This window comes from Vigna unguiculata, chromosome 7, assembly GCF_004118075.2.
Source record: "Vigna unguiculata cultivar IT97K-499-35 chromosome 7, ASM411807v1, whole genome shotgun sequence".
Taxonomy (NCBI): domain Eukaryota; kingdom Viridiplantae; phylum Streptophyta; class Magnoliopsida; order Fabales; family Fabaceae; genus Vigna; species Vigna unguiculata.
The window spans coordinates 14072677-14216855 of record NC_040285.1 but is presented as its reverse complement, the minus strand read 5'-3'; the positions used below and the strand labels follow the sequence as shown (position 1 = coordinate 14216855).

Below are 144179 nucleotides of genomic sequence, written 5' to 3'. Positions count from 1 at the left end.
TTTCCTTGTTAGCCGAAAATGTTTCACTGCTTCTGCCACTTTTTCTCCTAGGCTTTGCCTCTCCAAGCATCATTATAACATCCCTCATGGAGGGTCTGTCCTTGGGGAACTTGGCAGTGCATAGAAGTGCTATCTTGAGAACTAAAAGCATCTCTTCTTGAACATACTTACAGTTTCCTACACTTGGGTCTAATGCTTCATGGGGAGATTTTTTGTCTATCTTCCTTCTAATCCACCCTACTATGTCTATAGATTCACCAAACTCGGGATCTAAGGGCCGCTTTCCAGTCAGAAGCTCCAACAGAACCACTCCATAACTGTAAATGTCAATCTTTTCATCCACTTTCAAGGAGTATCCATATTCTGCCAATAAATCAGGGAAATGTTAGCAATATAAACCTTGTAAATTTAATTTGACCTGAAAAAATATAAATGAACTAGTAACTCACCAGGGGCAATGTATCCATAAGATCCAGCAATCATGGAGACTGTTTCATTCTTCCGGAGCATCATCTTGGCCAACCCAAAATCTGCTATCCTTGCCTCAAGATTTGCATCAAGCAGTATATTATTTGACTTAATGTCTCGATGGATAACAGGTGGATGACAATCATGATGAAGATAAACAAGTCCTTCTGCAATTCCTAGAGCTATGTTATATCGGGAAACCCAGTCTACAAGTAATCTCCCAGCTTGTTTACCATGCAGGGCATCTCCAAGGTTTCCATTGTGCATAAATTCATAAACTATCATCACATCAGCGTCATTGTAAAGAAATCCCAATAGTCTTACAATGTTCCTATGCCTTAACCTCCCTAAAAGATTCACCTCACCAACAAGCTCATCACTGCTTCCTACTTCGATATCAGATCCTGATCTCCACAACTTCTTCACAGCCACGATTGTACTAGATTGTGGTATCTCAGCCTTGTAGACAATCCCAGTCGCTCCCATACCAATCATATTTGTATCCTTGATGCAAGATAAAATGTCACTACTTGTAAAATCAAGCCTCTGAAAGGCCATCAATCTCCATGGCCACCCCTTCCTACCCTTATAAAATCTTTCCTGGAAGCACAATCCCTCAGTGTACCACCTTATGTATAAACATCTTGCTACCACAGTTGTAACCCCAATGGCTAGTATTGATGATATTCCAATGATCCATCCTACAATAATGTGCTTTGCATATGTGCTCCCACGCCTTGACGGATATGCAGAGATTTGGCCACATGGGGGGAGGACAGCACCACATAACCCGGCATTCCCCGCAAGATCATTTGGGTTTATTGTTCTTAGCACTCCGTTTTCTGGGACAGGACCTTGTAGCTTGTTGTGCGAGACGTTGAATGTTTCCAGAGCTGGAGAACTACCAAAGTTTCCAGGTATTTGACCACTCAGAGAGTTGTTGGCAAGATCAAGAATGGCCAATGTAGGCATGCTGGCTAATGCTTTTGGGATTTCACCCGTCAATTGGTTGTTCTGTAGGTTCAAGTTTACCAATTTCTGGCATGATGCAAGGCTTGCTGGAATGCCTCCAGAGAGTCCATTCGATGAGAGATCAAGGACACCTAGTGAGGGACAATCCTGGAATTCGTCTGGGATTTCACCTCTCAAGTTGTTGTTCGAGACAATTAAAGTTTGAAGATTTGGAAGGGAAATAATGGTTGAAGGAAGAGAAGAGTGGAGATTGTTTGTGGAAAAATCAATGAAAGAAAGGGATGTAGAAGAACCAATGTCATTAGGAATTCCACCGGTGAGACTATTGTTTGCTAATTCTAACCTCTGAAGCTTCCTAAGCTTACCAAGGCCCACAGGAATTGTCCCAGAAAGAAAATTGTTCTGAATTCGAACACGGACAATCGAAGGACATGTTGATAGGCTTGCTGGAATTGGACCCACGAAGGCATTATTGAAAAGTATGAGCTTGGTGAGATAGCCTTTGGTGCAAAGAGTTTCCGGAATCTCACCAGAGAGCAAATTAGATGATACATCCAACCACTGCAACGGTGAATTCTTGCCAAGGTTTCTAGGCAATGACCCTGACAAGGAATTGTTCCATAGCTCAAGAACCTCAAGTTGAGGCAAGTCTCCAAGGCCAGAAGGCACAGGACCAGATAGCCGGTTACGCATGAAGTTCAGAAGCTGTAAATTCTTCAGCTCACTTATTTCGGCCGGTATATTTCCTGATAACATGTTGTCTGAGAGATCCAGCTGCACCAATGAAGTCATGGTGCCAATTGTCGGTGGAATATTGCCTTCTAATTTGTTTTTGTACAAGAAAACTGTATTCAACAGCTTGAGCTTTCCCAACTCGGCTGGAATTTCACCACCAAGATTGCCTTCTGCTAAATCAAGATACTTTAACTTGGTCAGATTTCCAAACTCGGCTGGAATACCACCTTCAAATTCATTGTATCCAATGATCATGCACTCCAGTGATGAAAGTTGGCCCAACTCTCCGGGGATTTCTCCAGTGAGATTATTCCCAGATAAACCGAGGAACTTCAGCCTGTGCAAATTACCGAAGGATTTTGGAACTGACCCTTCAAAGAAGCTGCCTCTGAAATCCAAAGTCTCCAAGGAAGAGACATTTCCCAGATCCTCAGGAAGAAAGCCAGAGAAATTGTTGCTGGATGCATTTAAGGTCATAAGTCCCAATGCCTTTCCAAGGCCTAATGGAAAGTGACCAGTGAAGAAATTCTGGCTCACATCAAGAGTCTTCAGTGTGGTGAGATTGGGTATGGATGATAATGAAGAGGAAAATTGGTTGCAACACAAGTTGAGAGAAGTAAGACTCTCTAGCCTTTGTATCTGATTGGACACAATTCCACTCAGATTCATGCGGGAGAGATCAAGGCTCTCTACTTCTCCACCTGAGTTGCACTGGACACCAGTCCAGTTACAATGAGCTGCACCCTTCCCTTTTGCTTTGTCCAACAATTTCCAATCAAGAAGGCTATTGAATGGATCAATCAGACCTGCTTTTATAGAAAGTAAAGCAGAAGCTTCATCATTTTCTGCAGCTGCAAAGCCATATGAGAAACAGCACATGCAACAGAAGTAGAAGAAAAACTGAGTTTTCAGCTGCATCTTTGGTTTTCTTCTTTTGTTTGATCAGTGTCTCAGTTGTGCACAATTTGCACTCTACTGGAGGAGAAGGGTGATCATGTGGGGTTTGGACAAAAGACTGACAGAGAGTGACATCTCAAGTTTGTGTGGAAAGGACAAAAGAGGATGGTTAAGGAGTTGATTCGATATATAACACAGTGTAGGCTAATGATAAAACATTGATTAGATGTGATCTCTTTTAAGGGCTTTTGAGGTTACTGGATTGGTATTCCAAGGCAGATAGTAATGTTCATGTAAGGACGGTGAAGCTTTGGAATTATTGGAAGCTCCTCCGACATCAAACATGGGAGAGAATAGAATGTGGCCCTTCTTACTCACTTTCTTTCTAATTCTTCCTTTATGTGTAATCATCTGATCATTGTCAACTTCATGGAGGACTAACGATGCAGTTATTGTATTTTTTTATACATTAAAAAACTCTTCTTTCTTTCTTATTTCTTTATCATGAATCCCTTTTAAGGCAGTTACATTCTTGATTAAACAATTCAGTATAATGGAATGAAAGAATTTTGAACTTCTACATTGAGTGGAATATCGAGGTGAGTTATTTATTTGTTTAGTTTCACCCTTTTGACTCGTTTATCTAGCTAGGTAATAAATAAATGAATACATCATAAATCATCCACTCTGTATGTAATTTTTGAACTAATACCTACCTTTTCCGATATAATATATTCATAATATAAATTGGTATTTTATTAATCAGTTTTACTAATAAATAAATGGTTAGATATACAAGAGATAAATTTATTCACTGGATTACCTTCTTTCTTTATTTCCAATAATATCAATCATAACAGCACTTCCAAGACAACTATTTTATGATTGTTCATATTTTTTATCCTTAAAAAGGTCTTGTAATACCTATACATTAATGTCTCCATTACATGATCTTAATGTCTCCATTACAATATCTGAAGTTATATTAGTTTTTTTCTATATTAATACTAATTTATGTTCTTTATACTCTTATGGACGTACGTTGCAGTATCATTCAGAGTAAATTTCATTATGTTGTTCTTTTATAACTCATTAAAAAAGTTATTTCTTTAATTGAATTTACAACTTGACCAGACAATTTAAAAGTTTCACCTCATTAAAATATGTGGTAAAGACAAATTTCATTATATTGTTCTTTTATAACTCATTGAAAGAGTTATTTCTTTAATTGAATCTACAACTTGAGTCACAAAGTTCAAAAGTTTCATCTCATTAAATATTTGGAAAAGACAATCAAATTTCAGTAAAAACATTTAATTCACACTTTAGAACTTTAGAGTGCCGATTAAATATTTTATGACCATGCAAATTGATAACTTTCCTTTCTTCTAAATCATCTGTCAAGGTAAAGATTCAATTTTTATCAACTAAAATATCATTTTCTCTACATGCGCACCTCACACACCCATGAAGACAACCATAATTTTTATTAACCATAATTGCGCACCTAAGTGGATGAAGCCACGTCATCGTGATCAAAATTTTGGTACAAATTTCTATATAAATGCATCTCTCCACGTATATGTAGACATTGTCACAACTTTGTGGTTATACCTATAGTACAATTTTGACTACAAGCTTGTCTCTCATACTTACGTGGAAGCAACTATATTTTTGTGCTCTACCAATTCTGGGTCAAATCACAGTCAAATAATAGTGTTTGAATTTTTATGTTTTTAAAAAGAAAAAATTTTGTCCAATCTATTAGTTATAACTTTTGATCTAATTATAAATGTTTGATCAAACAATTGGTATGAGATTCTAGTTATAAGTTTGATTCTGAATGGGATAATTGTTTCAACGGAACGGAAGATTATTGTAGGTTGCACAATTGTCCTATGACATGGACTTGGTAGGTCGAGTCACGATCGAAGAGTACAAATCTTATTGGAACATTTGTTGAGAGAAAGATTGTTGTAAGGTGTATCAATTATCTCATGGCAAATGTCATGTGGGTCAAGTTATAATCGAATCATTGTGTATTGACTATTACGATTGTAAGTAGAAAAAATTGCACCCTCACTATTAACTATAATTTTTGACCTAGTGGTAAGTGTTTGATCCAACATAACCTTTGATGTAATTTTCTATTAGCATGCCTCCTATACTCATGTAGGTAAAAACCACATTTTTTTTATTGAACATGCAGTCTAATTTTCTATGTAAGTGTGTTTTCTATGTAAGTGTGTCCTCCACATCTAGACATGTCAAAGTGAGCCAACCCGGCTCACACGGGTTGGCTCACCACGGGTCGGGTTGGAAATTGTTGAGCTCAACCCGGCTCACTTTCTGGTGAGCCAGAAATTTTTCAACCCGGCTCAACCCACCACGGGTTGGTGGGTTAAGTGAGTTGGCTCACTAACCCGTATAAAAATTAAAAAAAAGATTTTTTTTTTTAAAAAAAATCATCGGGAACGAAAGGGAAAGTGGCTAGGCACAGGAGCAGCACGAGCAAAAGAAGCGTCGGCTCGACCACCACCGAACGGCCGGTACCAACGTCGACCACCGCCGCCAAAGAACGACCGACGACCACCACCTCTGGGCACCACCGCCACGAACACGAGTGAGAGGGAAGGGAAGTGCGAGTGGGTCGAAAATGAAAATGAGAACAGAATTAGGTTAGGGATTGGGTTTTCTCTCGACGCGACCACCACCGAACGGCCGCCACCAACGTCGACCACCGCTGCCAAAGAACGACCGACGACCACCACCTGTGGGCACCACCGCGACGGACACGACTGAGAGGGAAGGGAACTACGTTGTGTGGGTCGAAATTGAAAAACGGACACCACCGTTTTTCCTCAGCTCGACCACCACCGAACGGCCGCCACCCAACGTCGACCACCGCCGCCAAAGAACCACCGACGACCACCACCTATGGCACCATCGTCGCGACAGGGAAAGGGAAAGGAAAAGAGAAAGGGAACTGCGCGTTGCGTCACTGCGTGAAAACTGAGTTAGGGATTGCGTAAATTTTTTTCAGATTCTGAAAAATATTAATTTTAAATAATTAATTTTACTAAATTAGGTTTTTTAAAATATAGGTGGGTTGGTGGGTCAGCTCACCATAACCCGGCTCGAACCCGCATAGCCCGTGGGTTAAGTGAGCTCAACCCGTTTTGACCCATTATCGCAAAAAAAAAAAAAAATCCCAACCCGACCCGGCTCGAACCTGTGGTGAGCCGGGTTGGCTCACGGGTTCTGGCTCACATTGACATCTCTATCCACATCGATGTGGTCTTTATCACAACCACAACCCTATGCATGGACCTTTAATACAATTTTCTACACTATCATTTTTCTCATATACATGAACATAATCACACTTCTCTTATTAGCCTTTGATGCATTCTCTCAACGAGTATGCCTTCCACACCTTAGTGATACCATACTTTTGTTAGTGAACCTTTGATGTAATTAGATTTACAAGTGGGCCTCCCAGGACATATGGATGCAACCACACTCTTGTGTCAAACCTTTAATGCATTGTTCTATACAAGTGCATCTCGCATACTTGGACTCAAACACACCTCTATCGGCGAACTTCTAAGTGTGTTTCTCACATCGTTGTGGGTGCATCCACCCCTTTGTTGTTAAACCTTGGTGCAACTTTCTCTACAAATGCATCTCCCCACACTCATGCGAGCTCAACCATACCTCTATGAAAAAATTTATAATGTGATTTTCTACATTAGCATAACATCCATAATTGTGTGGGTGTAACTAGTGGTGGAGCTTCTTTATGTTGGAGGGAGGCATTGGACTCCTATTTTTATTTATTTTTGTGCATATATATTAATTAGTATATAAATAAAAATATATGTTTTTTTAATTTTATTATATTTTATATTTTTAACACTCTTAACTTTTTATACACATAACCACACCTCTTTGAGTGAACCTTTAGTGCAATTTTCTCTATAAGTGTCTATCCCACACTCATGTGGGTGCAACAATGTCCCTGTGGATGGATTTTTATGTAATTCTCTATGTTAGAACAACTCCCACTACCACTTGAATGTGATCACACCTTTGTTGGTGAATCTCTAATGGAGATCTCCAATGCAACACCTTTAAAAGAGAATACCGTAGGATAGGTACATCACTTTGTTAAGATTGACTTGTGTCTAACAACTTGTCGACCTTTTTATTATTGGATGTTTAATCTTTATTTATTAATCACTAAGCATGTTTGGCTTGACTTCGAGCCTTGAGCATTTGTAGCTTGAATTCACACATGATCATCTTTAACTTGACTTTAAACCTTTAAAATCTCTAATTGAACTTCATGTTTTGAGTATATCTAACCCAATTTTATACCTATGACATCTCTAGTTTAACTCCATACTTTGAACAATTTTAACTCCACTCGATTGTTTTTAACATATTTGACACGTCTTTACTTCTTAAGTAATTATTTACATTTAAAAAATTCAAATGAACTGCACTCGATATGATAATATAAAATATTGTAAAACTTAAGCAACTAACTAGCATTAATTTATAAGCATAGTCATGTCTTAAAATGAATAAATGGACTAAGTTACGTATAAAAGGATGATAATGTAAAAAAAGGTAAAAACAATCAATCATGCATAAGCAATCAAATATACTCTTAAAATGCTTCAAATGTGTTATAAAAAATTCTATATAAATATTTTGGTACTTAGTTTTTTTTCAAATTGGATGTGAAGATAAACATTCCTTTATTACAAATCCAAGTACTCATGGTATTTGATGAAGTATATCATTACATGTCAAAGTTTCTTTCCCGTTTGTGTTGTTCTAGATTTTTTGTCGAGATTTTGGCATTTATGAAGCTTTGAAGGCCAACTAGGTCATTACCAAAAACAGTGACGGAGGATAATGGTGGCAGTGGGGCCATGCCCCCAAAAATTTTGAATTTTCTTTTATAATAGGTATTTTAAATTTTTTTATTATAGATTTCAGATATTTTAATTTTTTTATTATAGATATTAAATCAAATATTTTATTTCTTTTATAAAAATAATAATTAATGTTAGTAAATAATAAAATATAAAATTAAACATAATAAAAAATTGTAATTATACTTAATTATTAATTTGGTCTCAAATTGGAGAAGACAAAATTGAATCATTTTAAAAAGTTGGGAGACTAAATTGAATCGAAAATTCAAATAGAGAGACTAAATTGAAAACAACTAATGTTAGCTTGACACGTGGCACAATCGTGACCTGCCACGTGGCAATATTTTTTTACAATACAAAAATTCTCAAATTGACACGTGTCATAATCATAAAGTGACACATGACAGTTTAATTTTTTTAATAAAAATTAAAAAATTTAAAAAATTACAAAATTCCACAAAATGACACGTGACATGTATGGAGACGATGTTAACGTCAACTTAACGACAGAAACCAAATTGAACATTTTTAAAGAATTAGATGACCAAATTGAACTAAAAAATAATAAGAGGACCAAAATGAACCAAACCAACAAATTAGGGGACCAAGATGGTAATTAATCGAGTCCAAACCAACTGTGTGTTTTTTTTATAATCAAATTTTAATTGTGGTTCTATTATATGTCTTGAGTTTCTCACAAATTGTTCTTACCTATTTTCTTTTGTTTTTGAAGATAAAAAGATCTATTATTTTTGCTCTCATCTCTCGGCGATTTTCTTCCATTCTCGAAGAAATAAAGAAGAAGGTAATTTCCTCTTGTCTCACTTGATAGTAAAATATTAGTTTAATCATTTATTCAATCAGCCTCTTGTATATTAATTTTTTATAGCTAGATTTTAAGCGTGGTTTGATACTTTAACTTTTGATGTATTATTTTGGTGTATAAACTTTTGATGTATTATTTTGGCTTTCCCAACCATTTTCGTCAAAATGCGCCACCGAACAAAAAATACTCAACCTAGGATAGGACATAAAAAAAATCACTTGTTTAATCTTACTTTTTAAATGAAATTTTATAAATGAGAGAATATTAGTTTTGACAAGTTCGAACAATAAACATTGTTATCACACATTTTTTAAAATTTAAGAAAACAATTTTATACTTGTAAAAACAAAAAAAAAAGGAAAATTTGAAGTTAACAAAATTATTCATATGCTTATAAACATATTTTATTTACATTTCAAACATGTAGAGTTTTCATATTTACTCATTGGCAGTGTATGGCAGTTTAAAGTAGAACTTCCTAAATATTACATGGTTAAGGTAACGTTATAACCTCGTTTCATCTTTTACATTAACAGCTTTCAGGACCTTGGGGTTGTTAATAAAAAATATCATAACAGAAAGCATCTTGTCATGCTTGTACATTTAATAAAAAAACTAATTAGCCTATCTACTTTAAGTTTGTTTCATGATTGTTAAAGCTGAATTTGTGTAGAATTGGAAGAGTAACTTCTTCTAACTATCACAAAGATTCAGAAATGATGCATAAATGGCTCAACTAGCACGGCTAAAGTTAACCAGAACCTTGGTGTACTTATTATTATTATTTATTTTTTCTTCAAAATCCCAACCAAAACCTGAAAACCATGTGATTATGAGAATATTGAGGAAAACGAGTGAAGAAACTGTGTCCCCTTCCCTCTTATTTTGTATCTCATTACGAAAAGAAAAGGAAGAGAAATAAGAAAAATATAAATAAGGAAATCAGAACCATTATCCTTTCCTAATTTAATGGTTTTAGCATCCTAAATGCTAATTATTCCTTATGATTAGAAGAGAGAATCTTTCCATGTTACATGAAGAAAGAAAGATGAAAATAAGACAAATTCTACTTTCTCCAGAAAAGTGACACCAATATGATTATGGGATATTCTAAAAACTAGAGCATCAGTTACAACATGCACTCAATTCACCACTTGTGGCATACTAGAAATAATTGCAGACAAACAAAGTAACAAAATTTCCTAGCTCTACAGTATTCCTGAAATGAATCTGGGAATTGCTTAAGTTGATTTCTGAAGGGGATTTTCTTTGTCCATAGAGAAAGAAGAAGCAAACATAACTGTAACAGAGAATAGAGAGTAAAGTATTAGAAAAGTTAGAAAACAGAAGAAAATGGGAGCAAAGTGGTGCACTAAATCAATTATGTCTGAGCCCACCAACTGCCACTTCTTTCAGATCATTTTTTTTTTCTTTTTTGCACTTTTATCTCTTTCAATATTCACATGCATGCATGTGGAGTGCTGGATTTCAGAGAGGGATCATGTATGTCACTGCCCTTTTTATTATTTGGAAATTGGAACGCATTTGGCACCTGTTCATGTCCTAGAACAGATGGATGCCACGTGAAATAGCAGCTTCCTGGTGAAGTAATTTTTTCCTTATTATTGGAGAGAGAGATAGAGAGAGAGAAAGAGAGAGAGAGAGAGAGAGAGAGTGTGAGGATTTCATAAAACTGAATTAGTCATATTTTGAATTATTTGATGCCTGTTCTTTCTGAAACTTATACCTTTTTTAATAGTGGAAAATGGGAATCCAAGGTAAGAGGATGTTGAAACATTGCTTAGGTGTGTCCTCTGTACCAACCAAAACCAGAACCAACCTTTCACCATTTTAAAAGGAAAAGAAAGAGAAAACCCATATTTGCTCACAGCAAAGAGATTCCAAAATGGGATCATGTTGCTCCTAATTGCACATGTTCTCTCTTCTTGCTGGAACAAATTATCATTATCCAAAATTGTTTATCTTTTACTTTATGTTTTTGGGCACTATTGATTGAAACTTTGACATGTGAGGTAGCACACTTGTATCATCAATTCGGCTGTTACTTCATGTACTCCAATTTTTTCTTCCTGCACCCCATAATTTATTAAAATACCAATTCTACCCTTGAGTCAATAGTAAAGTAAACCCTAATTTTTCCTCCCCAATCTTGTGCCGCAGCTCCTCCCTCACCCCGTCCACCTACGTCCCTTTCTCCAATCTCCTCTTCCCTCCAATATTGTTGCACTTCCATCATACCTAACACTTCATTCTTCTTTTTCCTCATTATGTTTTTTGCAACAACTCTCCTTCAACATGTGCATGAGGTTACGAATGAGTCCCAAACAACATGCCTCATGCCACATGCCACGACTATTCTCTCCCAACAAAGTCATTAGGGATGCAACAATGCAAAAACAATTTCATTTTGTTCAAACAAACACTTTCATTTTATATTTTGCATTTGGTGTATCCGAAGTAGAACTGATCATGGATTGGATTTTTAATGATCTAATTCACATATATTTGTGATCCAAATAATTGAATTAGATTTTCGATCCAAATCCATTTTTTCAGAAAAAGTAGATTGGATTTTTTTAAAATCCAGATACAAATATTTGGATCAAGTTTAAATTCATATTCAAATATTTGGATCAAGTTCAAAATCCAAAATCCATTCTTCATAAAATAAATTTAAATTGAATTTTCTAAAACTTGTGTCCATAGGCCGACACCATAGAATTTGGCAGATTTTTTGTCGGGGCCAACGAGGCCAAATTTCAGCATGGGATGGACTCGACTGACTTTCAGTCGGGGCCGGCCGAATTTTGGTCGAGTTCGATTGAATTTTGGTGGAGCTCGTCTTCGTCGAATTCGGCCAAATTTTGGCTGGGGTCGACTCAGCCGAATTTTGTGCTAGGTTGACTTGGCCAAATGCGAACGAATTTTGGTCGGGGACGATGTGACCAAATTTGGGCTAGGGTCAACTCGACAAAAATTTAATCGAGATCGACTTGACTGGATTCGGTCGATTTTCGGCCATGGTTGACTCCACTAAATTTGTCAGTTGGGACTGACTCGACTGAATATGTTCAATTTTCGATCACGACCGACTCAGTTGAATACAGTCAAATTTCGTTCGGGACTTACTCAACTGAATATGGCTAAATTTGGGTTAGGACCGACTCGACCAAATTTTGGCCATGGCCAACTCGACTGAATTCGGCCAAATTTAGGTCGGGACAGACTCGCCTGAATATGACCAAATTTCGGTCGCAATTGACTCTGTCGAGTACAACCAAATTTGGGCCAGGACCAACTTGGTCAAATTTCGGTCGAGGCCAACATGACCGAATTTTGACCGAAGCCAACTCGACTGAATTCGGTCGAATTTCAGTCGTGGCCGACTCGATTGAATATGGCCAAATTTCGATCGTGACCGAATCATTTGAATATGGCCAAATTTCATCCTAGGCCATCTCAGCCGAATACGACCAAATTTGGGTCAGGGTTGACTCGTCCAAATCTCAATCGGGGCCAACTCAATTGAATTCGGCCGAATTTTGACCGGAGCAAACTAGGCTGAATAAGGCCAATTTTTGGTGGTGGTTGTCTCGGCCGAATACGGTCAAATTTTGTTTGTGTCAACTCAGCCCAATGTAGTCAAATTTGGGTCGGGGTCAAGTCGACCAAATACTTCCAAATTTTGTCCAAGATCAGTTGGGCCAAATTTCGATCGGGACCGACTTGACTGAATTCGGCCAAATTTTGTATAGCGTCACACTAACTTAGTCAAATACGACTAAATTTGGACTAGTCCGTCTCGACCTTTAGCCCAACCTAACAAAAAATATAAATTGAAAATTTGGATAGGATATTTTGGATTATCCATTTTGAAAATCTAGATTTAGAGAATGGATATCCAATCCATAGAATATATAATGTAGATTAGATTGAAATCCAGATCCAATAAAATGGATTTTAAATGGATTAGATTTAAAAAAAATAGATATTAATGGATTGGATCAGAGAAAAAGTATATTGGATCATGAAAATTAGATTTTTTGCCCACCCCTAATCCAAAGCTATTTCCAATTTCGTATGTAATTTTTTTTAAAATGATCCGGAAAGTATTTTCAAATCCAGAAATACATTCTTGACTAGGATTTACATTTTGAAACAAGTACTTCAAAAAATGATTTTAGACCCAAAAATACCTTTTAAAACAATCATTTCAAAAACATTTTCTTATATTTTGGATTGGATATTCCAAAAGAGATTTTGAGGATTCGAAAAAACCTTCCGGAACATCTAATTTAAAACTATTAAAAATAAGGTTGTGAAGGGGTTTTTATTATATTTTTAATGAGTTTGGGGAGTACCACTTTTATGGGGGTGCAAGTAAAAAAATAGGGAGGTGTAAACACCCCTTCAATCTTAGCGTAATAAAATAAATCGATCCAGTATGTGTTGATCCGATTTTTGTTCGATATATTATTAACTCACAAAAAAGGGATTTTCTTCCTGCATCCCCAAAATTTCTTTTACACTCTCAAATATTTTTGAAATTCAACAATTGACCTTTGACTTTGACGAGGTGCATTAAATTTTGGGTTAAATATGTTTTTGGTCCCTCAAGTTTCAGCAAAATTTGGAATTAGTCCCTCATCAAAACTTTTGACCAATTTAGTCCTTCATCTTTCAAAATGCGTGAATTTAGTCCTTTTAACCAAATTTTGTTAAGTTTATCTGACGTTTCGAGCGCATTTCATGATAGTATTTAAGTTAACATTGAAGCAAAAATGTGTCAAACAGTATAAATAATTTAAATACTATCATGAAATGCGTTTGAAATGTCAGATAAACTTAACAAAATTTGGTTAAAAGGACTAAATTCACGCAGTTTGGAAGGTGAAGGACTAAATTGGTCAAAAGTTTTGATGAGGGACTAAACCCAAATTTCGCTCAAACTTGAGGGACCAAAAACATATTTACCCCTTAAATTTTTCAAAATTTGAACCTCACCCTTTCTCCTATTTACTAAGAACGAACTGAATCTCACATTTCCCACATTTTTACCCTAGCTCTGTCCTCACCCCAACCTCACACTCTTCCCTCTCTCTCTTCTCCTCTTATGCTTCACGTAGTTCTCCTTCTCTAGACCTTGCTCTTTCCTCTCTTCTTCTCCTTCATCAAGACACACCATTTGACAGGTAATATTTGTCTTCCTCTGTGTTTTTGTTGTTTTGCCTGTGCTTTGCTGTCATGCTACGTTGTAGTTTACGAATGATTCAAAATTTAAATTTTATGATACTTGATAAATGAACGGATCTAGGAAATTCAAACCGGAAATGGACTTTCGTAGGCAAAAATAATACCGTAAGTGGACTTGCAGAAGAGAAAGTTTCGAAAACCATAATCAGAAGTGGATTTCCGTAAGTGAAAAAATGGTTTAGAAAACCATCATCAGAAGTCGACTCTCGTAAGATTATCATGAGTCCCAGATGTGGAGAGCTTTCCGAAAGTGGGTGAAATTGGGAATTTGACTTCTGGAAGTCGACTTTTGGTTAAGTGTGTTTTCGGAAGTCGACTTCCGTAAGGTTATCATGGATCCTGGATGTGGAGAGTTCTCCAGAAGTGGGTGAAATTAGGAATCTGACTTCCGGAAGTCGACTTCCATTTAAGTGCGTTTTCAGAAGTTGACTTTTGATTTTTTTAATTTAAATTATTTATTTATTTATTTGAAATTTTATTATTTTAATATTTCTAAGATATTTAATTTGTATTTTTTATTTTAGTTTTTTTGTTATTTGTTTAGTGTTTTTATGCTCTAATTTATAACTCTAATTAATTTAATTTCAATATGTTTTTGAATTTGTTTATTATGGATCTGGCTATGCCAAAAGGAGCATCAATACCTCATGGCAGAAGCTCTTCACATGTTGAGGCCTTTGAGCAAGAGCCTAGACGTAGGCCCACGACATCCGTTAGCAGAAGAGACAAGGGTCGACATGGAAAAGCTGGTTGATGGAGCTCCAATGTGTGGTGACTGGTAGGAACTCCATAGGCAGCGAAAAATGGCATGGAGACAAGTGTTTAAGGCTCTTGTAGCAATGGAATTTGGAGTGGTGAAAGGAGAACTAGACTAGAAACTAGACTAGTGGAAGGTGGCTAGAGGAAATGTTGTAAACCTCTAGCTTTGGTGTTCTCAAAACAATAGAAGAGTGGAGTGATCTCAACATAAACATTTTATTAGAAATTTCAAGAGTGATTACAATAGCCTAAAATTTAGGATTTTATATGAAAGCAAATACACATAAGCACTCTTAGCCCTTGGATGAGAAAGGCATTCAATCTTGGCCATGGAAGATGGCTTGGAGAAGGAGCAAGGCTCATGGCTATTGGATGATGCCTTGGAAAAGGAGGAAGCATTCCTAGCCCTTGGATGCATTGGATCCATGAGGTGTAGGAAGGAATGTTGACTTCCACTTAGTCCACCTTGGACCTTTGGTAGCTCATGGCCAAATCTCCTATTGGGCTTAGTCAAGCCCAATTTTATCAATTCAAGTACACATTGTTTGACTTATTATTCTAGAAAATAAGGCATAAAAAATGGGCCAATCTTATTGTTATTCTACTGCTCTTTGATACACCTCTTCAAATCTTCACATCTTCTTTGGCCCATGTGAAGAGTGTGAGAAGCCCATGGGGTTTGGGTCATCTTGGATGAAGCCCAATTGGATCTTTTTTAGCATGCCCCTTGTTATTGGGCCTCTTGGTGGGCTTTGGGATTGAGATGCATGTGGGCCATGGATTGGGCCTTGAGCATGATTTGGGCCTAGGCGTTAGCCCAAGCTATAAGCCTTGTTGGGATCACATCATTCCCTCCCTCTTGAAGAGGATCTGTCCTCATATCAAGAAGGTTATTTAAGGCTTACAGCAACCAAATTTGAGGTTCCACCAGGATCAAAAATATATTTGCAATAGTTATCAAATAAAATTTCATTAAATTCAGAGAGACCATGCAGTATACATGAATGTGTAATGTGTGAAAATGGGCTTATAAAATTGGAAGAAGTTGATAATAGGCCAACTTCACAAAAAGAGTGTCTTACACTTTGACTTAGATGAGTTTTGAAAAGAATTTGAAAGTCAAAGTTTGTTTTGGCAGAATATGTTGAGGAGGATGAAATAAGTGAATGAGATGGAAAACAAAATGTTTGAAAGGGAAACAAACCGAAAGATTTAATGAAAAAGTGAGAAGAGTTTAAAGATGGAAAAACTCTCTTTGGAAATTGGGTCTTCATGGAAGGAATTGGTGAAGGATGGTACACCAAATCCCTAACAATGAGGTCCTTTTTTTCGTTTGAGATGCTCTTTAAGTCTACCACTTATGATTTTCTTTCAAGCTCATTCTCTTGTCTAATTTTCTCTCTTTCTTCAAATTCTTTTCTCTCATTCTCTTCTTTGGCTTTTCTAAGACTCTCCTCTTTTGCCTTTTCTTTCTCATCTCTTTTCTTCTTCTCATTTTTCTCATATTCCTCTTGTTCTCTTTTCATTGCCTCAACACGAAGCTTTTCAAGCTTTTCTTTTACTCTTTGCATATCAAGCTCGCGAAACCTTTCAAGCTTCTCTCGTACTCTCTTTTGTTTTTTTTTCTCTCTCTCTCTCTCTCTTTGTTCACTCAAAAACAAGTCCAAATTGTTCTTAAAATTTTTTTCGAGTCTAGAAAACTTAGCAAGATTTTGGATGAATGCATCACCTATGTTAATGAAGTTTTCTATCCTAGACTGTTGCTCTTTAGTTATCCTAAATGAAGGGGGAATGAAATGTTTCCACATGCATGCTTTTAATTCAGAAAATGTGTTAATGCATGATTTTCTCCCCTTTTTCACTCTATATTGCCTCTCTTGCAACCACTCGGATGCACATCCTATAAACCTAGAAGTAACATGCCTAAGAATGTCAAATTGACTATATTTACTAAACAATGGTTGCACCAATTTTTTTGTATCCTATATCCAATCTCTAAATGATATTGGTCCTATATCCTCCCCAAATAATGGAATGTCGCTATGAAATGTATGATGCAACTCATGACTACCATGCTTATGCAACCTAGGACTATATGTAGAATATGTACTCATGGTGATTGAATGAACTTATGAAACTTGAACAAAGTGTGGTAGAGGAAATCAATCACAAGTGGACCTCCAGGTTAGGCGAGGTGAGTCTTTAAGACTTCTTAAATACCAAGGTCAATCCTTGCCAAGATACACTTGTAAAACGTTTCAAAGATCACACAATTGTCTAAGTGCTAAGTAAATAGAATCATTTGAGTCACTAAGCACAAAATAAACAAACAAGACTCAAAGAAATTTAACACTAAAAACAGACCCCTAATTGGAAAAATTTTAGAGACTTTGGTCTCACAAATCAAGCCACTATGTAACGTGAAAACATGAATCTAAACTATACGACCTAAGGCAAGGTGAGAAAGCACTTGGAACTTTCAACACACTTACCACTAAAAGCGTTTGCACTATATGGGAAAAAGGTTCTACTTAGGAGATGTGATTGAACACCTTGTGGTTCCCCAAGACACCTAAGTAGGCAAAAATTATAATGAACAACTTTTAAAGAAAATTTGGTGCACTAATTTGGTACTCAAAATGAAGCCACCCAATACCACTTAATGTGTCAAATTGTGATTCCAAAAGAAGCAATTTTCACAAACAAAGGAAACTTCACAAAGGTACCAAATATGGTGTCCAAAAGATACAAAATGAAGAACAAAATAAATCTAAACAAGAAGCAATTAAAGTCCAAAAGGTGCTGCCAATGTGCTGACAATAATGCCCAATGTCGAGAGCAAAACTAGGCTTGTAGCCTCTTCTTTAAAGCACAAAGTTCACCATCAACTAAGGCACTTGTAAAGCACCTTGAGAACACCAATTTGAAGGGCAAAACAATAACAAAACAGTCACAGATAGAGGCAAAACAACCACACAAATTTGCACAAAAATGTTAGCACTCACACTCACTAGGAAATATGGCTCAAAACTCACACAATATTTGGAAGCAAAAGGAGGAAGCACTCAAGAATCAAGTAAACTAATGTCTACCTTAAACTCCACCTCCTAAAATGCTACCACTAGAATAGAAATCATTCATAGAGTTTAATCCCCACAATACCATAGAAAGCATAAGACCAACAAACTTGAATTAAGCCAAGAAAGAAAGCAAGAAAGAAAAGCTAATTAAGGAAGCTAAACCAAATGGAAGTAAAATGAAACATGACTGAAAGGAGAGCCAAGAAATGACAAGTAAGAAATTAAGGCAAGAAATAAAGGCTAGCACAATCAAAATGAACCTAGAATTGCACTAGAGTTGAAGAAGAAAACTGAAAAATAGAGAAGGAAAAGTGCTCATAAAACAGCCACTGTACTAATTGCAAATTTGTGCCATTTGAGGGAATGAAATCTAGTTCTATTGAAGGAAAATTTAAAGCAATTAGGAGTACACAATTAAGCAATCAATTATATCAATAAAGAGCACTTAAAACACAATAAACTCACACAAACAACACTGAAAATGGTTTTTCTCAAAACTGACAGTCTAGAAAATGTTGATTGATGCCTCAACTTCAGAGATTTTTCATATTTGTGAGTGATTCTTTTTTTTGTTATTTTCGTCTATCTCTTATCTTGAAGAGGCAAAAATCAGAAAAAAAAAATTGATCGAGCCATGTGTTCAGGATAAATCATAAATAGTAGGTGCGCGTTTAGTGAAAATTGAAAAATAGACTAGAGTAGAGTTGCTCACGGAAATGTGAAGATGTTCTATGAAATTCAAGATGAATGAACTTGATTATGATCTAGAATCAAGCATGAATCATAGAAGAACATCTAAGACACTCAAAAGCATAATCCAATCGGTGAAATGGAAGAAAAACAGTGAGACCTTTGCCTTACACATCCACAAGCATCACTTGAAGTTCATAGCTCAAATGTGTGATGTAGGACTTGGTTCTCATCAAGCAAGTGCAGAATTTAACAATATGAACAAAAATGAAGATGAAACAAAGTGCTTAAATATGACTTAAGAGAAAACACAACATAATGAACTAAAAATTAAAAGATGCACCGATTAAAATGAAGAAAAAACAGCAAGAATCAAAGAACAAGTGCTGGAAACAAAAAAAATGGAACCTAAAAACCCATATTCACCATTGAAGCAAGGAGTACTACAATTTGAATCAACAAGATTCATGTAGCCTCAATGACAATCGGTAGAAATGAAAGAAACTTGAAGAAACAACAACAAAAAGAGATGAACAAGACGAAAATCACAAGAAAAACACAAGATATGGAAGGAAACCTTACTCAAACCAACACAAATAATGAACAATGGCTTGAGTGGCTCTAGATACCACTTGATGGACCTTGGAGAACGAAAGTGGAGAGAAGCAAGTCCATGGTTGCAGCAGAAATGGGGTTGGAAAGGAGGAGTGGGCTCAAGTTTGGAGGCTCTTGAAGCAATGAAGATGATATGGAGAGGAAACCTAGAAGAGAATTCTATTCTAGGGAAGGAGGCTAGAGGAGTTCTTGGTAGAAACTAGTCTAGCAAAATGACTTTAGAGGCAATAGATGGAGTACTCTCAACACTTAGTCTATTACCAATCCAAAGTAACCAAATACAAGCATAAGAAGCTCTCATTTATAGTAGAGGAGCCTTCCTTAATGCAATGAAAATGAGAAAGGAAATGAAATGCAAATGTATGGCTTGCTCTCTAAGTTGCTCATGGAACCATTGGATGCAAAGGAGCTAGTATCTCGTGCTAAGTGTCCTCCTTCACATGTCTCATGCATTGTCACACTTGGAACCATGGGGAAGGAGTCTTTGGAGAGAAATTCTCGGCCAAGGCATAATTGAGTTTGAATTAGCATAATTTGCAAGCTAATCAACAAGTTTAATAAAGCATGGCCTAGCAATTGGCCCAAAATTAAAATATATTCTAATACTCTAATCATGCATCCTCTTGTTCTCGGGCCTCTTGGTGGACTTTGGGCTTGAGATACATGTGGACCATGGATTGGGTCTTGAGCATGATTTGGGCCTAGGCGTTGGCCCAAGCTATAAGCCTTGTTAGGATCACATCATCGAGATACACTCCCTTTGAGGTGATGTTTGGTCACCCACCTCCCTCCATCCCTCAAGCATTGCACTTGGATACAACTAATGTAGCAGCTCATTTTGAGGTCCATTCCCGCGAGGCGATCATGAAGAAATTACACTCCAATCTCCTCATGGCTCAAAAGAACATGAAACGATGGGCAGACTCACACTGTCGAGATCTCAGTTTTGACGTCAGGGATTAGGTTTATGTCCGGCTTTGACCTCGCCGCCAAGGCTCTATCATATGCCAGTACCTTGGCAAGTTGCAAAAACATTTTTTTGGTCCCTTTCACGTGCTTGAGAAGATTGGTGTAGTTGCCTACCGCCTAGACCTCCCCCTTCTGCAAAAATCCACAATGTCTTCCATATTAGCATCTTGCGCCTTCATCGTGGTACACTTCCTTTCCCTCCACCACTTAAACTCCCTCTTGAGATAAAAGACCACTAACCCATTCTTACTCTAGTCATTATTCTAGATTGGAAGATGTCCTTTGATACCACCAACCCACAACAATTGGTCTTGATTAAGTGGGAAGGACTCCCTTTGGAAAAGGCAAGTTGAAAGCCCTGGTCTCAAATTCAGGCCCAGTTCCACCTTGAGGATAAGGTGACTCTCGATGGGGAAGGAGATGTTAGGCCCATTTCTAATACCACCAATGTTGGGCCCATCATAGAAGAACAACAAGACTCAGTGGATGCGCAAGAATGTCTAGAAGCTGCTGCCAGACCTCAAAGGATTAGGAACAAACCCCTCTAGCTCAAAGACTATGCAATCAATTGACCACGTGGCAAACTTTGTAGGAAACAATTAGGCAATAAAGGAGCATGTCTAACAACTTTTGTTTTTTACTTTGCACGTAGTGTGTACGGTGCTTTATAGGCACAACTGATGATTGGAAATAAGGATTATGACATTTGCCTCAACTTTCTCTAATATTTTCTCTTCCTTTTAATTATTCCTTTCTCTGTACATCATCTATCAAAGATCATGTCGGATTAGGGGCCACGATTCCTCACCCATCCTTAACAAGGCAGCAATACATTTATACCCATAATGGCCATTAAGAACATCGACAATGTAAAGGTGACAAATAAGATGAAACTAATCTAACATGGCAATTGAACTTTGTTGTGTAGATCCAAAATTGTCATTACATTTCCCCTTAGATTTCATGTGATTCTTCAAGGAATGACTACTTTGTGTGGAAATGAAGGCGTCGATTTGCTTAAAGTAGGATGGATCATGCTTAATAAACCGTTCAGATCAATGAACTTTATTTTGTGCACCTTTGATTTTAACTTTTTGCATTGGAGGTATCATTAATGTCATTGCAGGACACACAATTTCAAGTAACTTTTGTTTGATTGTTACTTTTCCTGCAATGTCCACTTCGCTGAAACGATTGACCACCATGTCAATTTCCTTGTCAATTTATAACCTTAGAAGCGATTCAATTGAGAAATATTTGAAAGGCTTAATCTAGTCCACATTATATGAAGAATAGTCAGAGGAATCACCCCATGCACATATCGTGCTAATTCACAAGCACATGGTAGATCATACATTGCTTTCAACACCAAACCATAACTCCCACTATCAAATCCTATATGCATGACTCGTTCAACATCATCAACAATAAGTCCTAAAGCATGTCTTGATACAATTCCAACCAATCTTTTATACATGTTTCCCTTATACACGTCATTGATCAAATTTATACTTTTTTCAAAAGACGCCTTGATTTCATTATGTTGGAGGATGATGACATTATGAATTACATCCCAACACGAGCATAGGTCTCCCATAATGCTCCCTAGAACTTTCTTCAGGCTTTAGTGGGCAGACTCAACCCTATTAGAATTAACAAAAACAATATCATAAGTGAATAAGAAGAGATAACTAATGTAAATGACAATGAAACATACATGTTTAATGTTGTGTTTCCTAAATGCATAACTCGATTTGTCAATGCATTACAAAGAATTTTTTGTACAAAATTATCCAACTTTCATTGACATATTCATGGAATAAAGGCCATGAAATACAAACATGACGAAGGCGCTCAACACAATCAGTGAAGGTTGACTCATCTTAACAATACATTACATTTTCCCATGCTTCCATCACAACATCCCATGCGTCAACATAATTGACTAACATTTTGCACTTCGCTTGAACATTTTTTTAAATATAGAATCAACATAGGAGATTATAACAATTAGGAAATACAGTGGCAATAACATTCATCAAAGCTAGATCTATGTCGCTAACAATTACTTGTGGACCACCCTCAGATGTCATGAATAATCCTCTAAGTCTTTCTAGAGATCAAGTAAAATTAGATTGTCGTTCATTATATATGAATGCAAAACCCAACAGAGAAAGTCAACCATGTAAATGTCACCCCAATTATCTCAAGTAATGACAATCAATAGTTAGTTTTATAGTTGGTATCCGTCAAGAATACAATATTAAATGCATTCAAGAATTTAATGGAATCGGGATGTGTCCAAAACAAATCATTAATCACCTTAGATTTGTCTTGACATCTACTCCAATGGATGTAATTATTACGATCTAACAACATCATGAAGTGTTGTAATTTAGTTCTCAAACCTATCAACGATCATTTATAAATGTATCTTGCATTATATACTCGTTTTTATCGTTGTGACATTACACTTATTATTTTCTTTGAAAGTGAGTAGAATATTTGCAGGCTTGACATGACTCTTAGACATATCAACAAGCAAAGAATGTTTAGAAGATTTTAACCTCCTAGCAATGGGTGGCCAACTAAAGTTTGAGACAAATCATGGTTATGATATCCGCAGATTACCTTCAACATCCAACCATCTCCATTACTAATTGGTTTGCCTCTCAATTTCAATGGACTATCACATTTTCTTGTGCCAGAAACACTAGGTGAACATCAGAGTTATACTTCTTATACTTACCACCCCTTTCACAACCCAATAAGACATATGTTTTCCTCCTAGGTTGACTAGTAGTTTTGTCAGATCTTATAGTAACAACAGCAAAACCAAGATCAAATGTTATCCCTCGAACCCACTAGATCAAATCATCTCGTGTGGAAAATATATGCTCAATCGTAAAATTACTTGTTATTTCATAAAAGTTAAAGGGATATCATACATCCTAGATAACTTTCACCACCTATAACCTAACATTAGTATCCAATACTAGTTTTTTGAATAATAACAAATATAAAAATAATCATGCAATAAAAAAATAAATATGAAACATAAAAAAAAAAAATAATATAGCATAAATAAATAGTAAAACCGTAAAAAAATACTAATTAAAACAAAAAAAAATAAAACAATAAAAAATATAAAAGAAAATCAAAGTATTCATGAAACAATAAAATAAATATAAAACATCAATAAATAAAAAAATAAAACATAAATAAATAGTAGAACGTAAAACAAATACCATTTAAAACAAAATAAAAAATATAAAAAGAAAATAAAAATATTCATTCAACGATAAAATAAATATAAAACATATATAAATAAAAAAACAATAAAACATAATAAATAAATAGTAAGCCCTAAAAAATACCAATTAAAACAAAACCAAAATTAAACAATGAAAAATATAAAAACAAAATAAAAATATTCATACAACAATAAAATAAATATAAAACATAAATGGATTAAAAAAAATATAAATAAATAATAAACCGTAAAAAAATATCAATAAAATAAAATAAAAATTGAAGGAATTTGTACATTAAACAGAAGTGGATTTCTGGAAACAACAAAATTCCATTAAACAGAAGTGGATTTCTGGAAACAACAAAATTCCACTTCCATAAGCAAATCATAACTTTCGGAAGAGTATGAATATGAACAACACTTTCGGGATAGCAAAATAGTGAAAGTCGATATCCGGTTAATTTCACTTTTGGATGTCCGTCTTCGAAAGAGTGCGGACATAGAAACAGATCACTTCCGGGATAGTTAAATACTGGAAATGGACATTCGATTAAGGACAATTTCAGATATCTACTTCCAGAAACGTTGGAATTTGTTTTCCTATTTTCCGGAAGTTCACTTCCGTCTATGAGTTTTGTTTTTCGAAAATCACTTCAATGAATGGGACAAACCGAAAGTACACTTCTGGTGAATTTGCCAATCGGATGTTGACTTATAGAGAAGGTTAAAAACTATCAGGTCAATTTTTTTTACACCTCAAATATATACTTATCACACACCAAATAAATCTAAATCTAACATTAAAACAAAATGAATGCATACATTTTTTGCTGAAATAAAATGAATGAAGGTTCAGAGATGGTGAAATAGTAAGAAACTGACTCGACAATACACGACCAAATCAATGAATTGGAAAATTCTCCAAAAAACAACACTCTGCAGAAACAACACGATAACAATATGAAAAAAATTGGAGGTGAAAGTGAAAGGACAAAAGGAGGGTGCAACGCGTCATCAATTATAGTAAATACCACCTCACTTATTATGTTTGTTCATGTAGCCACCAAATTTTATAATTTAATAATTGCTTAATTATTACTTTTACTTAATTTTCTTTCTAATTTTACTTTAAATTTTGAAAAATATAAATGAAACAACACAAAACTTTGGAGATACAGGAAGAAACTCCGTACAAAAAATGTGTTAGTCTCACTTAATAGTGTAAAATGAGTTAAAATTTGTGACTTGTCTCCTTAAAGTATAGGTTGTCTTTTATTTTAAATTATATATATATATATATATATATATATATATATATATGTATATATTAAAAATTATACTTAATTGTATAAATACTTTTTTAAATTTTACTTAGTTAATTTAAATTTTTAATTTAATAAATTAAAATAATTATTACAGCTACATATTAAATTATTTTATTAATAATTGAAACTTAATTTATAAATATAAATAATAATAAAAATTATTTTAATTTTAATTTAAAAAAGGTAAGCATTTCGTATTATACCTCACTTCTTTTCTTCCTTCATTCGTGTAAATTATTATATCCCATTTTATATTTAATTAAAAAATTATTAAAATCCCTAGTTTTACATTCTTTTTTTTCTTTTCTTGTGTCACGGATTCACTACAAAAAATAAGTAATCTTTCTTCCTTGGACACGGATTCACTATAAAAATAAGTAATTCTACTAAGGGTTTATTCGTTGGGGTTATGATAATCTTCGGTAAAAAATAAATTAGTTGAGGTTTTATAAACTCTCAAGTATCAGTTTTTTTCTTTTTAAATCCCAATAAAATTTAGATTCTATCTTCTTTTTTTTATAATTATTGATTTGGTACCTCAACTTTTTCGTTAAATTTAATTTGGTATCCAACTTTTGGTTTGTTCAATTTAGTACTCCAATTTTATAAAGAGATTCAATTTGGTCTGCTCTGTTAAGTTGGAGTTAATATCGTGTTCGCACAGGACATGTGTCAAGCCATGAAATTTTTTTTTAATTTTTCTTTAAAAAATTTAACTTTTTTAAAAAATATTTTTTTTTTCAAAAAAATTTAAAACTGCCATATGTCAGTTTATCATCGTGCCACGTGACAGCTTACAATCATGATGGTAATAGTTGTTTTCAATTTAGTACCGCAATTTAAATTTTTAGTTTAATTTAGTACCCAAATTTTTTAAAATGATCAAATTTCGTCATTTCCAATTTGAGACCAAATTAGTAACTAAGTTTAATTATAACTTATATATACATGTTAAAATAATTGTTTTGAATTTATACATCAAATCACTACACCTAAATATTCAAATTATTTTATTTTTTTACAAGTGTAAAAAATTTCATGTGTAAAAAATTACAAAGGTGAAAATGTAAAAAATAAAATAATTTAAGTATTTAGGTGAAATGATTTGATGTATATATTAGAAAAAGTTATTGTAACATGTATATATAGGTTGTAATTAAGCTTATTTACTAATTTGGTTTCAAATGGGAGATACCGAAATTGAATCATTTTAAAAAATTAGAGTACTAAATTGAATCAAAAATTTAAATTGGGGTACTAAATTGAAAACAACTATTACACTGCCACGTGTCATGATTGTAAGCTGTCACGTGACACGATGATAAACTGATACGTGACAGTTTTTAAATTTTTTGAAAAGAAAATAATTTTTTCTTAAAAAAAATATTATTTGAAAAAGAAATTAAAAATTAAAAAATTCCATGGCTTGTACGAACACAGTGTTAACTCCAATTTAACGGAGAGAACCAAATTAAAACTCTTTAGAAAATTGAGATACTAAATTGAACAAATCAAAAAGTTTGGGTACCAAATTGATGTTAACGAAAAAGTTGGGGTACCAAATTGGTAATTATATTTTTTATTTTTTTCATTTTTCCTCTTTTTTCTAATTTAAAAAAATTTAATTTCATTTCGTGTGTTACCTGGGAGGAACAAGAAGGAGAAGCGTTCTTTGCGAACCTCTCCACCGTTCTCTTTCGCGTTTGACAGTGCGGTGAGCGAATTCAATTCGATTCTCTGGAAGCCTTCCATTCTCACATACTCTGCGCGTTCTCTGTGAGCCTCCCATTATCACATACTCTCCCATTCTCACACAGCGTTTGACAGTGCGGTATGTTGAACGGTGTTTGACATTGCATCGACTCCGAGCGAAATGGACAACACACTATGCGAACTACCTCCCCCTCTGTACTGTCAAATCAAAGACAGATGCAATAAAAGTAATAAACACCATCTTTTGATTTCGTCTTTTGCTTTCAATTTCGTCTCTTTCTCTTTCGATTTCATCTCGTGCTTTTAATTTTGTCTCACTCCTATTTTTTCTTAATGATTTTCAATTTCAATTGGCGTGGTTTAAGTTTCTCTATGTGATGTGTGCATGAGTGTTTCACACCCTCTCTGCAAAATCACCGAGTGTGTGTTTTCCCCTAGTATTGTTTAATGTTATAATTGCCTTTGATTTTACAGGGGAAGTAGTAGTAGTTGTTGTTGTTGTTGTCTTCAAAGGTTGTTTCTCATCCATTGTTTTTTCTTTCGTAAGCACTTCTAGTGTCGGTTAATAAATAATGTTTTTGAGGGCAGAGCATGTAGTATTGCAACTGTTATTGATTGTCTTGTGTATAATGTACTTGATCAGTACTAGGGTGGTAGATTTGGTAGGCTGTTAATGGATTATTTTGGTTGGGTGAAATGAAGTACAGCATCAGGTGCAATGACAGTCTCATAAACCAAAGGAAAATTGTGCATCAATCATTGAACTAAGGTCAATTTTGGATCGCTCATTGAATTAAGGTCATGAAATATTTGTTCTCCCTAAAATGTAGGAAAAATTTGTGACGGAGAAAAAATAGAAACCAGTTTCGATGAATGCTTTTGAGCTCATATTTAGGTCTCAAAGCTTTAATCTTGCAAAGTTGTTTGAGAAGCAGACAGTAAGTAAAAGTTAGTATTCTTTCATGATTCTTAAGTGCAATGCATTATAAAGGTTTTATTTAAGTTAAAACTTACAAATCATTTTCAAAACTGTGAACTATTTGGTTTCTGGATCAACTTTTGATGGATTTATGTGTACCTAAGAGCCTGATTTGAATTCAGTTATCTCTTTATTGGCTAACAAAATACTATTTATGAGGAGATATAATTATTCTTCCAGGCTAATGGTGCTTGTTTCTTCATTTTGTTTAAACTCAATACAGAATGGGATTGTTAAGAGAGAAACACATTTTACGTCACAATGTCCTGCAAACGAAATCATGTCAAAAATTGAGGAAGTTGCCAAGCCTTTGTGATTAAGTGTTCACAAAGCCAAATATAAGGTGATAATTTATCTCAGAACACTTATTACCTGCATTAGTCTGCATTTCTATTCACCAAGAACCATCTCGCATGTGATCGATTATTGTAAACGAGGAACAGTAATACACTGAATTAGTCTAAAAACTTTCTTTATCATAATCATAAGGGATAAAATAATCGACCGTTAATTAAATGGTTTACTCAAGAGGAAAACAATGTTCTAACTTAATCTGATTTAAATTATGCAGATGAAGCTGCAAGGTGATAAGAGCGGAAGGGTCACCTTTCAGTAGCAACAGAGGTACTGAGCCATTCTTTCATTGCTGTAGCCCTTTTCTATGGTACTTAGTTGGTGAAAAATTGTGCGTGGCTAAGAATAATAATTCCGTTTTTTTCTTCTGTTACCTTATTCATCTATAAGAAGTTTAGTTTATATGTTTACCCTTATGGAAGAACTACTTGAACTGCATGTTGGCAATTGAATAAATAAATGTGTAGCATTTTTCATAATTTCTCTCTAGTATGTTCCCTTGACAATTTTGAAGAACCCAAATTGCTTACTTAAACAATGTGTTCTTTCCCAAAATAGACAAGCGTGCATGGAATCTCTCTTTTTTGTGCTTCTAAACCAAGCCAAGTTCATGGTTTATTTTCCCTTCATAACCCTTTTCGAGCCTATAAAATGCCTTCAAAATCTCACTTCTAATGTGCCCTTCTTCACAAAGTTTTTCCCTTCTCTCTGCAGTTTCATTCCAATTCATGTCTAGAGTCATGAAACCACTTTCTGTGGGAAGAATGATAGGAGAAGTGGTTGACATTTTCAGCCCAAGTGTGAGAATGAATGTGACACATTCCACCAAGAAAGTGGCTAATGGTCATGACTTAATGCCTTCTACTGTTATGGCCAAGCCACACGTGGAGATTGGTGGTGATGACATGAGAACTGTTATACCTTGTAAAATAATCACTCATTCACCATATCTATGTGTTAATTTCATCATATATATATATATATATATATATATATATATATATATATATATATATATATATATATATATATATTATTATGGCGGACCTTGCTTAGGATTAAGAGGAGCCATGGCTCTCAAACAGGTTTTTAATTTTATTGTTTATATATATTTTAAATTTATATATATTTATATATATATATATATGATTTATATATTTTTATTGTTTAAAAAGTAAAATAAAAACTAATTTTATGGACCTTGGTTAATAAAGGGATTAAGGTTTTATATGGTCATGAGGTTTATTCATAGCAAGTCATTAAAAAAGTCTGAAAATAAAAGGAAAGACACATGGAGAAATAGAGATCGGAGGAGAGAGAAAGAAAAATGCATACTCACAATATCTCATGAATCAGTATCCTAATATAATTTATATTTGTTAGATATATGATTTTCCCATTACGATATTTCTCCTATATTAAGTTCTTCCCCAAATTAATATGAACCATAACTATGATTTTAAGATTTTTTTTTATGAGATTGCCATGAACCCTAATTATATTTTTCTCAAATTAGTATAATCCTACAATACAAAATGTTGGGATTTTGTATTTTCCGCAGCATACAATAAATTAGTTAAATAGTTTTGAATTGGAATATAAATTAGAATATTCATTTCACGTGAATTCATTCAATTAGAAAAATTAAAAATGAAAAAGTGTAAATTGTAGTATGAGAATTGTTTAAGTAAAAAAATAAAAAAAAGTTTTAATTAAAATAATTATATATAAAAAATCTAAATCGGCACTCTTGTATATTTAATTCAAGTTCCGCCAATAAATATATATATATATATATATATATATATATATATATATATATATATATATATATATATATATATATATATATATATATATCTATAACTATATATAAAGGGGATTCCCTCTTTTGTGTCCACATTTCATAATTCCAACTTTACCCTTTATAATTTAATTATTTATTAAATTTTTAAAAATTAACGGTTACTTTTACAAGTTTTTATAAAATTATTTACTTATCTCCTTTTTCTTTTTTTCTCTTACTATTCATCAACAGTTATTTTTCTCTTATTTTCTCCGTACATTTTATTTTATTTTTTATAAATATACTTTTATTTTGTTATTTTGTTTATTAAATTAATAACATTACAATATCATCAATTATTAATATAATTCAAAAAGTGCGTACACACAGGCGCGATAGCGCTTGTGTTTACACTAGTATATATATATATATATATTCACTGGTTTGTGAATAATCAAACTTTTTTTTTATATTCTTTGTACTATGAATTCCGTTAAATTTACTAGAATGGTCTAAGATGTCCCTGGCACCACAAATGTCTCTTTTGGTTAGTCACTCTCTTACCCAATATTATGTTAGATTCTTATTATTATCAGTATTTCTTAATTTAAGGATAATGGTTATTATATGCTAGATATACCTTTACCACTATATGTAATAATATTTGTCAAGTTATATATATATATATATATATATATATATATATATATATATACTAGTATTTCTATCCGTGCCGGGATATAAATTTTAAAATTAAAAATTATAGTATATTTATTAAATTAATTTGAAATTATAAAAGTATAATTAAATTTAATATAAATTTTATTTTATAAAATTCAATAATAATATTTTAATTGATTTTATAATAAAAATGTATTTAAGTTATTTATATATATTTTTAATAAAATGTATTATATATAACTATTTTAAATAATATATTAAGATTTAGTTAATTAAAATTAAGAAATCAAATTTAATTTTGAATGAAATATTGAGTAAAAAATGTAGAAGAATATAATAGTTGTTTCTCTAATAATAAAAATGATGGACGATATAGAAATTGTTGAGTAGACTTAATAAAGATACAAACATTAGACGATACAAAAGATGTGAAGAGTAAACGATATAAAGCTACAAATGATAGATCGTGCATATAAATGTAATGTTTAATTAGTCAGATAGTATTTACTCTTTTCATATGTGTCAGTTTGGTACTCACTTTAAAAATGTGTCAATCGAATCCCAACTTTTGAAAAAATATCTCAATTAGGTTTCTTTCACTCTTGTAAGTCATTTTAATTATCGATACCATTAATGGCGTTAATATTTTTTTTTCTCAAAGGGACCTGATTGAGACATCTTTTTCAAAGTTATGACCCAATTGACATCTTTTTAAAAGTGGGTATGAAACTGACATATCCAAACAAAAGTGAGTATTATCCGACTAATTACACCTAAATATAAATAGTAGATTCTTTAATTCTTTAAAGATACAAATGTTAGACTGCAAACAAAATATAAATAGTAAACGATCAAAACTTACAAAATGTAGACTATGTAGACAAATATAAATGGTACACTATGCAAAAATACAAAGGTTAGATATTTGATAGACTCTTCTATTGGAGTCCTTTTTTCATAATTCTTTTGGATTTTGAATTTCAAATTTTAACTTTGTTCTCATATTTTATAGCTTTTAAAATTTAGAATTTAAATTCAAACTTTATTACTATATATTTTGAATTTCAAATTTGACAATATATATCCTAATTTAGAAAAAAAAATATTGAAATCGAGATCATTAGTGATTTTTATATCTTTAAAAATTTTTAAAAATTTTAAGAATGTATAATTTTAACTTGTAATGATATACCAATGTCTATGTTATAAAAGTTATTTTTTAAATTATTGTTTAAGTTTGTGTAAAATGTCAAAAATATGTGAAAATTATTTTAAAATATTTAAAAATTCATATTTAAATTTTACAATTATTTATTTATTATTTTACACCATATTTTAATTATTTTTACTATTATTATTATATTAGGACTAATATGTTAATATATTATTATATTATTAAGAACCATAGAGCTTTTGTTCCTAAATATTATATTACTTGTTTATTTTCTATATCATATTTTTAACTTTTATTGTTTTTAATTGTGAATATTAATGTATTTCCATTAAATTTTTTTAATTTATCATTTTTCAGATTTTGATAATATATAAAATACGAACCTTTCTTATAAGTTAAAAATATTTGAAAATTGTTTAGAGACATTATAAGAATTTATTGAAAAACCTACACTATTTTACAATTTTTTTTTGAATGTTAAAATTTAAATTTTATTGATATATTTTTGGTTTAATTAGTACCACTTTCATTCTAAAATTTCAGTTTGGTAATTGCTTGTAGAGAAAATGTTACCTTATATATTTCGAATTCCAATTTTCACAATATATGAATCTTAATCTTGTAATAATATTGAAATTGAAATAGTTAATTATTTCCATATCTTTAAAAGTTTAAAAAAATTATAATTTTTATTTTTTACCTTATATTTTAATTATATTAATATTATTATATTTTATATTTACATTATTACATATTTTTATATTTTATAATATATTATTATATCATTATGGGTCATCAAATTTTTTGAATATTTGAATTTATATATTTTTATCAGAAATATTAAATTATTTATTACAAAAATTAAATTTTTGTATATATTTTTCATTTTAAATGTTAAATTTAATTTTTGTTATCACATACTTTTTCTTTTATTGTCTGTTACGATTTCAAATTTGAATCCAAAATTTATTAATATTATTATATGTATTATGATTATTTTTTCACAACTTAAAAATGATATTATTTTCAATGAATTAATTTTGAAATTTATTCTAAAAACACGGAAGGAATATATTACCTAATATTATCTACTGCTTGATGTTTAAAAATATCAACTATAAGAAAAGTTCAGTTTCGAAAGACATTAAATGAAAAAAAAATAGTTTCTAATGTAAATTCAATGTAATGTAATATTATATAAAAATATAAAATGATAATATTACATTAATCCTACATAAATATAAATTTATTCTTAAATTAATATTTAAATTTAATCATAAATTGATATAAAGTTAAGAATACAACCATAATCAGTACTATTAGATCAATCAGTTTTCAAACACATTAATAGAAGAAGATTTTGGTTTCCAATGCAATATTTTAAAATCATAATTGATATAAAATTAAGAATACAACCATAATAAGTAATATTAGATCAATCGGTTTTCAAGCACACTAATAGAAGAAGATTTTGCATTTTGTATTAATCATTAGCGATAAATAAAGAAGCTTATAACATCTCAAAAAACAACATGATGATATAAAATTTTTATATTTTTTATATACTTAAAATTGATAAATAATATTTTTCGGGAATGTCTTAAACTCTAATTATATGTTTGATTGATACTTCATGATTCATTGAGTCCCACAAATCATGATTGTTGTTGTTCATAATAAATAGTCATAATTCAAAATTCTTGGAAGACGAAAAGTTTTCCATTTATTCTTTATATTATTGACATTTATATTGAAAGACGTAAGTGTTGACTTATAAGTTTATTCAATAAGCTACATTGAAATTTAAGAAGATTTTTGAAAACTGTATAAAGCTCTCTTAAAAAGGTAGGTAGATTTTTAAAATATTTTCCATTTAAAATTTTAATACAATAAATTCATATATAACATTGCAATGAGAAATACAAAAAGTTGTTGGTTTATAATATTTAATGTTATTTAATGACAAAGACATTCATCTTTGAGAAGCCATAAAAATATATCTTGGATGTAGGTTGGAAGAAACTGAAAAGTTCTTTGAGAGGTTGAAAAAATATACCTTGGAAGTAGTGTTGGAAAAAACTGGAAAATTGTTTTAATTTTTCTTAACATCTTTATATTTTTTGAAGATGAAAAGTAGATTTTGAAAAATATAAATATATTTTTCAGTAAGCTAGGTAAAAAAAAAACAAAGTCTTAATTTTTAATTTGGTAATTAAATATATTTAAGGTAAGTAATTTTATTTGCATTTATTAATACTGTTACTAATTATTAAGAAACTATTAACTGATCAGATTTTAAGAAAAGTGTAATATGTAATGACTATTTTAAAAATAAATTAATAAAATACATAATTTTTCTGTAGAAGAGGAGAAAATATTAATACTTATATAAAAAATATTTGTTAGTTATAAATTTTTCTTCTACTTTGAAATTTTTAAAAGTCTATGTTATTATTAATGAGACAAATTCATGGAGTCAGAACTTTATTTTAATTTTGTTTGTTCAAAAATTTAAAAACTTGGATTATGCCTTTATAATTTGGTTTATTATAAAAATAAAATGTAGTTTATGATTTGCATTTACTTTACTATAAAAATTCTGAAATAGTAAATATTATCTTATCTAATAATATTTATTATTTTAATGAAAACATCGTTATAACTTTAATATAAAAATAACATTTGGTTTCAATTTTAAGAGGGGCAAAATTTTTCAATTTTAAACAAAATTAAGACTAAATTGAACAAAAATAATAAATATAAGGATCAAATTGAATATAAAACATTACTCTGACATGTGACACGCTTTTGGGTTGACAAGTGGACATTTTTTAAAATTTTAAAAAAATTACTAAATGACGCATGACAGTCACGGTTCATTACCGTTAATTACTTAAACATCATTGAAAAATAAAAGGACCAAATTAAAAAAAAAATTGATAAAAATTTGGACCGAATTGAAAAAAAGAAAATATTAGGACTAAATAGACAAAAGTAAACAAAAATAGGGATCAAATATATAACCTTTAATTTTTATATGATTGTTATAGTAATATTTTAATTAAAATTGATATTTTAAGTAATTATTTATTAAATTCAATTATAAATTATTAGATTTAATTATAAATTGAATATAATTTTTAGATTTAATTAAATAAAACATAATTATTTAAAATATTATTATAGTATAATTATTAAATTTTTTCTCCTATGTATGCTCTAAATATACTAATATTTAAAAAATTAAAATTTAAAAATATTTTTAATATTAGAAATATTTTAGAAAAATATACTGATACTTCTAACATTGATATTTAAATCTAAAATGTTTTATATTTTAATTAATATATGAAACAGAATAAGAATATAAAATGTTTTAGATTTAAATAAAAATTTTAGAAATATTAGTATCTTTTTTTCTAAAACATTTAATAATCATATTCTAATAATATTTTAAATAATTATATTGTATTTAATAATTAAATATAAGAATTAAATTATATATTTAATTAAGTCTAGTAATAATTGAGTTTCAAAATAATTAATAAAAATGTCAATTTAAAAATAATATTATTATAATATTTATATAAAAATTAAATTTTGTCAAGTTAGAATGATCAAAATTATTTAATTTAAAAAAAATGAGATTGTATTGAACAAAATAACGAATATAGAATATAGAGACTAAATTGAACAAAAAGAAATAATACAACAATAAACTGACACATGACTCTGACATTGACACGTGATACAATACTGCTAATTTGACATGTGAACAATTTTATTGAATTGAAAAAATTAAAAATTAAAAAAAAAAGTGACACGTAACATGCACCGTTTACATGATTAAGTATTTAAACACCGTTAACACAAAATACCAAATTGGTAAAGTTTACAATCAAATAGAACTCTTAACAAAAATAGGAACCAAATTAAATAAACGCAACAAAAATGAAGAAAAAAAAATATCTAAGCCTTCATTTTTCCTAATAGCAATGTTGAAGCTTATAATTAGACATTGTTATCAATATTTTACGTAAAAGATTAATATAGTTACCATCGATTAATATGTCAATACTGTTGTCAAGTGTAAAAAATTTATATTCAAATAGAGGAAATAAAAATGAATTTAAGTCAATAACATGATAACGAAGGAATCATTTTAATACACTAATTTCTTTGTGGTAGATAACAAAGTAAGGTATGTTTGATTTGATAAAATGCTTTGGAAGGTACAAGGAAAGAAGGTCAGAGAAGCCTTGAAGAAGCTTCTGAAGATGGGTCACTTTCCAAATCTCAAGACATGAGTTCCTTCGAGCCAATTGAATCAGCTATGAAGAAAATGAGGTTTCAATTTGGTCATGGTCGTGATATATACTAATACCATCACAATGCTTCAAAGTCTTAAAACCCGGATAACACAACGTTCTCTTGTCTTTGAACTCACGTAATTTTTTTGTGCAATGTCTGGTTTAAATAGGCCACACCTTGTGTTGGTCTTGAACTGTATATTTATGACCCTATATTCCATTTCAGTTATTGGAGTAACCATTCTCAAATTATCAAAAATTTTAATTATTAGGTATCTTCTATCTTATCAAGAAAAGGTTCTTAACTAAAAAAGTGACATGAAGTATTTATGTCCAGTATTATATTAATTAATATAAAATAAATATTCCAAATAAAAAGGTTGAGCTAAATTCCATTTTGCTATAGCCAATTTTTTAATTAAAAGTTTGGTTTAATCCTATGTAAATATCTAACTAACACTAAAAAAATAATTGTTTTTAATTAGAATTACACTTAGTGTTTATGAGATTTTTAATCCCCACTTGTTTATTGTGGTTGATCATTTCTTCAAAAGAGTTAGTTGCTAATAGATTATTTGGAGTTTCTAGTAACCCCAGAATTAACGCAACTTTACCAGCGGTTTAGAAAACTTCCGGTACTGTTCGGAGTTTGAAACTCTCGTTACTCTCTGAATTTTAAACATCGTTACTCTGAGATTTGAAACATCGATACTGCCTATAATTTAAAATCCTGTTCCTAACAAACTCCATTATCTCCACCATCAGGTTTAAATAATTTTTATTTGTTTCATATTTTTTAATAATACATATATCCTGAAATAAAAGAAAAATTATAAAAAATAAAAATTTTAAATTTTTAGTATTTATAATTTGTATATATCATTCATAAAAGATTCATAAAAAGAATAAAGAACAAAGTTTACAATTTTATTATTGTGTAAATGATAAAGTATAAAAATTAAAATTAGTCAATCATTATAATTTTATTTGTTCTAAATCAGAAAAAAAAGACATGATAAAAAGATTAAAAAAATATTATTCTAATGTTGTATTTGATATTGATAATTTATTTTTCTTCGTTAAAAACACTTCTTTAATCAATCAGATACAGTTGATATATACAAAACAATAATAATTTTATAACTTTCTAAATAATGATATAAAATATATATTAAATTTTCCAAATAATATATCAAACATATAATAATTTAAATCTATCGGTGATGCGTGATACTAAAATTATAAACTATTATGTTCAATAAACTTGTGTTTAACGGAGACTGACAGTGTATATGAATTTCTGTTATATTACAATCTATTTTGTTAAATTTGTTAGTTTGTATATAGTCTGAAGTGGCTTTCCTGCTCTTTATGTTACCCTCTTCTTTAGTTTTTATATCTTCTAGTTCCATATGTTATACTCATTGAACTTTGACGAATAAGATAAAGAATTTTCTTTCTAATTCCTTGACAAATTCAAGATTACTTTCCATCACAAATTAATGCTCCTATACTTTTTTTTTAATCAAAATCTAACATTATTTTAATAAAAAAAAACTATGTGTATTTATTCTTGCGAAAACAAATAAGGAATATTAAATAACACAAATAATGTCTTACCTCAACCTTTGATCTCTCGAGCTGGCTCCTTCTCGGCTTGCACAGGTCATCTTCTAATATAAGCGGTTTGGACTCTTAAGGGCTTACTTGCGGAAGGGCTCCAACGATCAAGTCAGCAAAAAAGTTTTCAAAAGTCAAATATCAGATTAGGGAATTAATTAATGAAAAGCATACCTTTAATTGTTGGGATCCACTCGTACTTATAGAATCATTAAATGATTTTGCCCCTTCTTGTGGGCTGAGCCTTCTTTGAGTAAATTTGGGCCAATACCCAGATTCTCTATGGGCCTGAGTTGAACCCAAGTTCTAAATGTCTACAAGAGACTTGTATTTAAAGTTAACAGTCTTATATTCAACATGATACTTTATAGTAGACGACCTAGACCGCTATGTAAAACTTGTTTAAAAGATTACACATACACTATTATTTGTGAGGCTATACCTACCTGGTTTTGGCAGCATATTATCCAAATATGCCCAGATATAATACAGTATTCTTAAAAACGCAATCCATTCTCATAAAATTTCATTCAGATTATGCAATCAATATTCAAAATATTTGATGCAGAAAATATAATTTTAAAAACTCTAAGTAACACTGATAATTACTATTAGGATAAAGATAGTTTAACCCATATTTTTTTATCCACTTTTAATCCACTCCTTCAATTACCATTAAATTATCTATTTTAATTTTTTTAAATAATATAATATAATGATCTAATAGTTAGTAGGTTAAAAATGAATAAAAAAAAAGGATAATGATTCAATAACTACCGAAATTTGACTCTTATGTTACTCCCTGACTTAGAAAGTAATTTTTAATTTTTTTTCACTTGCAAAAGAGAGTATGTCACGTGAGGGAAAGAGAAGTTAATTAATGTTAACTTTTTCAAGTCGTGAAAGTGAATGGAAATGGCCAAAAGCGATTTTGGAAAAAAATCATTCGCAGATCATTGAGAATGGTGTTGAAATCCTTCCAAACTTCACTGTGCCTACGAAATCTATATTTTCCTCCATGCGAAATCCACGGTGTTGGTCTTCTTCCTTGGAAAATCTCCACACTCCCTATGAAAGCCACCATCTTTGTTCCATTCCGTGAGAGAAGAGAAATGCAAAAAGGAAAACGAGTGGGAAAAGACAAATATGGGAGACGCAGAATAGTCACAAGCATAGAAAAAAAGGGTATGTCGTGTAGGGTTAGCTAGAAGTGGTGAAGATGAAAGTGTGAGGAAGAAGACCCCATTTTTTCGAAATCCCCTTTGGAAGTTTTTTCGTTACCATTAAACCCTAAGGGAATGGTGTACAAGTTTAGCACCCTAGCACCATACCCCATTTGATATTGATGTGCAAAAAGTAATGGGCAGGTTACCATGTAATACATCCAGGGTCACCCATTAATGCAATCACTATTATCATGTGTGAGGGGGGGCAATTGGGCACTTGTGGGCCAATTATTCCATAGGAATTTTTCTTATGAATAAATATACCTTCCATACATATTTTTGAGGTATTCCTAGACAATATAAATGTTTTAGTTGTGGACTTCCTTACAATAGAGTAGTGTGAAAAATGTTCAAGGTAGGTCACCACTTAATAAGTCAATGGTCACCAATAATTCCATGCAGAATTTATAATATATATATATAAGTTGGATTTCGTGGACCAATTATCTCACAACAATTTTTATTAGGTTCAATATACGTTGTAGACATGCTTTGAAGGTTATGTGAGTCACTATGAATGTTGTACAAGTTTAGCACCTTAATCGCAGAACCCATTTGATATTGATGTGCAAAAAGTAATGGGTAGGTCACTACGTAATACATCAGGGATGACCAATTAATACAACCAGTTATCACGTGTGGGAGTTGTGGGTCAATTATTTCACACGAATTTCTCTGAGGAGTAAATATACCTTCCATACATGTTATTAAGGTCTTCCTAGATAGTAAACATGTTTTAGTTGTGAACTTCCTTACAACAGAGCAATGGTGAAATGGGTATGCAAAATGTTCAAGGCAGGTCACCACTTAATAAGCCAGTGGTCACCAGTTATTCCATACAGAATTGATACATATATAAGCTGGATTTCATGGACTAATTATCTCGCAACAATTTTTATTAGGTTCAATATACATTGCAAACATGCTTTGAAGGTCATGTGAGTAATTGTGAATAGTCTAGGAGTTTAGCACCCTAACTGCATACCCCATTTGATATTGATGTACAAAAAGTGATGGTCAAGTCACTAAGTAATACATCATGAGTGACCAGTTAATACAACCACAATTATCACGTGTGTTAGGTGGGAGTTGTTCCATGTAGATATATATATATATATATATGTATATATATATATATACATATATATATATACATATACATATACATATATATGTATATGTATATATATATATATACATATACATATACATATATATGTATATACATATATATGTATATATACATATATATATATATATATATGTATATATATATATATACACATATATATTGTGTGTGTGTGAGTGAGAGAGAGAGCTGGATTTCGTGGACCAATTATCTCGCAACAATTTTTATTAGGTTCAATATTCGTTGTAGACATGCTTAATGTCATGTAGTCACTGTGAATGGTGTACAAGTTTAGTGTCGTAACCACAAACCCCATTTGATATTAATGTGCAAAAAGTAATGGACAAGTCAACATGTAATACATCAAGGGTGACCAGTTAATGCAACTACTGTTATCATGTGTGTGAGCTGGGGAGTTGTGGGCCAATTTTTCCACACCAATTTCTCTTATAAGTATATTTTAGTGAGTGGAGTCAATTTTGGTGGAGCCTTTGGTGGGAATATAAATAAAAAAAAGAATCAAAATGGAACACGATATCCACCACACTACATCCTAGAGTCTCCTCTTTCTTGGCCTTTGAAAATCTGCACTTCTTTGTCTCATAACTAGAGCTGAAGAGGGAGATCTACTGCTGGGTTTGGATCTTTTAGGAATAAAGAACGAAACTTTGAAGAAATCTTTTGAGTTTCAGTGGATTTCGTAGACACGATGGATCCAACATCATTTTCAATGGTCTGGGAATGATTTTTTTTCAAAATCGCTTTTAACCATTTCCATTCACTTTCACAACTTAAAAAAGTTAACATTAATTAAAAAAATTAAAAATTAAAAATTACTTTTCATGTCAGAAAGTAACGTAATAATCATTGGTAGTCTTTGAATCATTATCCTAAAAAAAATGAGTTAAAGTGTAATTATCATTACTATTATCACACGTCTTGCTCTTAAAAAAAACACAAGCCCGTGTGTACGGACGGATATGATACCGAAAGGAGAAGTCTTGGTTTTTGTTGTCATTGAAAAGCGTGTATTTGTTTATCCTCTTCTGTCCCTACGCACTTCTGTCGTCGTCTTTGACTCTGCCAGCCACCTTCCAAAGTTCGGAATCTTGACTGCCTAATACAGAACCACTTGAATTAAAAAATGCATTGTTTGACTGAACCAGTGATTTTATTTTTTAATTTTACAAATTACAATATAACATTAATTCAATAAATAAATAGAGTATGAAATAAAAGTGACAGCAGCATCCTTTGGGCATTCATGATAACACACCCAAAGATCAGAATGGCCGTGTTCTCCTGCATGCTAATTATCTTTCTTTGTTTTCCGTTTCTAAAATTTATATCTGTAGCCACCGCCCAGAAGCACGTATGTGATAACGGCAAGGGCAACTACACGGCCAACAGCACCTACAGCACCAACCTCAACAACCTTTTATCCACTCTCTATTCCAACACCCAAATCAACTACGGTTTCTACAACTTTTCATATGCCCATAACACTGACACGGTAAACGCCATAGGACTCTGTAGAGGCGATGTTGAGTCAGACAAGTGCCGCAGCTGCCTCAAAAACTCCACACTCGACATAAAACAGAGATGTCCAAACCAGAAAAAGGCAATTATGTGGTCCGATCTATGCATGCTACGATACTCTAACGAAACAATGTTCCATAAAATGGAAACTTTTCCTGGTTATTACTGGTGGAACTTAGAAAATGTAACGGAACCGGATCAGTTCAGCCAAGTGCTCGGGAACTTAATGAAGACCCTAAGAGGCATAGCTGCATCAGGTGACTCCCGTCGTAAGTATGCTGCGGCAGAAAATTCAACAAATTTTCAAAACGTATACGGTGCTGTGCAGTGCACCCCTGATTTGTCTCACCAACAATGTAATCAATGCTTAGAGGGGGCTATCTCGGAGATCCCAACCTGCTGCAATGGCAAGGTAGGTGGTAGAGTTCTTAGACCAAGTTGTAATATTAGATTCGAAACTTACAGCTTCTACGGAACTCCAACAACATTAGACCCGGTTCCAGAGTCACCTCCTCCATCCACCAATACCATTTCCTCACAAGGTACTTCTTTTTCTTCTCAATTTTCCATTTCACCCAAACAAACACCAACCCAAATGTCTTACCCGGTAGAGGATTTTTGTTTTTTCTGCAGAAAGTGGCAACACAACAATAATTGTCATTGCCGTAGTTGTGCCTACTGTTGTTGTCGTTGTTGTTTTGCTCATCTGTCTCTTCCTATGTTTAAGGAGGAGGAAGGCAAGGAAAAATCTTGCAGGCAAGTCTTGTGATATTTTTTTTTTGTTCAGACAAACAAACCCGAATGCAACCACCGGTGTATTGTTTGTTATTCGAACATATTCGAAAAACTAACTAGTTTAAATCCATTTCCCAGGTGAAGTTAAAGAACAAGATGATGAAGATGAGGATGAAATTAAAATTGCTGACTCATTGCATTTCAGCTTTGACACGATACGAGTTGCTACCGAGGACTTCTCTGATTCTAAAAAACTTGGACAAGGTGGATTTGGAGCTGTTTACCGGGTATGTAACCCTGTTGATTCAGACACACATCGTCAAAACATGCTATAATTAACCACAGTTAGCAAATTATTTACTATACCTGACAGAGATATATTTTCAGGGTAGACTCCCCAATGGACAGATAATTGCAGTGAAAAGGTTGTCAAGAGATTCTGGGCAAGGAGATACGGAATTTAAGAATGAAGTGCTTTTAGTGGTGAAGCTTCAACACCGGAATTTAGTTAGGCTACTGGGTTTCTGTTTGGAAGGAAGAGAAAGACTACTCATCTATGAATTTGTTCCCAACAAAAGCCTTGATTATTTCATATTTGGTACCTTTCATATATATAATTACACTGCTGCTCTATATTTCACTTCTTGCTCACAAACCTAATTATTCGTGGAGTTGAAACTGTTGGCCGCTATATGTGCAGATCCAGCCGTGAAGGCACAGTTGGATTGGGAAAAGCGCTACAAAATCATTAGAGGTATTGCTCGAGGTCTTCTCTACCTTCACGAAGATTCTCAGCTACGAATTATCCATCGAGATCTCAAAGCAAGCAACATTCTCTTAGACGAAGAGATGAATCCTAAGATAGCAGATTTTGGCATGGCAAGACTTGTTTTAATGGATCAAACTCAAGTAAACACAAATAGAATTGTTGGAACCTAGTAAGTATCAGAATATGTTATAGCTTGTTGATGGTTGAGAGTTCAATTTCAATAATTTTCACCAAATCATGAATTTGTAACTCTTTAAAGAGTTTTAGCCTTAGGCAATTGTTAGAATCTATCTGTTTCATATGGCTGAGTAATAACTCAAAAACTTTTAACAGTAATTCATTAGAAATTGAAACACAAGGAAATTAATAATCTTGTCCATATTGGTGTGTAGTGGATACATGGCACCGGAGTATGCAATGCATGGACAGTTTTCAGTGAAATCGGATGTGTACAGTTTCGGTGTACTGATTCTTGAGATTGTAAGCGGCCAGAAAAACAGTGGAATTAGTAATGGGGAGAGTATGGAGGATCTATTAAGCTTCGTAAGTCTTTGTTTTGTCACTGTTGATTACATGCTCAAAAATTGTTAATGTAGAAGTAAATGAATGATCTGATAACAAATTTTGCAGGCTTGGAGAAACTGGAAGGAGGGGAAGGCTGTAAATATTGTAGATCCATCACTTAATAGCAGTTCACGCAATGAAATGTTAAGATGCTTGCATATTGGTTTACTATGTGTTCAAGAAAATTTAGTAGACAGACCAACCATGGCTAGCATTATACTCATGCTTAATAGCCATTCTCTGAGTCTCCCTATTCCTGCAGAACCAGCATTTTACTTTAACAACAGAACTAGAAGCTTTCCAGAGATGCAGTCATGGGAGTATAATTCAAGGGGAACAGGATCACGTGAAGCGATACTTAAATCAGCTCAGGAATCAGAAAATGAAGCTTCAATTACTGAGTTATACCCTCGCTAAATGTTGATAATATTCATCATCAACGTTTCTTGTCTTAAACAATAATACAATTTTTCCTAGAGTGCAAAATCTTCGTTAAATACATCTAATCCTTTGCCTCACAGGACTAAAACAATTGATGTCACTTATCATCATCTTTGTTTATTAATGATTTTCTTGTAGTTCAATCAACTTGTATCTTTAATTAATATGCAATTTTGTTATTAATTATTGATGTAGTTACGAAATGCTCTCTCAAATATCCCAAAATATCCCTCTTAATAAGAATATGATAGTTTGCTTTGTAAAGTTATTCATGGGTAGAATGTTTTTGAGAGATCAAATTGATAGGTCGGTCCTTTTCAATGTTGTACTTTTTAATAATTTGATGTTCGATATTGTGATACGTCTGTGTAATAATTTCCTATGTGGTCGTGAGATAATGATATGATTTAAATATGGGAATATAGTAACACAATCAAGCAAGAATAAAATATTTCTTATAAAACTAAATAATACAAAGATGAAAGTGTTAAATCTCACCTTCATTAAAGATAAGAAAGTTTATAATTGAATACACAGTTGAATTAAGTTTAAATTTTATTTTTTATAAAATTTATTTGAAGTTTACTTCAAAATATGTTTGAAAACGTTTTAGGAGAAGTGATTTAACTTAATGGAAAAATTGATTTTGGTTAATAAAAAATTAGAAGGAATTGATTTTGTTTGATGTGAATTTATTATTTTCAATTGATTTTAAATATTGATTTTGAGTGTTTTTAAATAATTTATTAACATGAATTGATTTTAAAAATTGATCGGGATGTTTTGAAAGTGATTTATTGGAGTTTATATATGTTACTCTCTTTGGGAAGATTTATTCTTAGGCTTATCTTTCAAAGTTAACTTACACTAAAGTCTAAAGTCTCTTTTAAGAATAAGTGTATTTTTCTTTTTGCATACAACTTGCCGTTTAGCATGACTTTTAGATAGAAAAATAATAGGCTAAAAAATTATCAATTTAGGTAAAAAAAAATACTACTTTGTTATTTTATTTTAGTTAGAAAATATAAAATTAATTTATTTTAATTATATTTATGAAAATTTTATAAAATTTGTCAATTTTTTTTTTCAAAATATAAATTTTCTTTTAGATACTGCGAAAATAATTTTATCAATAATAAACAATAACTTCATAGAAATTAATATTTTTATGACATTCATAAACAAAAGTCGGAAAATGCTGCTTTCCTGTCCATCATCTGTCCGCGGCTAATTCATTCATAATTGACCATTGAAAATTCAACACAACATCATTATCACTGATGGAGATAGGTCTGACATAAAACTATTATTTAAGCAAAAAAATCACCCACTTCTTTGCTCTTAGTATATTCTAAACTCATCGTAGCGTAATTTCCTTCCTCTTCAAGTCATTTTCATAACCATGTAAAGAATGTTAAATAAATAAACTATCAGTTTTAATAATTTAAAATAAAAGTAAAAGAAACTTAAAAATATGTAGATACTTATTATCTCCGTGATCATATTGATTAAAAAAATTAAATATTAGTTATATTCATATTCAATCACCGTAAACATTCTTTATCAAAATCATAAAAAATTGAATAATATTCTTAAAGCTTTTGTTTATCATCTATTTCACTTTTGGTATTGTTTATTAGCATATTAATATAATATTTTTAACAAAACTAACTTTTACGTTATGTTTGTATTGAATAAATTACTGTTTATGCATATGCAAGAGCGATTGTGTAATTTGTTTGTTTCAATGAATTTGGGGTGAAATGTGAGTGACGGAATAACCCTTCTCAAATATCACTCTCGCAAAAGTGAGGAGAATGCAAGGGAAAACCATTCAAATTGATGAAATTATGTGGCCCTCATAATTTGATATATCTTGTTTTTTACTTTTTACTGTAAGAGGAGCTAGATTCCCTAGAGAGATTCCTGTCCTGACTAGGGATGTCAAAAAAATCCGTACCCGTGAATATCCGCGGATAAAATCCGAAATAAATAGAAAATGGATATTAAAAATGGATACCCGCTACCCGTGGGTATGGGTATTTTTGATACCCGCATGTTAACGGGGCGGGTACGGATATCATAGTATCCGTACCCGTGGATACCCGTACCCGCTAAACTTTAATTCAGAAAAATTATTACCCCACAAATGAGTCAAAACATTATGAATCTTCATTATATTAGTAAAAACTTTAATTCAGAAAAAGTATATATATATATATATATATATATATATATATATATATATATTAGTAAAAACATTATGAGTCTTCATTCAATAATGGTGGTCAGATTCTTACCCCACAAATGAGTAAATTACTTCCATATACTGTAGAGGCATTGATGTGTCTTTAAGACTGGTTATGGACCAATATGGAAGGTAATGAAATTAACATTTTTACTTAGTATTTTAATTAAGTGATTGTTATAAATTTTTACTGAACTCCTTATGTTTTAAGGCTCTTCTAGATTAAAATTGGACAACATGAAACTTTATACAATGTTGCAAGGGGTGGATATTGATTAAGTTAGTAATTTCTTTAATATTTTATTCAAAAATAAACTACAATATAAATTGGTAGTGATTTTTTATTTGTTTGTTTTTTAAGAATCAATCGGAGAAAGGGAACTAGTCGATCCAAACAATAATTATGGTTAAATAATTATTTTTTAAAATATTTTTGTAAATATCCGCGGGTACCCGTGGATACCCGCGGATATGAAAAAAATAGACGGGTACCCGCATAACGGATACCCGACGGATATGGGTACGGGTACGGGGCGAATATTTATTTAGCGGGTAGGGTACGGGGGAACTACTACCCGTACCCTACCCGCCCCGTTGACATCCCTAGTCCTGACCTTCAATTTTATGTAACTATTAAAATATAACTATAAAAATTACAATTAAATCAAACTATTATTATTAATAACGCTAAGTTTCGTTTTCCATCAATTTCTTATATAGGAATTTTTAAGATACTTTCCATGTAAGAGTTATATAGCAAGAATCATAAACTTAATACCTAAATTTTATAAGAAGCTTTTGTTAAATTAAAGTCATGCAATATAAAATTTGTGATGGTATATTTTAATACTAAAATTTTTGTGTTTTAAATTTTAAAATTGAAATATGAATAGAAATTTACAAAAATGTATTTTATAAGACACATATCTTAGAGTAAAAATTTCAAAATTTATTTTGAAATAATATATAATGAATAAAGTAAAATAAAATAATATAGCTATTGGAGATGGACGTACATGTGAAAAAAATATTACTCCATTGCTTTGTTTTGTTTTTAATATATATTCTTTCACACTGGCGGAAGAAAATGGACTTAATTTATTGACCTGAATTGACTTGGAAATATAATGTAAACTAGAGCGCCACCAAACCTGACTAAAGTTGACCAAGAATACTAACCCCACAAATTCTTGTATCAATAAATATAATTTATATATCACAATTTCCAATTTCTTAATTTAAAAGGGGTGAATTAAAAGTGGATTAAAATATTATTATTCTCTAATTTGGATTTTTTGTTATTTTATCATTTCTTTTTTAGATTTTAAAATTATTAATTTGAATTATTTTATGATTTTCTTTTTAAATTTTTAATTTGCATTAATTTACTAATCATCTACTATTGAAGCTGAAATTATTTTTTAAATATTAAATGTTATGTTAGATTTACGAAATTATACAATTTCAACTAGTATGTACACGCTATATTTTGTTTATTTCATGATGAGTTCCTAACTACTACCAAGGATGGAGGTACATGACACATATTTAAAGAGAATAAAAATGTTTAGAAGGGGAGTCTCTTCACCTTCTTTTGATTTAGTTTTATGTTGACTTGATTTTGGTTGACTTGTTGGTCATAATTGACTTGACTTAAGTTGACATGTTGACTCTTTGATTGTTTTGTTTTGTAGGAAAAAGCTAAACCCAACTTGGAGGAGGTTAACACATGCTAGGAGTCTCTTTGGAAGATTGGAGAGCCATTTTTACCTTCTCTTGTAGAAGGTCAAAGGTGCCACATGTGAAGGCTTGGAGACATGGTTAGGGTTGTCTCTTTTTCAAGACACCTCATTTAGATCTAGTTTCTCATATTATAAGTAGAATAAAATATATATTCATGTAAATTAAAACCATTACCTCCATTACCTATAACATGTACAGTTCACACTCTACTCGACTCACATCCTACATGTGGTCGTTGAGCGATCTCCTTTAGTAGAGGGATATGAAGAGACTTCAAAAATAACTAGTTGTACCAAGTTTAGTGAAAAATGGCTTCTAAGAGTGAAAATTGTGTTTCATGCCCCGTAAATGCTTTGAAAAAGTTTCAATATGATGAAATATGTAGGATAAATGCCTATAACTATCCAACAATCACAGATTCACGAAATTGTTAGGAATAGTCCAAGTGTGAATAAAAAAGTCTCACATTGGATAGAAGAGATAAAGTTAAACACTATATAAGAATAAAGACTCATAACGTCATTGTCTTAAGGTTTTGAGGTTAAAGTGGTGTCAAATGTCTTATATGTGTAAGACTAATGTCATATAACCATATAGAATCACAATCTCTTAATAACTATAACCATAACCCATATATGAATATATATATATATATATATATATATATATATATATATATATATATATATATATATATATAAACCCATATATGAAAATCTCTCAATGACTCACCCTTGAAAGGAGATTTTGGGAATAGTCCAAGTGTGAGTCAAAAAGTCTCACATTAGATATAATAGACAAAGTTAAATACTATATAAGAATAAAGACCCATAATACCATTGTCTTAAGGTTTTAGGATTAAAAGTGGTATCAAATGTCTTATATGTATAAAACTAAAGTCATATAACCATATAAGACTATAATCTTTCGATGACTATAACCATAACACATATATGAAATAAATATATATAGCCCATAAGAAATCACTATCCAAACCATACTTTCAAGTAAGAAAACTAAGTCAATTATGCATATCTTTGTGTAATCATGGGTCTGAATGTGTAGTAATGCATAAACACGTAATCTTATCATTTAGACATAATTAATACGATGATAATGAGTTAATAAAACGGAAAATTCACCTAAAGAACTAATGCAAAATAAATTTTCTAATTGTAGCTAGTCTAGATAGCCTAAAATGCAGTGCATGGATGTGACATACTTACAATTGTTACAAAAATCAATAACACACGTAACTTATAAAACATCGTGATAGTACTTGAAATTTATTAAATGAAGATTGGTCATTTGAAGATAGAAAATAATACACATATCATATGGCTTTTGTGAAGAGTGCTTCCGAACAACTAATGTCATTAAAACCTCTTATAATATTGGTTTCACCAAACATCTTAATATAGCCATGATAATGAACCTAAGTAGCAGGACAATTGTTGATCGTATCAAATAAAGAAATTATCAGTGAAACTGGTTAGGGAGACGATAAGAAACAAATCGCTCAAAGAGAACATAAAAGTTGCATTGTTGCCCAACTGTCACTGTCGCTCAACTCTCGTTCAACTCCAAAGACAATGGCTCAAAGCATTATAATCGAAATAATCTATCATAATTACAAGACCAGGGAAAAGATTCAAAACAAGATCACCAATCTCAAAGCAAAATTACTCAAATTGGTGATGGAGGTGAAAGGGAAGAAACCTGCAAGTAACCGCTCTGAGTAATTGATCTTGTTCTCAAAAGCAATCAGAAGAGTATTGAAGCAAATGAAGATGGAGTTGAAGGAGAAGTAATGAGTTCTGAAATTAAGATGGAGACGAAGCTTTTACTTATAACATAGTGATGAATGCTATGAATGACAATGAGGATCAATAAGCAATGAACATTGAAGATTTTCGGCAAAGAAAAGATTGGCCAAAATGAAAATATGCAAAAGAAGCATAATTATATTTGCTTGCTAAACGAAAGGTTTTTGGACGTATAGTTCGCACACCTGAAGTTGTGAAACCTGTTGGGTACATATGGATTTTTGCGCAAAAATCAAATTAAGAATGATGAAATTGTTAGATACAAAGCACAATTGGTTGCTCAAAGTTGTTCACAAAACCTTGTAATGATTTGTGAAAAAAACAAATTCACTAGTATTAGATGCAACATCATTGCAATATTCGATTATCCTAGTTGCACAACAAGGTTTGCATTTACATCTAATGGATGATGTTACAACCTACTCGTACGGTTCTTTTGAGAATCATATTTATATGAAAATCCTTGAAGGATTTTATTTGCCCAACAAGACAAATTCTAAAGAGGGTTATTCAATAAAATTGAACATGCTCTTTTATTGATTAAAGCAATCAGGACGTGTATGGCATAACTGTCTTATTGAGTACTTATTAAAAGAAGAATATAGAAATGGTCCTATTTGTTCTTGTATTTATATGAAAAGATCCAAAAATAAATCTGCCATAATTATTGTTTATGTAGATGACATAAACATCATTGGAACTCCTAATGAGCTCACAAAGGCAATTGATTACTCAAAGAAATAATTTGAGATGAATGATCTTTGAAGGACAAAGTCTTATTTGAAATTAAAAAATTGAGTATTTAAATAAAGATGTTATTAAGGTGCATGATAGTTCACAACACTAGGGAATGAGAGGAGCTTCTTCCTCACATAGAGTTTGCATACAATAGGGTTGTTCACTCTACCACCTCCCACTCTCCCTTTGAAATAGTGCATGGCTTTAACCCTTTAACCCCTCTAGATCTTCTTCCCCTTCCCACTCATGAGGCATGGACATGCCAAGATGGGCAAGCAAAAGCTAATATGATCCAAGACTTGCATGCTTAAGTCAAGGACACCATTGAAAGGAAGGTAAAGAAGTATCAAGAGGTGGGAAACAAAGGAAGGAAGGAAGTCCTTTTCAAGGAAGGGGATTGGGTGTGGCTTCATTTGAGGAAGGAAAGATTTCCTACTCAAAGGAAGTCCAAAATTCTTCCAAGAGGGGATGAATCTTTTGGCCGAGAATCCTTGGCATTTATCTACACTTGGAGGTAAGAAAGCTAAGCATGAGCAAAGCAAGGAGAGTGTGATGGTGGCATGGAGCGTGTGACATTGGTAAGAAGAGTGTGACATGCCACTTGGCGTCATCAAGGCTCATCTCCTAATCACACGACCTCCAATCAAGCTTCTCCTCCAAGCTACATTCTTATTACATCTTTGTTGCATCTTTATTTCATTTAGCCGACCATGTTGCCTATAAATGGGGTCATTCTACTCTTATAATGGTTACTCTTGAATTGCTAATAGATTCTAGTGTTGAGATCACTCCACCTTTCTATTAATTTGAGAGCACACATCGCTATCCTTCTCCAACATTTCCTCTAGCCACCTTCCATTTCAAAGTTCCATTTCTACTCTTTATCTTCATCAATCTTCCATTGTCGAGATTTTACAGCACCTTCTCCCCCATTTTCGCTGCATTGCTATGGATCTCCTTCCACTTCTACTCCAAGGAGCTCCATCACTTCCTAGACCTATCCATGTGCACCTATGTTGACCTACCTTCTAGAATATGCTAGGTTTATTTTGTAATCCTCCTACATTGTTGTTTTGCTAAGAGGCCCTTAGACTCTTCTATTTAAGGGGACTTCTAACACTTGTAAAGGGGTTGAACATTTTAAGGAATTTATACACTTTGTGTTTCAACCTTTTTGTGAGAGCATTCCTCCTTAGGGAGTGGATTTCTTTCAAGCCTTATCTTGCCTTGGCAAGTGGCGGCATACACCATTCATCTTCAAGGTTGCCATGGCTTCTTCTAGCCTAGCCTTGTAGTGGTGTGATCGCTCCATCCATTCCATTTTCCTTGCTTTTCATTTTAATTTTCTCCCCTTCTTTGTTTCGGTTTTCACTATTGAATGCGTTTCCTTTTGATTTTTCAATTATAATCAATCCATTCTTCTCTTCTCTAGAACCTTGGAAAGGAACCTTCACATCTAGATAACTTGCTATCTTAATGTCCAATGGGGATTTCCTTGGTTTTCTTAATCAATCATCACCATATTCATTAATCTTATAAAAGGAACAAGATAATCCTACATCACTTATCATACAAGAATTTCCCCTTTGTTCAAGTCAAGAAGAAGATATTATTGAACCCTTGTAGGTTATCAAAATCAATAGACCGATGATTTGTTAAAATTGGAATGATGGGGAACTAAACCAAGCATAGACGTCAGAGATTGAGAAAAATAACAAAAAAAATCTAGAACAGGAGAGAGGATGAAGATAGAAAATTCACTTACCAAGGAGATAGAATAGGGAGACACAACGGTGAGAGATGTTGAATAAAAGAGAAGAATCGATGAAGGGGTGTGTGGGTGTTTTCCTTAAGAGGAAGAAGGACGAAACCTTAACCCCTCCTTTTTAGCCAATTCCAGCATCCACACAATGTTCAACGCGTCTTTAACGAAAGAGAAAAGGCAAAGAACTTGTTCCCAGTAAAAAAAAAAAAAACTTGAAGAGGTTTCGATGGTGAGAGATGAGAGACACGGAGGTGGAACAAATGAAAAGGGTTGGCTTGAAACCTTAATTGCAAATGCACCTCTTCGGCTCTGGACTACACCAGTCAATGCAAATGCCACGTCATAGAGGTTAAAAAAATTGAAAATTGAAAATCAAAATGTCACATAATGGTGATATGTAGACAGGTTAAAAAATGGTTAAATTTAGTGGGTTAAAGTATCATTTTCCTTCTAACTATAGGAAGAGAAGGATTCATTTTAGAAATACATGTATAAATATGTGGTGACCGATTGAAATCATCTTAATAAATTATTATAGTAAAATGATATTTTGACAATTAAATTTTGAAACTTTCTTTCACAATCTAAAATAGTATCTTCTAAATAGTTTTGAAATATAAAAAAATAAAAAAATAAAAAATCAATTAAAAAACATCAAGTCAATTTGAAGATAAAAATATTAAAATTTAGTTATTAAAATCATTTTTTATTACTATAACACAAAAACCCGTTAGGCTCATGAAAGCTCAAGTACCCGTATGGCTGAGTAAATTATTATAACACAAACACGAAAATCCATAAGGACAATTCAGACATGTCCCGTACAAAATGGTGGTGCTGGTAGAAAATAGGGGTTGCAGAAAGCAATATGTAGTGTCACCATATTGACCAATAAGATCAGCTTCCCAGACAATAATACTAATTTACTCATGTCACCATACTTTTTATTTTAGTTTTGAATTTCACTATTGTAGATTTGATAAAATGATATATGTTGACAGTATTACTGCTGAATATAAAAACAAATTAATTATTGTTTTTACTAAATTTATACAGAGTATTTCTAAAATTGAATACGAAACACTCAAAAGTTAAATTGTTGTGTCCTAGTAAAAAAAATTCCAAATTCTAAAGAAAAATAAAAACAAAATTCACTTAGAAAAGATTTAATTTTCTTAGTTACTATTTCATTTATATATTTTACAATTCATCGGTTTAACTCTTAAAAATCTTATATTCCATCTCAGAAACACTTGGTATCAATATCATGAGAGTAATTACAGAAACAAGAAGCATCAAATAAATCTAATCCAGACAAAACTAAAATCTAGAAGTGATGATTGGTGAGGTGCCATGTCAGCATCTTCAATCGATTTTCACAAATCTGGCCACTCTCTCTCAGACACAATCCTTTACAAAAAGTGAAGAATTATCATCACAAATGAGTGGCTGTATTTGTTACACACCAAACATATTTTTGGACCACAATTTTATACCCCTTTATGCTAGAGAGAGTGTTGCTGTGAACTGCATCTCTCTCTCTCTGGCAATGGCAACTCTGCACTCTCTTGCATTGTCCTCTTCCTTCTCCAATTCACTTCACAAACCACGCTCATACTCAGGTACCATCACCCTCTTCTCACTTTTCTTCTCTAACATCGCTTTTTCAATTTTCCTATCAAATGTGAGTCTGAGAAAAAAAAAATCATTGAATAAAAAGACAAGATTAACAAATGGAGGTGGCATTGCATTCTTTTTCTGTTTCTGCCCTCTTTTTTTCTTTTAATTCCTGATATGATGCTTCATTTTTCATTATACACTTGAGTACAATTTTAGAAATTTTAGCTCTCAAACTTGTACGGATTTGATATAGTTCCATCTTGAGCACAAAACATTGAAGACATGCAAAGAGGTCATATGTTGGTGGTATCTTTTGATTGGTAGAGAAAAGTGACAGTAAAACCAAGAATCTACAAATGTTAACAGTTTCAAACTACACTGCACCATTCTATGTTTAAACCAGTTGTTGTATCAACTTCACTGAGCCTTCTTACCCTTGATACAAAAATATAGAAGTTAATATGTTTGTGTATGCAGTCCCATGTTCAATTGTTCATCAAAGTAGAAACTCCTCATTCAATGGTAAAACTTTGCGGATGCCATGTTTGAGGTTACGCTTGGTAACACAAAGCAGTGGCATGCAGATGCCTGTTGTGATGATGGTGAAACCAAAGATACAGTTCATCCAGGGAACTGATGAGCAAACAATTCCTGATGTGAGGCTGACAAAATCAAGAGATGGAACAAATGGCATGGCCATCTTCACATTTGATCAACCTTCAGTTTTCGATTCTTCAGGTGAAATAGGTGATATCACTGGATTTTACATGATTGATGAAGAAGGAGTGCTTCAGTCAGTTGATGTAAATGCTAAATTTGTGAATGGTAAGCCCTCAATAATTGAAGCCAAGTACATAATGCGGAGTCCAAGGGAGTGGGATAGATTCATGAGATTCATGGAGCGATACTCTAATGCAAATGGTTTGCAATTCATCAAAAAATGACTTTATCTTCTATTCTTTTTCCCTTTCTCAACTGCAACATAGTTTATGTTCATGTATAACTTCAATTTCCATACTCATCATGTCTTTTCTCACACCAAGATTTTATGAAATTTTGCTTCTCCTGCAACTTGGAAAGGTCATCATCATCATTCAATCACTTCCTTTCTGCTATTCTGTTTTCAATAAACAAGAAACTGTCTCAAGAAATATGCTATTCATATGTTTCCTTTTAATACCTTCTTCATGGATTACTTTGTAAAGCCTTAAATCAAATTTTGATTCCTATAAAAATCTAATTGCTGTATTTGATCCTCTAATTTGTTAAAAATAATCAATTTTGGTCCACCCTGATTTATAATTTTGAATAAGTTTTATATGGAAATCCTTTTACAAATTAATCTACAGAAGTCTGTATAAATAAACTTATCCAAAGGGCTATTAAGTAGAACTCTTTACATTAGAGCGCACTAAAGACAGAGAAAGGTGTTTAAAAATAATATATCTATTAATAATAGTTTAAACAGATTAGATAGTTCAAATACTTCAACAACAGTTCAGTTTAATTTAGTATATTTAAATTATAATATAGCTAAATTCATCTCAACAATTATAATTCAATTCAGTCGAATCACTTTTAGGTTTCCTCATCAGTGGCATTGTGACTAGATGCACCCAAATAGTTTCGGAGTGTTGCATGTGTCCTGAATATGTAAGACATCTTAATTCATACAAAGTTTATTCTCAGGATCAAACTCAATAAAAAAAATTACCCATTCAGGATTATTTTTAAGAAAAATAGACGAGTGTTGGTTGAATTTTTGTTCTGCACAATGTTTCACTCTCACTGATTTTGTATTTCATAACTTGTGCATCTTGCAATTCTTTTAGTTAAAAATTAAATGTTAATTAAATATAACCATAAACAGTTTTCTAATCGAGTATCTTAACTCATCTTTCTCTTCATCTCACAATTAATTTTTAGAGAAGATTAGAAGTGTTGAAATCAGGGACAAAACTACAAAATTTTCATGTGTTTTAATTATTGACTTTTTAAATTTCTGTGTTTTTACCTTAATGTTTTGGTTTCGGTCATTGGCAGATGTACACGTTTTTATATTATTGACCAAATTCATTCCTGGTCGTTTCATTAACTTATAAATTTATTGATCTATTAACTTTATTTTTTTAATCTAATGATGGATTAATTTATTTATCTATTAATTTCTGAATTATTACTTTTAAGTCATTAATTGATTAATTTATTAACTAAATAATAGATTAATGCATTAATCCATTCATTCATTAATTTACTCATTTATTAATCGTGGATTTATTAATTCATGAATTCGTTAATTTCATTATTTATATAAGTTATGAATACCCAATATTAAGTTATTATTTTATCTTGAATCCTAGCATATAGAAGTTAAATTTTAATTTTTTAAAAAAAGTAGAGTTCTTATTTATTTTTAGCCAACGTATCAATTTTGAAAATTAAAAAAAAAAATCATTTAGATTTCGTGTTGAGGAACCAAAATTCTAAACTCTATGTAAAAGAACTACAGTGTGAATTTCATGGAAGGAAGTTTAAAAAGAAAAAATAAATAAAATAAAAGCTATTGCCAAAATCAAATCACCAATTAGTCTAGCCTTACATGTTCACCAACCTTGGTCTATCAGTAATGAAAGCTGTGCAGGATCTGCCTCTCCCAGAGACACTAGTATTTGGGTCCCCCTTTCAACAATGTGAGCACATCATTGAAGTTAGTATTTGCAAAAGGGTGTCATCTGTTATCTAAAAAAATACAGCAAATTGTAAAAAGTATATATAAGTGTGTGGAAATACCATCAACCACCACTAACAGAGTTGTTTTTGTTGTTTTGATCTGTTCACAGCTCATTATTTTTATCTCTCTAATACATTGCACATCTTATTTCACACGTCTCATTCTTCTCTTCCCATCTCAGTCCAATTCTAGAAGAAATTGAAAAATATTAAACATGAACAATAGTCAAACTTCTATAAAACAGGCTAACCATGCCAGCTTTTTACTCTTCCTTGGTTTATCCAGTTGTTCTCGATTTCTTCTGTGGACAAATAGGAATAAACTACACGCAAACACACAGGAAAGGTTTATTAAACAGAGAGCTAACAATGATAATTTATCAGCATTACCAGCTAAACATTTCCATTAAGGACAAAAATAACATTTAGCAGACTGTCATATATCAAAAAACACTAAACATCTGAAAGTATGATGAAGTGTTTCCTCAAAGCAAAATCTACACGTCAATGCAGTTCGTTTCAAATATAAAAGCAATTATCAAAACTTTTCTGCTACCGACTATTTATTGGTCATTTAACAATCACTGATATCCATTGGACACAGTATTATGTAATACCATGGAATTTTATACTTTAGTTAATCAAATCTTAGATTTAACTAACTACCAACTTTTTGACAAAAAATGTAGATACGGGAGTTATACAGACTAGAGAGCATCTTACGTGGGGAAAAAATTCTCATGCATCAATTTGACTATGCTCATTCTAATAAAATGAATGAATCAATTTAACTACGCTTATACATTTCTCTACTTGCCTCCACAGGTAGCTAAACAATGCAGGGGCATTCAGCAAAATTAAGTAACCCAATATACTAAAATGAATGTATTTAACTATGAATAGAGGAATCAGACAAAGAAACAATGAAAAAGTAGAAAATAATAGAACGTTTACTTAACTGAAAATGATCAAATATCTCAACAATTTTTTAGAGTGTGGGTGTGGGTGTGGGGCTGATGCACAGGCGAAATGATAATTCAACTGGGCTATCCGTGACTTCAACGGTTAAACATGCTTGGGTTTACCATTAATTGTAATAAATGTTTATATTTCCTATATGAATCAAATGAATGAAACTATTACATGAAAGGAATTATTAAACCTCCCAATGCATTCTACGAACCACTGAGTGAGGAGAATACACGAAGCAGAAATCAGAAAAAATCTATAACACAAAAATGTGTAAAGCAAAAGAATATGTCTCTATATTGGGGGTTTCACTGGGGAAACTTGTCCTTAGACATATTCAGCATTAAGTTCACAGCAAGACCTAGTAATAATTTGTAAGTCCTCCCCAATTCAAATCATTTCGGAGTCTGCATTGAGCCTAACTGCAGCACCCTGCAGTTTTTTAACCCCTTCTTTACTCTATGATTGATTTACTTGCTCATTCTTCCAAGAATTTTTTGCAGCTTCAGCAGACGAATCATTGGAATCTCCACTACCATCCTTTGGTTTGGAGAAGAAAGGATCCCATTCATGAGGTCCCACCTCATGCTCTCCCTCAGGCAACAAAGCGTATTTCCAACTGTTCTCCTCAATGAAGCCGTCATGTGTGCGACCTTCAATGATGTCCTTCCTCAAATTTGTAACCTTGTCAATTACTGCTTGTACAGCAACGTCAAATGCATCTTTAAGAGTTTCTAATTTGGAGCGAGGATCAGCATATACTAGCCTTGGAATGAGACTAATGACCTCTTCTCTCATGATCTTCACTTGTTCAGGAGGTATCTCACTAAGCCTTTCCTCTATACTGATATTCCTCTTACGGATATCATCCTCTGGAATGAAGACAGAATACTTGGTGTAATTCTTGGGAAGATGCCAAGTATACTGTGTATATGCTGAGCCAGGATGGAAGAAGACGGGTATACAACCAGCCAACATTGAGTCAAAAGCAGATCTTCGTGTGTATGAATCACCCTGGGGTTGCAAGCAGAAAAGCGAGCTTTGAAACATCTTCATTATGCTGTCGGGAGAGTGACATTTGCTTTCTCCAAAATCACATTCCAACAGCTTACAAACCTTTGACCTTCTGCATTGATCAATTAACTGACCCCTGATTGATTTGGGGTTGCCAGGACGGGGAGCACCAGCAAAGGAGAAAAGCCACTTCCTCTCTAGTTGCCTCATTCTATCCTGCCAAATGAACACATCAGCATCCTTGGCTGGGTGGAAGTATGTAGGATACGGAATCCCAAAATCATTCGCATTCCAAGGACTGGACTCAACCACAAGCATGGACATATTCTTTGCCGCTGGTAAAAACAAAAGCTTATTGCCCCAATCTGATTCTTCCTCAGACAGTCTCCTGAAATCCCACGTTATCCTTCCTGCAACAAGAAAATGGTCTCTGCCATTATTTATGCTCCACTCTGGCCTCTTCATGAGCCACTCAACCAGATCAAGCGAAGCTGCATCCCTCATTGAAATATTATAACCCCAAAGATAGCGCGCAATGTCAAATCCAGCATAGAAGGGTACAAAAACCGCAGCAGCAACAGAGGAATCATTTGTCAAACATTCATACTGTTTCATCCGATTGCTGAATATAACATCAACAGCAAACTGATTGGTAGCATACCATCCAGTATCAGAGAAGACCCCTTCAACATTCTCAAGGGGCGGACCAAGGCCAGAATTGGTGGTGAACTTGCACATATTAGTCCAAAGACTCAAACTCCTGCATTCCTTCAGCATATCCTCGTTGAACCTGGAGGGAAGATCATGCACATAAATGTACCTCCCCCCACAGGGATCACTCTTGTTTTCAGCAGCTCTCATTGCTGGCATGAAAGGGAAACTCTTCTCGGTGTGAGTGTCACTACGTCGCACCTCAGGCTGAGGGAACCCAATCTTCCTAGGAGGGGCCTGCACTTGAGGGGAATCCATTACATGGATCGGGGCAGGTTGATAATGAAGGGAGACAGGTGTTGTGGACAGGGTTGAGTGCTGATCAACATCAGTATTGTAATTACTCTTGCTATTGCTATTGTTATTATCTCTTGCAAGCACCACAAAATGGAAGTAAAGGAGCAAAAACCAGAAGACAGCAGAAAGGGATGCCAAAAAGCAAAGGCGGGGATTCTGATTCTTTGGTGCCCCCTTCTCCGTTTGGTCAGAGCGTCTTCTCATCGCATTGCAATTGAAAACCGCTGACTCAATCAATTCATAGGACACAGAGCCAAATCACAAAAACCTAAACCTAATAACAGAGATTCTGAATACAGAGTAATCTGAGAGCTCAAAAGAACAAGACATGAGAAGTGTACAACCAAAGAGGATCACAAGAAAAAGAAAGGAGCAGTTAGAAGGGAGAGAAAAAGAAAACGTGATTGAATGGATGAGAAGTAGCAGTGTTTGATTGAATTTGATGCTCTCTTAAATGGGAACGAGATTTGGCGGAGAGAGAGAGAGAGAGAGGAATCTAGGATTTGAGGGAGTGAATTGTGCAGAGAGAGGGGGGTTGGCGCATGTTAGTAACGTGCGCTGGGGTTGTGTTGTATGTCGGTGTCGCATAGGATTGGGACGCGTAGGGTTGATGAGAATGTGAGGATGTTCCCATCATTGCATGAATCTGTTGTAATAACTCCGACTTTATTATTTTTTCTTTCTATTTTAAAAAACAAAGTTTGTATGGTTTCTTAGTTTTTAAACTGAGAAAAGGGGAAGAAATGGTAATTCTGAACAAAATGAAGATGTGATTAGGCAAATTGTTTGACGTGAGCGTTGATTGGCGCGGAAGGAGTCCTTTGCATAGGCGCCGCCCACAGTTACGCCAATTCCAGCCGACACCTAAAGCTAGATCGTAAATGAACCGTCTCACGTTTTTTCACACTCCGTTCCAATCTCGATGACAAATCTTTCTATCCAAAACTCGAGAAGAAATATTTAAATTGATTGCATCTAGGGTGTAAAAACTGACCCCATTACGGATCGAGTAAAATAATCCGACTTCATCAGGGTGAGAATAAACAGATTGAATTGAGTTCATATTTATTTTCTCATCTAATCTTTAATTCTAAATTTTTTATTGAATTTTGATTTTTAAAAGATTGATTTAATCGAGATTTATTCTAATTAGTTTTATCGAATATGAGATAAAAAACATGTTAAAAATAGTTTTTTAGTTGTATAAATGTTTTTTCTTGAATATTTTGAGGTGTATTAGTGTAGCTGCAGTTAAGTTGAGCTCATGGAAATGTGGAAATAATCAATTTCATGACACTTTAAAGATACATTCAAGAATAGAAAATTATCAAATTCACAAAAATAAGTCAAGTATAACATCCCATTTAATAGATAACTCTATTTAAATAAAACATTACATATTATAATATCCAAGAGCGCGAGACTTAGAATATAAGGATTTCACAACCATCCAAATATCTAATAAAGAAAACTAAGGCACACCATGGTACCACTAACAAAACAGAAAGATTCAACAAATGTAAAAAAACTTGCTCATAAGCAAGGCATTACAAAATGATGAAAACTCTTCCAACGTGGGTCCAAGAATGAGCTCCACTCCATACCATACCAACTAAGTTGCAACATTTTCATCATCACTGCGATTACTAGGGGTTCCCATATCTGCTCACACTAAATGGATTGGTGATATTTGCAAAAAGGAAAAACCACACACAAGACAAACACATGCAAATAGAAGGGAGCTAGAGTAAAAGGGTTTTTATCATACAACTAAGCATACAATTTAAAGGTCAAGCACACATAAATCAACTAAGCATGTCATAGCAACCCACAAGACTTTAAGACTCAATTATCCGGATACATATAATTAGTCGGATTCACCGGATGCTTGCACTTGTGGTGACCTCTTCTGCTCTGTAGAACCATTGCCAATGGGTTTCACCCTACCACGCACAAGGTCAACCTTCAAACATCTAAGGCCATTATCCTGCCAAAGATTAGGGCCTCTTGCTACTCTCACCACTTGAGTCAGTACGCTCTATGTGAGACTAACTGACTCTTTAGAGCTTCAGGATGCAATCCTTGCTTGAATCCTTACTTAATTATATATTGAGGCATCACCACGAAACCTTATTAAGAGGTTTGTGGAATTACGTCCATTACTTGAGGCACCACCTTGAGCTCTCACCAAGAGGGTCATGGAATTATGTCCACTACATGAGGCAACACCATGAACTCTCACCAAGAGGGTCATGGAGTTACGTCGATTACACAAGACACCACCATGGGCTCTCACCAAGAGGGTCATGGAATTACGTCCATTACACAAGGAACCACCATGAATCTTACCAAAAGATTCATGGAATTACATCCAACTCATACCATAGTCATGCTTCACCAACCAACCATAGATTTATCATGCATACCAACCAGCCAAAATCATGAATCATGCATTTACTCATATCAAGCTCATCGATTCTCGTCCCATCGTGTCATATAGAATACATACCAAGCATCATACGTAACCTTTTTAAAGTAACAAACCAACCAATCATTAGAAACAAACATTTATCCAATCAACAATGTCAATCTCGCTCAAGCTAAGGAGCTCTCGCTCAGGCGAGAGGAACCCCTCGCTCAAGCTACCAACTCTCGCCTGGGCAAGACTGCAAATAGAGTGCACGTCGAGGTCTCGCTCAAGCTAGCCCATCTCGATCAGGTGAGACTACTCTCGCTCAGGCGAGTGGCCTTCGCATAGGCGATCCCTCGAAACAAAAAGGGGGTGAGCTGTTAATGTTCTCCCTCAAGCGAGAGCTCCTCGCTTAAGCAAGAGCTTTTGTAAGACCTGTGAAAATTAATTAATTAAATAAATAATTAATTAATAAATGCGGGTAGTGGGAGCCTTAATGACATTAAATTCTGACTTGTATGAAGTGGAAAAGTACTAGTTCAAGTGGTTGAGAGTGCTTGGTTGTGTTGAAAGGACTTGGGTTCAAGTCTTATGTATGCCATTTATGTGTTGTTTGATTTATTATTAATTTTAATAATATGCATGATTATGTTGAGTGATAACATAATTATAGAATTATATGAATTATCATGAAATATTAATTGGTTGAATGGTTATGCATTGATTTGATGATAAGCATGGTATGGGTTCGAACCTTGGTGAACTCAAATTTGACTTTTTTTTTACTAAAAATTAGTTGAGGCATGAATATGAAAGGGTAGAGAAAATTCTAGCAGGGCAGCCAAGAGGGGCTAAAAAACAAATAAATAGTGGCCTTTAAATAGCAATTAAACTCATCATTAAACTTATTTTCGTTTTAGCATTAAAAACCATCAATCAAAGATAGGGCATTGGTGCTCAAGGGAAGACGCATAATTCCAATTCTAAGCAAAAGAAAATTCCAAGTTAGGGGAGTTAAACCCGTAATCGTATGTTTTTGATAATATTGCATGATTTTGATGATTTTATGCCATGAATTTCGTGCTGCATCTGAGGTGAATTAGGGGTTTAGGTGTTTTGGTATTGTTTTATTGAAATTCTTACCCAAATGTATGAATATGATGGGCTTATGCACTGTATATGTTGGTTATGGTTCCAATTTCGATTTTAGGGACTAAATTGGGTCTACATTATGTTTATATGTTTGTTGCACTGTTTTCCATTGTTTGGTATGGATTGGAACGAAGTTGGACATTTTTGCTGGTGTTTGTGTGCGTAAACAGTGCAGAAGTTTGCTATTCTCGCTCAAGCGAGCCAAGCTCGCCTAGGCGAGATTAGCAGAGAATTGAATCTGTTTCTGCTCGCGCGTCTCGCTCGAGCGGAGATTTTTTATCTTGGGCGACAGGCTATCTCACTTAGGCGTGTGTGTCTCGCTTAAGCGAGAACTCGTGAGTTTGAGTGGTTTTGCTCGAGCATCTTGCTCAGGCGTGGAACTCTGTTTTGGACGAAAGAGCGTCTCGCTTAGGCGAGAGCCCCTCGCCTAAGCGAGAATTTGAGGATTGATGTGGTGCTTTGTTTAACTCGCCACCTAGGCGAGGTACATGTTGTTCTGGTGAAGGATGGTCTCACCCAAGCGAGAAGGAGCTCGCTCAGGCAAGAGTTTGTGGACTGCTATTGTGCAACTTGCTAGCTCAGGCAAATGAGCCTAGCTTAAGCGAGATAGGCTTGTGTGTTTGGACGAAGTCTTTTAGCCTAAGCAAAGAAGAGTACTATGATGTATTTCAAGGAAATCGATAATGTTGTAACAAATTGGTTTGTGTTTGATTCGAATGCGTGGTCTATAAGGCTTCTAAGATATCTCAAAGGTGGGCTTGCTGGTGTTCCTTGAGTTGTGGCTCGGAATGTATCCCTTGAGTTGTGGCTTAAGATAGGGGTTAAGCACGTGGCATTCTCTGAGTTGTGGCTCATAATGACGTCCCCTGAGTTATGGCTCGGGATAGCGGATGAACACGAGGAACTCTTGGGTTGTGGCTTGGGTTGGCGAGTGTTGCGGGTGTGAGTGTGCTGGTTGTGACCAGTACGGATGGGTCCAGATAGATTGCCCTCCTCAGTAATTAGCTGACGAGTTTGGTAGTCTTGGGACGTTACAGACTATGTTCGTATTGGGAACTCCACCTGGCATTACGGTGTGTGATCTGTAACATGGTTTCCCGCATGTGCTCTATCGGTTATGGCCGATAGGTATGACAGCAAGACATCTTAAGGTACTCACAAGAAGATGTAGAACACGGTCAACATGGTTGTGGCCATGTGGAAGGAAAGGATGAGATTCCTTTGATGTTCTGTATATTAAATTATGGTTGTGGCCATATGAGATCAAAGGGTGAATTTTCCTTTGATATGCTTATGATATAAAAACATGGTTGTGGCCATGTGGGATGAAGGAAGGGAATTTTCTTTGGTATAATTAATTGGACATAAATATTTTATATACATATGATTGTTTGATATTAGCTCACCCTATCTGCTTGTGTGTGGTGATGATTGTGTACACGGTACAAGGGAGCAGATGATATTGCAGGTGGTTCTGGTGAGGCATAGGCTCGGAGCGCGGGCTAGTATGGGGACAAGATTTTACCAGAGTTTTTACTGTTTTGTATTTTAAGGATTTTGTAAACTCCTGGATTAATCTAGTGTGGTTTTCTTATCTATTCGATTTTATGAATTGTGAATTGAAACAATTATTATTGTAATAAGTTTTAAATTTTCCGTGTTTTTGGGAAATGATGTTTTATTAAATGAAGTTATTTATATTTTCTTTATTATAATAATTAAATTTGTAATATCTGGTCGGGATGTTACAGCTTTCGTTTTGAGCGACCAACCCGCTCGCCTGGGCGAGTTCAGCAGAACTCACCAGCTCTCACGCATGCCAAACTAGATTCAAACAAGAAATATACACCATATAATGTTCAGACCATCACGACAACAATTTAAACATGCAAGAACACAAGGACAGTCCAACAACAGGTAAAATAATCATAAATATGTGAAACCCTAGCTTCCCTTACCTGAAAAACGCTAGCAAATCTGTACCAACACTCGAAGAAGAGCACCACGGAACGTGGCAGCTTGCGAAACTGGAAAAACAACCAAGGAGGACGAAACTGAGATCCCAGTTGAGGTTACAGTGGAAACAAAGCTTCCAAACAGAATAGGAAACGAAAAAGGAACAAGGGTCTAGAGTTCTACTTACCTGAAAGTAGAGTTCGATCACCCAACGGAGGAACTAGCTCAAACCCTGACAGAGCTCTGAAAAGAGAGAAGAAAGGCTGAAAAAGGGGTTTTTTGCCAAGTGAATGCAGAATGAAGGGAAACAAGTGGTTGTAAGGGTCTTGGGTTACCCTATGGGTGGTCTTAGGCTCAACAGATGAGGCTAGGCCCTTAAACATTAAGAGCAGAAAAAGTGAGTCTTACATTCTCCCCAACAACAAAAATTTTTAACCTCGAAAATTCACTAATGTGGTAAGAAGAAAACTATGTTTTCCCCATTTTCTCTGACAACCGCCACATACACATGACTGATATAACGATTCCAACACCTATAGTCACTGGAAACTTTGCCTTTGTGCTAAGCGATATGTGTTCAACAGTGTAGATTGGTTTAGTCACTACTCTCGAAGCAACTCTTAACCTCCAACCTCAAAACTGGAATGCTCCTTCATACCTGACCAAGCAACTTGTATATGATATACTGACTCACCTACCATATGCTCTCCACTACCTCTTGTAGGTTTTTACCAAAGTCTCAGATGACTTCAAGTCTCAAACTAAAGCATGTTAGTAATTCACTTCACATCACCTTGTTCTCTCCTTTAAGCATCACTCTACTAACTTGATCACACTTGACTTCTGTCCTACTGCCCCACCATCAACACTCTTGACCACTTTCATGCATAACGACACTCATAACATCTTGCTTCCTTTGCTAATTTCAACCAAGGTAACAAAGTTCAATACCAAGTTATTCTATTTCCAATTTAAAACTTTCAACTGTTTCAATCACCATATCGTTTTGGCATCCTATCCTCATTTTTGATCCCTTAACTTATAACCATCATTCCACAAAACCTCATAACCATAACTTTCATTGACTTCAAATCTCTAGTTTGTTTTGTACCAAGCAACTCTACGATACACCTTGAACTAAGATTGCCCGATTTGCCTTTTCCCCCAACCCTTTTGAGAAACTCACATGTCCGTGTTAGGTAACTAGAATAATGAAATCACCTTACACCTTATCTTCCCAACTCAGACATTTATACTTCTCCACCAACTTTTACTCTTACCTTGTCAAGCCTAGATCTTGAGTTTCCTTCTAAAAATAAGCACCTACTCTTACTTCCTTACTTTTAGGTTGGCACCCTAACTTGAAAACATAATTCAACCATCTCCTATTTCTCTGGTCCAACTTCCTCTGTGCAACTCTACACTTCCAACTCTGAATGATCATTAAACACTCTTAACTGATACTCACAAGAACGAAACCTTTTATGTTTTTAAAGAACTGGTCTTTGTAGTAACCACTAGGTCATGAGTAAGATAGTTCTCCTCATGCACCTTTTACCATTCATAAGCATCACTTGCCACCATGCTGCTGCACTACTCTGGTCCATACACAAGATCACTTATTTGTTTACACAAAATGATGATCCTTTCATGTCTGCCATGACTAGGAAGCAATCGTCGTTGAGAAACCTTCCTCAAAACCTCTATAAAACTTGCAAAACTCTTTAAACTCCCCTTTTTATAGCCTTAGCATTCCATTTTCTCAACATCATATCCACCCTTTTTAAAACTATATGTCCTACTAGTCACTCCATCCTTAGTCAATACTCTTCTTGAACATTCTGAAGACTCTCTTCGCACTTGGGAAACTTGCCGCTAAACCTTGATGATATCGTCAACCTGTTTGAAATTTCTTACCTTCATCACGTTTCAACTCTTTAAAACCATAGGCCCGAAAAGTCAATCCTCTCTTATCCAACATTTACCCTTGAACAATCTATCTTACCACTACCTCTCCCCTAAGATTTTCCAAACTTGCAGATAATTAGGTTATCCTACTGAGTCCACACCACTACATCCCTAACAACCCGTCATCTACTTCTTTTACTTTGCACTTTGGGCATGAATATCAAATTGGGAATATTGGCATTGGTTCCACTTTAAACACAGACGCATTAGTGAACACCACCCCTTCCTTGGTGGAAATTCCAGTACCTGTTTCGAAGCCACGTTTAGGAACCTTTCCATGACTGAGATCCTTTGTGTCTAATCTTCCCTTGCTTTTGTTAAAAACCTCTGATTCTCATGACACTATGCCTCCACCTTTCAACTTGTCCCTCACTTGATACAGAACCACTGACTTGTCTCCTTGAATTGAAGAACATCACTTCGTTGGGTATCACATCCAATAGGAATGAGATTTGAAAAAAACAACCAATTCATCCTTGATGTTATATCCCACCCTCACCAAGGGAACAATTCAAATCGACTTAAATTTGAATCCTTTGATCACCACATGACAAACCACAGACTTGAGCAGTCTTCACTTGACTATAACTGTTGTGAAACCACCATCTTGATTCTTACTCCCTCTTGCATATGACCCTGACTCGTTCACCATGCTGGCGACATCAAGAGGTATACGACCCCAAGAAAAATTGACCCTTAGTCCAAGCATCACCTTCGTAATCTGCATCTTGGAATGAGATCATTCGTGCTAACCACCTTAGCATCACCCATCGTAGACATCATGTCAACAACTCAAAACTTTTCTTTTCATTTCTTCCGTCATTGCGCTCTGACATACGATGGGTTGTCCTTCCATACAAGAATAACCTTTAAAGATTCGTCTCTCCTTTTGGTACGCGGAACCTTGCACCTTATATCCAAGGTCAAATGTTCTATCCTTCTGTTTCCTATCCACAAATTGTTTTTCCCCTTACCTAAGAAACATCATCTTTCCTGACTGATCTGTAAACTCTTATCCACCTCAGCCTTCTACTAAAGGTTTGCCATCTTTTCACACTTCACGGTCTTCTCCTTTCTTAGCTTTCTCACTGTTAAGCAATCTCACCACTTTTTGCAACCTAGGATTTGCCAATTTCGTCTCTTCCACCAATCCAAGAAAGCACAAGATATGGCCATACGGCTATATCCGATGACACTTCTTTTAACACTGTGTATCCACATAGCTTTGAACCTCAACTTCGTCGGGATGAAGAATCAAGTCAATTTCCTCAAGCGATGTTACACTTGTATGCACTGATATTTTTCATTGATCTAACCTTTGAATTCAACTCCTTTTGGAAAACTTGTTGTATCTGTTTCCAAGAACCTATCCTTGAAGCTCCCTTTGACCAAACATTGTTTTACAATCTCTAACATCTTCTCCCATATATTAACCCAAAACTTAGCTTTCCTATCTTTAAGGCAAGAAGTTGTCTCAAAGACCTCATCCAACACTTGTAAAGGTAAGCAGGCCAAGTTGACATTAAATCTGTATTCCCTTATCTCCATAGATACCAGACATAAAGCACAAAGGCGTAACAAGACAAAGTAGAACATACAAAGCAACACTCCATCATCTACAGACAACCAAACCTTTTGTTTGTCACCCTTCTTTCCCCAAACCATTAGAATTAAGAAAGGAAAACAACCTTTGATCTAGTCATGAGTGTGCACCCTCATTACTTTATCAAGACGTTTTTTGTTCTTAATACTTCTGGTTCCACAGTCAAACTCGACTAAACTTGACTACTTAAGCCTGCGAGACATGACAAACCCATAACCCTTGGGTCATCCTAAGGACGAACTACTCTGATACCATAAATGTAACGTCCCATTTAATAGATAATTATATTTAAATAAAACATCGTACATATTATAATATCCAAGGGCACGAGACTTAGAGTATAAGAATTTCATAGCCATCCAAATATCTAATAAAGAAAACTAGACCACACCACGATACCATTAACAAAACAGAAAGATTCAACAGATGTCCAAAAACTTGCCCATAAGCAAGGGATTACAAAATGATGAAAACTCTTCCAACGTGGGTCCAATAGTGAGCACCACTCCAAACCATACCAACTAAGCTACAACATTTCTATCGTCATTGTGATTACCAGGGGTTCCCATATCTCCTCACACCAAATGGATTGGTGATCATTGCAAAAAGGAAAAATCACACACAAGACAAACACAAGCAAACACCACGAAACCTTACTGAGGCACCACCACAAAACCTTACTAAGAGGTTTGTCAAATTACGTCCATTATCTGAGGCACCACAATGAGCTCTCACCAAGAGGGACATGGAATTATGTTTATTACATGAGGTACCACCATGAACTCTCACCAAGAGGGTCATGGAATTACGTCCATTACACAAGGCAGCACCATGAGCTCTCACCAAGAGGTTCATGGATTTACGTCCATTATACAAGGCACCGCCATGAATCTTACCAAAAGATTCTTGTAATTACGTCCAACTCATATCATAGCCATGCTTCACCAACCAACCATAGATTTATCATGCATACCAATCCTATGCTCATATTCAACCAACCATCCAATCATATTTCATACGCACAATCATACCAAGCTCATGCCAATACTAATCCAACCAGCCAAAATCATGAATCATGCATTTACTCATACCAAGCTCATCAATTCCCGTCCCATTATGTCATATAGAATACATACCAGGTATCATACATAACCTTTTTAAAGTAACAAACCAACCAATCATTAGAAACATGCATTTATCCAATCAACATTGTCAATCTCACTTAGGCTAAGGAACTTTCGCTCAGGCGAGAGGAACCCCTCGCTCAAGCTACCAACTCTCGCTTGGGCGAGACTGCAAACAGAGTGCATGTCGAGGTCTCACTCAAGGTAGCCCATCTCGCTTAGGTGAGACTACTCTCGCTCAGGCGAGTGACCTTCGCTTAGGCGAGCCCTCGAAACAGAGAGAGGGTGAGCTGTTGTTGTTCTCGCTCAAGCGAGAGCTCCTCGCTTAAGCGAGAGTTTTCATTTTGAGTGACCAACCCGCTCGCTTGGGCAAGGTTAGCAGAAGTCACCAACTCTCACACATGCCAAACCAGATTCAAACAAGAAATATACACCATATAGTGTTCATACCATCACGGGAACAATTTAAACATGCAAGAACACAAGGACAGTCCAACAACAGGCAAAATAATCATAAATACGTGAAACCCTAACTTCTCTTATCTGGAAAACACTAGCAAATATGTACCAACATTCGAAGAAGAGCACCACAGAATGTGGCAGCTTGCACTAGAAAAACAACCAAGGAGGACGAAACTGAGATCTCAATTGAGGTCACAGTGGAAACAGAGCTTCCAAATAGAATAGGAAACGAAAAAGGAACAAGGGTCTATAGTTCTACTTACTTGGAAGTAGATTCCGATCACCCAACAGAGGAACTAGGTCAAACCCTAGTAGAGCATTGAAAAGGGAGAAGATTGGCTAAGAAAGGGGTTGTTTGCCAAGTGAATGCAAAATGAAGGGAAACAAGTGGTTGTAAGTGTCTTGGGTTACCCTCTGGGTTGGTCTTATGCCAAATAGATGAGGTTATGCCCTTAAACATTAAGAGCAGAAAAAGTGGGTCTTACACCAAGCAGAAGAGAGAATGAGCAACAAAAATTGGACCTTGTAGTTTTCTCTATCTTTTTCAAAAAAGAAAAACTTTGATAATTCATAAATATGTATCATAAAAGATAATTTGGAAAAATATATCTTTAAATATTTTATTTGATATTTTTAAATAATTATCTTATTTAATCATATCATAAAATATGAAAAGATAATAACTATCAAATCTTTTAAAATATAACAAGATCTTCTTAAATCTTTTTAGATCTCCACAACAAACAAATATATCTTGAATATATTGGATTGTTTAGAAGATAATTTAAAGAGATTGCAAAAGGCTGATTTGGAAAATTAATGTAAATATTAGTGGGTGATAATTTATCATATATCTTTAAGTAATTAATTTATTTAATTATAAAAATTTATCAACCAACTATATTTGTCAAATAATTTATATCTCTCCAAATATTTTTAGATATTCAAAACAACTATAAAGATAAAAGAGATTTGAGAGATTTTAGCAACAGAAAAGTCCAATCCAAGTCTTATATGAAGAGACCAAGGGGGAGTAAAAGAAGAAGCTCGACACCTCAGAGTTTAGGAACTCTTAGGGGGCCTAATTTCCTTCTCTCTCTCTCTCCACATTCTCTTCTTCTGTTTATTTTATTTTATTTTATTTTTCCTCCATGAAGAGCTAAGCTTCAAGGGTTAGTTCCACGGTAATTTCTTAATTGGATTGTTTGGTTAGAATAAATTTGTTTGTTCTTTTGATTCTTGTTGTGATTTATTTTCATCTGTGTCTTTGGGTTCTTAATTTAATAAAAGTAATGATTTTTACATTGTAGCAAAGATGACACACTAATATGAACAAAAAGCAATAGTTCCTAATTATTTTTTGAATTTTCCAGAGAAGATGTGGTATTGGAGCCGAACAGGCCGCCCACCTAAGACCCGCAAATATAACATAACCAGATACATACTAGTATAACAAAAATAATAAGTACTTAAAAGACTAAGAAGGCCGTGAACTTCCTAAATCGTTAAAAGGGCAAAACACTTATATTCCACATATACTAAAGGTCACCTATGTCAAGACAAATCTGATCAACAATTTGGAACCATCAACCAAAAGGAAAGAAGATACGAATGTCCAGCTAAATACATCAGCAAATGACAAGTAAATGGACAATGAACGACAAAATAGTATGTCAGTATATTCACGAACCTCCACTAACTAATAGATAAAAATAGAACCAAGTGAAATACGTCCAAAAAGGAATTGGGCCTACAAAGTAGGCCTAATTAAGCCTGATTAAACCCAATCAGACTTGGTCAAGGCCAATTGAATTTGGTCAAACCCAATTAAACTTAATCAAAACCCAAAGCTTGGGCCCACGAAAGAATCCAGTAAAGTGATAAAAAAGATAATTAAATTTCTATAAATATAGGTGGACCATGTAATTAAAGGTATGCAATTCATTAGCACCCTAATATGAGATTTGACTTTGAGAGTTTTTATTGACTTGATCGTCGGAGTCCATTTCTGCAGGTACTCCCCCTACCCTTGTTCCATAACTTGCACAAGGCAACAGATGACGGAGACTTGGCGAATAATAGGAAAATTAAACAAACTAAATGAACCATTTGAGTGAGATCTACAACATTGATTACGTTCACTGAAATGACACATATTGTTGCGATTGTGAATAGACCTGTAATGATTATTTGAGTGACGGTTGGAGCGTTACTGTAAGGAGTGATCAATGTACTGTGGGGTTGAATTATACATGGTGGTATGAGAAGTAGTGGTTTGCATCTTTGCCATACCAGATTCCTTGAGAGTTAGCATAAAGCGTTCCTAGAGAAAGGAAGGCAAAAGGTTGCTCTAACGGATTAAGATGACTACATCATGGGAGGGCTTAAACAAACCAAAGACTAGGTGTAGTGCCAAATGATGACTATTGAGCACCAACATTTTCCTATTGATCAAAGATTTGTTTGAGTGACTGAAAATATTTTGAAACATTGGAAAAGTCATTCATGGAAGTGGAAGAGAAATCTTGCTCGAGAGCAACAACACAGGAATTTTGGTTGTCCTAAAAAATGGTAGCTAAACGATTCTAGGTAGCCATAGTCGTGAAGCCTTTCTCCATGACAATGCCAAAGAGATCAAAAGAGATGGTAAAGTAGATCCACTAAAGAACAATGGAATCAAGAATGGTCCAATGGTAACCCGAGCATAAGTTTCAAGAAGTTCAACCCATATAGCATAATGATCCTTCTACATTTTCAACATAAAAGGGATGTTATTTTTTACAATAGTGATTGAGCGTTGAATGAAATTCAGGTCTTTTCGAGGAGGACTTTGGTGAAGGAACCACAGGTGACTAGTGAGGAGCCAAGATCGAAGTTGGTTGAAGGTAGCGATTGGGCTGGCAGGTGGCGACAAGTAGTTGTTGGGACTAGGAGACAACACGCGAGTGGGAGAGGGAAGAGAGGGGTGGCTCACCACTACTAAAAGAGAAAGGGCAGTGCACGAGTTGGAAAAGAAAGGGAGTGAGGGTGTGGAAGTAGGTTATTGGTACAGATGAAAGGAGCGACGATGATTGGGAGCAATGGTAGCATAAGAGAGAACCTTAGAGCGTGAGACGATGTGAAAAAGAGAACAAGAGCATGATGTTAAACACAAAGAGGCGAGGTTTGGATCAAAAAGAGACTCATGATACCATGTTAAAAGAATGGACTTTAAGCTTAATTCTACCCTACAAAATTGGTTTGTAAAGTGAGGTTAACACCTACTTATATACTCTAAACTAACTTTATCACTAGTCGATGTGGGACTTCCAACACACCTCCCTCACATTGATGTATATGCATCCCATGCATGATAATAGACAATAATGAATGGTCTGATAGAGACCCGATAGCAGGTGGAACAATATGTTTAACAAACAACAAATTTTGCTAGGATAAACACTATATAGGATATAATTGTTTCTTCTATATTCATAAATATATATATATATATATATATATATATATATATATATATACACACACAAAAAAAACTCTTGAGATGAAAAAAATAATGAATATCAAACTAATATTTTACTATCAATAGACAACATAGAGTTACCTTTTTTTATATTAAAAAACGGAAGAGAACTAATGAGAAATGAGAACACATAGAATGAATTTGTGTCTAACTTTTTTTTTTCAAAAACAAAAGAAGATATATAAGGGTAGAAGAAGAATACAATATGTGAGAAACTTAAAAGACAATGAGAAAGAATAAGAAAAATATCTCAATAAAATTTATTATTCTTATTATTTTGTTTTATATTTTATTATTTATTAACATTAAATATTATATTTTATAAAAGAAATAAAATATATCTAAAAAATTATTAAAAAGAAATTAAATAAATTTTAACATATATATTTTTTAAATATTAAAAAAATTTGGGGGGACCATGGCCCCTACAACCTTTCTAAGATTCGTCCTTATTCTTTATATAAAAATTGGACTGGACTTTGTTTCAGGCTTTTTTGTTATTGTAATCTTCTTTTTGATAACTCCAATTATCTTCTAAATAATCCAATATTTTCAAGATATATTTGATTGTTGTGGAGATCTAAAAATATTTAAGAAAAGATATTTGCTAGATTAAAAAATATATGGCAAATATTATGTTTTGATATTTATTGATATAGTTAAATAAGGTAACTATTTTAAAATATTAGATAAAATACCTAAAGATATATTTGTCTCAAATTATCTTTTATCATAAATATTTTTGAATTATCAAAACCCTTTTGTGAAAAGAATAGAGAAAACCGCAAAGTCCAATTTTTGTTGCATGTTCCCATTTCTTAGCTTAGCCAATTTCAGTTTGGCTCAGCCAAACTTTTTAACTCTTTCATGTTTTTCTTGCCCCATTTATGCAATGCTTGACTCTGCTTTTTGGGGTTTTGATTACTATTCTTGGATTTATCTTTAAGTTATCATGAAGCTTTATTCAATTTTTTTCGACACCTCTATGAGCTCAACTTATTTGCAGTTATAGTAACAAACTCAAAATATCCAAAGAACATCAATGCAACTAAAAAGCAATTTTAACATGTGTTTGTATCTTGTGCTCACTAAACCCAATAATAACAAATTCTAATCAAAAAAATCTTTAAAAGTACAAAAACCAATTAAGAAACCACGATTAAAGGCTAAATGAGGGTATAAATATGCACTCATCAAACACAAATTCATCATAGAAACACACTTAAATTACATAAGCACCAATTAACATCTGAATGAGGGATGAGAACATATTTACAGAAATTGACATGAGACTCGGACTTATTGCAATGATATGCAAACCAATAATTAAGAAAAACTTATGTGGATGAAGATCTAAAATGTGCAGACATTAGTTTTGCATCACCGAGATTGGAACACTTTTTAACCACACCACTTGTTGCTTGAGATCTAGATAAGTGGAAGCTTAGAGTCACCACTTTAGATGCTTCGTCAAGATAAGACTCTCACAACAAAAGTGAACTGATCGGACGCTACAAAGACAACATTTCATTATTGTATATTCCAATCTGCTTATGGTACAAGAGCAACTCTCTTACTTATAAGAGAAGTTGATCTTATTAAGTAGCTAATCACTTTTTAATCAAAGATTAAATGTGAGTATACTACAAGCTATCCACTAATTAGAAGCGCGATATGCAAGTTACTCATAATGTGAAATGTACGAAAGAAGATACTAAAGTGTGCGTCAAAAGAAGCTTGCACTCTAAATTACTAAAACTGCCATGCGAAAAACGTAAATGTTGGCGTTGGGCATTTGGAGATGTGAGCTAGGCACGAAAAATCACTATCGGGAGCCTTATGATCTAGCTACCTCAAATGTAAAGGATTCCCTAGAATATGCTGAGACATGCTCTTGGTGACTCGTCTATCGACCAAAGATAAATCATCATAATCATCTACACTCATCACACACATAATATTTGATTTTCTTAATTGATATGGTGATAAAATGGGCATTTACATATATTTTTCATTCTTGTTTCAATATCCTTGATTTCTTACATGTTTTTCTTTTAAATTTTAATTTTCTTTTTATTTATTAGATAATTTAAAAATTTAATATTAATTTTATAGTTTGGTTAGTACCTCATCCTTAAGGCGAGATAAATATCTCACTCTTAGGTTTCACACTTCTATTACTGATCCAAGTTCAAGCTCAGGGGGGCTTGTGGTTCATACCTTACCCCGAGGACAAGATTAAATTAATTATCATGATTTACATAATAGTTATGGGCATACACAATATGGGAAGTAGATTGCCCAATATTATTTATGTTATGAAATAAAGCTACTAATAGAGAGAATAATAGAAGGAAAAATAGAGAATGAGAGAACATGGGACAACTTTTCTGTGTATTATTACTGATAGAAAGAGTTCTATTTATAGATATAACATGTAACTCATAAAGGGAAAAAAATCAACTAGTTAATACAAATATTTACATAAAGAGTAATGATTCATATGAGTATTAATTATATTAATCATATGAGTAACTATATCAAATCAATGGACAACCATTAATTCATAACATTCCCCTTGAGTGTCCATTGAGAAGAGAATGTGTCTCATTAAAACCTTAGTAGGAGAAACCCTTTAGAATAAAAACCTAATGATGGAAAATGAGTACAACATTATGCATTCTTCAATACAATATTGTTCATCACATATTTTATCTCTTCCCCTCATGTAAACTTACATTATTAAGATGACGAAGTCCGAATTTGTGAATCATTTGCTCAAAAGGTTTTCTTGGCAAAGACTTTATATATAGACCTGCTAGATTTTCACATAAATGAATCTTTTGGATATCTATATCATCCTTTTAATTGAACAATACATTATTGTCTTCATATACGGTTGTTGATTTCATCCTTGTCGGGATAACCATAAGTTTCTTGCACATGTTGAATTATAGACCTTAACCAAACACATTCATAACTTATCTCATGTAATAATAAAAAATTTGTATGATTAGACGATGTTGCCGCTATGGTTTGTGTTAAAAAACGTGCAACAAAATGATTAGCATTTGGACAAAAACCAAGAGGGAGGGTGAACTGGGTTCTTAATAAAAATTTTGCTTTTAAAATTTTCCCTTTTAATATCAAAGATCAATTAAAATTCTTTCCTTTATTTTAATAAACAAAATAAAATAAAGAGAAATAAAATAAAGAGAGTAGAGAAGAGACAATTGCACAAAATATTTATATTGGTTCGGATCAAAAGACCCTACGTCCAACTGTTAATCTCTCAAAAACAAGATTAACTCAATCACTAAATACACCAAACTTACAATCAATGATAAGAAAGATTAGGTTTAGAAAACACCTCTCTTGAATCACATAAGAGATGAAGAAACTTCCCTTGAAACCCACAAGGGATGAAAACACCTTCCTTGAATCACACAAGGAATGAACACTTTCTTAGAATCACACAAAGGATGTATGGCTTCTCTTAGCAACAGCAACAACACTCAATCACTCAAGATCCCACTTGATGAAATTTATCACTCTACCGACACTAGGTTTTTCAAAGTCTTTCCACAGAGAGTTATCACGTATTCAGACTTCTCTAACTTTTGTGTTTTGATAATAAAAGCCTACCACTTTATTTATAGAAGCCTATTTAGAAATTAGGTTAAGAATATGAAAAGTTAAGTCACAACTGCCATAGATAATCAATTATCATAAGTGATAATCAATTATTCCATAGTCGTTTTTGAAAAACATTGTTTCGCATTGATAATTGATTATCCTCTGAAATAATCAATTATTCCATAGCAGTTTCTGAAAAAATTTAAAAGAATACTTATGATAATCGATTATCACATAATCGATTATCATAAGTGATAATCGATTATCACAACGCGTTTGTAAAAATAATACTTTCTCTTAGTGCTCTGTTGTTTGGGTTCTGCCTTTTGACTCTTGACCTACTAATTTAACTATCTTAAATAATGTAAACATATTACAAGACTTTAAACAACTAACTCTTAAGTCTTCAATTAATCTCTTGAATCAAAGTATTCTTTTAAGTCTTCAACATTTTTCCATGCATCATCATCATCAAGTCTTCCATACTTCTTCATAAGTCATCATCATCATCATAAAACTCTTTCTTGAAGGAAGATGTCCATCTTTTTCTTTTTGTCAACAGTTTGTTTCATATACCATCATTAAATAATTGTGCTACCACAAGTGAACAAATATCCTGTTTGTGATCAACCATTGTGACATGGTGAGGATATAAAAAATAACATGCATATGCATAACCCATTAGGTTTGATTCTGAATCATTTGGATAAAATAAGCTCATATTCATAGTACCCATAAGGTAACAAAGTATATGTTTTACTCCAATCCATTTTCTTCTTGTAGTTGAAGAACTATATCTTGCTTAAAAAATTTACAACAAATGCAATATCAGATCGAGTATAATTTACAACAAATGCAAGAAGATCTTCATCATTTTCGTGAGGTCTAAGAAGAGTTTTTATCAACATCTAACGACCTCACAACTATTGGAGTGCATAATGGATGTGACTTGTCCATTTATAACATTTTAACCACCTCAATTATATAAGCCTCTTGATGTATAGAAACACCTTTATTTAAATACTCAATTTATAATTTCAAACATGACTTTTCCCTTCAAAGATCCTTCATCTCAAATTCTTTATTTGAGCAATCAATTGCCTTTGTGAGCTCATTAGGAGTTCCAAGGATGTTTATGTCATCTACATAAACAATAATTATGGCAAATTCATTTTCTAATATTTTCAGATAATTACAAGGACAAAAAGGATCATTTCTATATCCTTCTTTTAACAAGTACTCAATAAGACGGTTATACTACACACGTCTTGATTGCTTTAGTCAATAAAATGTCGTGTTCAATTTTATTGAATAACCATCTTTAGAATTTTCCTTGTTGGGCAAATTAAATCTTTTAGGGATTTTCATATAAATATTATTCTCAAGAGAACCGTACAAATAGATTGTAACATCATCCATTAGATGTAAATGCAAACTTTGTTGTGCAACTAGGATAATCAAATATTGCAATATTGTTGCATCCAATACCATTGAATATGTCTTTTGACAAATTAATATAAGGTTTTTTGTGAAAAACTTTGAGCAACCAATTGTGCTTTGTATCTAACAATTTCATCATTCTTAATTTGTTTTTGTGCAAAAATTTATATGTACCCTACGGGTTTCACACCCTCAGGTGTGTGAACTATAGGTCCAAAAACCTTTCATTTAGCAAGCAAATCTAATTATGCTTCTTTGCATATTTTCATTTTGACCAATCATTTCTTTGTCGATAATCTTCAATGATCATTGGTTATTGATCCTCATTGTCATTCATAGCATTTATCACTATATTATATGTAAAAGTTTCGTCAATGTTAACTTCATTTTGTTTCCATATTATATGATTGATGACATACTTTATTGAGATCTCATCATTTTCAACAATTTCAGGCACTTGAGGTTCTTCTGGAACCGAACCATTAATTACGTCAAATGAATCTTTTAGGATTTCAACCTTTTTTAATTAGGTCATCTAGCATTTTAATTTATTTTTCTCATTTGAGAATTTTTATCTTTGAACCAATAGGCTTACCACGCTTCAAGTGTGTCTTTGGAACCAACATACCTACCATGTTTCAGGCGTGTTATGAATTAATATCAAATATATTCAGAGCATTAGCAGTTGATATATATAATTTGATTACCCTTTCTGTCAATAACAACATCTGGTAATTGATTGACTAATTTTGTAAATGAATTATCTTTTGAACTTCTAGTTCACATTCTTTTGTACGAAAATCAAGATAATATAATGATAAATCATTTCAACCAATATCTTTTACCAGTTGTTTTGTTTCTCCCCCTAATGTTGGAAAAACTTACTAATCAAAGTGGCAGTCGAAAAGTCGAACTGTAAATAAGTCTATTGTTGGTAGTTCAAGATATTTTATTATTGAGGGAGAATCATATCCAACATATATTCTCAATTGTCTCTAAGGACCCATCGTTGTCCCTTTTGGTGGGGAAATTAGAACATATATACCACACCTAAAAATTCTAACATGAGAAATATTAGGTTACTAACCAAAAACCAATTGTATGATAAAGAATTTGTGATAACTTGTGGGCTTGATGCAAATCAATAAGGCAACATGCAAGATTGCATATCCCCAAGTAGCTATCAGAAGATTAGCTCTCATAAGTAATGGTCTTGCAACCAAGTTTAGATGTTTTAGTAATGATTCTACAAGTCTATTTTGAGTATGAATATGTGCTATTAGATGTTCAACTTCAATTCCAATTGATATACAATACTCATTAAAATCATAAGATGTAAATTCACTAGCATTATCAAGATGAATTTTCTTAATTGGATAATTTGGGAAGTTTGCTCTTAACTTGATCAATTGTGCTAATAACTTAGAAAATGCCTGATTGCAAGTTGATAGTAAACAAATATGTGACTATCTAGTTGATGCATCACCCAACTGATCATAACAAACAAGGAATTCATTTTGATTCGTAAACTTCTGGTTACCATGACATGCATTTTAATTGTACTAATATATGCGTAGTATAAATCATCCAACTAATCATGTAAAACAAGGCATTCATTTTGATTAGTAAACTTCTAGTTTACCATAACATGCATTTCAATTGTATTAATATATGTGTAGTACAAACCATAAAAGAATGTTGATATTTCCCTAATACATTTTTTTTCACTTAATCGTAGAGATATAAAGATATTTCGTATCTTTTTCATTGTTTGTCTCAATATAATCCATTTAGACAAATATCCTTGAAACTTAATAAGTTTCCATTTAACTTCTTGGTAGAAGTATAGTATCTCTTCCGAAGCCTTCAAATATAGTTGTAGTACTATAAATAATACTAGCATTGATGTCTCGCATTACCAAACAAGAGAAATATCTACTACTCTTGAGAATTGTATAAGTTGTTGCACTATGAATAAGACACATATCCTCATCATTGGTACTAATGTCAACGTTCATTCTTCATACAAACAAATATCAATATGAGAATTTTTTTTTTAACACTTTCATAACCAATGAGGTGATCAATGCTTCCATTTGGTTTAGCAAAGAAATTAATAAGAATCATCATCCGCATAAGCAAAGTATGTTTTTATGTACTTCTCATTATTTGTAAAATGCTTTAGAGTACTACAAGTACAACTCAAATGGTCTTTACTACCATAACGATAATATATACTTTCATCTTATTTGTTGCCAATGTTTTCACATTTTTCTTTTCTCTTTTTCACATTATTGTGCCACTTCTAGTAACAAAATGTGTCCTTGAAATTTCCTTTATAACCATGTCCATAATCAATATCATGATCATGAAAATATAAATCAATTGTTGTTGCATTCACTTATGGGAATGGAGCAGAACCAATTGGACAGGTTTCATGATTTTCTATCAAAAGCTCATTGTTTTGTTAAACCATAGAAAGACATGAAATAAATTCAGAATATTTGTGAAATCTATTTTGACAGTATTGTTGTCGTAGGAGCAAATTAATTGACCATATGCTTTATTTCTTTCTTTAATGGTATCACCAAGACCCATTGCATCTAAATGTATTTCAACATTTAATATCGAATATAAGTCATTCTTCCTCATAATATCAAGGGTCACAAATTCAAAATTTGTAAAGTTTGACATGATTAGAATTAACACATAAAATAATAGTAATAATAATTATCATAATAATAATTATCATTATAATAATAATAATAAGACAGAAATGAAGACTGATAAAATCAAATCATTCTTACGACAAAAATAACAATGTAAGATAGAATTGTAAATGAAAAACAGATTAGGAAGAACCTAGATTAAGACAAGGAGAACATTTTCCTCATAGATAAAAAGTTTTCACTAACCCTCAATTGGTTGGAGCATTGTGTTGATAACGTGTTATGAAATAAAACTAATAATAGAGAGAAGAATAGAGAATGGGAGAACATGGAGCAACTTTTATGTGTTTTATTACTAATAGAAAAAGTCTTATTTATAGATATAACATGTAATCCATAAAGAAAACAAATCAACTAGTTAATACAAATATTTACATAAAGCTAATGATTCATATGAGTAATTGTATCAAATCAACGGACAATCATTAATTCATAAAAATTTAAACCATAATTAGAAAAAAATAAATAATTTTTATTCTTTTGAAATGTCACTCTAATTTTCTAAAGACTTAAATATATATTTGGTCTCTATTTTTGTTGTTTTTATTTAATTTAGTCCCTATTTTCGTTTTGTATTCAATTAGGTCCTCATTTTCGTCAAATTGTGGTCAATTTGGTCTTTTTTACTAACGGTGTTTAAATAGTTAATATTTTTGAACAGTACATGTCACGTGTCAGCTCCTAATTTTTTTTGGTTTTTTAAAAAAACTTTCAAAATTTTTTAAAATTTTTTTAATTTCAAAAAAATTGTTCATGTGTCAAGTCACAATTGTACACGTGTCAATGCTAGTGTCACATGTTAGTTTGTGGTAGTTATATTTTTTTTTTTGTTCAATTTAGTCTCTATATTCGTTATTTTTGTTCAATTTAGTCTTAATTTTTGTTAAAATCAATTTTGTTCCTTTCAAATTGACACTAAAATTAATATCTTTTTTACAAATTATATTAATATTTTCTCTATATTTGAATTTGTTATTTTTTAAATTCAATTATAAATTATTAAATTTAATTATAAATTGAATAAAATTTTTATATTTAATTGTTAAATAGAATATAATTATTTAAAATATTATAAGAATATAATTATTAATTTTTTTTTCTAATACTTATATTCTAAAATAATTTTAAAATTGATATATAAAAATATTTTAAATATTCAAAATATTTTAGAAAAGTAAACTATTATTTGTAAAATTAATATTTAAATATAAAATATTTTAGATCTTAATATCTAAAAATACAATAAAAATATTAAATATTTTTAAATTTAAATGTGAATTTTATAAATGTTAATATATATTTTTTACATTTTAATAATTATATTTTAATAATATTTAAATAATTATATTCTATTTAACAATTGAATCTAATAATTATATTCAATTTATAATTAAATATTATAATTTATAGTCAAATTTAAAAAATAATTAATAATAATGTCAATTTTAAAAATTAAATGGTTCTATTTAAAAAAAATGGGACTAAATTAAACAAAAATAACGAATGTAGAGACTGAATTAAACAAAAATAACGAATATAAGAATTAAATTGAACAAAATGAAATAATACAACCACAAATTGACACGTGACACTAGTATTGACACATGACACAATTATGATTTGATACGTGGATAATTTTTTTAAAATTAAAAAAAATTAAAAAAATAAAAAAAAAAAACAGGAACTGATATGTATAGTTCAAAAATGTTAATTATTTAAACACAAGTAGTGAAAAGAACTAAATCGACTACAATTTGACAACAATGAAGACCTAATTGAACACAAAACAAAAATAAAGACCAAATTAAATAAAAACAAAAAAAATAAAGACCAAATGTATATTTAAACCTTTTCTAAATTAAAAGATATGATAAAAAAAAAAAAAAAACTGTTCTCCATTCATCCATGCGCAGGTAAGATAAAAGTCTCATAATAGGATCAATCACGACTGAATCAAAGATGCCAGCAGTGTCTAATATTGTGTTCTATTAGCTACAGAGCAAGGTTTCTTTATTATTTTAACATATCCCTTGAAATGTACCATTTGTATTTTTTTCTCTCTGGAGATGTCGAAGACAAGGTCAATGGGAGGTTGATTTGAAGATATAACCTGCCAACGATCAAAAAGTGCATAGAAGAAAACACTAGAAATAATAGATCCTACGACGTTTAAGTTCGGGACTCAACATGTATCTGGATTTTATTATCATAGTCAAACATGATCACGTATTCTACAGATTAGGAAAGGAAGATACAAAAGCCTTTCAGACCTTCTTTAAATAGTGAAATGAAATGGAGGAAGTACAAGCAAGACAGAAAAATGATTCAGGATCAAAATATCGAAAGAAACTTATGGCCAAGCATCTGGAGTGACTCTTTCACTGATGGTAGAACCAAATTGTGGGCCTCCTTTCCTATATGAGATAAGAAACTCAACGGGGTATCCCTTAAGCTTATGAGGAACAATTCCAAGATCATTGAAAGTCAAAGCTGCAAATTTCATCAAACAAAAGACATAAGAGACAGTTCTATAATGTCTTGGAATAAAAAAAGCAGACTTCGTGATTGAATTCAGGAACTTACCATTTTCTGAAACAACGGTATCTGTAGTTAAAGCCTGGATCTTATCTAGATTTAATATCTCAGGAGTAGGTAGCGGAAAGGGGACCTTGTTTAGTAATATTTCTCTTGGTGTTGCCAATGCCTGAAATCAATCATTGGATATAATGTTAGCATTTCACTTACAGATTTTAAAGACTATCACTTTGAACAAATCTTACGAACAATATTGCGCTGCTGCATGGATGATACCCTAGTTACATATATAAAATGGAACTAGATACATGAGAGAGATATCAAGTACAAGCAATAACCCACAAGATCAAATTAGGTTCATTGGTGGCTTTCCAATGGTAAGTAAACGTCGACAAATTAGAAGGGGGTTAACACACCTTTGCAATGGGGAAAGGCACCTTCACGTAACGAGGCCATTCTCGGATTGTTTCAAACATAAGCTCTGCCTGCAATTATCGCAGATTCAACATCATTCAGTAATCCCTTCACCCAAAACAAATAAGCACCTTTTATTTTTACCACGCATGAAATAGAAATATTATCAACAAATAAAGAAATAAAGTAATATAGTTTCCTTGTGTTTGCGACAAATTTGCGTCACTTTTTCTTAGTCTTGTAAATTAAAACTGTATTTTTAGTTCCCCAATTTCAGAAAAAATTTGGGTCACTTTTTCTTTCGACCTCCAAATTAAAGATTTTCTTTTAGTTCCTGTGTTTCAGAAAATGTAGTTCTTCGTTCGCCAATACTGATTGACGAGGTTACACTCGTCGCAATAACATATGTAACTGAAATAATAATGTAAAAATTCACTATTTTATATTTTTTTTACTAAAATGTCTTTTTTTTTATCCCTTAAATTAAGGTTAAAATTTTTAATTCTCAAATAATTTCTCTAGTCCCTAAAATTGAAAAAAAAGTTATTTAACATCTCTAATTCAAAACTAAATGTGAAACTTTTGTTTCATTTGACTTCAGGGATGGAAAATTGGAAAAAAAAATTTACCCACGCCTACGTCAACCTTCGTGTTTTGTATGAATAGGTTTAAGTACAACATGTTTTCTAACAATTTTAGAGAAATGTTTTACAACAAATTTAAATTTCCAAATTTAAAGTATCGGATCATGTTTTAAGATAAATTTGTTTATGATTTTAAACTCCCAAAATCTAGTGAAGCAAAAGGAAAAATTGAATCTAACACATTCTAGTCATACCATAAATACTATACTTTAATCCCAAAATAAAAAATTAAGTCAACACTTCATTCATCACAATTTGACAAAAGGTACAAAATAAGAAGGGAATCGTTGCGGTCCTAGTAGCAACCATTTAAAGTTACAACACAAGAGGGCAAAAAATAAGAGAAGATATTTCAAACACAGTTAAAATTGTCTTCCTCAAAATTAAACATGTTTTAAACTACGTCAACAAATTTTCAACGTCACCTCTGAAAAAAAAATTTCCAAGTTAAAGACTTATAAACTCACTTGAAATTTGGGGAATAATTTTATTCTAAATTCAAAGAACTGAATATTTTAAAATTTGAGAGACTAAAAAAAAGAAAAAAAGATACTTCAAACAAAGTTAACATTGTCTTTAACAAACTAAACTCGTGTTAGATGTGTCAGTAAATATTCAACATTAACTTTGAAAATCAAAATGAACTCTTTCCATATTAGAAAACTTAAAAATTCACTTTAAATTTGGGGGACTAAATAATCACTTTTAATATTTTGAAAATTGAGGGACTTATAATATCAATTTTACATTTGAAAGACTAAATAATCACTTTTAAATTTGGGAGACTGCAATAAAATTTGATAAAAATTTTAGGAAGTAAAAAAAAATTAAATTAAAAAGTGAATTTTCATGAATTATTTTAGTGGCATAGGTCATTACTAACGTTGATGTTACTAGCTACATCTGCAACGAGTGTAACACCGTTAGCGACGAGAAACAAAACAGAACATGCACAGTAAAGAGCCAGAGTAAGCAAATTTTAATTTGGAGGACTAAAAATAATAAGCCAATTTTGAAGGACTAAAATTATATTTAAGCCAAATATGAAATATAAAATAACAACAAATAAAGAGCTAGAGTAAGAGGTTACCAAGTCATGCACAGTAAAGATTTCTGGACCACCCAATTCATAAGTCTTTCCCATGCTAGTGCCGTCATCCTTCAAGACTGTAGTAAGTGCAGCAGCAACATCAACCACATAAACAGGCTGGATCCTGCAATAATTGCATTTCAGATGAAAATCAAATCAAATCAAATTCAACACTAACAGAACCACTAACGAAACAATTTTGCATTGTGGTAAGATTGAAGTTCAAAGTGATTGCTTGATAGGTTAATACATACTTTGTGCTCCCATTTCCAAACAATGGAATAAAGCCATACTTTTTCGCAAAATGAGCCCATGGGTTCAAAATCCGATCCTCTGTACCAATCATAACAGCCGGTTTCAAGATTGTGGCCTGTAGGGGTTAAGATTAGAATTCTGACATTAATGCTGGTAAAGCATGAAATTGCCCCCATATACAACATTCCAGTGCAAAGTAACCACATATTTCATCTTATGAAGTCAAATGTTTTTCACTTCGTGATTTACATGAAAACAAACAAGTACTTATAGGGTTGGGGTTTAGGGTTGCACTCAAACTGCAAACTTGCCCAACCCAATTACATTTAACTGGGTTAGGTTGATCATTGCGTTGGATTTAATCTAGTACAAACAATTATAATTGGATTGCGTAATGGGTTCATAAATTTCAAATGCAATGAACCTGACTAAACAATACATATATAATAAAAAATAATATTTAACTAATAATTTAATATTTAACCATATGAATATAATTTATATATGTCTTATAACTGTTGGTACCTTATAATTATAAAGAAACATTTGAAATATTTATTTTGAGATTTTTTCTTAATTAATGATCTCTTTCAAATTACTCAACCCGGTGACCTAACCCAATTAAATTTAACTGGACTTGGTAAAAAATTAGATTAAACTTGACCCAACTCAGGCTACTTACACTCCTATAACTGGTTATCATGTATACAATCCATCAATACTTACAGTGTGGATGTTAGAGGGAAATGAAGGGCAGAATTATTTTAATTTTACTGGTTTAACAATTTTCCAGGTAGGGGAAATAAATAAGCACAAATCCATCCCCACCTATCTGTCAGAACTTATAGTATGGCTACAATTCTTCCCTTCCTACATTTGTCACCCCTCAGGTAAAACTGAGGAATTTGGAGGGGGAAGTCGTTCATGATTTTTGGCCTTTGCGAACTAATTGTCCCAAAAATACATTTTACTTCTCATATCTATCATTACTAATTATAGTGTATAAAAGGATATATCTTTTTACTTAATACGTGGGATATTGATAAGAAAAACTTCAAAACCTTTCAAAGAATGCATCAATCAATTTTCCATTTACCATGCCGTTATATAATAATAGAAGCCAAAGAAAGACAGTCAAAAGTCAATACTTATAACTAATGTACTAGGGTGCTTAAAGAAATATATTGCCTCGCATCTTTGACTTCCATCATTCAGAATAATTTTTTTGCATTCTTTGAAGAACATCATCAATTAACTCCATCCACAAACCCATTAAAACAAGAATATGAACTTTTGAAATTGAATTTCTAGAAGTTTAATATACATGTGAAAATTGAGTCAACCATCCTTATTTATAAACATTCACAAATTGTGTAAGGTCCGACCCTTTTAATGCTTATGAAGAGAGAGCCACATTTTCAAATGACAAGGTTATATGAAAATTCAACATGAGAGGATTCATTCCCTAGACTTTCTTGTTTAGCCTCAATGTAAATGGATGGAATGAAAAGTTGATGCTCTTACCTATGATAAAGGAACTAGAAATAAATTAGTCCAGACAATGAGAAAACTAATTGTACCTCAGGTAATTCCCTTAAAACCACTTCCTCAGCAGCGGCTTTGGCTCTAAGCATCCTGGATGGAGATGATGGAGATGCGCCTAAACTAGAAACTTGGATAAATCTCAAGATACCACCATGCTCTCTGGAAATCTACAACAGCTCAAAGATCAACCATACAATTAATAAAATTAAAACACCAGGTCAAGTTATGATAGGAAACCACACTTTAAAATTATACAAATAAAAAAATTACACTAAGCCAAGCCTGGCAAGGCTCCATATATAATAGTTCATTTTATATGGACTAAATATGACAATTGTGTTATGCTTCAGAATCAAGACTCAAATCTAATCACTAAAATAGTTCATAAAACTTGCAAGAAGCTTCTGTGCCAACATGAACACCATTGAACATATAATTTCCTCAGGCAAGCTCTCATTACTCAACCTAACACACTGCACATCAATACAATTTTAAATCCACTGTAAAATTGTCCTGGAAGACTTGGTATTACAAAATTCAAGTTTTATGACAGATTCCAGTATCAGAGTATAAGGCAATGTTCAAAGATGACAAGTAAACACTGATCCAATATATCCCTCTATACACTCTACACAACTGCAGCCCCCCATTTTTCGGGGAGGTGGATAGAGAGACCAACTGGAATAGTTACAAAATGAGACTCAATATGCACTTTGAGACACGGGCACACAGAACAATTTAGACATGTCCTGCATTACTATTTGACAGAATCCATAATAAAAGATAAATACTTATGAAACTCTCCTGCTAAACTAGACATTTTGACTTTCTCTTTCACTTTTCTCTCAAAAATTCATGAACATCTTAAATTCTACACTTATTGTATTAATTGACAACAAGAGGATACAACTATCCATTTTCTTTTCAAGAACTAGAATGAGCTATTGTTACCGCAAATCAACATCAGTAAACAAGCATGAATGTAAAGTAAAATAGAAAAATATATGTTTTAATCAAGAGAGAATAATGAGCTAATGATTACTTCAATTGTTAACGTAGTTATATAGGATCATAGGCTGACAGAAAATGTAAAAGAGCATACCTTAGCAAGGTTCTCAGCCATGTGATAGTGCACCTCTTCAAAGCTGTAGTTTCTTGTCTCATAATCCCTTCCTGCCAGCAACGAAATCAGGAGGAACAAATATGTGATTAAGAAAAAAAGAAATCTTATAGAACAAGATATTGGAACGTTCAAAGAGACAAATTACAAGACGAGACGTATACCAATCAGATTGATAACAACGTTGGCCTTGGCCATCACTGCTTTTACTGAACTTTCATCCCTTGGATTGTATTTCATGGGTACAATCTGACATATTAATCACTGGAAGGTTAGCACAAATAGCGTAAGGAAATAATCCACACAAATAGAAGAATGAACTTTTCCATTCCAACCAAAAAGAATAAGAAGGCAAGAGAGAGCTCTACATGTATACAAACATTATCTTAACTACCTGTCCCAAATCCCCCATCAATTTGAGATGACGGGGACAATCTTCAGAGCCTCTGAAAGGAACTAGGACTTGAGATCCCATTTTAGCTGGATGAGGGGAATGATATCACCAAAAGGATCAACACAATACAGTTAAGAGAAAAAAGTTAAACCATAATAAAATTCATTACGCAATATTTATTCAAAGAAAAAATAAAAAATAAGCAACATGCTGATAAATTTTCTTAAAGAAAATGCAAATCCTAAAAATGTACATACCAAGTTGTTGGACAACATAACGACCTAAGAATCCCGTTGCCCCAAATACTGTAGCAATGATGCCACTGCAAAAATAATTTTTTTCAAGAATTATTTAAATTAAAAATTCCAAGCTAAAATAGAGAACTCAAACGGTAAGTAAATCAAGTAGAGAAGATCAAAAATAGATTCAGTCATCGAAAAAACCAAAAGAAAATTTTAATTTTCTGACAGATATACCTAATCCTTCAAGATCAATTAACTATAGTTCATACAGTATGACTCTTTCAAAATAAAATCCCTTTCTATCAAATCAGAATGACCAAAATAAACAGAGAGAATTCAGCCTTTAGAAGAACAGCCAACACCAGCCTCTAAACTGCAGACATACAGTAAAAATAGCTCAATACACAACAAACATCCATGACATGCCTTCCATGAGGATACAAGAACAAATGCCATAGGCCATGCCAAATAATGAATTAGTGATGCAAAATCAAGCTACAGTTACAGTTGAATTGTATCACACCATTCTTGCAATATTAACTTCAAACCAGTTCATCACTACATACTGTGTAACACTAACTTCATTTCTTGAAAACTGAAAACTCAAATAAATTTTCTATAGGTCAGGAACTTAATCCAATTTAGGAAAAAATTTTACCTAACCTTTGATACATAACATAAATCAAGAGGTGAAAATATCAGCTATTGTAAGTGTCTAAGTGAAGCAACATCAGCTCAAAATTAATAGTTAATGGAGAAAATTTAAGTTGTTAGTCCCGCTCCCGCTCCAGACCACAGCTTTAGTTTTACATTTCTTCTAGTGCAGTCCTGCACGGTCAAATCTAATCCCATAACATAAATCAAGTATGCGACATTGAACCCACAACCTAGAGACTACTGCTTCTATTCCAATATCAGGATTAAGTGAACGAGAATTCTCAAGCATCATCTATCATCTATTCCATACATTCTCAAACTGCAACAATAAATCCAGGACTCGTTTAGATCCCCACCAACCGAGAAGCACGTGTTCCCATGGAAGCAGATTCCCGTAGCAAAGCCCCCCACATCTCACTTGTATGCTCAGACCTTATTAAAAACAACCTAAACGAGTTTCGTTTTCCTTCAAATTCCCCCCCTATTAATTTATCTTTTCCTTCAAAATGTAGGTCCACAACCAAAAACAAGAAAAACCATTTAACCATATCACGAAAACAATAAAATTAAAATCCTAGAAATTTTGCAATAGTCTTAATTTTCGACACGAAAGCGAATAATGGGGCGCGAATGAGGCAAACCTGACAGACGATCGTCCACCAGTGCCCTTGCGAACGAGGTGACCCACGCCCTTGGGGGCGATGGTAGAAACATGACGCTGATGATCCGCTACATAATCTGAAAAACCAATAACGATTATATGAAAACGGATGAGTTAGAGCATAAAACAGAGATTATTGGGTAATGGAAGATTACAGTGATTGGAAATTGGATAGATAGCCCTGAACGATGTCGACGATTGGTGCCCTAAGCGCCTCGCAATGGTCTGCATCTTACCGTGCTCACACTCGCCCAATACGCAGGAGAAGGAACACTGATACAATTGGTACTGTGAATGGTGCACGCGAACGTTGAGATCTCCATCGCGCCTAATTTGGGCTCCATGTTATACTGAGCCCAAACTCGTTCTTCTTCAATGCCGTTGGGCTTTGACTGTGAAGCCACTTCATCTATTATCTATTATTACAAAGACAAATCATTTCTAACTGTTTTGTTATGAACACAATTTTTTTTTTCATTAACTATTTTTAAAATTTAAATAATCATTCCTAACAAAAACAAATCCCCTCGAATAATAAAAATTACCTATACTAAAATTATCAAAATTATTTATTTTTATAATTATCTTTTATAAAGACTATTTTATAATTTAATAATATTTTTCTTCAATAATTCTTTTGTAACGTGTAAGGTCCATTTAAATTCTGCCATAAAGTTTAAGGGCTTACCTTGGTCTATTGGACATAAAGTTGGTCCATAGGGTGCCAAAACCCCTAAACCAGCTCTAACTCCCCTCATTCTACACTTTTTAGAAAAATAGTTTCTCATGCCCTCTCCCTTTGCTGCTACGTGACCTCTGCTCAGGTTTGGCTCCCACTCTTCTTTGAGCTAGAAGAACCTCATTTTGTCCACGTAAGTTACTTCTCAAACCGTACCCTCTCTTTTTCTAAGCTCTATTTTCGTGATTTCCAATAGAGGTGCACTTTGATAACCTCGTTTTCAATTTATGCCATTGTTCCCAGCTTTTGGATTTGCTCTTAGAGTTGTTGTGTTCGTTGGCTTAGGTGTCAGAGTCTTTTGGCTAGCATTTTTCAGGTAAGGGAAGCTAGGGTTTCACATTTTAAGTTAATTTTGCTTGTTCTTGTTGTATTTCGTGCTCTTAATGATTGTGTAAAGCTTTTGATGGTATGAAAATAAGGTGTGTGTTGTTCTGGTTGAATACCTGATTTAAGCATGCATGAACGATGGAGGAACCTAGTGTTTTCGCCCAGGCGAGCGAGGCTCGCCCAAGCAAGAGTATCAGAAGTGCTCCTTGGAGTTTCGCGAGTTGTCGCTCAGGCGACGAGCTCCAGTTTTGAGCGAGAGTCCATCTAGCTTAGGCGAGGAGGTCTCGCCTCGCCTAAGCGAGAAAATGCAAAAGCCATTGTTCCCCTGTTCGAGTTCTCGCCTAGGCGAAAGGAGCTCGCCTAAGCGAGAGAACCTCTCTCGCTTGAGCGAGGGCTTCTAGCCTGAGCGAGAACTGGGCGAGGAAGTGCCCAGGTACTCTTTTCTCCTCTATTCTTGGTTGATAGTCACATGTTTGTTTGAATTACTCTGTTAAAGCATGATTTCGGTGATTATGCATGTATTAAATGGTTTATGGGCTGGGATTGATGAGTTTGGTATGATCTTTCTTATGGAACATGATTGGATGGTTGGTTATATACATTGGCATGAGATTGGTATGCATGATAACTTTATGTTTGATTGGTGAGACATGATTTTGGTATGGTTTATGACGTAATTCCATGACTCTCTTAGTGAAAGCTCATGGTGGTGCCTCATGGTCAAGACGTAATTTCATGACCCGTTTTGGTGAGAGCTCATGGTGGTGCCTCATGGTTAGGACGTAATTCCACGAAGGTTTTGTGGTGGTGCCTCATTATATAATTTAGTAAGGATTCAAGTAAAGATTGCATCTTGAAACTCTAAAGAGTTAGTGAGTTTCACGTAAAGCGTACTGACTCAAGTGGTGAGAGTAGTAGGAGGCCCTAGTCTTTGGCAGGATAATTTGAAGGCTAACCTTGTGCGTGGTAGGGTGAAACCCATTGGCAATGGCTCCGTAGAGCAATAGAGGCCACCACAAATGCAAACATCTAGTGAATCTGACTGATTATATGTATCCGAATAATTGAGTCTTAGAGTCTTGCATCGTCTGCTATCACATGTTTGGTTGATTTATGTATCTTTGACTTTTAAATTGAATGCAATCGTATGATAAAACCTTTTTCACTCTAGCTTACCCTTTTCTGTTTGTTTGCGTGTCTTATGTGTGATTTTCTCCTTTTGCGATGAACATCAATTTATTGATGTGAGCAGATGTGAGAACTCCTCGTGGTCATCAGGATGATGGAAACTCCGCTGCGTAGCTTATTTTGGGTCAGATCCTCTTACTCTGAGTCTTCTTTTAGGGTTGTGGCCTATGTTTTATCTTGCTCCTTGAGCATACATTTTGGATACTATTAAACTTTAATCCCATTTTGTAATGGAATCATGGTGTGCTTTAGTTTTTCTTTCCAAGTATTTCGGATAACTGTAATTTGTGACATATATACTCTGTGACTTTGATCTTTATATTATTCAACGTAATGTTTTATTTAATTAAATTTATTTATTAAATAGGATGTTACATAATGTAAAAAGAAAAATGGACACACTAATAGTATATAACATACATGTCTTACATGTAGGTTATTTCAAAATAAGCTATTTGTAAAGCCAAATTAATCCCTTTTATATTGTAACAATTTAATTTTAATGCTACCTTTAATCAATCATGATATTTTTGGAAAATATTATCTTTTCATTCACATAAATAAAATTATTTATAACTTTATTATAAGTAATTTTGTTATTTTGTTGATAGATTTTTTTATTACAAATATTGCTTTAAGTGAAAGGAATGCTTAAGTTTAAAAGTACATCCACTTAAAAAATAGAAGGTTAAAATACCTTTTTATGATAATTTTTGTTGAAATTATTTAATGTGATTTTCTTATTTATTTATTTTTTGTTTAAATTAAGTTACATTTTTTATTAAAATGATGCAATTTGTATAAACAGTATAAAAGATATGTCACGTATTAATCATAGTATTTTTTTTTCTCTTATTCTTTTTGTGTAGGTGTTAGGTTTGTGTTTGATGAGTGCGTATTTTTGCCCTCATTTAATGTTTAATTTTGGGTATTTTAATTGAATTTGTGTGCTTAAAGATTGATTTAATTGAGATTTCCTATAATTGGGTTTATTGAGCATGAGATACAAAAACATGTTAAAAATAGCTTTTTAGTTGCATAAATGTTCTTTGGATATTTTGAGGTGTGTTAGTGCAGCTGCAGCTAAGTTGAGCTCATGAAGGTGTGGAAATAAATTGATTAAAGCTTCATGACACCTTAAAGATAAATTCAAGAATAAGAAATTATCAAAAACACAAAAATCCAAGCCAAGCATTGCATGAAGACGGCAAGAAAAGCTTAAAAAAGTGAAGAAGTTTGGCTAAACCAAGAAGAGAGGAACAAAAAAAAAATTGGACCTTGCAGTTTTCTTTATCTTTATGATAGAAGATAATTTGGGAAAATATATCTTTAGATATTTTATTTGATATTTTTAAATAATTATCTTATTTAATTATATCATAAAATATTAAAAGATAATAACTACCAAATCTTTTTAGATATGACAAGATCTTCTTGAATATTTTTAGTTCCACAACAAACAAATATATCTTGAAGATGTTGAATTATTTAGAAGATAATTTAAGGAGATTGCAAATGGTTGATTTGGAAAATTAATACAAATACTAATTGGTGATAATTTATCATATATCTTTAATTAATTAATTAATTTAATTATATTAGATATTGATATTATCAACCAATTATATTTGTCAAATAGTCTATATCTCTCCAAATATTTTTAAATATTTATCTTTATATTTATTTTAAAGATATTTGAGAGGTTTTAGCAACAAAAAAGCCTAGTCCAATTCCTATATAAAGAGACCAAGGGAGAAGTAGAAAGAACAAGCTCGGGACTTCGAAGTTTTGGAACCCTTAGGGGTGCCTAATTTCGTTTCCTTTCTCTCTCTTTTCTTCTCTCTATTCTTCTTTTGTATTCCATGGATTGCTAAATTTCTTGGGTTGATTCCATTGTAATTTCATTATGGATTTTGAGGTTAGAATGAATTAATTTCTTTGTTCTTTTTATTATTGTTGAGGTTTTAATTCATCTATGTCTTTTATCTTTGAATCTTGTAAAAAGTAATGATTTTAAATCTATATTCATAATATGATCATATGAGTTCAAGGGTTTTTAAATTTAATTGAGACTTTACTTTGATTTTATTTAGAAACTTTCATGTGATTAAATAAGTTTTTACCAATAATTGAGACTGATAAGTTCAAATTTTTGCCCTCATTTAATATTTAAATTTGGGGATTTAATTGAATTTTCTGTGCTTAAAGATTGATTTAATTAGGATGTGTGATTATTGGATTTATTGAGTAAGTTTGGTAAAAGTGGCGTAAAAATTGATTTTAGTTGCATAAAATATTATTGGATATTCTAACGTTTGTTAATGCAGCTGGAATTTATTTTTGGTCAACTAATAGTGTGATTTTAAAATATTCAAAGTTACAAAATAAGTCCAAAATCAAGAAATTCTGAAAAAGAATAAATCAGGAGCTAAATGCACCCCCAGATTTTATTTGCACACTCCTTCCTCAAGTGGACCACAAAAACCTGTTCTGCACCCCCAGTTTTCACTAAGTTGCACCCCTCCTACCATTTAAACTCCACTCAACCAGATCATGCCATGTGGCAATCCCCACCTTTTAAAATTAGCCAACCATAAGCTGCCACGTGTCATAATCCTCCACTCACCCAATTGACCACTCAGATCTTGCCACGTCATCATCTCCTTCATCTCACTCATGAAACCCTAACCCTAATTTTCTTCTCTCCTTCCACCACCATGGCAGCCGCCGCCGCACCTCCTCACCTTGCCGGCCACCACTGCATCACCATCACACCATTGTCGGCGACGCACCAGCAGAAACAGCACCTGTTCGCGCCACCATCATCCTCAGCCATGGCAGCCACCACCATCTTCCTCCATTCGCACCGCCGTTTCCGACAACCATCGCAGCTCCGCGCACCACCACGCACCACCAGAGGAGAAGAGAAGCTGCAACCACCGTGAGTCCCGTTGCCGCCATTGCATACCACGCCGCAGAAAAGAAGATCTGAAACCTCGAATCCACCTTCAGATTCACGGCCACCGTGAGATCTTCACGTTCTCTGCACCTCGCGCATCTCTTCCTTCACGCAACAGCGCCGACGGCCACCGCGCATCAGCCCCCACGACGCACCTCTTCGTTCTCGCCTCCGCACAACCATGGCAGCAGCTTCCACACCACCACTGCACTTGCAACGCGTCGCGAGTTCTTCTTCCTTGTTCGCAACACCACCGCGCTGCGCCACCACGCCGGAAAACACTGCTGAACCACCATGGAAGCACCTGCAGGAATCACGAAGCCAACACGTCGGAGCAGCCGCGCCGTCAGCCGTCATTGCCATCTCCATCTCCATTGCATCTGCAGAAACCCTAATTCTGGAGAGAGAAAATGCACTGCCACGTGTCAGCATCTGATAGGCAGTCAACTGGTCAAACTCTGGTCAAACTGGTCAAACTCTGGTCAAATTCTGGTCAATTTTGTAAAAATGCTTAAATAAGAGGGGCAGAATTGGAAATTGGACAGGAATTAAGTTGCTAATTAATTAAATAAAAATAAAAGATTTTAGCAACTGACAGATAAAGCCCAAAGTCCAGTGGAAGCCTATATAAAGAGACTTAAGGGAGCAGAAGCGGGGAAGACTTACAATTTACGACTTACAGCTTAAACACTTAGAACTCTCTGGTTTTGGCAGATACCGTCTCCACCACATCTCTCATTCTCTCTTTTCTTTTCTTTTCTTTCCTTCATTTCATCATGTATTCCATCAAAGCCATGGAGGGCTAAGCTTTTAGGGTTGATTCCACTGTAATTTCTTAAATGGATTCTGAGGTTAGATGAATTTATATGTTTTGTTATTTTGATTATTGTTGTGGTTTTTGTTTATCTATGTCCTTTGCTTCTTAATCGAATAGAAAATAATGATTTTAAATCTACATGCATGCTAATCATATGAGTTAAAAGGTTTTTTAAATTAAATTGAGACTTTACTTTGATTTTGTTTAGAAACTTTCATATGATTAAATAAGTTTTTGCCAATAATTGAGACTTTAATTTGATTAGAGGTAATTACTTTAACTAAAATTAGTCAAGACTTTACTTTGATTAATTAAGTTTTCTATTTGGTAAAGAAACAAAGGAATAGATATGATTAGGCATAGTAAAATTAATTGAGACTGTACTTTGATTAAATTTACTATGGACAATCTAAACTATTCTCACTTTTAATTGAGACTGTACTTTGATTAAAAGTGAGGATGCCAACAAATGAATTGAGTCTTTACATTGATTTATTTGTAAATCAACAACAATAATTAATTTAACAATAATCTCTAGATAACCAATGAAGAATCTTATTTAGAAAAAGCAGTGGAATTGACCTATTTACTATTACTGTGTTTACAATCTTCCGTGTCATTTTCTTTGCATATCAAAACCCCCTATTTTTATAATTGCTAATTGCATTTTTAAGAATCAAATATTTGAGATCAATTCCGTATTCGTTGTGAGACGACTCAGGGTTATTTTAACCCTAACTATTTTGTTCACTACTAACTGGCAATACTGAAGTTGCTAAAGTAGTGGTAATTTGATCGCCTAACGACAGCGATATCAAATTTGGCGTTGTTGCCGGGGAGTACGGTTAGTATTTCTTTTTATTTTGATTCTGTTTTTATTTATTTTATTTTATTTTATTTTATTTGTTTATTTTTATTTTACGCATATACGTTTAATATAGTTTGTTATTTTGTAGTCTCTAGTTTTCTTTTAATATATTCCAAGCAAATTTCTATTTTTGTTTTGATTAAGAATTTCTTTTAAGAAATTTTTGAGACTAGTTTGGAAAACTCTGTCTAGGAAAGACTTGGTATTTAAGTTGTCCATTGTGACGCACCTCTCTTTCCTGGGAGTAGACCCAACGACATCTTAACTCATTTCTTTCTTGAAATCTTTCTCCAAAACAAGAATAGGAAAAAAAAAAACACACAGGGAAACACTTTCAGGTGGACTTGCATAGTGCATGACTCGGGCCAATCCGGGTCAATTTTATCAACTTGATTCAGAACTTGAAAGAAACTTGCGTAAATCACGTAGGAGACTTGAACTCAGGTGTTCTACTGAAGGAGCACCATCATCATCTAAACCTACCACTGAAAGTGTACCGCTAGAATCACCTCCGGTGATTAACATATCTTCTGATCCATCACCTGAACCAGAAATTCAAGAAGATGGAATGGAAGAAAGAACAATAAGAGAGTTGGCTTCACCGGATGCAGCAATTACACAAAACATGTGCATCCAATATCCAGATGGAGAATGTGAGCTTAAGTCTGGGTTAATCCATCTTTTACCCAAATTCCATGGATTAGCAGGAGAAGACCCGTACCATCATTTGAAGGAATTTCATGTTGTTTGTTCATCCATGAGACCTACAACAATGACAGAGGAACATATCAAGCTTAAGGCTTTTCCATTCTCATTACAAGATGTCGCTAAGAATTGGTTATACTGCCTTCCGCCAGGATCCATCAATACCTGGGAGACTCTGAAAAGATTATTTCTGGAAAAGTTTTTTCCAGCATCTAGAGTTGCTGCTATTCGCAAAGATATTTATGGGATAAGACAACAAGAAAGAGAAAGTCTTCACGAGTATTGGGAAAGATTCAAAAAGTTATGTGCTTCATGTCCTCATCACCAAATAAACGAGCATCTCCTCATTCAATACTTTTATGAGGGATTGAGTATCATGGATAGACAAATGATAGATGCTGCAAGTGGAGGGTCATTGGTGGACAAAACGCCAACAAATGCAAGACAATTGATTGAAACTATGGCGTTGAACCATCAACAATTTTCCACAAGGAGTAATTCTATAACTCTATTGAAGGGAACCCATGGAGTAGAAGCTTCATATGTTGCAGATCACAAGAAATTAGAAGGGAAGTTGGATGACTTAGCAGCCATGGTAAGGACCTTGACAGACTTACAGAAAAAGCCTATCCCTTCTACTTTATGTGGAATTTGTGCTTCTACTAATCATCCTACAGAGGCTTGTTCTATGTTAAAAGAGACAGGGACGTTAGACAATGAACAACCTCAGGCATATGCTGCAAACATCTATGGCAATAATAGACCACCTCGGCAGCAATACAACCATGATTTGTCCTCCAACAAGTACAACCCAGATTGGAAGGAATATCCCAGCCAGAAATGGGGAAATCAACAGCCTCAACACCAACAAGTCTATGTTCCACCTCAACAGAGGCAACAACCACAACCAGCGGCAACCTCTGGTGATTCAAACATGGAGGCAATGATGAAAATGATGGCTGACATGATGAAGGGACTAATCAATGAGTTGAAACAGACGATGGAAGCAACCAATCAAAACTTGCTGAACCAGATTGGACAAATGGCAAGTGAGTTAAATCAGATGAAGTCTCAACAAGGCTCAAGCAATTTGCCTGCACAAACTGTAATCAACCCGAGAAATGCAAGTGCTATTACTTTAAGATCGGGTAAGCAAATACAAGGCCTTGGGGATGCCCAAGAAGATGAAGATAAGGACAATGAAGTTGTACCTAATGATGAAAGAGGAAGATCAAATGAAGCAACACAAGCAAGATCTGAGATGCCTGCACCCAGTGATAACTCCAGGTTGGTATCCCCTAATACTTCCTCTGAAAATCCTTCTCCTTATTCTCCTCCTCCTCCCTATCCAAACTGTTTGAAACCAAAAACTAAAAAGATGGAGGAGTTAGACAAAGAAATCTTGAATACTTTCAAGAAAGTGGAGATAAACATTCCTTTGTTGGATGTTGTGAGACAAATTCCTAAATACGCCAAGTTTCTCAAAGAATTATGTACACATAAAAGGCGTATTATGGACAAAGAGGTAGTGAACATGGGAAGAAACGTCTCTAGCTTAATTAAGAAGCCTGCAGTCAGAATGCCGCAAAAGTGTAAGGATCCAGGTATGTTTTCTGTTCCCTGCATTATAGGTAGTACTAAGTTTGACAATGCTATGTTAGATTTAGGAGCTTCTATTAATGTAATACCTTTATCTGTTTTTACTTCACTTCATCTTGGACCTCTTAAGTCTACTGGTGTGGTCATTCAATTGGCCAACCGTAGCACAGTTAACCCTGCAGGTGTGCTAGAAGATGTGCTTGTCCGTGTGGACAAGTTAATTTTTCCTGCAGATTTCTACATCTTGGATATGAAGGATGATGAAGGAATGAGTTCAACCACAATCATCTTGGGAAGACCATTCATGATGACAGCACGTACCAAGATAGACGTGCATGCAGGATCCTTGACTATGGAGATAGGAGATGAGAAGGTGCAGTTCAACGTGCTAGAAGCCATGAAGCACCCAATTGAAGACCATTCTTTGTTTTGTATTGATTTATTGAGTAATGTAGTGAACAATTATGCTTTTGGACTTTTGGACACTTTATCTAGTTTTTCTTCTTCTTTGGATTTTTCTTTTTCGAATGTTTCAGGCTCAATTTTAGACGAAAGAGAAAATTGCAAAACAGGTGATGTTGAGGACGCGGTGTCACTATTTGATACCTCTGTGGCGTCCAAGTGTGGTGCTGAGGTGGCTGAAATTACCTTAGGCAATAAAATGTTACCATCTGTGGAACAGCCACCCACTTTGGAGTTGAAACGTTTACCATCTCATTTGAAATATGTTTATCTTGAGAGGGATGGGAAACTCCCTGTTATTATATCTGCCTTGCTTACTGACGAGCAGGAACAAAAGCTATTGCAGGTTATCAAAGATCACAAGCGAGCAATAGGCTGGACTTTGGCAGATATTCCTGGTATTAGTCCTTCTTTCTGCATGCACAAAATACTCTTGGAGGAGGATGCTAAGCCAGTGAGGCAACCTCAGAGGAGACTGAATCCTCAGCTGATGGAGGTTGTGAAGAAAGAAGTCACCAAGTTGCTACAAGCAGGTATTATATATCCCATTTCTGACAGCACTTGGGTGAGTCCTGTACATGTGGTCCCCAAGAAATCTGGGATCACCGTGGTCAAGAATGAGAAGAACGAGTTGATTCCTACTCGTATTCAGAATAGCTGGAGGGTCTGTATTGATTATAGAAGACTAAACCAGGCCACCAGGAAGGACCACTTTCCTTTACCATTCATGGACCAGATGTTAGATCGATTGGCAGGTAAGTCTCATTACTGTTTTCTTGATGGATTCTCTGGGTATTTTCAGATTTGTATTGCCCCAGAGGATCAACATAAGACTACTTTTACTTGTCCATTCGGTACATATGCTTATAGAAAAATGCCATTTGGCCTTTGCAATGCTCCTGGAACATTTCAGCGATGTATGATGAGTATTTTTACAGATTTGTTGGAGCATTGTATTGAGGTTTTTATGGATGATTTTAGTGTATATGGTTCATCTTTTGATCATTGCTTGTCTAATCTTGCTAGAGTCTTGGAGAGATGTGAAGAAACTAACCTTGTTCTAAATTTTGAAAAATGTCATTTTATGGTGGAACAAGGTATAGTTTTAGGTCACATTGTTTCCAAGAATGGTATATCTGTAGATCCTGCTAAAATTGATATTATTTCACAATTGCCTTACCCCTCTTCTGTGAAAGAGGTTCGATCTTTTCTTGGACATGCAGGATTTTACAGGAGGTTTATCAAGGACTTCAGCAAGATAGCCAACCCTCTCTCCAACTTGTTGCAAAAGGATGTAGTATTTGACTTTGGAGAGAGGTGCAAAGATGCATTTGATACATTGAAAAAGGCGCTTACCACCACTCCTATCATCCAGCCACCTGACTGGACATTACCATTCGAGTTGATGTGTGATGCATCAAACTTTGCAGTAGGAGCGGTGCTTGCACAAAAAGAGGGGAAGCTATCACATGTGATATATTATGCTTCCAGAACGTTGGACACAGCGCAGGCTAACTACACCACGATTGAGAAGGAATTATTGGCTGTTGTGTTTGCCTTGGACAAATTCAGACCGTATATACTTGGTTCCAAGGTAATTGTTTATACTGATCATGCAGCATTAAAATTCCTCCTGAAGAAAGCAGATTCGAAACCAAGGTTGATCAGATGGATGCTACTGCTCCAAGAGTTTGACATTGAGATTCTAGACAAAAGTGGAGCACATAACTTGGTAGCCGATCATCTTAGCAGGATTGAAAATGGAGAAGATAACATTCCTATTAAGGATGACTTTCCTGATGAAGTCCTCCTAGCATTGACTGCTGTGAAAGGTATGTTTCCTGAACCTTGGTTTGCTGACATTGTTAATTATTTGGTTGTTTCTGCTATTCCTCCTTCCTTCTCCAAATATGAAAGAATCAAGCTAAAAAGTGAGGCAAAGTACTATATCTGGGAAGACCCAATCTTATGGCGCATTGGTAGTGACCAAGTCATAAGGAGGTGTGTTCCAGATATCGAGATACCTCATGTGCTTGAGTTCTGTCATTCATCACCTTTTGATGGACATTATGGCACACAATGAACAGGTAGGAAGGTGTTGGATTGTGGATTATATTGGCCTACTATTTTTAAAGATGCACAGAGGGTATATGAAAATTGTGAGCAGTGCCAAAGGGCAGCCAGATCCATTACAAGAAGGGATGAAATGCCTCAACAACCCATGCTATATTGTGAGGTATTTGATATTTGGGGTATTGATTTTATGGGTCATTTTCCTCCTTCTTTTGGGTTTTCTTATATTTTGCTTGCTGTAGACTATGTCTCCAAATGGGTGGAAGCCATAGCTACAAGGACTAATGATTCTCGAGTTGTTATGAGTTTTGTCAGGTCTAACATTTTCTGCAGATTTGGGATACCACGAGCCATCATCAGTGACCAGGGGACTCATTTCTGTAATAGGCTACTTGAGAACATGTTGAAGAAGTATGGGGTGACACATCGCATTGCTACACCATATCACCCCCAAACCAATGGACAAGCAGAGATCTCTAACAGAGAGATTAAAAAGATACTAGAGAAAGTAGTGAAGCCTAGTCGAAAGGATTGGGCCACAAGATTGGATGAAGCACTTTGGGCACACAGGACAGCCTACAAAACACCTATAGGTATGTCACATTTCAGGGTGGTTTTTGGAAAGGCTTGTCATCTACCTGTGGAGATTGAACATCGAGCCTATTGGGCCGTGAAAGCATGCAACTTGGATTTGGAAAAAGCAGGAAATTAGCGAAAGCTTCAGTTGCAAGAACTAGAGGAGATTAGGCTAGCAGCCTATGAAAATTCAAAGTTCTACAAAGAGAAAACCAAGAAGTTCCATGACCAAAAGCTTGTGGCTAGAAAGGATTTCAAGGTAGGCCAAAAGGTGTTACTATACAAATCCAAGCTTGGTCACATGAGTGGTAAGTTGCGCTCTACTTGGGAAGGACCATACATTGTTACAGAAGTCTTCCCTTATGGAGCAGTGGAGATCAAGGAAGAATCTTCAGCAAGAACTTTTAAAGTTAATGGGCATCGTCTTCGGATATTCAATGAAAATCAAGATATGCTGAATAAGACGATGGATGGGATGAACTTGACTTCTCCCTCATACCTTCCACCTTGAGGAGGTAAGTACACTTCATACTTTTTCTTTGCATTTTATACATATTGAATACATTGAGGACAATGCATGGATAAAGTGTGGGGGTGTGGGGAGATTTTCCCCCTTTTCTGTTTTTGTTTTCTATTTGTTTTGTTTTTCCCTTTCTAATTTTCTTTTCTGCTTGTTTTTATTTAAAAAAAAAGTTTCTGTTTTCAATAAAACATATTGACATTGGATTTTTGGATTTGATTCACTAATTGGAACGGTCATAATTCTGGGAAAATAAGAGTCATGTGCTATGAATGGATTGTTTCTGTGATTTACTGATTGAGTTGATTTGAGAGTTTCTGGAATAAATCTTTTGTGAAAGAGTTTTTGACCTTGTGAGTTTTGAGCTTTATTGTAAGGATGAACTGCCATGTGTCATTCCTATTTTTCTTGTGTGATTTGCTCATGTCTTGTTGGTACTCAAATGTTTAGCTTGATTCTGTTGTTTTGCATCTTAGGTGAACATGCATGATTTGATATGACTGAGGCATTTCTTGTTTTTAGCTACTTGGCCAAATAAGCCTAACCATGACATTGATCCATTGGTAGCCCCTTGAGCTTAAACCTCTTTTTCTTGTTTTGAGCATATTGTTAAACCTTAAAAAGAAAAAGACCATGTTTGTCCTTAGGGAGAAAGAAGGAGCTAGTGGATTATGTTGAGATTGGTTGAGGAATAAAGTGTGGGGGTGAGTATTTCCCCCACAAAGTTGTAAAAATGGCAAAAGGAAAATAAATGTTGATGATAGAGTGTTGAAATGAAAAATGATTGCTGTCTGAAAAAAAAAGAGCAACAAAGGATAAAAAAAAAGAAAAAAAAAACAAAGAAAAAAGGATTGTTTTTGAAACTATGCTCCATAACTCTTTCTTCCTTTCTATTTCAAAAACACACAAATCCTAAAGTTTTTCCTACCTTTGCCTTGGCCTCATTATAACCTGTGAAAAGTCCTCATGATTTTTGAATGCATGTTTTCTGAAAGCTGTGATATTAGAGTCTTACTAAGCATTGAGAGTGTTTACTTGCATGGGTATTTTGAGTGAAAACACAAGCCAAAACACTTGAGCGAATCTTGGTGAGAAAATATATATTTAACTTGAGTGTTTCTCTTTCATATTTGATTATCTTGTAAACTCAAAAGATTAACTCATGTGTGAAAAACAAAATTTTATCCATTTGTTTGTGCATGACAACATGATTTCTAGAAGGTTGATCTGTTTCCATTGGTATTCATTTCTTTAATCCACTGAAAATATGGAATAAAAGACCTCAGAATAAAGTTTTGAAATTGTTCAATTTTGCCCAGGAGTGCAAAAGGATAAGTGTGGGTGTGTGATGAGTTCAAATTTTTGCCCTCATTTAATATTTAAATTTGGGGATTTAATTGAATTTTCTGTGCTTAAAGATTGATTTAATTAGGATTTGTGATTATTGGATTTATTGAGTAAGTTTGGTGAAAGTGGCATAAAAATTGATTTTAGTTGCATAAAATATTATTGGATATTCTAACGTTTGTTGATGCAGCTGGAATTTATTTTTGGTCAATTAATAATGTGATTTTGAAATATTCAAAGTTACAAAATAAGTCCAAAATCAAGAAATTCTGAAAAAGAATAAATCAGGAGCTAAATGCACCCCTAGTTTTTATTTGCACACTCCTTCCTCAAGTGGACCACAAAAACCTGTTTTGCACCCCCAGTTTTTACTAAGTTGCACCCCTCCTACCACTTAAACTCCACTCAACCAGATTATGCCATGTGGCAATCCCCACCTTTTAAGATTAGCTAACCATAAGCCGCCACGTGTCATAATCCCCACCTCACCAAATTGACCACTTAGACTCTGCCACGTCATCATCTTCATCTCCCAAAACCCTAACCCTAATTTTCTCCTCTCCTTCCACCACCATGGCAGCCGCCGCCGCACCTCCTTACCTCGCCGGCGACGCACCAGAAACCACGGCAGCCACACAGCCGCCGCCGCCAACCTTTTCCGGCCACCAATGCACGAGTTCCGCCACCTCCAACAGCAGCCTTCACGCACCATCTTCTCCATGGCAGCAGCGAACGCGAGCATCCACCACGCCACCACCATCTCCATCGAGCTCCGCGACCACCACGATTCTGCAGCACACACATCTCCTCGCCGCGCCACCACGCCGCTGCAACAGATCCGCTACTGCTCCGCGCATCCAGCCTCCATCATCTCTGCAACGCGTCGCGCACCAGCGGGTTCTTCTTCTCCGCAGCGCCACCATCCTCGCGACGCCACTGCACCTGCAAACGCGCGAGCCACCAGCGAGTTCTTCTTCCTCGCGCACAACCATGGCGGCCACCACAACAACCATCCTCTCCGTTCACGCTTCGCCACCTTTGCTTGAACCACCGCGCACCAGCAGCCACGTTCCCGCAACAGCAGCTACGCCGCACCACCACGCCTCCGTCGCCGGAGAAGGAGGAGCAGCCGCGCCGTCATCCACAAGCCTCCATGAAACCCGCAGCAAACCCTAGTCTGGAGAGAGAAAGTGCACTCTGCGCCACGTGTCAGCATCTGATAGGACAGTCAAACTGGTCAACTGGTCAACTCTGGTCAAATGGTCAAAGTCAGCAGTCAACTCTGGTCAAAACTGCAAATATGGTTAAATGAGAGGGGCAGAATTGGAAATTGGACAGGAATTAAGTTGCTAATTAATTAAATAAAAATAAAAGATTTTAGCAACTGACAGATAAAGCCCAAAGTCCAGTGGAAGCCTATATAAAGAGACTTAAGGGAGCAGAAGGGGGGACTGACAAAATTTACAGCTTACAGCTTAGACACTTAGAACTCTCTGGTTTTGGCAGATACCATCCCCACCACATCTCTCATTCTTTCTTTTATTTTCTTTCCTTCATATCATCATGTATTCCATCAAAGCCATGGAGGGCTAAGCTTTTAGGGTTGATTCCACTGTAATTTCTTAAATGGATTCTGAGGTTAGATGAATTTATATGTTTTGTTATATTGATTATTGTTGTGGTTTTTCTGTTTATCTATGTCCTTTGTTTCTTAATCGAATAGAAAATAATGATTTTAAATCTACATGCATGCTAATCATATGAGTTAAAAGGTTTTTAAATAAAATTGAGACTTTACTTTGATTTTGTTTAGAAACTTTCATTTGATTAAATAAGTTTTTGCCAATAATTGAGACTTTAATTTGATTAGAGGTAATTACTTTAACTAAAATTAGTCAAGACTTTACTTTGATTAATTAAGTTTTCTATTTGGTAAAGAAACAAAGGAATAGACATGGTTAGGCATAGTAAAATTAATTGAGACTGTACTTTGATTGAATTTACTATGGATAATCTAACAATTCTCACTTTTAATTGAGACTGTACTTTGATTAAAAGTGAGGATGCCAACAAATGAATTGAGTCTTTACATTGATTGATTTGTAAATCAACAACAATAATTAATTTAACAATAATCTCTAGATAACCAATGAAGAATCTTATTTAGAAAAAGCAGTGGAATTGACCTATTTACTATTACTGTGTTTACAATCTTCCGTGTCATTTTCTTTGCATATCAAAACCCCCCTATTTTTATAGTTGCTAGTTTTAAATTGCATTTTTGAGAATCAAATATTTGAGATCAATTCCGTATTCGTTGTGAGACGACTCAGGGTTATCTTAACCCTAACTATTTTCTTCACTACAAACTGGCAATACTGAAGTTGCTAAAGTAGTGGTAATTTGATCGCCTAACGCGATATCAAATTTGCGCATCAGCCCCCGCGACGCACCTCTTCGTTCTCGCCTCCGCACAACCATGGCAGCAGCTTCCACACCACCACTGCACTTGCAACGCGTCACGAGTTCTTCTTCCTTGTTCGCAACACCACCGCGCCGCGCCACCACGCCGGAAAACACTGCTGAACCACCATGGAAGCACCTGCAGGAATCACGAAGCCAACACGTCGGAGCAGCCGCGCCGTCAGCCGTCATTGCCATCTCCATCTCCATTGCATATGCAGAAACCCTAATTCTGGAGAGAGAAAATGCACTGCCACGTGTCAGCATCTGATAGGCCGTCAACTAGTCAAACTCTGGTCAAACTGGTCAAACTCTGGTCAACTCGTCAAACTCTGGTCAAATTCTGGTCAATTTTGTAAAAATGCTTAAATAAGAGGGGCAGAATTGGAAATTGGACAGGAATTAAGTTGCTAATTAATTAAATAAAAATAAAAGATTTTAGCAACTGACAGATAAAGCCCAAAGTCCAGTGGAAGCCTATATAAAGAGACTTAAGGGAGCAGAAGCGGGGAAGACTTACAATTTACGACTTACAGCTTAAACACTTAGAACTCTCTGGTTTTGGCAGATACCGTCTCCACCACATCTCTCATTCTCTCTTTTCTTTTATTTTCTTTCCTTCATTTCATCATGTATTCCATCAAAGCTATGGAGGGCTAAGCTTTTAGGGTTGATTCCACTGTAATTTCTTAAATGGATTCTGAGGTTAGATGAATTTATATGTTTTGTTATTTTGATTATTGTTGTGGTTTTTGTTTATCTATGTCCTTTGCTTCTTAATCGAATAGAAAATAATGATTTTAAATCTACATGCATGCTAATCATATGAGTTAAAAGGTTTTTTAAATTAAATTGAGACTTTACTTTGATTTTGTTTAGAAACTTTCATATGATTAAATAAGTTTTTGCCAATAATTGAGATTTTAATTTGATTAGAGGTAATTACTTTAACTAAAATTTGTCAAGACTTTACTTTGATTAATTAAGTTTTCTATTTGGTAAAGAAACAAAGGAATAGATATGATTAGGCATAGTAAAATTAATTGAGACTGTACTTTGATTAAATTTACTATGGACAATCTAAACAATTCTCACTTTTAATTGAGACTGTACTTTGATTAAAAGTGAGGATGCCAACAAATGAATTGAGTCTTTACATTGATTTATTTGTAAATCAACAACAATAATTAATTTAACAATAATCTCTAGATAACCAATGAAGAATCTTATTTAGAAAAAGCAGTGGAATTGACCTATTTACTATTACTGTGTTTACAATCTTCCGTGTCATTTTCTTTGCATATCAAAACCCCCTATTTTTATAATTGCTAATTGCATTTTTAAGAATCAAATATTTGAGATCAATTCCGTATTCGTTGTGAGACGACTCAGGGTTATCTTAACCCTAACTATTTTGTTCACTACTAACTGGCAATACTGAAGTTGCTAAAGTAGTGGTAATTTGATCGCCTAACGACAGCTTTGTATAGTTTTATAAGAACTAATTTGTTAAAAATCAATTACGTGTTCGTTGGGAGACGACTTTGGGTTACTTTACCCTTTCTATTTTGTTGACTACTTTCTTAACAATACTGAAGTTGTTATAGATAAGTAGTATTAATTTGAACGCATCAACGACAGCGTTATCAGTGTTGTACCACACAATATTGCCAATATCATGTCATAATATAGGTTTGTGTTGTACCACATAACATTGTCAATATCATGTCATAACGTAGGTTTATGTTGTATCACATAACATTGTCAATACATGTCATAACGCCACCTATAAATATTAAGGTCAAGTATCATTATTTTTTCTGTTCAATCTAATCTCTATATTTATTTTTTAATTTTTTAAATGAATGTCCATCTCCAAAATAAATTTGATTTTTTTTCTTCAAAAAATAATTATATTTCAGTTCATCTCTCATTTGCTTTTATTATTTATTTTTATGCAAAAAAATCAAGCAATATAGTAAATAAAATGGTTATAAAAGTTTATATTTTAGCTATTACTATTTTTACATAATACAAAATAGGTATATACAAAAAATAATTGAATTAAAAAAATAAGTTGATAAAAAAAATGGTTAATAGACTTTTAACTTAAAAAATGTCAAATTAATAAAATTAAAAATCTTATAGAAATTTGAAAATTAAAATGGAAAGAAATAAGTATTTACAATTTAATTAAAGAAATTTATGTTTATTCCAAAAAGAATGCAATTTGGTCATTTTCATTAGATTTTTTGAGGTGATCAAGGATTTTTCATCAAAATTGTATTAGGATTATGTTAATTACACCAACAAAGTAAATCCTTCTTATTAACAACTTAAAATTTGATGAAAATTCTTTTATCCATTTCAAGAAATTTAACAAAAAGTACCAAATTGCATCAATTTTAAAAAATGGGGACCAAATTAAGACTAAAAAAGCTAAAGAATCAATTTTGTACTACACCTAGGCGGCCTAGTCCAACTATAGCCGTAAGACCCGTCCACATAGTTGCCAAGGACGCAAGTAATCACCATACATATGCTGAGCAATTGAAAGTAACCAGCCTAAACCGCTATAAGAGCAGCCCGTCTAGGCCATTAAAGAAGTAGTCGGCATAAGCCGATATCTTAAAGAAACTAAACGAGAACTTAGCATAGTGTTACCAGCAAAACCTATAAGGCCCGCGATAGTCGTGTTAAGTGACCTGGACCAAGGCCCAGGCCCACCTAAGGCCCAAACAGAGGCCCGATCCATGACGTGGCCAGACATAATTAATAACCTATAAATATGCATGGACCCCAGCAATTAAAGGTACGCATTCATTAGTCCCTTAATTACGAGATTTGACTTTTTGAGAGTTCTTTGCTGACTTGAGCGTCAGAGTCTCTTTCACAAGTAACCCCTCTCGGGTCCAAACCGGTCCACGCCGAGATGCCTACAGATGACATATAGTAGCCGGGAGGAAGCCTACTAAGGAGATTGCGGATTGAGATAAGGTGACGCTTGTGTCTGACATATCTTATTTGTTCTCCGTGGGAACACATTTCACATTTTTCAACGGAAACATAAACCAAAAGAATAATTAAACCTAAATTAAAATAACAAATAAAATAATAGAAAGTTTTTTTTTTCTGAACAAACATGTTATTTTTTACAAGTATTAAAATCTTTTATGTAATTTTAGAATAAAAATATTATAATGATATCCTCAAACAAGTTAATAATTACTTTTGATCAAAAGATGTTCTTTTATGATTGTTGTAACATCCCATTTAATAGATGAACCTAATTAAATGAAATATCACATATAATATAATATAAAGAGCAACACCATGAAGTATATATGTATCAACCATTACAGTTATCCATGAATATACTGGAAGAAAAGACTAGGCACACCATGATGCCATGAATAAAAAAAAAGTGGTTCAACAGTTGCCCAAAAGCTTGCTCATAGAGCAAGAGATTACAATACAACAAAGGTCCTTCAAAACATGAGTCCAACATCGACCCATGACCTTCTAAGCTATAACATCCCTATTGTCATTGCGATCACCAACAATTTCTATATCTGCTCACACTAAAGAATTGGTGATTATTGCAAAAAGGAAAACCACACAAGAAGACAAACACAAGCAGAAAGGGTAAGCTAGAGTAAAAAGGTTTTTATCATATAATTAAGCATGCAATTTAAAAGTCAAAAACAGATCAATCAACCAAGCATGTGATAGCAAACAACAAGACTCTAAGACTCAATTTATCCGGATACATATAATCGATCGGATTCACTAGATGCTTGCACTTGTAGTAGCCTCTACTGCTCTGCAGAGCCATTACCAATGGGTTTCACCCTACCACGCACAAGGTTAGCCTTCAAACATCTAAGGCTATTATCTTTCCAAAGACTAGAGCCTCCTGTTACTCTCACCACTTGAGTCAGTCCGCTCTACGTGAGACTAACTAACTCTTTAAAGTTTCAGGATGCAATCCTTAATTGAATCCTTACCTAATTATATACACTATGGCACCACCATGAACTTTTACCAAGAGGTTCATGGAATTACGTCCATCACATATGACACCACCATGAGATCTCACCAAGAGGTTCATGGAATTATGTCCAACACATCTAACACCACCATGGAATCTCACCAAGAGTTTCATGGAATTATGTCAATCTCATACCACAACCATGCTCCCACACACATATCCCACATGTTATCCCTTATCATGCAATCTCATGCCAATACTCAACCAACCAGCCAAATTCATATTTTAATCATGTCAGCACACCAATTTCAGATCATGGCATCAAATAATACATGCATTTTTGTGTACTTCATACTTTAAATAGGTTAATCCCATCAATCATGCAACCAACAACCGAAAACATGGACGAGAACAACCATAGAGCAAGTTCCTGCACTAGTCTCGCTCAAGCCTTGGGCCCTCACTCAAGCGAAAGGGGTCTTTCTGTCAAGCTACAAGCTCTCGCTTAAGCGAGACTACAAACAAAGAGCAATGCAGGTTTCGCGAGTTCTCGCTTGGGTGAGATCTCATCGCCTGAGCGAGACTGCTCTTCGCCCAAAATGAGGTCCCTCGCCTACGGTACAATTGCAGCGTAGCACATCAAGCTCCCATGAATTCTCGCTTGGGCAAGACCTTCTCGCCTGAACGAGATCACTTGTCGCTCAAATGAAAACTCGTCGCCTAAGCGACAACTACAGTAGGAACCTAAGGTGAACTTCTGTTGTTCTCGCCTAGGCGAGACTTGCTCCCTTGGGCGAAAACTGCATGGTTCTCCTCTGCTCACGCATGCAAATCAACCAACATAGTTGATAACGCTGTCGTTGACGCGTTCAAATTAATACTACTTATCTATAACAACTTCAGTATTGTTAAGAAAGTAGTCAACAAAATAGAAAGGGTAAAGTAACCCAAAGTCGTCTCCCAACGAACACGGAATTGATTTTTAACAAATTAGTTCTTATAAAACTATACAAAGCGGTTAGTCAAATAAAATAAAAAAAATATAGGGGATTAAGATAAACAAAGATAGAAATAAAATTTAAAAGATAAAAAGAAATAAAAACAATAGTAAAGAAAATAGATTGATTCCATTGCTTTTTCAAAATAGATTCATCATCGGTTATCTAAAGATTATTGCTCAATTAATTATTGTTGTAGATTTGCAAATTAATTAATGTAAAGTCTCAATTAATTTGTTGGTCTTCTCAATTTTAACCAAAGTATAGTCTCAATTAAAAGTGATAACTTTTAGATTATCCATAGTAAATTCAATCAAAGTACAGTCTCAATCAAATTTACTATGCCTAATCATGTCTATTATTTTATCTCCTCACCAAATAAAAAGCTTAATTAATCAAAGTAAAGTCTCGATTAATTTTCATTAGAGTAAATACCTTTAACCAAAGTAAAGTCTCAATTATTGGTAAAAACTCATTTAATCACATGAAAGTTTCTAAATAAAATCAAAGTAAAGTCTCAATTAAATTAAAAAACCCTTGAACTCATATGATCAACATGCATATAGATTTAAAATCATTACTTTTTACGAGATTCAAAGATAAAAGACATAGATGAATTAAAAACCTCAACAATAATAAAAAGAACAAAGAAATTAATTCATTCTAACCTCAAAATCCATAATGAAATTAGAATGGAATCAACCCAAGAAGTTTAGCAATCCATGGAATACAAAAGAAGAATAGAGAGAAGAAAAGAGAGAGAAAGGAAACGAAATTAGGCACCCCTAAGGGTTCCAAAACTCCGAAGTCCCGAGCTTGTTCTTTCTGCTTCTCCTTGGATCTCTTTATATAGGAATTGGACTAGGCTTTTCTGTTGCTAAAATCTCTCCAATATCTTTTAAAATAAAGATAAAGATAAATATTTAAAAATATTTGGAGAGATATAGATTATTTGACAAATATAATTGGTTGATGATATCAATATCTAATGTAATTAAATTAATTAATTAATTATAGATATATGATAAATTATCGCCAATTAGTATTTGTATTAATTTTCCAAATCAACCCTTTGCAATCTCCTTAAATTATCTTCTAAATAATCCAATATCTTCAAGATATATTTGTTTGTTGTGAAACTAAAAAGATTCAAGAAGATCTTGTCATATTTTAAAAGATTTGGTAGTTATTATCTTTTAATATTTTATGATATAATTAAATAAGTTAATTATTTAAAAATATCAAATAAAATATCTAAAGATATATTTTTCCCAAATTATCTTCTATCATAAAGATAAAGAAAACTGCAAGGTCCAATTTTTTTTTTGTTCCTCTCTTCTTGGTTTAGCCAAACTTCTTCACTTTTTCAAGCTTTTCTTACCGTCTTCATGCAATGCTTGGCTTAGATTTTTGTGTTTTTGATAATTTCTTATTCTTGGATTTATCTTTAAGGTGTCATGAAGCTTTAATCAATTTATTTCCACACCTCCATGAGCTCAACTTAGCTGCAGCTGCACTAACACACCTCAAAATATTCAAAGAACATTTATGCAACTAAAATGCTATTTTTAACATGTTTTTGTATCTCATGCTCAATAAACCCAATCATAGGAAATCCCAATTAAATCAATCTTTAAGCACACAAATTCAATTAAATACCCAGAATTAAACACTGAATGAGGGTAAAAATACGCACTCATCATAACCACACACTTATCCTTTTGCACTCCTGGGCAAAATTGAGCAATTCCAAAACTTTATTCTGAGGTATTTTATTTCATATCAACATTGGATCAAAGGAATGAACCTTACTTGAGACAAATCAATATTCTAGAAATTAAGTTACCATGCATAAACAAACGGAAAGATTCTATTTTTCACACTTGAGTTAATCTTTTGAATTCACATGACAATCAATTATGAAAGAAAGCACTCAAGTTAAATGTGTATTTTCTCACCAAAATTCTCTCAAGTGTTTTGGCTTGTGTTTTCACTCAAAATACTCATGCAAGTAAACACTCATAATACTTAACAAGACTCTAATATTCACAAACTTTCAGAAAAATATGCATTCAAAGATCATGAGGACTTTTCACAGGACCAAGGCAAAGGTAGGAAAAATTTTAGGATTACCCAACGAAGGAACTAGCTTAAACCCTATGAGAGCTTTGAAAAGAGAGAAGAGAGAGTTTGAGAAAGGAGCTATATGCAATGTTAAAGCAGAATGGAAAACGAAGAGGCTAAAAGGGAGTCTTTGGGGCACCCTATGAGCCGGCCTTAGGCCTAACATAATAGGTTAGGCCCTTAAACATTAAGGTCATAAAAAGTGGGCCTTACAATTGTAATCAAATACTAGTTTTAAGTTCCTTTACCAATTGTTACTTTTAGGTTAGTGATGTACTACATAAATTATGGATAAAATGTTTACATTACATGTGCTTTATTATTTAATAGAGTTGTGAAGAGATTTATTTATATATCAATGCTTTTTTTTAAATACATAGAATCCTCTAAATTGGTGTATATCAATTAAATTCTTTTGAATATTATGATTTCATATTTTTGTGTAAATCTTTCAAAATCTAAATTATAATGATAAAAGTCTCTTAAAAATATTGGATTTTTTCTATTAAAATTTACAAATTTTTATGTAAGTAAATTAAGTTTAATTTTAGTTTGGAAAGAGACAACAATGTTCTATTTTAGAAAAATTTGAGACTAAGTTAAATTAAAAAATAAATACAGGGACTGAATTGAATACAAGATAATAACACATTGCAATGACATTATACATGATATATATTGACAATAACAGTGCCACATGGCATGACACGAACCTGACAAATGGATAAAAAGTTTAAAGAAAAAAAATAAATAAATAAAAATAACAAAAAAAAGAAATACTACCAACTGACATGTGACACGTCTTTAAAATCTTTTATGCAATCTAATGGAAAAGACCTAATTGAATTGTTTAAAAAAAAATTGAGATTTAATTGAAAAAAAAAAATAAAAATAAAGGATCACATTGATTAATTTTAACAAAAATTAGAACCAAAAAGTATTTTAGTCAAAATAAAATCATTAGCAGAGTATTCTTGGTAGCGTTCTACGAGATATGACAATGTAGGATATTATGAATTATCATATAAGAAAACTAACTCGTAGAGAAAAGATAATTTGTTGGGTTTCTTGATGAAAGAAGTAGATATTCAAAATTTACCCACCCAAGAACATGAGTAGCACATCCACACAATACTAAATTTGCCTCATTTATTTCACCATAGCAAGATTACAAGAATACAATCAAGGGAAAAGGTTTCCCTTCAAACAAGACATTACGAATCACATCCAACTTCTCAAACAAAAACATAACATTCATCATAACATTCAAACCTCACAACCTACCAACTAACTATTTATTTTCTTCCTTCTTACATAAACATTTAATTTGCTAACATTACCTTCCCTTGTACAAGCAACCTTGTCCTTAAGGTTGAAGTCCGAAAATTGGTGTTTGATAGTAGTTACATCCTCCCATGTGGTTGCATCAGCTCCTCCTCCAACCATTAAATCAGAACCTGATAAGTTGGTTCTTCTTGCCTTGGTTGTTGCTCAATCTTTCTATCAAGCACTCTATCGGGAAGGCAAACAGAGGTTCTTCCTTGTAGCTTCTCTGGAAACTCTCTTTCTACTTGATGTGCTCCCATAACTCGCTTCAATTGGGAAACATAGAAGATGGGATGAATCCTCGTTGTAGTAGGAAGTTGCAGTCCAAAATCTATTAGCCCAACTTGTCTTAAGACCAAAAACGACCCATAGTATCTCGCTGACAACTTAGGATGCAACCTTATGGGCATGGAGACTTGTCAATGAGAAAAAATCTTCAAAAAAACCTAATCCCCTACTTTGATTTGTGACAGTTTTCGATGTTTATTTGCCAACTTAGTCATGTGCTCTTAAGCTCTAGTTAAGTGAAACTTGAGCTCATTAAGAGCTTCATCTCTTGTCATCAAATATTGTGTCACCACTTCAACAGTAGTCTCACTTGGTACAAACCAACTAATTGTAGGTGGTTGCTCCTTGAAAAATAGTGTATACTAGTATTCTGCAACAGATAAACAAGGTCGTGTCTTAGGTTATTCAAAGCTGAAATACCTTAAATATGTCTTCAAAGTTTTGTTCAAACTTTGGTTTGACCATCTAATTCTTGATAGTAAGTCGTGGTTATGTTAACAGAGGTTCCTTGTAGTCGAAACAACTCCTTCCAATATTGACTCAAAAAAGTGGGATCTTTATCACTGACCATTGACGGGAGAATCCCGTGTAATTTCATCACGTCTTTGATAAACATTTTCGTTATACTTTTGATTAAATAAGGTTGTTTAATCGGTATAAAGTGCCCATATTTACTCAACCTATCTACAACCACCAAAATGGCATCATGTCCATTTGATTTAGGAAGACTCATTATGAAGTCCATGCTTACATCTTCTCAAACTGCATTAGGTATAGGCAAAGGTTGTTACTGCCCTTGTGGTGTGGAAGCCAAATACTTGTGTTTCTGGTAAACTAAGCATGCTGCCACAAATTTTGTTACCATTTTCTTCATTCCAATCCAATAAAGTGATTGTCCCACCCTCTTATACGTCCTAAAAACCCTTGAATGACCACTTCTGGGAGAAGTATGATATTTTGCCACGAGCTTCGAGATATAGGGAGATGTAGTTGATATGACAAAACTACCTTTATAATGCAAGTGTCCATGCTCCAAAGTATAATGACCATCCAATCCATAATTGTTTGTTAAGTCCTCTATAATTTTCTGCAAAACAACGCCATCCTTTACATCCTCTATCATTGCTTGAAAATCTTGCCAAAATGGTTAGGACAAGATCTGCAATTCCTTTTCCTCCTCAACCCTATATTTGAACCTCCTAGGTAGGGTATCTTCCATTTTGTTGGATGCCCTTGTCCTATATACAATATCAAACTCATACCCTATAATTTGGTCCACAATTTCTACTTGTTTTGGTTTGTTAATCACAGCTCTAGAAGGTACCATAGACTCTTCTAATCTTTATACACTTGGTTATTGGTTCAAGGACGCATGGTGTCCCTGCTTTTTCAGGGTAATAAGGGGTAGCGAAAATGCCTCGAGCCAAAGTTCAAGTACCAAGCGCTACAATTGATGTAATCCATGCCATTCTCCTACGAAAAGCTTGAACAACCTTCAAAAAATGGGTATATGTACCCATATTCTTTTTAGGAATATAAAAATTGCATTTCATTTCTATCATTATTATGATATTACATATTCAAATTCAATTGGATAAAAAAAAATCCATTCGAGATTATTAAGAAAATATATATTTTAAAGTTAAGGATTTTGGAGAAATGGTCTCCAATGTTGAATAGCTAGCACCAAAGCCATTAACTCCTTTTCATTAATGCATTTGTTAAGTGAGGTTTTGTTGAAAATAACTACAAGCTTCTTAATTTGGGACAAAACAACTCTTATCCCAATCCCTGATGCATCATATTCAATAGAAAAAGGCTGGCTGAAATCCAGTAATTTCAACATAAGCGTTGTTGTCATGGCTATTTTTAGATTCTCATAGCCTTGGTGTTATCCTCATTCCACTCAAAACTTCCCTTTTTCAGCAAATTTGTGAGAGGTCTAGGTATCTTCGCATAGTCTTGTATAAATTGCTTATAATAAATTATAAGACCAAGAAAACCTCTCAAGGCATAATTTTAGGTGTTGGCCACTGGTGAATAACTACCAATTTCTCAGGATCTATCTCCACTCCCTTATGTGAGATCACATGGCCTAAATACCTCACTCATTTCTTCCCAAAATCACATTTCTTCTTATTTGTAAAGAATCTCTGCTGTTGTAATGTTTTTGGTACTTGTTTCAAGTGGGTTATATGATATTCTCACATTTTGTTGTAGATTAAAATGTCGTCAAAGAACACCAAAACACATTTCAACAAACACATGTGTAAGACATTGTTCATAGCACATTGGAAAAATGTTGTGGCATTAGTTAGCCGAAAAGGCATAAGCAAGAATTCGTAAAGCCCATGGTGAGTGTGAAAAAAGGTTTTTTGGATATCTTCCTTATCCACCCTTATTTGGTGATACCTAACTTTAAGTTCAACTTTTGGAAAAAAATTTAGCTCCATGTAATTCATCTAGCATATCCTCAATAACAGATATAGGAAATTTATTAGGGATTGTAGCCTTGTTTAGAGCTCGATAGTCAATCCAAGACCTCCAATTCTCATCCTTCTTTTTGACTAAAATAACTAGACTTGAGTATGGGTTGTTACTAGGCCTAATTATTCATGTTCTGAGCATTTTAGACACTTGTTTTATATTTCTAATTTAAGCAAGTGCGGATATCTGTAGGGTCTTACATTGAGCAGATTTTCACCAACCTTGATGGGTATTTTATGATCAATCTCCTTTCTTAAAGGTAGTTCAAGAACTTCCTAAAAACTCCCTTTTACACCTTTGTAAGATCCCTTCCAACTCATCACATTGCCTCGATGACAAAATTTTCCCAATACATCTTCCTTCTCCACTATAATCTCCCTTAATTCCCACACCAAGGTTGTCGCTTCAATCTTTATTTCTTTCAACGGAGCTTGTGGTGTTACTTGGCTATGCTTTGATCCTTTTTATTGTTTTATGATGTTTGGTTCTCACATCTTGCTTCTTGGACCACTATTGCTCCTTATTGTGCTTCTATTTTTATTCTTTATTCTTCTTCTTTTTTGCACATGCTCTTTTCTCTCTATTTTCATGACTACGAAGAGTCTTTGTGTTCATTTTAACGATAAAAACTATGTTGCTTAGGAGTTTCAATTCAGGTTGTTCGTGCTAGGGAAGGCATGTGGGGTCATGTCGATGGTTACTCCTCTAACCCCACGACAGGACTGAGTTGGCTACTTGGGAGATGAAGGATACTGAAGTTATTTCTTGGCTCTTGGGGTCTATTGAGCCTCAATGGTCAATAACCTATGTTCATTTTCTACTGCCAAAGACATGTAGAATTATCTCAAACGCGTTTTCAATCACGATCATTCTACCAAACACTTTCAGTTGGAATTGGACATAGCCAATTATAGTTAGGCTAATTTTTCTATTTAAGAATATTATCCCGATTTCCTAAACTTATGAACTGAACACTCTGCTATTCTGCATGTTGTTGTTGCCTATACTGCCTAAGATAAAAGCAAAGATGAATGATAAGTTAAATGTCATTCCTGTAAACAATTTGGTCGTCATTTCAATCAAAAGTTTTCAACTATGGTAAGCAACATGGTCATATCATCACAGACTATCCTACTCGACCACCACAACATTAGGTGCAAGCTTTTCATTCAACCAATTCCATGACTGAGACACCTTCTTCTATCCCACTCCATGGTGATGCTTTATGTAACATCCCGATAGGATATTACAGATTTAAATAAATAAATAAATAAATTTTAATAGATAGTAAATAGGTGTCTTTTATTAATACCTCATTTACGAAAAACGAGGGAAATTTAAATCTTTATTTCACCATAACCATAACTAAAACCCAAAAGGGGTAATTATCCATTATAAAAATTAAAGTCTAATAATATAAGAGTTTACAACTGATTTAAAATCATAAAACATAAAATTTTGATAAAATCTCCCAAGACTAGCCCCACTCCGGCTCTACGCCTTACTAGATCCACCTGCAACATCATCTTCTCACGTATACCGCGTATACGAGCATCGCCAAACACAAGTAGATAGGGTGAGCTAACAGAATATATATATATATATATATATATATATATATATATATATATATATATATATATATATATATATATATATATATATATATAGACACACACAACAAATACATATATCATAACTACACCAAAGGAAATCCATCCTTTGATTTCACACACATGGCCACTACCATGTCAACCGTGTTCTACATCTTCTAGTGAGTACCTTAAGATGTCTTGCTGCCACACCTATCAGCCACAACTGATAGAGCATGTGCGAGAAACCATGCTACGGATCACACACCGTAACGCCAGGTGGAGTTCCCAATACGAATAACATTCGTAACGTCCCAAGACTACCAAAATCTTCAGTTAATTACTGAGGAGGACAATCTAATTGAACCCATCCGTACACGCCACTACGTGCACACTCACACCGGCAAACACTCACCAACCCAAGCCATAACTCAAGAGTTCCATGTGTTCATCCGCCATCCCGAGCCATAACTCAAGAGATGTTATTCCGAGCCACAACTCAAAAAATACCACGTGCTTTTACCCCTATCCTAATCCACAACTCAAGGGATACGTTTCGAGCACAACTCAAGGAACACCAGCAAGCCGACCTTTAAGATATCCTAGAAGCTTTGTAGATCACGCACATCAAAATAAGTACATCACAAATCTGCTGTAGCAACATCACCTGGCGCTGCTCACGAGGCGCCATGTGAAACTCACTTCTGGACCGCCTGGTGGGTGTGATGAATTGAAACTTCTGCCCTCATTAAATGTTTAAATTTTGGGGATTTAATATCATTTTTGCGCTTAGGAATTGATTTTAGTTGCATAAAATCTTATCGAATATTCTGAACGTTTAATAATGCAACTGGAATTTAATTTAGGTCCTTAAGAGTGTGAATTTGGAGTATTTCAAGTTACAAAATAAGTCCAAAGTTAGAAACTTTGGAGAGGAATAATTCAGGAGCTAAATGCACCCCCAGTTTTCATTTTTATACACCCCTCCTGCCATTGGGCCATTTAATTCTGGAAAGGAATGCTTCAGGAGCTAAATGCACCTCTAGTTTTTATTTTACACACCCCTCCTCCAAGTGGGTCATTTAAATCTGTTCTGCACCCCTACTTTTACTAATTTGCACCCCCTCCTACCACTTAAACTCCACTCACCCAGATCATGCCATGTTGCAATCCTTCACTCACTAAAATAACCAAATAAAAAAAGACACCTCATCACCTTCTCTTTTTCACACAATCAGAAACCCTAACCCTAATCTTCCTTCTCTCTCACCACCACCATGCCGCAACCACCACCCTCCATTACTTCTTCTTCGCGCCTCCATCTTCTCCAATCATCACACTGTCAGAACCTCCATTTCCGCACCACTCGAGCTCGCGAGACCTGCATATTTCGCACCTGCAACTCACCGGAACAGACCCAAAACCACCGGTAGCACCTGCAATGCGAAGTCCACCATCCTCTTGCATGAAGCCACCATGCTAGACGCCGTCAGCCATTGAAACCACAAAAAAACGTCATTTGCATGAACCAGCGAAGCATCTTCTTCCTTGCCGTTAACGTCGCGCCAACGACCACCACTCATGGTCTGCATATTCGTCATCACGGCTGCGCTCATGGCAGCACCATGATCGAATGTGAAGTCATGAACGCGCTCATGGCAGCACCATGCTCGAACCTTCAATGGTAGCGCCACCGTGACCTGTAGTCGTGAGCCCTTCGTGCAACTACCATCACTGCTCGAGAACGCGACTGGGCACCACTTCTCTGCAAGAGCCGCAGACCCAACAACACCTTCTATATTAAATCTGCAGCCACCGTGACAACCACCATTCACGGACCTCTGATCTGCAGCTATGAGCACCACCATTGCAACTACAATGCATGCCTCGCGTCATCAGCATCGCAATAGCAGCAAATGTGTTACTTAAACATGTCCTCCAACAGAGAAATAGTGGCCGCCATTGGATCTATGAAATGCACCTTGCGGCAACCATCACGGCAGCCAAACCCTAATATCGGGAAGAGAAATATGATTTGAGAGAGACTACCTTGACACGTGGCACCCTCTCAATGGACTGTCAAAGAGTCAAAACTAGTCAACCAGTCAACTCTGGACAAGGATTGGTCAAAATTTGTCGAATATACTATTTGAAAAATTTAATTGGCGGGCGATTCCTCTACAGGAACCCTGAATTGCCTCGAAAGGGGATGAGTCGCCTGGTGGCAGTTCATCGCCTACCAAGCAGTTTTTGGAAATTTCCAGAAATACTAGATTAAACAAAATAAAAGGATTTCAATCATAATCATACTATATTTAACATGCCAATCAGAATTAAACATAAGATTAACGCGTAAAGCTCCACTAACCTGGATTCCCTTGCTTAAAATTTCACAAGCTAGAGTTCCTTGTTTGATCACCAATGACCTCCTTAGCACCACCTCAATTCAGCCCTTCTAATTCACTCTCTAACCACTATTTTTCCTTGAATTCGTGCACCTTACAATGTTCTAAAAAATCCAGCCTCAAAACCTTCCTATTCTCTCAAAATTTGTCTTTTAAGGGTGTCTTAATTAGCAATGATGAAGGGAAAACGAAAATGACGTTAAGGATGAACTTAATTGTCATTCAAAGTCACTTATGGACGGTTTTTCAGTCCTTCTTGACTGCTCTTCAGCTAGGGTTTTCTCTACCATTTCACTTTCATGCCAAAATTAATTTTAGCAAAAAGGAAGTTTAATTTAGATTTACCAAGGTTCGAACCCATAACCATGCCAATGTCAAACTAATGCACAACCATCAAACGAATTCATATTTCGTGATAATTCTTACTCATTTAAGAATATAATATCACACACCACAACCAACATATTTTGTAAAACAATTACATAATTAAAATAATTATAAATTAAATAGCACATAAATGGCATATATAGGACTTGAATCCAAGCCCTCACACACAACCAAGTATTCTCAACCACTTGAGCTAGTATTTTTCCACATCATACTTGTAAGAATTAAATGTCATAAAGGCTCCCACTCCCGCATTTATTAATTAATTAATTAAATTTAGCGGATCTTACACTTTAACTCCGGATAAGGTGCAACAAATGGTGCTTTAAGCATATCTAGTTTAGGCATCTAAGGTAAGTCTAAAAGTATATTTTTACCATGGTTTGTTAATTTTGGAGGTTTTGATGTAGGCTTGACCCCTACCAAGTATGGTGGCCGAAGACATTTGCTTAGGGAAACCCATATGTTTAGAAATGGAGTTCCTTAATCCCTTCCATTGTCTTATCTTTCACTATGCTTGAAATTCCCTAAGTTGACTTAACGTTAGTTGACTTATTGACCTTTGACTATGTTTAACTTTTTGACTAGTTAAATTAACCTAAGTTAACATACTAATCCTTGCTTATGTATTTTGTAGGTTTAATTATGTTAAGAAGTTGTGGATGATTCAGCGCATGCATAGGTGAAGGAGAGAGAAAAAGCAAAAAAGTAAAGCAAATGTACTTTTGTACCTTTGGTCTCCTTTTTCATTTTAGTACACTTAGGCCACTTTTTGGAGGCATATGAGATACCTTATTGGTCTTGTTTAGGGCTTGGACGAAATTAGCATTGAACATACCATAGTTAGTTCATCTGTCTCATGTTTTGTAACCTAATTTGACCTAGTTTCTATAAGCTAGGGTTATTAATTTGTAGAGACATCCTTATGTATCTTTTATTTGCTTAGAGGCCCTTAAACTCTTCTACATAAAGGGTGCTCCTAGACTTGTAAAAGGGTTGAACATTTTGAAGAATAGGCACTATTTTTGTTCAACCTTGTAAGAGTCTCCTCGTTTGTGAGTGAAACTTCTAAGCCTTCTCTTGAGCTAGACTCAAGTGGAAAAACAACACCTGCACTTAAGTCACTCACCACCAAACCACAACCACTGAAGATATCTGCTGCACCAATTTTGCACCGAAAGGACTAAAACATGGCAACAACTAACATAACTACACTAAACTCATGCTAAGAGCTCCTAGTGTACCAAATAAATCACAATTATGCACCTACTCCTTCAGTTTGACTTTACCAACAACTTGCAATAAAGGAAAACAACCACTTTTGTGCCTTTTCCAAACTCCACCAACCACATCAATCATAACACCTCCAAGCTTCCTTTTTCTTTGGAGCAGCCTTTGGAATGAATTCAAGCACCAAATCACTGTACTTCCAAAAGCCATGGATTCAAACCAAAACGTATTGCACAACTATTCCAACTATTGTTGTGAAAACTTGTTCCACCGCTCTACGCAACAACTCGTCAAGCATGAAGTTTCTACTTTGCACCGACACCACTTCAAGCACTTTAAGTCTTGCAGCATCAACTTAGAACAACTAAATTTGAGCCCCGCGTGAAATTGCTTGACAAATTGCACCACACCACTTTTCTACACTAAATTAAATGAAGCTTTTGCCAATTTGGACAAATAAAAGTGGCTGATGCACCAAGAAAATGGACTGCAATGCGCGAAAAACTATTGTCCAATAATCACCACTACCAACACTATTCTAAAAGTTTACCAACAATTTTCCACTGCTTGAAACAACACAACACACCGCGTGCTTCAACACAACACACCATGATGTGTTCAAAAATTCAACGCCAATCCAACCACATTAGTGAACATTCCAAGTGCCAACCATTTGCAGCTTCACCAATTTAAACGAGACAAAATTCTTCACTAAACCATTTTCACAAACACCTGGTATGAAACCAACCAAATCAAATTGCTTGCAGCACCACTTGCTATGCATAGTTGGTTGTTGTTCCAAATGAAATCCAGCTCGCAATCACCATAAACGTAAATAGAGACAACGTAACACATTCACTCTATCTCAATCAAACATCAATTGCTTGCTAAGGAAAGCAAAAAATGCGATACTTAATTCAGCTAACACAAATAATTATTGTTTCTCCCTGCGTCCATTTGAATAAAACCCACCATAATGAGCGAATAAAACGCAATGGAAAAATGAAAATCTGAAACGAAACTCGAAAGAAATACCAATTGAACTCTAATTACTAAACGATATAGGTCTGTTTCGGATTTGGGGTGGAATTTCTCGTCTTGGACATAAATGGGGATGAACCCTAAAAAATTGGGGGAAAATTTGAAACGAAACTCAACCAGTAAACTAGACCCGTAAACAGGACCAGTAAACTCGTCCGAAAAACTTGACTCGTAAACTCGACCAGTAAACTCGGCACGTAAACCTATCTAATAAACTCAATCATAAACTTGTCTGGTAAACATGACCCCTACAATCGACTTCTAAATTCAACCTAAAAATTTGACCATGTATAATACGACCTTAATCACGACCCGCAAAATTTCTTTAAACTCGACCTGTAAATTTGATTCGTAAACTCGACCAACAAATTTGAGCTATAAAATACGACCTGTAATCTCGATTTGTAAACCCAACCCGTAAACTCAACCCGTAAACTAGACCCATAAACTCTTCGGCAAAATCGACCCTAAACTGGATCTATAAACTCAAGCGAAAGAAACGACTAGTAAACTCAGCCCGTAAACCTGGCCTGAAAACTGGACTCGTAAACTCATCCCGTAAACCTATCCCATAAACTTGACCCACAAACACAACACGTACAATCGACCCATAAAACACGATTCGTAAACCAAATCTGTAAACTCAGCTAGAAAAGTCAAAACCAAACACAACCATTAAACTAGATCCGTAAACATTGTTGGCACAAGCACACTTAAAGTAAAGAATTGATAAAGCCATGTGCATGAAAATCTTAAGTGTTTGATGAAGATTGAGGAAGATCCTCTTGAAGATTAAGTTTTAGTGTGTGTTAAATCTGTACATAACATGTTAAATGTAATGTGTTAGTGTTATACATTGTTGATAGGCTATATGACATAAGTTAGATGTCTTGTGTGCCTTAGTGTGCCTCTTTTAATCTGTTAAAATAGGTTTTAACAGGTTAAAAGGTTTGCTGTATATAGTTTCTGGTATGAATGCATTCAATCAGTTGAATTATTTTTAATCGACTGATTTCACTTAAACCAAAACTATATAAGCTGTGTTTTCATGAGCAGAGGTACGAATCTGAGTTTTTCTGAACCAAATCGTGTCATTCATCTCTGGGAAGCGTTCTCTCTCTGCAATACACAATTGGAACTCGTGGTTTGAAGATCTTGGTTGATCTTGGTTGATTTTGGAGGCATTTTGGCTTGTGAGTAGCTTGAAGAACACATGTATAGTGTGCTAGGGACAACCACCATCAGGTTTGGATGTTCTTGTGCCTCTGGATGGTTTACCTGATGTGATTTCAGGTCTGCAAGTGTGATTCTTGTAGGTTGTGGTTCTAGATTTTTGTGTGAGTCAAAAATCTTGTGTGTTTTGTGTTCAAAAGTGTAATCTTGGTTTGTGATTTGTAAAACTTTTGAATATAGTGGAAACCAGGCTCAGGTTGTCCTGGAAAACTGGATGTAGCTATGTGATTGAGTGAACCAGTATAAAAACAACTGTGCATTCTTCTTTCTCTCATCTCACTCTCTTTGAAACTCTTTAAAAACTCAAGAAAACTAAGCAATTTGATCTTTGGTGTGATTTAATGCGTTCTTGTGTAATATGAGGCTTTATACCTGTTATAAATACTGATTGGAACATGTCTTATATATAAAAGATTGTTGTTTGAGTTGAATTCGCAAATTTTGCATTCTGCATAATTCTCCAGTATTTTAGCCAACAGAATTGCCTTTTTAATCGACTGTTTCATAGCATCAAGAACAATTGAGTCTGCTGTTTTATATTTTAATCGACTGAAAGTGTACTAGTCTGCTGCATTTACATCCAAACTTTCCAGTCCGTTAGATTCAATTGAAAAGAGATTTAAGCTTTCGAAAAAGTTTTATAAAGCCAATTCAACCCCCCCTTCTTGGCTAAACTCACCATTTCAAAACTAACAATTGGTATCTAGAGCAAGGTTCTTGAAAGGTATTCAAGTTTGATCAAAAATATTTTAAAATGGCTGAAAGTAAACTCCCTTTTGCTGAAGGTGCCTCTATTCATAGACCACCTATGTTTTGTGGCCTAAACTATCAGTTTTGGAAAATAAGGATGCAAATTTTCATTGAATTTATAGACAAGGGAATTTGGGATGCAATAGTTAATGGACCATATACTCCTAAATGTGTTGTTGATAATAAGTAGGTAGACAATCCTTGAAGTGAATGCAATGATGAAGAAAGGAGAAGAGCTCAATATGATTGCAATCCCAAGAACATCATTACTTCATCTTTGAGTATGGATGAATATTTTAGGGTCTCCCAATGTAAGAATGCAAAGGAAATGTAGGATGTCCTAGAGGTTACACATGAAGGAACAAGTGAAGTGAAGAGAGTAAGGAAGCATGCCTTGATTGAAGAGTATGAGCTTTTCAAGATGCAAAAAGGAGAGTCCATAGCTGAAGTGCAAAAGAGGTTCACTCACATAGTCAACCATCTCATGGGTCTAGGCAAAGAATTTGACAAAGATGAGCTAAACATCAAAGTGCTTAAGTGTCTTGATAGAAATTGGCAACCAAAGGTGACTGCCACATCTGAATCTAAGGATTTAAGCATCATTACAACAGCTGCACTGTTTGGTAAGCTTAGAGAGCATGAGATTAAAATGAAAAGGCTAAGTGAGCTTGAAACAAGTGAGAAAAAGGTAAAACCCATAGCCTTGAAGGCTAGCTCTAAGAAGAGTGATGAAACCGAGGAAGAGGCTGTTGAATCTAGTGATAATGAGAACTTGAATCTACTAGTCAAGAAGTTTGGGAAGTATCTCAAGAAGAAAGGCAACAAAGGTAATCAAAGGAGGTCCAATTCTAAACAAAATGATTCAAGTAATTCTTCTAAATTCTCATGTTATAATTGTGGAAAGCAAGGACATATCAAGATTGAATGTCCTAATGTTAACAAAGAGAAGGAGAAGGTTGATGATAAGAAAAAGGAGAAAGAGGGCAAGGAAAGACGTGCCTACATAGCTTGGGAGGACAATGATGATTCAACAAGCACTTAATCTCAAGAAGGAAGTGAGGAAGCAAATCTATGCCTCATGGCCGGATATGAATCATCCTCATCAAGCCAAGTAAGTTTCTTGTCATCCAAAGATAAGAATGACTATTACCAATTGTTGCATGACTTTGAAGAGTTGCATAGTGAGGCAAACAAAATTACTGTCATGAACAATCGGCTAAAAGGATTAAATAGCTGGCTAGAAAATAGAGTTAGCCAACTAGAATCAGAAACAGTCGACTTAAAAAACTGATTTTGAACATTTGGAAATGATTTACAGTAATTCAGTCGATTGTTCTGAAAAATAGCTGGCTATAAAACCTTGTGAAAACTGCAGTACTTTCAAAAAAATCAAGTGAAATACCTTTTGAAAACATGTGCAAAGTTCAAAAGAGGAAAAGCAAACTTGGAAGCTGTTCCTGGCTCTCAAAATTGTGTTTTTGGAAAGGCTGGACTTGGTTATACACCTATCCATGAAAAGAAAGCCAAGAAGTTCTCTAGTTTCTTTTCCAAGAGTGAGCCAAATGTTATGCCCTTCATTTCTTGCAACTACTGTATGAAGAAAGGTCACATTCTTAAGAATTGTCATGTTAGAAAGTATGATGTACCTAAGGGAATTATGAAATGGATCCCAAAAGGATCTAGAAAGGCATAACCATGTTGGACCCAAACTATTAAAGGGTACCATGTAATACTATGTTGTTTTGCAGGTCATAAAACAAGAAAAGTAGAAGGATTTGTAACCTATGGAGACAACAACAAAGGAAGAATCCTTGGAAATGGAGTCATAGGCAATGAATCCTCTTTCAACATCAAGAATATGCTGCTGGTAGAAGGGCTCAAACATAATTTGATAAGTATAAGTCAATTATGTGACAAAGGCTTTAAAGTGATGTTTGAACCAAATAATTGCTTGATATATGATGCACATTGTAGTATTGTTTTGATAGGAAAGAGAGTCAACAATATATATCTACGTGATCTGCATCATGCATCATTTAGCATCCATTGTTTGCTTACAGAAGAGGATGACACTTGGTTATGGCATAGGAGACTTTGTCACATACATATGCAACATTTTAATTGGCTAAATAGAAAACAGTTGGTTGAAGGACTACCAAAACTCAAGTTTGAGAAGGATAGAGTGTGTGAAGCATGTCAAAAAGGAAAACAGGCCAAGGTATCTTTCAAACCCAAAAATGTTGTTTCAACTGAAAGACCTTTAGAAATGCTTCATATGGATCTATTTGGTCCATCTCGAACCATGAGCCTTGGTGGCAATCTTTATGCATTAGTCATAGTAGATGATTTCTCTATGTACACATGGACTTTGTTCTTAGCTGCCAAAAATGACACTTTTCATGCTTTTAAAAGACTTGCTAAGTTGCTTGAAAATGAAAAGAGTTCCAAGATAGTGTCCATTCGAAGTGATCATGGTGGGGAATTTCAAAATGAAAAGTTTGAACACTTTTGTGAAAAGCATGGCATTAAACATAATTTTTCTGCACCAAGAACTCCACAACAAAATGGTGTTGTTGAAAGGAAAAATAGATCACTTGAGGAACTAGCTAGAACTATGTTAAATGAGAATTCACTACCTAAGTACTTTTGGCTGATGTAGTCAACACTGCTTGCTATGTTTTAAATAGAGTGTTGATTAGGCCAATTTTGAAGAAAACGCCCTATGAACTTTTCAAAGGGAGGAGGCCTGTTTTAAGTCACCTAAAAGTATTTGGGTGTAAGTGTTTCATTTTATACAATGGCAAAGAAAGTCTTGGCAAGTTTGATGCAAAAGCGGATGAAGGTGTTTTTCTAGGCTATGCTACACAAAGTCATGGATATAGAGTCTATAATAAGAGATTGATGATTGTTGAAGAGTATATGCATGTTGTATTTGATGAAACTAACCCAAAATTGCAAGAGCATGTGCCTAAGATTGTAGATGAAGAAGAAACAACACAGGAAAAGAAATCTGCTGTAGAATTGGAAACTACTGTAGGAAATCAGTTAGCTGAAAAGGAAATTCAGTCGACTGAAAAAGCTGCAGACAATAACTTACCCAAGGAGTGGATTGAACCCAAAAGAACTACCAAAGGACAACATAATTGGTGATATAGAACAGGGAGTATCCACTAGACGCAAGCTTGCATTCTTTCAACATGTTGCATTTGTTTCTCAAATTGAACCTAAGAATGTGAATGATGCATTGTGTGATAGTAATTGGGTTGTTTCTATGCAAGATGAACTTAATGAATTGACTAGAAATGATGTGTGGTCCCTTGTTCCTAAAACTGATGCAATGAATATGATTGGTACTAAATGGGTGTTTAGGAACAAAATGGATGAAAATGGTAATATAGTTAGGAATAAGGCTAGGCTAGTTGCTAAAGGTTATAATCAAGAGGAAGGCATTGATTTTGATGAAACATATGCACCTGTGGCTAGGTTAGAAGCTGTGAGGTTATTTTTAGCATATGCATGCATCTGTAATTTCAAACTTTCTCAAATGGATGTGATAAGTGCATTCTTGAATGGTTTCTTAAATGAAGATGTATATGTATCACAACCCCCTGGTGTAAGACCCATGAAATTTATTAATTAAATAATTAATTAATTAATTAATGTGAGTGGAACTTTATGGCATTAATTATTGCTGGGTGTGATGTGGAAAAGTACTAGCTCAAATGGTTGAGAGTACTTGGTTTGTGTGAGAGGACTTGAGTTCGAGTCCTATGTATGCCAATTATGTGTTGTATGGTTTATTATTATTTTGTTTTGGTAATGTAATTGTGAGTGGTGAGTGATAGTATAATCATAAGATTATAATGATTATCACCAAATGTGAATTGGCATAGTGGTTGTGCTTTGGCCTTATGAGTGGAAGGTCACGGGGTCAAACCTTGATGGGCGTAGAGTAAGCTTTATTTTTGCTAACTATTAATTATGGTATGAATGTGGAGAGGTAGGGACAACCTAGCAGGATGGGGCAGCCAAGAGGGTTGGGAAAACCACAATAAAGCCCAATTTCGTTTTATTTTTAAAACCCATTTTTAAGACAACTATAAAAGGCAAATTTTAGGTAAAAAGAAGGGTTTTCTGCAAATTGTCTAGGGCAGCTTGAGAGGAGAGCGAAATTGGAAAGTGAGAGGTTGAGTTGGGTGTGCAAAGGCTGAAGCAAGAAGGAAATTGCGAATCAAGGGTTCTATCTTTCTCAATTCTTAATCACAAATTCCAGGTTAGGGGAGCTGAACTGAAATTGTATGTTTTTGGTTATATTGTATGCTTGTGATGTTGTTTTGCCATGAAATTTCGAGTTCCTTATGAGAGGAATTAGGGGATTGGTATTTGGTACTGTTGTATTGGGAATTTCATGTGAATTGGTGCTCATGATGGCTATTCTGTGTTGTGTATATTCTTATGGTATGAAAAGTGAGAATGGGAGTCTGTATGGCAATTGTATCTTGTTATTCTTTGAGTGTAATGTTGACAATTGAATTGGTGGGTTTTGGGAGCATTTTTGGGTCTCTGATGCAGTGCTTGTGTGCGTAAAACAGTGTAGAACTTGCAATTCTCGCTCAGGCGGGTGGGACTCGCCTAGGCGAGACATGCAGGGACTCATAATCTTATCTTTCTCGCGGTTCTCGCTCAGGCGAAGAGTCTTGAGTTTGGGCGACCCAGACACTCGCTCAGGTGAGTGGGGCTCGCCTAAGCGAGATAGTGATGAAATTGCGCGTGTTGAGCGCGACTTCTCGTCTAGGCGAGGGCTTTTTGGGTTTTGAGCGAACCAGGGTTTCGCTCATGTGAGACGGCCTCGCCTAAGCGAGATGTCGTGGTCAAGTGTGATACCTTGTTTGCATTTTTAGCCCAGGCGAGTTTGAATTGGGTGTTTGGGCGAGAGATGATCTCGCCTAGGCGAGAGGATCTCGCCTAAGCGAGATAATGTGATATGGTCACTGTTTGTAGCTCGCTCAGGCGAGGTGGGTTAGCCTAAGCGAGGCTGAGAGCTTAGCTTGGGTGAGAAGTCCCTAGCTTAAATGAGTTTATGCGAATTATTATGTTTATATGTACTGGTGAGTGTGTTTTGACTGTTTTTATTAAGGTTAGGTTATATATGCATGTGGTGTGTTGTTTGGGCTTGAAGGATTAAGTCCCATAGGGGTCTGGGATGTGCTTGGTTGTTGGATACATGATGGGCAAGGAACTGGTTGAGTTCTCGTCGGCTACTAATGGGCGATGAGTCCTTAGTATGGTGATTGCATGTGTCGGGCGCACGATGGGCAAGGAACTGTTATGTTTCCGTCGGCTACTATTGGGCGAGGAGTCCATAATATGGTGATTGCGTGCGTGCCAGGGTCCAAGTGAGAAGACTTGGATGATTTACTACAGGCGAAGAGTCTGTAGGGCAGGACTATGAGCGGGATAGGCTCATAGGGTTGGACCACGAATGAGTTAGTTTCGTGGAAGCACAGTGAAGTCCCAAGATCTAGTGCATGCATATGACTCATGAAGGACTATGAGGTCATGGTGGGATGATTTGAAATGTATAAGAATTTAGTTATGCTATTTTGGGTTAGGAAACATATTTATATTCATGTTTGTTTATATATATTGTGCATAGCTCACCCTTTTTGTGTGTGTGTGGTGATGATCGGATAACTTGTTATCCGAGACCAGATGATGTGACAGGTGGGCCAGGAGATGCTTAGACTCGGAGCGAGGGCTAGCAGGGGATGTTCTTTTCGTATATACATATATTCTATGTTTTATCATTTTAACGTTGAGAATATCATGTAAATCTGGTGGGAGCCATTAACTTTTATTTCAGTTTTATGAAACTTTGGACTCTTGGTTTTATAGCTTATTATTTATTGAGGTTCTAAATTTCCTTTATTTTGGGAAATAGTTTTATTCAATGCGGTATTTATTGTATTTCGAATTTTATTTGTTTAATATCAGTAATATTCCTTAGGGATGTTACACCCGGCTTTGAAGATCACCTCTATCCTAATCATGTTTTCAAATTGAAAAAGGCTTTATATGGTTTGAAACAAGCACCACGATAGTGGTATGAGAGGTTAAGCAACTTTCTTTTATCTAAAGGATATGCTAGAGGTGTTGTTGATAAAACACTTTTCATTAGAAAGCATGCAAGTGATATAATACTTGTTCAAGTATATGTAGATGATATAATCTTTGGATCAAATAATAACTCCATGTGTGAAGAGTTTGTTGCAGCTATGCAGGGAGAATTTGAGATGTCTATGATGGGAGAGCTAACCTACTTCCTAGGACTGCAAGTGAAGCAACTCAAGCATGGGACATTTTTAAGCCAGTTAAAATACTGTTTTGACCTACTGAAAAAGTTCAAAATGGAGGATTGCAAAGAGGCTGCCACTCCAATTGCTACAAACTGCCTTATGGATGCAGATGAAGCTGGAAACCAAGTTGATTCAACCAAATATAGAGGGTTAATTGGTTCCTTGCTATATCTAACTGCTAGTAGGTCGAATATATAATTTGGTGTTTGCTTGTGTGCTAGGTTTCAATCCAATCCAAAGGAATCGCAATTCAAAGTTACAAAATGAATTCTCAAGTATCTGAAAGGGACAACTAATGTTGGATTATGGTATCCTAATGAATCTAACATTGCTCTTAGTGGTTTTTCAGATTCTGACTATGCAGGGTGTAAATTGGATAGGAAAAACACAAGTGGCACATGCCATCTACTTGGATCAAGCCTAATCTCATGGAATAGCAAGAAGCAAGCTTGTGTAGCACTCTCTACAATTGAGGTTGAGTACATAGCAGCTGGACATGCATGTGCTCAAAGCATATGGTTGAAGCATCAACTTATGGATTATGGTGTAAAGCTAGAGAAGGTACCTCTTTATTGTGATAATACAAGTGCAATCAACCTAACTAAGAATCTAATCCAACATTCTAAAACTAAACACATTGAAATCAGGCATCATTTCATAAGAGATCATATTCAAAAAGGAGATATTGAAATCATGTTTGTGAAAACTGAAAATCAATTGGCGGATCTATTCACTAAACCACTTGCACGTGATACATTTAATAAGCTTATAACTGAATTAAGTGTTCTTGACATGAAGAATATATGTTGATATCTGTTTGGCTTGTTAATCTTATTAGATCATGTGTGTGCTGCAATTAAAATGACAAAAATCTGCATAATTTGAAAACTGCCAGAATTTCAATTAGCTAAATTTGCAATTTCAACACATAGATTTCATTTAAAATGTCAAAATCTGCATAATTTGTGTTCTGGAACTGTTTCAATTAGCTAAATCTCACAAAACAACACATATATTTGATTCAAATTGGTCTGATGTGAATTTCAGGAAATTTGAAATTTTTAGTCAGCTAAATAGGAAAATTTAACACATAGATTTGACTTAAAACTACCACTGCACCAAAAATAGTTTTCTGGTACAGTTTTAGTCGACTAACTCTGTATTTTTATGTGTTAAAATCACTTATGCTTATGTGGAATTGCTTGAATTGATTTTAATTGATTGACCTAGTGGTGATGTACTGCATTCATAATGGTGTGATGGTGGATTGGACATACACAATCCGTGACCATATTATGAAGGCAAAGAGGCTCACAGATTTCAAGCTTCCATATGTGGTGCTCATCTCTAAGTTCATTGAGCATTTTGGTGTGGATGTGGAAGGAGAGCTTGAGGAGTCTACTAGCTTTCTCAATCATGTTTCAACACTGAATATGCACAAGATGGGATTCACAAAGGTAGGCAACACTTGAATAATTGAAGGAGATCAAGGTGCAAACATTGAAGTTGGAGCAAATGACCATGAAGCGGGAACTAGTGGAGGAAACCAAGAGGAAGATGAACCTCAGCCAATGGCAATTGAGCTGTATAACCCTCTTAAGAATACTGGACCTACATACTCCCAATTTGAGAGAATGGTTCTCAATCAACTTCAAGACTTCAACATGGCACAAAATGCACATCACATGTACTGCACAACAAGCTTTCAAGACTTGGATGACCAACTCCATAATGTTCATGACCTCTTCTCCAATGTCTACAATAAAGACAACCCTAGGAATGGGTGAAGGGGGTGGCTCATAGGTCATGCATTGCATTTTCATGTTGCATTTTGTGTGTCTGCTGTCTGTTCCAATATTTTAATTGGCTATTTTCTCATTTTAGTCGGCTGATTATATCAGTTTTTAGCTTCATGATGTTCTGTAATTTCTGTTTCTGTTCTGGTGTGTTTGTATTCGTACCAGGTGCCCTGGTACACCCCTATGTTACTGCTTTAATGAAAATTTTCATCTTTCCAAATTGATCTATGCATTTACTTTCATTTGATGAATCCAAAAGGGGAAAAAAGAGTGAAAATTGAGTAAAATTGTGTTAAAATTGGAAAACCTGAAATAAATCTATTGTAATCATATAACACTGCAAACTTAATAAAAAATTTGAAGTTAAATCATATTATTAATGATAGGGGGAGCATATGCATATGTGATATGTATGTATGTTTGTGTACTTTTGCTTGGTTATATATATGGAATATTGGTATCTTGTATGCAAAAGCTTTTTCAGGTTTCTCTATGGATCTTAGCTCATCAATACAACTCGAGGGTGTTGGCTTCATCAATTCAGGGGGAGATTGTTGGCACAAGCAAGCTAGAAGTAAAGAATTGATAAAGCCATGTGCATGAAGATCTTAAGTGTTTGATGAAGATTGAGGAAGATCCTCTTGAAGATTAAGTTTTAGTGTGTGTTAAATCTGTACATAACATGTTAAATGTAATGTATTAGTGTTATACATTGTTGATAGGCTATATGACATAAGTTAGATGTCTTGTGTGCCTTAGTGTGCCTCTTTTAATCTGTTAAAATAGGTTTTAACAGGTTAAAAGGTTTGCTGTATATAGTTTCTGGTATGAATGCATTCAGTCAGTTGAATTATTTTTCAATCGACTGATTTCACTTAAGTCAGGTGAAATCAGCTGACTGTACGGAAAATTCAATCGACTGATTTCACTTAAACCAAAACTATATAAGCTGTGTTTTCGCGAGTAGAGGTGCGAATCTGAGTTTTTCTGAACCAAATCGTGTCATTCATCTATGGGAAGCGTTCTCTCTCTGCAATACACAATTGGAACTCGTGGTTTGAAGATCTTGGTTGATCTTGGAGGCATTTTGGCTTGTGAGTAGCTTGAAGAACACATGTATGGTGTGCTAGGGACAACCACCATCAGGTTTGGATGTTCTTGTGCCTCTGGATGGTTTGCTTGATGTAATTTCAGGTCTACAAGTGTGATTCTTGTAGGTTGTGGTTCTAGATTTTTGTGTGAGTCAAAAATCTTGTGTGTTTTGTGTTCAAAAGTGTAATCTCGGTTTGTGATTTGTAAAACTTTTGAATATAGTGGAAACCAGGCTTAGGTTGTCCTGGAAAACTGGATGTAGCTATGTGATTGAGTGAACCAGTATAAAAACAACTATGCATTTTTCTTTCCCTCGTCTCACTCTCTTTGAAACTCTTTAAAAACTCAAGAAAACCAAGTAATCTTTGGTGTGATTTAATGCGTTCTTGTGTAATCTGAGGCTTTATACTTGTTATAAATACTGATTGGAACATGTCTTGTATATAAAAGATTGCTATTTGAGTTGAATTCGCAAATTCTGCATTCTACAAAGCCAAGAAGAGAGAAACAAAAAATTGGACCTTGCGGTTTTCTATATCTTTATGATAGAAGATAATTTGGGAAAAATATATCTTTAGATATTTAATTATATCATAAAATAGTAAAAGATATTAACTACCAAATCTTTTTAAATATGACAATATCCTCTTGAATCTTTTTAGATCCACAACAAACAAATACATCTTTAAGATATTGGATTATTTAAAAGATAATTTGAGGAGATTGCAAAGGGTTGATTTGGAAAATTAATACAAATATTAATTGGTGATAATTTATCATCTATCTTTAAGTAATTAATTAATTTAATTATATTAGATATTGATATTATCAACCAACTATATTTGTCAAATAATCTATATCTCTCCAAATATTTTTAAATATTTATCTTTATCTTTATTTTAAAAGATATTTGAGAGATTTTAGCAACAAAAAAAAGCCATGTTCAAGTCCTATATAAAGAGAGCAAGGGAAAGCAAAAAAGACAAGCTCAAGACTTTGGTTAAATTTACTATGATTAATCTACAAAGTTCTTGCTTTTGATTGAGAATTTACTTTGGTTAATAGTGAGAACGCCAACAAATTAATTGAGAATTTACAATGATTAATTTGAAAATCTAAAACAATAATTAATTGAGCAATAACCTTTAGATAACCGATGATGGATCTATTTTGAAAAAGCGGTGGAATCAATCTATTTTTCTTTATCATTGTTTTTATCTTTTTAATTTTTTAATCTTTTTCAAATTTTATTTCTTTATTCCTTGTTTCATTTGATTAACTCTTTTGTATAGATTTTATAAGAACTAACTTGTTAAAAATAAATTCCGTAGTATTAATTTGATTGTGTCAACGACAACGTTATAAAAAATCTACCACTTTGAATTGGAGATTCAAAGATAAAGATCGGTGGTTCTAAGGAGAACCTCGAGACTTGGGAGAAAACTCAAATTTTCATATAACTCAAATCTACAAACAAAGTGTTTCACAAGGGCTTATATAGTATGGGCCAAAACATCAAAAAGCCCAACACGACTAACAGGTCTGATAAGGCCCAAACAAAAAAGAAAAACATTACAAAAATTACAAAAAGATTTCCTATTCTATGATCCACAGCTAATCCGAGATTTTTTTGAAAGTCCTAGGCATGATTCCATCAACTGCTCCAAAATCCCTATGACGGCCCTAACCATTCCTCCATCATTGCCTCCAGGTTGGAGAAAATTCGACCTCGAGTTTTAGCTCTTTACCTACAAACAAACACACAAACATAAGTGTTGAAAGGACACAAAACCTAAATAGTCTAAGGACGAAAATAAAATGCTATCTAAAATGAGATTGAAATCGTGGGAGAGTTCAATCTCTTATTATCAATGTGCTTGGAGATTATCCTCCAGGGTCAAAGACCAACCTGCAACACACATCAAATAGTTTCAACACATTTTTTTTGAACATTGAAACAACAAAGAAGAATACTCATATAAATCACAAAAGAAAAAAAAGATTCTCTGCTTAGGTTCATTGCATGACAAACAAACAAGACTAGTATCAAAAATATGTTCATGAGTTTCCAATCTTGTTTCTTCTTTCTCTACCAGCTTTTCTTCACCCAATTGCTTATGCCATTTCTCCTTAATGTATAAGTCCTCCCTAGGCATTAAAACAAAAAGAGATGGGTTAGTGAGTGTTCCCAATGAAAATGCGGAATCATGATGTGAATGGGAACAACAATTTAATGAATTATCATCCCTCTTTAAGGATTTCATCTCAACCATGCATGTCAAGGGTGTGAGGAGAGACTCTTTCTCGTGTTTCTCTCTTTGTTCTTCTTCTTCCTTTTCTCGTCGCTATTTCTCTTCTCGTTCTTTTAACTCTTTCTCTTTTCTTTCTGTAAGCTCTTTCATCTTTTGTTTTCTTTCTCTCATCTCTATCTCTTTTCTTTCTCTTTGCTTTTTCTTCTCTTGCTCTCTTAGCTCTTGCTCTTTTCTCTCTTTTAGTTGTCTTTTGTCTTGCCTTTTCCCACATTTCCTTTAGTGCTATTTTCGCATTTTCTCTATCTTGTCTTGCTTTTTTCCATATTTCCTTTAGTGTTCTTTCTGCCGTTTCACGCTCCCTTTTTGCTTGTTGCTCTCGTCTCACTTCGAGCTTTTGCCTAACACTCATCTTCACCTCTTTCAAGTATGCAATGTAATTTTGGAGTTCTTGAAGAGTCACGTACTTTGCGTTCCAATTAGGACATTGGTAATTTTCGTATCCATATCCTTCACACTTGGTGCACCTAATAATGTTTGTTTTGTCACTTGGCAATGATCTTCTATCATGTTTGTGCTCCCTTTTAAGTTCCCCAAGTTTGTTATTCATCCTGATAATTCTGGACATAATGAAGTTGATATCCTCTATCAAGGTTGAACGTGTATGGAACATTATGGAATGCTCAAAATTGCTAATTCCTGTAATGAAAGAGAGGAACAAGAAATAACACAAAATACAGTAAGTGGTTATGACAAGTAATATGGATAAAATTATCAAATGGGCCTCACCACTCCTTACGTATTTACACTCAATCCCACTCGTGTTTCATTCTCAAAGTGTATTCACTCGCTCTCAAGTTCCTGTTCAGTTCTTCAAAGAACATCCAATCAACCTATCAAGAATTCAACATCAAAGTGAAAGATGTGATGGATCTAAACTCAACTCAAGAGACCAAGGAAAGGAAAACTCTATGTCAAAACCAAGGCAATTTGAAGACAAACTAAAAAGCACCAAAATTAAGAAATGGTCAAACCAAAGAGAGTGAATATATGGCAAACTAAGACCTTGGCAACAAGAAAAACACTTTAAAAGACAAAAGTAATCTAACTAGTGTTGATAACGCTATCGTTGACGCGATCAAATTAATACTACTAAATTATAACAACGTCAGTATTACTAAGATAATAGTCAACAAAATAGATAGGGTAAAGTAACCCAAAGTCGTCTCCCAACGAACACCGAATTGATTTTTAACAAATTAGTTCTTATAAAATCTATACAAAACGGTTAGTCAAATAAAATAAAGAAAAAACAAGAGGATTAAGATAAAGAAATAAAATTTAAAAGATAAAAAGAATAGTAAAGAAAATAGATTGATTCCATTGTTTTTTCAAAATAGATTCATCATTGGTTATCTAAAGATTATTGCTCAATTAATTATTGTTGTAGATTTGCAAATTAATCAATGTAAATTCTTAATTAATTTGTTGGCGTTCTCACTATTAACCAATGTAATTTCTCAATCAAAAGCAAGAACTTTGTAGATTAATCATAGTAAATTTAACCAAAGTTCATTCTCAATTAAATATTACTATCCTTAATCATGTCCATTCTTTTACCTCTAAAATCATGCAAAAAGCTAATTAACCAAAGTACATTCTTGATTAATTCTAGTTAAAGTTTTCACCTCTAATCAAAGTACATTCTTAATCATTGGCAAAAACTCATTCAATCACATGAAAGTTTCTAAATTTAACCAAAGTACATTCTCAATTAAAATTAAAAACCCTTGAACTCATATGATTGATATACATATAGATTAAAACATCTCACTAATTAGCTATGATGTAAAACCCATTACTTTTCACCTGATTCAAAGATAAAAGACATAGATGAATTAAAACCTCAACAATAATAAAAAGAACAAAGAAATTATTTCATTCTAACCTCAAAATCCATAATGAAATTACAATGGAATCAACCCAAGAAGTTTATCACTCCATAGAATGCAAAAGTAAAATAAAAATAGAAAGAAGAATAAAGATAAAAAGGAAACGAAATTAGGCCCCCCTAAGGTAGAGTTTATGAGTGGAGTTTTTAGGCTGAGTTAACGGATCAGGTGTACGGGCCGAGTTTACTAGGCAAGTTTTCAGGTTGAGTTTACAGATCAGGTTTCGTGTCAATTTTACTTGTGAGTTTACAGGTCTACTTTAGTGGTCTAGCTTATAAGTTGGGTTTAAAAATCACGATTACAGGTTGTGTTTTATAGGTCAAATTTGTTGGTCGAGTTTACGGATTGAATGTAAAGGTCGAGTTTAAGGATCGAGTTTGTGGGTCTTGATTAGGGTCGTATATTACACGATTGAATTTTCAGGTTTATTTTACGAGTCATTTTTTCTGTTTGGGTTTACGGTATAGTTTATAGGTCGATTATAAGGGTCGTGTTTACGAGACAAGTTTATGATCGAATTTATTGGATAGGTTTACAAGCTGAGTTTATGGATCTAGTTTTTAGGCCTGGTTTACGGGTAAGGTGAATCGTCCGATTTTACTGGTCCTCTTTATGGGTCTAGTTTACTGATTTAGTTTTGTTTTGAGTTTTTGAGCCGTGTTTAAGGATCGGGTTTACAAATGGTGTTTTATGGGTGGAATAGGTTAGTAGAGTTTATAGGTCATGAGTATGTCTTATATTTTACGTGGTCGAATGTTATGTCAATTTTATGGATCATGTTTTCAATTTCAGTTTACGGACAAATTTACGAGTATATTGTAGGGGCCGTGTTGACGAGACAAGTTTACGGTCGAGTTTAATGGATAGGTTTACGTGACGAGTTTACGAGTCGAGTTTTTAGGCCGAGTTTAATAGTCGTGTTTTCGGGTTGAGTTTAGAGATCCAGTTTATGAGTCAATTTTACCGATGAGTTTACGGGTCTAGTTAACGGGTTGAGTTTGCAAATCGAGATTATAGGTCATGTTTTATAAGTAAAATTTGTTGGTCGAGTTTGCGGATCGAATTAACAGGTGGAGTTTAAAGATCGAGTTTGTTGGTCGTCTTTAGGGCCGTATAATATAGGGTCGAATTTTCAAGTTGATTTTAGGAGTCATGTTTTTTATTTAAGTTTACGGTATAATTTACAAGACAATTATAGGGCGCGTGTTTATGGGACAAGTTGACGATCTACTTTATTGGATAGGTTTACAGTCTGAGTTTACGGGTAGAGATTTTGGGCCGATTTCACGGGCTAGCTTCATGGGCCAAATTTACTGGTCCTGTTTACGAGTCCAATTTTCTAGTTGACTTTCGTTTTAAGTTATTGAGCTGAGTTTACAGATTGGGTTTACGAATCGTGTTTTACGTGTAAAATAGGTTAATCAAGTTTAAGGGTTGTGATTATGGCTCATATTTGAACGAGTCCAATTTTATGTCGATTTTACGGGTCGTGTTTTCGGTTTGAGTTTATGGTCAAATTTATGGGTCGATTGTATGTGTTATGTTTATGGGTCGAGTTTGTGGGATAATTTTACGGGCTGAGTTTACGAGTCAAGTTTTTAGGAAGATTTTATGAGTCGAGTTTTTAGGCTGAGTTAACGGATCAGGTGTACGGGCCGAGTTTACTAGTCATGTTTTTGGGTTGAGTTTAAAGATCTAGTTTCGGGTCAATTTTACTGGTGAGTTTACACGTCTAATTTAGTTGTCTAGTTTATGAGTTGGGTTTATAGTTTACGATTATGGGTCGTGTTTTATAGGTCAAATTTGTTGGTCGAGTTTACGGATCAAATTGAAAGGTCAAGTTTAAAGATCGAATTTGCGGGTTGTGATTGGGGTCATATATTACATAGTTGAATTTTCAAGTTTATTTTACGAGTCATGTTTGCTGTTTGAGTTTACAGTATAATTTATAGGTCGAGTGTAAGCTTCATGTTTATGAGACAAGTTTATGATCGACTTTATTGGAAAGGTTTACAAGCCGAGTTTTTAGGTCTAATTTTCACGTTGGGTTTACGGGGAGGGTTAATCAGTCGATTTTACTAGTCCTCTTTACGGGTCTAGTTTACCGGTTTACTTTCGTTTTGAGTTTTCGAGCCATGTTTAAGGATCGGGTTTACAAATGGTGTTTTATGAGTGGAATAGGTTAGTAGATTTTATAGGTCGTGAGTGTGTCTCATTTTTTACGTGATCAAATTTTATGTCAATTTTACGGGTTTTGTTTTCGGTTCGAGTTTATGGTCGAATTTACGGGTCGATTGTATGTGTTATGTTTATGGGTCGAGTTTGTGGGATAGGTTTACGGGCTGAGTTTACGAGTCATGTTTTCAAGAAGAGTTTGAGTCGAGTTTTTAGGCTGAGTTAATGAATCAGGTGTACGGGCCGAGTTTACTAGTCATGTTTCGAGTTAAGTTTACAAATCCAGTTTAGGGTCAATTTTACTGGTGAGTTTACAGGTCTACTTTAGTGGTCTAGTTTATGAGTTGGCAATACAAATCGCGATTACGGGTCGTGTTTTTTATGTCAAATTTGTTGGTCGAGTTAACAGATCAAATTTAGAGGTCGAGTTTAAAGATTGAGTTTGCGGGTCGTGATTAGGGTCGTACATTACACGGTCGAATTTTCAGGTCTATTTTACGAGTCATGCTTTTTGCTTGAGTTTACGGTATAATTTATAGGTCGATTGTAAGGGTCGTGTTTATGAGATAAGTTTACGATCGACTTTATTGGATAGTTTTACAAGCCGAGTTTATGGGTCTAGTTTTTAGGTCGGGTTTATGGGTAAGGTTTATCGGTCGGTTTTACTGGTTCTCTTTACAGATCTAGTTTATCGGTTTAGTTTCATTTTGAGTTTTCGAGTCGTGTTTAAGGATCAGGTTTACAAATGGTGTTTTATGGGTGGAATAGGTTAGTAGAGTTTATAGGTCGTGAGTTTGTCTCATAATTTGGTTTGTTTTGTTAATTGTAGCTATTTTTACAATTAACAAAACAAACCAAATTAGATCATCATTTATTTAATTAAAAATAAAAGAAATTAAAAGAAATGGGCCTAGGCGTTAGCCCAACGCTATAACCCTTGTTGGGGTCACATCAGTGGTGGTGTGGTGGTGGTTGGTTCTAGTGGTGTTGGTGTTGGTGGTTATGGTTGTG

General features: G+C 34.1%; 6 protein-coding genes and 1 long non-coding RNA gene across 7 annotated transcripts in view; 4 read left to right on the top strand and 3 right to left on the bottom strand.

Annotated features, from left to right (window-relative positions):
- LOC114191089 (MDIS1-interacting receptor like kinase 1-like) overlaps positions 1 to 3479 on the bottom strand; it is a 3710-nt gene extending 231 nt beyond the window's left edge. Inside the window, exons 1-2 of the mRNA XM_028080257.1 lie at positions 450 to 3479; positions 1 to 363 (exon numbers count right to left, since the gene is read on the bottom strand). The exon at positions 1 to 363 is cut by the window's left edge and continues 231 nt beyond it. Coding sequence (XP_027936058.1) covers positions 1 to 363; positions 450 to 3093 — 3007 coding nt within the window. The 5' untranslated portion in view covers positions 3094 to 3479. The remainder of the gene's footprint in view (positions 364 to 449) is intronic.
- A 22985-nt stretch (positions 3480 to 26464) lies between these two features.
- On the top strand, positions 26465 to 28771 carry LOC114192620. The gene is made up of 4 exons (XR_003606122.1): positions 26465 to 26752; positions 27728 to 27847; positions 28076 to 28128; positions 28573 to 28771. It is a non-coding gene; the product is annotated as an uncharacterized LOC114192620 (long non-coding RNA).
- A 12254-nt stretch (positions 28772 to 41025) lies between these two features.
- On the top strand, positions 41026 to 44100 carry LOC114191896 (putative receptor-like protein kinase At4g00960). Its single transcript, XM_028081343.1, has 7 exons — positions 41026 to 41865; positions 41957 to 42079; positions 42197 to 42345; positions 42446 to 42656; positions 42759 to 42996; positions 43220 to 43370; positions 43458 to 44100. The coding sequence occupies exons 1-7, from the start codon at positions 41049 to 41051 to the stop codon at positions 43806 to 43808; spliced, it is 2040 nt and encodes a 679-aa protein (XP_027937144.1). The 5' UTR covers positions 41026 to 41048; the 3' UTR covers positions 43809 to 44100.
- A 9508-nt stretch (positions 44101 to 53608) lies between these two features.
- On the top strand, positions 53609 to 54923 carry LOC114190987 (photosystem II reaction center PSB28 protein, chloroplastic-like). The gene is made up of 2 exons (XM_028080094.1): positions 53609 to 53774; positions 54250 to 54923. The coding sequence occupies exons 1-2, from the start codon at positions 53702 to 53704 to the stop codon at positions 54714 to 54716; spliced, it is 540 nt and encodes a 179-aa protein (XP_027935895.1). The 5' UTR covers positions 53609 to 53701; the 3' UTR covers positions 54717 to 54923.
- Positions 54924 to 57582: 2659 nt separating this feature from the next.
- Positions 57583 to 60168, bottom strand: LOC114190986 (xyloglucan galactosyltransferase MUR3-like). The gene has a single exon (XM_028080093.1). It carries the CDS (start codon positions 59695 to 59697, stop codon positions 57931 to 57933), a length of 1767 nt encoding a protein of 588 aa, XP_027935894.1. The 5' UTR covers positions 59698 to 60168; the 3' UTR covers positions 57583 to 57930.
- A 23493-nt stretch (positions 60169 to 83661) lies between these two features.
- Positions 83662 to 91398, bottom strand: LOC114189676 (NADH dehydrogenase [ubiquinone] 1 alpha subcomplex subunit 9, mitochondrial). The gene is made up of 12 exons (XM_028078310.1): positions 91206 to 91398; positions 91031 to 91127; positions 89748 to 89812; positions 89491 to 89576; positions 89261 to 89345; positions 89079 to 89149; positions 88012 to 88143; positions 86431 to 86546; positions 86177 to 86300; positions 84445 to 84513; positions 84077 to 84197; positions 83662 to 83983 (listed from the first exon to the last, which is right to left on the bottom strand). The coding sequence occupies exons 1-12, from the start codon at positions 91279 to 91281 to the stop codon at positions 83844 to 83846; spliced, it is 1182 nt and encodes a 393-aa protein (XP_027934111.1). The 5' UTR covers positions 91282 to 91398; the 3' UTR covers positions 83662 to 83843.
- Positions 91399 to 105803: 14405 nt separating this feature from the next.
- Positions 105804 to 121440, top strand: LOC114191190 (flocculation protein FLO11-like). Its single transcript, XM_028080371.1, has 3 exons — positions 105804 to 106366; positions 107670 to 107880; positions 121366 to 121440. The coding sequence occupies exons 1-3, from the start codon at positions 105804 to 105806 to the stop codon at positions 121438 to 121440; spliced, it is 849 nt and encodes a 282-aa protein (XP_027936172.1).
- Positions 121441 to 144179: the final 22739 nt, after the last annotated feature.

What these genes read in the sequence shown, in the direction of transcription:
- LOC114189676 (XM_028078310.1), bottom strand. Translation starts at nt 91,281, where the DNA reads ATGCAGACCATTGCGAGGCGCTTAGGGCACCAATCGTCGACATCGTTC. An exon ending in CGTTGTTATCAATCTGATTG is followed by an intron (nt 89,150 to 89,260) that starts GTATACGTCTCG and finishes CGTTGCTGGCAG; the next exon opens with GAAGGGATTATGAGACAAGA. An exon ending in TTTTAAGGGAATTACCTGAG is followed by an intron (nt 86,547 to 88,011) that starts GTACAATTAGTT and finishes TAACCCCTACAG; the next exon opens with GCCACAATCTTGAAACCGGC.
- LOC114190987 (XM_028080094.1), top strand. Translation starts at nt 53,702, where the DNA reads ATGGCAACTCTGCACTCTCTTGCATTGTCCTCTTCCTTCTCCAATTCA. An exon ending in CAAACCACGCTCATACTCAG is followed by an intron (nt 53,775 to 54,249) that starts GTACCATCACCC and finishes TTGTGTATGCAG; the next exon opens with TCCCATGTTCAATTGTTCAT.
- LOC114190986 (XM_028080093.1), bottom strand. Translation starts at nt 59,697, where the DNA reads ATGAGAAGACGCTCTGACCAAACGGAGAAGGGGGCACCAAAGAATCAG.
- LOC114191896 (XM_028081343.1), top strand. Translation starts at nt 41,049, where the DNA reads ATGATAACACACCCAAAGATCAGAATGGCCGTGTTCTCCTGCATGCTA. An exon ending in CCTTGATTATTTCATATTTG is followed by an intron (nt 42,657 to 42,758) that starts GTACCTTTCATA and finishes CTATATGTGCAG; the next exon opens with ATCCAGCCGTGAAGGCACAG. An exon ending in AATAGAATTGTTGGAACCTA is followed by an intron (nt 42,997 to 43,219) that starts GTAAGTATCAGA and finishes ATTGGTGTGTAG; the next exon opens with TGGATACATGGCACCGGAGT.
- LOC114191190 (XM_028080371.1), top strand. Translation starts at nt 105,804, where the DNA reads ATGGCAGCCGCCGCCGCACCTCCTTACCTCGCCGGCGACGCACCAGAA. An exon ending in GAAGGAGGAGCAGCCGCGCC is followed by an intron (nt 106,367 to 107,669) that starts GTCATCCACAAG and finishes TTTGCGCATCAG; the next exon opens with CCCCCGCGACGCACCTCTTC. An exon ending in GAGCAGCCGCGCCGTCAGCC is followed by an intron (nt 107,881 to 121,365) that starts GTCATTGCCATC and finishes AATTTAATTTAG; the next exon opens with GTCCTTAAGAGTGTGAATTT.